Source organism: Carya illinoinensis, chromosome 6 (genome assembly GCF_018687715.1).
Source record: "Carya illinoinensis cultivar Pawnee chromosome 6, C.illinoinensisPawnee_v1, whole genome shotgun sequence".
NCBI lineage: Eukaryota > Viridiplantae > Streptophyta > Magnoliopsida > Fagales > Juglandaceae > Carya > Carya illinoinensis.
In genome coordinates this window covers 7,627,089-7,770,714 of record NC_056757.1, presented here as the reverse complement: position 1 = coordinate 7,770,714, position 143,626 = coordinate 7,627,089, and the positions used below count along the sequence as shown (strand labels likewise).

General features: G+C 36.0%; 11 protein-coding genes and 1 long non-coding RNA gene across 21 annotated transcripts; 3 read left to right on the top strand and 9 right to left on the bottom strand.

The window, feature by feature from the left end:
• The first annotated feature begins 4,117 nt into the window (after window positions 1-4,117).
• On the top strand, window positions 4,118-11,565 carry LOC122313105. 2 transcript variants are annotated; one of them, XR_006243290.1, is made up of 8 exons: window positions 4,118-5,405; window positions 6,225-6,970; window positions 7,107-7,372; window positions 7,459-7,668; window positions 7,782-7,874; window positions 8,640-8,734; window positions 8,858-9,830; window positions 11,076-11,565. XR_006243290.1 is itself a non-coding variant. In XM_043127837.1 (6 exons), the coding sequence occupies exons 2-5, from the start codon at window positions 6,793-6,795 to the stop codon at window positions 7,842-7,844; spliced, it is 717 nt and encodes a 238-aa protein (XP_042983771.1). In that variant the 5' UTR covers window positions 4,118-5,405; window positions 6,225-6,792; the 3' UTR covers window positions 7,845-7,874; window positions 8,640-8,691. The 2 variants fall into 2 exon arrangements, 1 of the variants encoding a protein (XP_042983771.1); XM_043127837.1 differs by lacking the exons at window positions 8,858-9,830; window positions 11,076-11,565 and having other exon boundaries at window positions 8,640-8,691.
• Window positions 11,566-32,443: 20,878 nt separating this feature from the next.
• Window positions 32,444-34,181, top strand: LOC122313067. Of its 4 annotated transcripts, none has more exons than XM_043127783.1 (3): window positions 32,444-32,998; window positions 33,609-33,695; window positions 33,814-34,181. In XM_043127783.1, exons 1-3 carry the CDS (start codon window positions 32,636-32,638, stop codon window positions 33,844-33,846), a joined length of 483 nt encoding a protein of 160 aa, XP_042983717.1. In that variant the 5' UTR covers window positions 32,444-32,635; the 3' UTR covers window positions 33,847-34,181. The 4 variants fall into 4 exon arrangements, with proteins under 4 accessions (XP_042983717.1, XP_042983718.1, XP_042983714.1 ...); XM_043127784.1 differs by having other exon boundaries at window positions 32,448-32,977; XM_043127780.1 differs by having other exon boundaries at window positions 32,448-32,998; window positions 33,786-34,181.
• Window positions 34,182-42,151: 7,970 nt separating this feature from the next.
• LOC122313887 (nascent polypeptide-associated complex subunit alpha-like protein 2) lies at window positions 42,152-44,340 on the top strand. The gene is made up of 4 exons (XM_043129184.1): window positions 42,152-42,393; window positions 42,515-42,620; window positions 43,497-43,615; window positions 43,703-44,340. The coding sequence occupies exons 1-4, from the start codon at window positions 42,301-42,303 to the stop codon at window positions 44,048-44,050; spliced, it is 666 nt and encodes a 221-aa protein (XP_042985118.1). The 5' UTR covers window positions 42,152-42,300; the 3' UTR covers window positions 44,051-44,340.
• A 768-nt stretch (window positions 44,341-45,108) lies between these two features.
• LOC122313886 (peroxidase 5-like) lies at window positions 45,109-47,033 on the bottom strand. 2 transcript variants are annotated; one of them, XM_043129182.1, is made up of 4 exons: window positions 46,692-47,026; window positions 46,133-46,324; window positions 45,848-46,013; window positions 45,109-45,642 (listed from the first exon to the last, which is right to left on the bottom strand). In XM_043129182.1, exons 1-4 carry the CDS (start codon window positions 46,911-46,913, stop codon window positions 45,230-45,232), a joined length of 993 nt encoding a protein of 330 aa, XP_042985116.1. In that variant the 5' UTR covers window positions 46,914-47,026; the 3' UTR covers window positions 45,109-45,229. The 2 variants fall into 2 exon arrangements, with proteins under 2 accessions (XP_042985116.1, XP_042985117.1); XM_043129183.1 differs by lacking the exon at window positions 46,133-46,324 and having other exon boundaries at window positions 46,692-47,033.
• Window positions 47,034-50,226: 3,193 nt separating this feature from the next.
• On the bottom strand, window positions 50,227-65,895 carry LOC122312870. 5 transcript variants are annotated; one of them, XM_043127531.1, is made up of 6 exons: window positions 65,766-65,895; window positions 64,827-65,462; window positions 52,602-54,427; window positions 51,732-51,920; window positions 51,420-51,597; window positions 50,227-51,343 (listed from the first exon to the last, which is right to left on the bottom strand). In XM_043127531.1, the coding sequence occupies exons 2-6, from the start codon at window positions 65,428-65,430 to the stop codon at window positions 50,439-50,441; spliced, it is 3,702 nt and encodes a 1,233-aa protein (XP_042983465.1). In that variant the 5' UTR covers window positions 65,431-65,462; window positions 65,766-65,895; the 3' UTR covers window positions 50,227-50,438. The 5 variants fall into 5 exon arrangements, with proteins under 5 accessions (XP_042983465.1, XP_042983463.1, XP_042983462.1 ...); XM_043127529.1 differs by having other exon boundaries at window positions 65,742-65,882; XM_043127528.1 differs by having other exon boundaries at window positions 64,827-65,489; window positions 65,742-65,874.
• A 10,819-nt stretch (window positions 65,896-76,714) lies between these two features.
• Window positions 76,715-78,821, bottom strand: LOC122313073 (protein SODIUM POTASSIUM ROOT DEFECTIVE 1). Its single transcript, XM_043127790.1, has 2 exons — window positions 78,611-78,821; window positions 76,715-77,248 (listed from the first exon to the last, which is right to left on the bottom strand). The coding sequence occupies exons 1-2, from the start codon at window positions 78,732-78,734 to the stop codon at window positions 76,959-76,961; spliced, it is 414 nt and encodes a 137-aa protein (XP_042983724.1). The 5' UTR covers window positions 78,735-78,821; the 3' UTR covers window positions 76,715-76,958.
• Window positions 78,822-83,560: 4,739 nt separating this feature from the next.
• Window positions 83,561-86,535, bottom strand: LOC122314256. The gene is made up of 4 exons (XR_006243663.1): window positions 86,448-86,535; window positions 85,989-86,076; window positions 84,906-84,999; window positions 83,561-83,855 (listed from the first exon to the last, which is right to left on the bottom strand). It is a non-coding gene; the product is annotated as an uncharacterized LOC122314256 (long non-coding RNA).
• Window positions 86,536-86,717: 182 nt separating this feature from the next.
• LOC122314255 lies at window positions 86,718-88,983 on the bottom strand. Its single transcript, XM_043129735.1, has 6 exons — window positions 88,792-88,983; window positions 88,432-88,700; window positions 88,135-88,344; window positions 87,929-88,021; window positions 87,388-87,483; window positions 86,718-87,250 (listed from the first exon to the last, which is right to left on the bottom strand). Exons 1-6 carry the CDS (start codon window positions 88,931-88,933, stop codon window positions 86,852-86,854), a joined length of 1,209 nt encoding a protein of 402 aa, XP_042985669.1. The 5' UTR covers window positions 88,934-88,983; the 3' UTR covers window positions 86,718-86,851.
• Window positions 88,984-89,965: 982 nt separating this feature from the next.
• LOC122312596 lies at window positions 89,966-92,800 on the bottom strand. Its single transcript, XM_043127245.1, has 5 exons — window positions 92,086-92,800; window positions 91,558-91,974; window positions 91,065-91,257; window positions 90,866-90,953; window positions 89,966-90,763 (listed from the first exon to the last, which is right to left on the bottom strand). Exons 1-5 carry the CDS (start codon window positions 92,798-92,800, stop codon window positions 89,966-89,968), a joined length of 2,211 nt encoding a protein of 736 aa, XP_042983179.1.
• A 6,912-nt stretch (window positions 92,801-99,712) lies between these two features.
• LOC122312324 (heavy metal-associated isoprenylated plant protein 9) lies at window positions 99,713-103,003 on the bottom strand. Its single transcript, XM_043126880.1, has 5 exons — window positions 102,588-103,003; window positions 102,263-102,449; window positions 101,982-102,154; window positions 101,773-101,863; window positions 99,713-100,420 (listed from the first exon to the last, which is right to left on the bottom strand). The coding sequence occupies exons 1-5, from the start codon at window positions 102,606-102,608 to the stop codon at window positions 99,963-99,965; spliced, it is 930 nt and encodes a 309-aa protein (XP_042982814.1). The 5' UTR covers window positions 102,609-103,003; the 3' UTR covers window positions 99,713-99,962.
• A 28,691-nt stretch (window positions 103,004-131,694) lies between these two features.
• LOC122313233 (IAA-amino acid hydrolase ILR1-like 5) lies at window positions 131,695-135,213 on the bottom strand. The gene is made up of 5 exons (XM_043128042.1): window positions 134,715-135,213; window positions 134,477-134,602; window positions 133,405-133,719; window positions 132,879-133,007; window positions 131,695-132,343 (listed from the first exon to the last, which is right to left on the bottom strand). The coding sequence occupies exons 1-5, from the start codon at window positions 135,075-135,077 to the stop codon at window positions 131,966-131,968; spliced, it is 1,311 nt and encodes a 436-aa protein (XP_042983976.1). The 5' UTR covers window positions 135,078-135,213; the 3' UTR covers window positions 131,695-131,965.
• A 1,902-nt stretch (window positions 135,214-137,115) lies between these two features.
• Window positions 137,116-141,998, bottom strand: LOC122313232 (protein NTM1-like 9). The gene is made up of 6 exons (XM_043128041.1): window positions 141,671-141,998; window positions 141,275-141,552; window positions 140,689-140,958; window positions 140,354-140,590; window positions 139,885-140,220; window positions 137,116-139,684 (listed from the first exon to the last, which is right to left on the bottom strand). The coding sequence occupies exons 1-6, from the start codon at window positions 141,834-141,836 to the stop codon at window positions 139,529-139,531; spliced, it is 1,443 nt and encodes a 480-aa protein (XP_042983975.1). The 5' UTR covers window positions 141,837-141,998; the 3' UTR covers window positions 137,116-139,528.
• Between the last annotated feature and the right edge of the window lie 1,628 nt (window positions 141,999-143,626).

The window sequence follows — 143,626 nt, the reverse complement described above, 5'->3', positions numbered from 1 at the left end:
TTGGCTTGCCCCATTCTCTTCCATGAGATCCAATGTATTCTTTGCTCCTTCTCTTGCTGACCCCACCAGTAGTTGTGGATTACACTGTTTATAGACTGAAGTAGATTAAGTGGTAGCTTAAAGACACTCATTGTGTAGGTTGGGAGGGCTTGAATCACTGCCTTCAAAAAAATTTCCTTTCCTGCCTGAGAGAGTGATTTGACTCTATGGTTGTTCAGTCTCATCCTGACATTGTCCAAGATATTCTTGAAGGTTTTAAATCTGTCCCTACCTACCACAGGAGGTAATCCCAAATACCTTTCATAAGGCATAGATGTTCTTATTCCTGCTATAGACAAGATGAATTGCTGGGTTGAAAGGCTTGTATTTCTACTAAAAATAATTGAAGTTTTCTCCACATTCAATCGCTGACCCGAGGCTCTTTCATAGAGTCTTAAGAGGCTGATCATTCTTCCCCACTCCAAGGCATTAGCTTTGCAAAAGATGAGACTGTCATCTGCAAAAAAGAGATGGGATACCCTCATTTTTCCTCTTGCAACAGGAACGCCATGAATGATCTCATTCTCCTCAGCTTTCTTTATCAAATTGCTCAAGACTTCTGCACACAAGATAAAGAGGTAAGGGGATAGAGGGTCCCCTTGCCTTATTCCTCGAGTGGGGGAGAAAGCTTTTTGAGGTTCCCCATTGACAAGCAGGGAGTATGTGACTGTTTCTATGCAATTCATCACCAAATCCACCCAAGTGTTACAGAAACCCAGCTTGAGTAAGGCTGCTCTCAGGAATCCCCACTCCACTCTATCATATGCTTTGCTCATGTCTAACTTTAAGGCCATATAGCCCTCTTTCCCTGTCATTTTACATTTCATGGTATGCAAAGACTCAAAAGCTACAATAATGTTATCTGATATAAGCCTATTTGGGACAAAAGCTGATTGAGATTCAGATATGAGGTTAGGGAGAATTCTTTTAAGCCTATTTGCAATAATTTTTGAGATGAGTTTGTAGAGCACATTACAGAGGGAAATAGGCCTGAATTCTGTCACTCTAGTAGGCTTTTTCTTCTTGGGAATGAGTGCAATGAAAGTGCTGTTGATGCTTTCCATTTTGCCCCTCGAGTTGAGCACTTTCAGAACTGTATCACAGACTTGAGGACCCACTATTGACCAGTGTTTTTGATAGAAAATGGCTGGGAATCCATCTGGTCCTGGGGAGCTTAGACCATTCATTTGGAACATTGCTTCTTCCACTTCTTGAATGCAATAAGGTCTAGTAAGGAACTCATTTTGGGAGGTAGTCACTCGGGCTTCTAAAGAGGCCAGGCATTCTGTTTGGTGACTAGGACTAGAGGTGGTGAAAAGATTAGTGAAATAGCCTTGGAAAAGGTCCCTAATACCTTCTCTCGAGTGCACCACATTGTCATTGTTGTCTAACAAAATCTTTATCCTATTTGTTGACCTTCTTTGGGAAGCTGCCTTGTGGAAGAACTTAGTGTTTCTGTCCCCCTCTTTCAGCCACCTTATCTTTGCCCTTTGTTTCCACTTGATGTTTGCAGCCTCTAGCTTGTTATCAACTGCCCTCTGGACTTGCTTGATTTCCTCAATTAAGTTTCCTGTATTATCCTCCTGTAGTTTAGAGAGTAGTTCTAGTTGAGCCTGAGTCTCTTTCTTGGATGTGCCAAAGGTCTTCTTGCTCCATTGTGTAAGCCTCTGCTGACAGTTTTTCAGACCTTCTGTGATACTTTTCATACTGTTGTTGGTCAGTCTGGGTGACTTCCATGCTTCTTCCACCTTTGTAAAACAGTCTTGATTCAATGTCCAGGAGGCTTCAAACCTGAAAGGCTTTGTGTGTCTATTTCCAAAGTGTTGGTGCTGTTCCATGGTGATCAAGATGGGGCTATGATCTGAAGTAAGAAAGGGGAGGGTGTGAACACTTGGGTCTGTGTACAGGTCTAACCAGACTCCATTTCCAAGAGCCCTATCCAACCTCTCTTTTGTAAAGGCTGCCCCTTGCCTGCCATTGGTCCAGGTATATTTGTTCCCTATAAAACCCATATCTATAAGGCCACATTTGGTGATTGTGTCCCTAAACATCTCCATTTGTTTGAGAGGTCTCAAAGGGCCTCCCCTCTTCTCCTTATTGCTCAAAATTTCGTTGAAGTCACCTACACACAGCCATCCCTCTCCTGCTACTGGTTGCAGTGCTTGCAGTAATTGCCAACTCTCATGTCTTTTTTCTGTAATTGGGTTGCCATAGACACCCGTTAGGAACCATGTGACTCCTGCTTCCCTATCTTTTATTGCCAGAGAGATGTGTGAGATTGTTGAGGAGATTACTTCTGCTTCCACTTCTTCTTTCCAAAAGAAAGCTAGACCTCCCTTGGTCCCTATGGGATTGACCACAAAACTATGCTCATACTTTATCAAGCGCCTAATTGATTCCATTTTTTCTTTTTTACTCTTTGTTTCCATTAAGAAAACAAAGGATGGGAACTTTGTTTGCACCAAGTGGCACAAGTTATTAACTGACCGAGGGTTCCCAAGCCCTCGGCAGTTCCAGCTCAAGCAACTCATCTTAAATGGTGGGGCTGGATCCCAGCCACCACCATATCATTCTTGCTAGCTTCCATAGCATGTTCCTTCTCCATCTTTGGTTTCTTGAGGGCCTTAACAGATGCTGATCTAGTTATAAGGCCTGCCTCTCTCTTTGATCCAGTTGGTATGTTTTCCTTGTTCACTTCTGTTAAGGGGCCTGCACTGCCTTTGTTCCTTGCTTTCCTTTTCCATGTGGCTTGACTCTTGAATTTCTGCAGGGCTAGGACTTGGTCCGAGACAAAGGTGGCCATAGAGGATACTTGGGCCACCAGATCATTGCTACTGAGGTTCAAGACAGGTTGTTGGGCCTTGTCCTTGCTGGAGGTTTCTGCCTTGTTGATTGGCAAAGCAGCATCTTCAAGGCCTTGCATCAGACAAGGTCCTGCATCCTTTGAAAACTGTTCTGACTTGCCCACAACTAGCTCCACGTTTGTTTCCTTAAAAAGGACCTGACTGCTTCCTGTCTTCTGATAAACAAAAAGGTGGTCTTTCACAGTTGCCCCTTTTGTTTCTGTGCTGTCCCCATCCTGCAGGTTAGCATTCTGACCCCCTGGAGTATTGTCATGCTTTTTGGTTGGACTGTCTTCCCTGACCTCTCTCTCCCTCCCCCATGGTTGCTCCTCTGTTTCTCTAGGTGGACTTGAGTTGCCATACCTTTTCCTTGAGAGGTCTCCTTCTCTGGTTGCTGGTGCTCGAAGCCAAGGCCCATACTGGAGCTTACTGCTGACTGTTTTCATTACTTGGCAGCCTCTTTGTGCATGCTTTAAGACCCCACATTTGAAACAAAAAGATGGCAAACGTTCATATTTAAAAGGGATCCAGGTTCTCTTACCTTCAAAAGACAAGAAAAGACCTCTTTGAAGAGCCTTTGAGATGTCGACCTCCACCTTGAGTCTCAGGAACTTACCCCATCCTATGCCCCTATCATCAACTTGTACTGAGAGAGTCTTCCCTATTGTATCACCAATCTTTTTGCCTACCTCTTCAGTCATACTTGCCAAAGGCATGTTATATGCTTGAACCCAAAATTCTTCCAAGATGAAAGGAACTTCATTGATTGATCTATCCCCTTCATACAAGTGAATGCAGACCAGCCACCTATCAAAGGACCAAGGCCTACCATGTATAACCTGTTGTAGATCCTGCTCTAAGTGGAACTCAACTAAGTATTTATTGCTTCCAACTTCAGTGAATTGTATCCAGCTTTTGCATCTCCATACTCTTGCCATAGTTGTCTTAAAGGCTTCTCTATTTACCGGCCTTTCAGCTATGATCATAGCCAGCAGACAGTAGTTACTATGTAGCTGTTTTGTTGCTGTTGAATCAGGGACCAGTACTACCTCCCCCTTCTCCTTCTCCGTGAGACTCAGTTCTTCCCACTGTTTTGTTATTTCCTCTGCCATCTCTCCTCTTCAAACCAGCCAAAAACTAGCTTAAGAGACAAAACTCTGCTAGAGAGAAAAACCTCAACCTTGAGAGGAGAGGACCTGTTGCACAACCAACAAAATATTGAATCATGTATATGCATGAGTATCATGGTGTCAATTGTGGGCAGTATTACATGATGTAAATAGGTATTCTGATCAACACTAAGAATTAATTAATGCTATTGCAAATTATACATGATTGAATTTATACACTATAGAGCAGGATCAAGAGCTGTTTCTAAGTAAAAGATAGATTTACTTAAAAGCTTATTTAAGTTAATTGGTAACTTAAATAACTAGTGAGTCTTAATTAAAACCAGATGGCAAACGTACAGTTCATTATCAGTGGAGTGGGGGGAAAGTTTTGGCACTGGATTTTAGTGGGCAGGAGAATGTTTACTGAAAGTTGGAATAACAGGGGTAAATTTGGAAGTTATCACATTTAAACTGTTGCATATCAGCTGATGAAGTACACAGTTGTTGCTCAGTACATATAGACGAAGCTGAAGAACTTGCCACTATGTTTTTGCACTTGAATTCAATACCTGCTCTTGTCTTCCCTGTTAAAGTAGAAAGGTTGTGAATTTTTGCAACAACACTGCCAACAACCACTTGGTAAGAGGACGCAGATTTCTGCTTTGAAGTTAAACAGTTCAAGGTAAGTTCAGAAGGTATTTCTTGCTAACTTTATTCATTAACGCTATTCTTGAAGACTCAAAGGTTGGTTTGTTCTTCTATAGACTTGTCTCTATCCTTTTATTTTCTGGACAACATTTTTTATTGTTGTTCAGAATTTTCTTACTGGTTTCCTGTTGGCTTTCTTCTTTTTCTTATTTTTTGAGATTCATGCTGAGATTTTCTAATGGGTACGAAGTTGGAGATTGAGAGGGTTGTAGTGATTTCTATTAGCTGGGATGTATTCGGGAAGAATATATCTCATCAGAAAATTTTTTTCTGATGAGTTATGTGGGATAAGGAAATAGAGAGTTGTCCATTAAATGGAGAGTGAAATGCTTGAGTACAGAGTCCAAAAAAGGAAAAAAAAATTTACTGCATTGTGTGACTTAACCAAACCTGTTTAATAATTGGTTAGGCTTGGTTTTGGAGACTGCAATGCACTCCATATATCTTAACCAACCTGTTTCATAGTCAAGTATGCTTACTAGTGAATTGAAATCCTGATAATTATGGTACATTAAATATCTTGAACCTTATCCTTCGGTGAATTGATACGGTTACTATATTGGGCAGGTCATGCTGCATGCCCAGTAACCAGCCATTCAGTCATTGAAGATAGTTCAAAAGTTCTCTATCACTTGGATTACGAACCTCATAAGGTGGGGTGTTACCAACAGCAGCATTGGTCCAGTACAAGAAAAAATAGGAGGTAAACTACTTTCCGTATGTTAGGTTGAGATTGTTAAACTGCATGGTAAGTGAGGAAGTGCAGATGTAGGACTAAGAATATTGCATGCCTAACTTCAAACTGCAAAATAACATGTTGTAAATTAATATAGAGGGAAGTTGTTAAGACTATTGGTTTTTTTATAATACTCACTTATTCTGCTGCATAGGTTGATTTGGAAAATTACGGAATACATGGTATAACATTAAAGGCTGTTGGTTTGTCTGAAGAGTTGTCTTAAGTAATTATATTAAGACAAGGAAACAATGGTTAGGACTTGTTTCCAATTTTCTGAAATATCTAAAGCTTTAGTTGATATTGCTCTACCATTATTTGCATAGGTTGATAAATTGGTTGCATGGTGTTTTATTGGCAGTGTTTTGCTCCCAATAAAATAGATTTTGATTAAGATTTTTGACATTGGCTACTCATCTAGGTGGAATGATATTCAAGGGGTGAACTGTTATATGGAACAATTTACATCATGTCCTATGTAGAGCTGTCTAAATGACATGAGTAGCCAATTTAGACAGATATTGCAAAATTCAAGTTTTGGGCTTTGCTTTTCTTCCCACTTAATATATATAAATATAGACTTGCATGCAGTTTTTTTGTACTCTGTAATGTTACAGAAAAGTAAACTTTCTGTAAAATGTTTGACAGAATTTGCACAGTTTTAATTTATATTTATTGCTTTCTATTTTGATACATGAACTGACTCAGTCACCTAAAGTGAGGTAATGTAATACAGCCCTTTAGGCTGTAGATAATTTTCTAATTTGGTTGTCACCTAATATGAAGATAAAGTTGGATAACTAGATGGAACAAAGTGGGAGAGGAAGGGGTAGAGGAGTTCAACACTTCAAAAGATGATGTGGACCTTATTCAAGAGGCTGACCACGGCCTCCACTTATTTGCCAATGGAGTCAGCGAGAGACTCAAGGCGAGAGCTCTGATGAGTCAACACAGCCACCCTCCATGGAAAGAAATACTGTCAACGCTAATCCAATACCAACAACGGACACAAATAGAGACAATATTTCAAGTTGGAGTCAGCGAGAGGGTCAACACGAGAGATTAGATGAGTCAGCACAACCACCCTCCGTAGAAAGAAATGATGTCAATGCCGATCCAATACCAACAGCGGACACCAATAGGGACAATATTTGGCGATGGAATCAGCGAGAGGGTCAAGGCGAGAGCTATGATGAGGCAACACAGCCACCATCTGTATTCAGAAATAATGTGAACACCAATCCAATACCAACAGCGGACACTAATAGAGACCCAATTTGGCGATGGTTAATGTGAGAGGTTAATGGGGAAATGCATGATGAGTCAACACAGCCACCATCCATAGAAAGATATCATGTCTACGCCAATCCAATACCGACAGCAGACACTAATAGAGACAATATTTGGCGATGGAGGTCAGCGAGAGGGTCAAGGTGAGAGATATGATGAGTCAACACAGCCACCGATCGTTCAAATAAATACTCCCAGAACCAATCTGATTCTGGGGGCCATTTCTACTAGAGATAATATTGGTAAGCCATTAGTTGTGTTATTCATGTACCTGAATATTCCTTTGACCTGCAATACATCTTTATTGATATGTTTTACTAATTTTAGTTTGTTCTCAGTAAATAATTGCTGTATAATTTTCTGGTGTTAATGACATAGAGGACGAAGCAACGGTTCCCGTAACAAACGTTGGTCAACAGAAACGTGGACGTGGGCCCGCTAAGTGTACTGAGTTCGATAAATTGAGGAGGCATGAGAAAGTACCCTTGAGAATAAATGATGGGGAAATAACACCTTGCTATGAGAATGCCTCATTCTTTACAACACGAGTAACGTGGATTTTAAAACATCATGCGGACATGAGCTTCGCAAGATGGACGGATGTACCCAAGTCCGTTAAGGATGAGTTGATTAACAGGGTCAGGGTAAGACAATATACACAGCTGTAATGCTATTGTAAGGAAGGCCACTTAACATTGGGTTTGATGACCATAGTTTTTTTTATGTGTAGGGTGACTTTGAATTAGATTGGGAACTTAAGAACCATCGGTTGGTAGTTTGGAAGCAACTGCGTAAGAGATTTAACGCCTTCCACCATGAGCTTCACAAGAAGTATTTGGCATATGCGAGTCATGAGGAGGCATTGGCCGGTGGGACAAGCTTGGTCTCGCTCTTGGTATGGGTTAAGCTATGTGGCCGATGGGGAAGTGACCACTTCAAGGTATGTTAAAGCTTCGGTATTTTGGGCTACCATATGGTATATACAATATAAACAAGTCTTGCCAAAATGCATATAGCTGGCAGAAAAATAACCTGTTTATTTGAATTTGGCAGAAAATCTCAAACATAAATAAGGAGAATCGTAAGAAGCTGAAGATTAATCACACTGCAGGGTAGAAAACGTTTGTGAGGATCCTAGAGGAAAAGGTATAGGCAATGGGCAAATTTGCTTCAATTCATTTCAAGCTGATTATGGTAATAATAAGCTCTATATCACAATTTCTACTGGATTATTTATAAACACACAGACGGTTCTGTTAAGATCAGTGATTGGAGGTAGCAATTGTAAGTCATCGCATTAACTCTCACCCAACATATTTTTGCATTAAAATTCTGTTTTAAAATATAACTGGATTATGTGGTCATTGTTTAAGAATTTTTTATCAAGCAGAGACAGACATATAAGTGGAGAGTAGCATATTTCTGTCTTACGGTTGCATGCAAAAATATGAGGCCATATACAAATTAGGTTAGGGGTTAAGACACGGAAAGTTGGAATGTGTAGAAGTCCACAAGGTGTTGTTGTAAGATGGGTGTTGTGTCTTGAAGACAAGCCTATTTTCCAGATTGTGATATTTCTGTCTATATTAGCTATGCAACCACTTATGGTCACATAGAATTGTTAACTTAAAGGGTTGTGGGTGATAGTTAAAAACATGAAACTGTTAGACTTTGCCACCAGATTATTAAATTGCTATATATTTTGCATCTCTGCTGAATCTAGACAAAGCACAAAGTTGGGTTAATTAAAAAAAATCCATAGCACATCCTACCTAGGCTACTAGAGATTTTGTAACTGTGGCTGTACGCTAGGGAATTCACTGCAGATTTTGTTGTTGATTATACATCGTCAGTACTTTCATTTATGGTTGTTGAACCATGTAACTAAATTGTCATTTTAATAACAAATAGCGATCTAAAGGAGCAAACTTAGTGGACTTCTACAAAGCAGTCCGTTGGTCAAGAAGAATGATAGATTCGTCATAGATGCCAGTGAAGATATTTATGTAAGTCATCTCAAATCTTTCAGCCCAGATAAACAATTTGGCATAGTTAAAAAAAATGATGAAATTTGGAAACCATTGTTTCATAACTGAAATAAAAAATAACTGATTTTACTTCATGTGCAGAAGGAGATGGCTGGAAAGATGGATGACTTAGCCCCTGAGAATTGCACTGAAGAGGCAGCTAAGGCTGTCTTTAGGGAGTTACTTGGGCATAGGTCAGGATATGCACAAGGCCTCAGAGAGATGGTGATACCAGAGTCTACAAGAGAAAAGGACGTGTTACAAGCTAAAGAGTATGCAATGATAGTGGAAAAACATAAGAAAGATGCGGAGGACTACAAGAGTTAACTAGATCGTGTGAGGGAAGAAATGCGAGTGGTTGTGGAGCATCAAATTGAAACTAATGCTCTTTTGAGGAGTTTCATGGCTTCATTTTAGTCACGCGAGGGGGACGGAGTTCGGGGGAGACAGTGACCCCCGAATTGCATGCAAAAACCTTTTAGATATTTTTTGACTTATTTTGGGTGCCTTTTTTGTGGGTTAATATGGTGCATGCTTATTGCATGCTTTTTGGGAAAGAAGGAGAGGGTGGCTGGGGGAAAACATATAAATATATACATATGTATATATATATGTAGCAATCTGCTGTCTATATATGCCTTCTGTATAGGGTACGAACTGGTCCTTTTTTTTGGAAGCCAAAAGGGCAGGTATGGGATGGTTGGGGGAGAAGCAATTTCTCTACCTGGCAATGTATTAGATAGTTAATGAACAGACTAGCTTGTTTTAAACTAGTAAGTTAGCATATTAGGGGAGCAGTTCAATGGGGTTACATATTTGAAGCAGAATTAGAAAAAATACAATATGTAAGTATGACAATTTTCACAGCAACTCGTGAATTTACTTGGTCACACTCTCTCAATTATTAAGAAGATAATTGACAGGATTGTTGGTATGCAGGTACTGCATAGACCCGTGGTTGGGAATTGGTTGCCTTTAGGCTGTCGCAACTAGACAGCAATGTGGGGGACAACATCCATAAGCAATATCCCAAATCAAAATGTTCAACTGTAATGAAAATGTGTGGAGATGTCTGGTAAGCAGTTACATTTCCCCAAAAAGGTTAGAAAAATTACAAAATTTAATGTTTCAAAGGGATGACTGTGTTGTAGTGAAGCTGATATAAGCCATTAGTTGATTTGTTGATTCATGCTTTTGAAATGGCTGTGCAAAACTGGCCTGTGCAGTCCATATTTATTTATTTTGAAAAAACTGGTGCTGAATTTTGCTTTGCATTGTAGTTTAAGAAAAATTTGAAAATGCCAAGGAGATATAAGATGACAAAATTGGTCATAACCATGCCTTTCCCGTTTATCAATCCTTAGCATGAATATATGAAATAAAGTCAAGAGTGTTCAGACTGATGCATGTTGATCAGCTACAGATATGGGGCAGCACTTGAATTTAGGACAAATTTGAATTAACTACTTATGAATATACGGGGTGGGCTACACAGATTAGAGATAGAGGTTGGAGGTAGTAATGGGATTATGCTTGAACAAAAGTGATATCAAAATGGTCCTAAACTATTGTGTTATATAGATTTTGATGTCCTATAGCTTGAAACTGAATGGATGGCATGTATATGATACCCTTAAAACTGGATTATTTTAAGGGTACTAAAGATCATAAAGACCTAAGATTGGAAGCAAGTGCTCAAGTATTCGTAATTGCTGGATGAGTATTGTGTATTCAAAAAGGTGTTAAGTTAAGAGGAACACAAAATACACCATAGATACCATGTTTCCAACATTTATATCATAGCTGGCCTTAGTGAGATATTGGAATCACAACCAATGCTAGTTGGGGTTTATTTTTGATATATCTAGATAGGAAGTCATATTACTGGGAATATATTCAGGGTTTCCCCAGAACAAAATTGTGAAACCACGAGCAACCAAAGTAACAAGCCAATTTAGACAAAAAACTGTGTTGATACGTGTTGGTCAGATTTGATCATGATACAAAGATTTGATCTAGAGGGAACTTACACTAAGTATGATCTTTCATATATAAATATGATATCTAGCACACATTCGACATTCTGAATTTATTTCAAGTATAAGGGGTTCGTAATGGGAGACGTATAAGGGCAATAGTTTGCACACAGGATAGTGAGTACCAGAAGCAACTGCAACTAGGCAAGTTGTTGAATATGAAATAATTCATGTTAACCACAAAGCGATAGATGATTTTTGTAGGTTCATTAATAATTTACCTTAACTATATATTTATTGAAATGTATACCTCCATTGAACGTAAAAGGGTTATTGGAATGCAGGTGGTTGGACATAATGTGACTTCATTTTGATATTAATGGGCGGCCACTTTCATTTTTTTGTTGGAGGGCTATATATGTTAATTAAGAAGTTCCACCCACTCCAGCCAGAAATGTGTAGGGCTATGCTGCAATGTGTGATGACAGTTCAGAGGGCATGGACCAATAGGTTCATTGAGTACAATGCAATTACAATATATCAGTTAGGGGATATATAATGTGTAAGAAATCAGTCTCTCCTCTCTTTCTATGTGTGAATTACATGAATGCACCAGTGTATATATATGGATACTGAAAGTTTAAATACATGTGGCAATTGTGGGGATTGGACTAGTTAGTAGGGGCTGGGCAATTGTAAGGAAGCAAGAAAAAAGTTCTGGAAACAGAGGGAATTTTTGTTTGTACAATGTCACTGGTTTCAGAGCTTGATGATCAATGAAGCTGTGATTTTGTATGGCTATATGATGTTTGGGTTGCAACAGTTTTATTCTGAGATGGTTCTTATGCACCTTCAATTGCTCAATCGTTATGCAATGTTACAGATTTCATATATGACAACTGCATTCTAGAAATTCTAGTTTTTGGTCTATAAATTGCATGAGGATGAGACCCACATAGCAATTACATAGTGAATGCATTAACAGAGGTGTTTAGGTAGTCTATATATGAAATTAGCTAGGAATTTATGAATCTGCTTGTTTATTAATGAAAAAAACTTTTGCCAAAATTTATTTTATGGATATATAAAATATATAACATTGTTGTGATCTTCATTTTCCATGTAATTTTTCCAGAAACAGTTACTGACCTATTGGCAATGATAAATAAGTTAAGCTGTGAGTTTTATCCATCCTATGAAGAACACACATTTTATATTCCTCTATCTTTTTTTATGTATATTTATGATAATATTTGGATAAACTTATATGATCTACTGAAAATGTTACCAAATTAATGACTAATATTATCTTGTAATATGAGCTATTGACAATGAATATGATATACTGTAATATTATGATCTACTTATTAATTGAAGTAGCAGTACTATAAAACGTGTAAATGCATGTTACCAGTAATATTGTATAGTCTGTGGGGAGAAATGTAGTACACAAAATATAGCAATCAAACACAAAATAGTGGTGAACTGGTTTATTAGATCAATGGCAGGAAATGCCCAATTTCAGATATATTCACATATATCTTGTAAAATAAATCGATGTAACAAAAATAATTTCTGCTGCAAAAGCCTTTAATATCTTGTAAAATAAATTGATGCAACAGCTGGGATGAATTAAAGGTAATTAAGTAGGACATTTTGCAACTTCCAATGTATCTTCGTTGGGACTATCGCTACATGCAGCAGCAAAATATGGACGCTAGCTGGGAAAAAGACAGGATAACAAAATCATGGTTCCCTGATGCGTTAGAACTCTTTCTGTTGAGAAGGAAGGCATGGCAGTGATTTTCCAAAGCCGGTTCAACTATTGTTGTGCCGGCGGCACAGAAGAAACCCGTTAGTTTTCTACCTCGTTGAGAAAAGACAGCATCAATGAATTAACTAGTATTTGTGGTGGATGGGCTACCGACATAACGTTAGAAGTTACAACGAAGAAGGATTCAGTCGAGGATGCACCTGATAAATTGCAGCGGCATCTTTGCAAGATTGCGATGTTGTAAATCGACCCAAACAATTAGCTGCAGCGATTACAATCAGTTCTCCTAACGGCAGTTGCAGCGGCTTTCCTCTATTTTTCCCATTAGTAAAAAACGATGGAAAACATCTGTTGAACCAACGAATGAGGAAATTAGTTGAGTTCCAGCAGTTGCAACGAAACTAAGGCGTCCAAGGTGCAACGAACCCAGAATTGTTGGTATAGGCCAGATGCTGCGTTTTATAGGGTGAATTCCGAAGGATTCAAGAGCTGGAACAGGGCATATTCTTTGTAGTGGTACTTTTGTCCAAAACTCAAGGTTCTGACTAGATATTTCTATTTGGCCAGATTTAGTTTTTATATCCTTCTTAAGAAAATGAATGTTAATCACTATTTTCATCGTATTTGCATATATCCCATTTATCTAAGTCACCTGTAGATAATGAGTAATTATTAAACGTCATGTGTCCTGTCGGTGTATGGTTAGCATAATTATTAAATACTTGAAACACATTTCTGACTTGTTATGTTTTGAAGATACTTGGATGCTTTTGACACTACGACAAAAAAGAGATTTTGGGATGATTTTGGTTTGGGAAAAAATGAAAATTGTCCCAAAAAGTTAGATTTTGGAACGAAATATGAATTTAATTCCCAAAAAATGAAGGAATGTCCAGACCGTTTGAACGAGTTTGAACGTTCTAGTTAGGGATGAAATATTTTGTCCTAAATAAGTTAACTGTTCGAATACTAAAGATTCACCATTCGAACGTATAAATTATACCGTTCGAACGTAATTTTGGCGCGTTAAGTAAATTTTTTTATAGGAAAATTTATGCATTGTTCGAACATTAAAATTTAATCGTTCGAATGATACATCAGCACGGTTCAAACCTGATTTGAAGGGGTCGAACGGTGACCAGGTTTTTTTTTTTTGTAGAATTATATTTATATTAACTAGTAATTATAAGAAATTGGTTAATTAAATAATAGGAATAATATAAATTAATAATTAGTTCAGAAAATATAAAATAATACTATTTTATAGTTAAATACTGAATTTACAAAACACAAAATATTGTCCATGCTTAAAACAAAAAATAAATAAATTAAAGATAGAAGGTACTAATTAAGACCCCAAGTCTTTGCACACTTCCTCGACTGTAGCTATACGTTCCTCTATTTGTGTCAGTCGAGTACTGATAGTGACCTGAGTTGCAGACATGGCATCAAACTGTGTATGAAGCACAGACACAGCAGAATGGATCTCCATACGCACTGCATCGATCATCGTTGATGTCTGTTTGTTGATTGCTGCAAGCACGATCTTGGCCATCTCCTCAAACATTGTTTACTAATGCCTCGGCTTGTGTGGATGTCTCAGCAGCTGATACTCCATAAGTCCAGGCTTTACATGTCTCTGAAGATCAACCGGTTCTGGAACATGTCCACGAAGATGCAGTCTCGAGACTCCCATGCTGCATGAGAAGGTGGTGTTGTTTATCAGTCCCATTGGCTCCCGTTTACACTCGGCAATATCAGACACAACACCAACAAACGGCAGAAATCGGGTGATCAGGATTCTGAATGGCAGTATATCCATCGAAATGCACCGAGACTTTGATCGAATCCTATCGAATATATACCCCACCAAGTCGATAGGAACGCCACGAGCAACCCGTATCATAAATTTTGTCCGATCAATGCCAACCTCTGTCATGTGTTGCCCTGGGTCAATCTTGAAAAAAGAAGATAAATCTGCCTGTTTGATGCTCTTCATCCTGTCATACGGTGGAGCATCTGGACCAACAACCAAATTCCTCACCTCATGATCAGCAAGAGTATCGACCTCATCAGTACAAACTGATGCCTCCTCCTCAGCTATCTCCGCCTCAGCTGAAGGATCAGACTCTAGGCACCACATTCGGATATGTATCTGGCAGCCTAGGAATACCGAGATGCTCAGCAAGTCCATCCTGTGAAAATAACAGGTACTACTCAGACAGAGATCCTGTAGGCCCCTTCGTCATCTGGGCTGGCAATACCGAGCTCTCTATAGAACTCAGCAACAATGTCAATATAGGAGACTGGCTCCTATGCTTCCTCCCGCGCATCTAGGATAGGTCCCCAACCACGATCGTTGAAGACTGATGGCAGTGAATGACCCTCCCAGACAAGACTCTGGAAATCAAAAATCTTCACTGGTCACTCCAGTGAAACAGTCCTCTCCCTGACTGGACCACTACTAGTCTCACAAGGATTATATTGTCCTGCCCTAGAAAAATATTATAATCAACCTGAAATTTACAATTAAAAATTAGATACACAACATTAACAATAAAAATACATTAAATAACTATTCACAGTACACATCAACGAATAGCAATTTAATAAAATGAGATATTGTGAACAAAATAACTTTTAATAAATAATATCACTTTATTTAATATTAATAGAAACATTAATATTAAATTTTATATTTTTAAATTACGGCATTAATTGTATTATAATATAGAAATTATTTTTAAGTAAAATTGATTGGAACTATAATATGGAAAAAAAACAATTAATAAATATTACTAAAATATTTTATACCGTTCGAACTTCTAAAATAGTGCTCGAATGGTAAAACTGTACATTTTGAACGTGTAAAACAATGTTCGAATGTATAACGTTTACTGTTCGAACACCCAACATGGAGATCGAACGGTCACTGTAATGTTCGAACGTTTACATGAACGGCCGAACAGGTTGCCACTAGGCCATAAAGTTTGAATGTCTTAAACAACGTTCAAACGGGTTTGAACGCTATTTACATGAACGATCGAACGGTTGCATTGTTTTAGGTTGAACGTTTAAACGTTTAAATAAACATTCAAACAGTTAGTGAATACAGTTCGAACGCTATTTATAGCGTTCAAACGGTATTCGAATCGATTTGGGATTTCAGACCGAGTCAACTCAGCCATTGAAATCCATGGAATCCTTCGATTCCATGGATTTTTTACTAAAATAAATCAAATAGAAACCTAAATAAACATTCCTACAAAGGATTAAAGCAAATCTATGGTGAGTATTTATGGATAAATCGGTTTATCCTAATTCAAACAAATAATCCATTAAAAACCTAAATCTAAACGGTAAAATGCTTTGAAAAAGAAGAATACCAATACGTAGAGGAAGAGGCTTTGAGTGGGTACTGTTTATGGCTACGAAGATGGCGTTGAACGGCAGAGATCGACGGTTAACGGCAGAGAACGTATGAAATGCACACGTTTGGCTTCCGTGAAAATGACATCTGCAGCAACTTATGTATGCAATAACGTTCGAACGGTATTAACTTACCGTTCGAACGTATTAATTGTAATTACGATTATTATTAAAAGATGATATTTTTATCATTATAATTTTTCATAATTACTATATTTATTATTTTTAATATAGTATATATTATATTTTCATTTAATAGATTAAGATTATATTATATTATATTATATATAGTATAAGTTATATGTTGTGGTATAATATTTTTTTTTTTGAAATACTGATCTCATTAAGCATGAAATAAAGGGATACAACTCTCTATGGTTCAAAGTGACATAGAATTACTCGCCTACATCATCTCTCTGTGTACAATATGGAAAACACAGCTCGGGCATCTCTCAACTTCATAGACATCTTCTACCATCTCTGTAGCCACTTTTGCAAGTTAGTGTGCTGCCATGTTTGCCTCTCTATGGACATGGGAGATTGTCCAGTTGACACTTGAATTCAATACCCTTTTTGCATCTTCATCAGGCACCCCCCAAGCTCCAATCCAGTGCTTTGCTCTGTAACACATCCACCACTCGCTTAGCATCACCCTCTAAACAGACCTGTTGCAATCCCAAGTCTCTGCTAAACACAGCTGCAACCAACAATCCATAAGCCTCAGCATCGAAAGGAGCCCCTCTTAAAGGTCCCTTAGCTCTTACAGTGCCAACTACCTGTCCTTGGAAGTTCTTGACTATCACACTTATCCCAACTCTTCCCTCCTTTGCTCTAACAGCTGCATCCCAATTGAGCTTGTAGACGTTCTGCATTGGTTTGGACCACTTATGCCCTGCTGATCCAGCCTATTTCTTTATTCCTTGGTCTGTTACAAGGGATTCTCTAAAAATGGATACTTCTTCTATGGCCCGTTGATATAGTCTAGTAGGATGGGTGAATCCTTTCCCATGATATAGCTCATTTCTCCTGGTGCAAATCCTTTTCAGTATAACTACAGTCTCTTCTAGTTCAGCAGCATCCAAATTCTCTACTAGAAAGGATCAGATATCAAAAAAGAGGTCACTATGGCAGGACATTTTCTGGACCTTTTTGCAGCTTTGTTTCCACACATCCTGAGCAACAACACAGCTCCACAAGGCATGACTTGAGGTTTCAGTGGCTTGAGTGCAGATAAGGCAACTGCTATCCTCTACAACCTTCCTTCTCTTCAAGTTTGCTAGTGTTGGTAGGGCCTCACTACATGCTCTCCACACGAACTGTTTGACACTTGGAGAGGTCTTTAGCTTCCATATACTCTTCCACACATGCTTGACTTGTGTTTTCCTAGATGACTCCCCTTGAAAATCAGCCTCCATTTGTCTATGAACATGGTAACCACTTTTTACTGAATACTGGCCATTGATGGTGAAGTGCCAAACCACCCTATCTTCCCTACCCCCAACACTAATGGGAATTGTTCTTACAACTTCATACTCCTGTGCAGTTAACAGCTCCTGAATGAGAGAGTACTTCCAGGTTTTTAGATCACTCTCTATAAGATCACTTACCTTTTCACACTCACAGCCCACTAGTCAAGTAGAGACTACTCCTTTTGATGGAAAAGAAGTTATCCACCAGTCCTTCCAAATGTTAATATTGTGCCCACTGCCCACTCTCCACACTAGTCCTTCTCTTAGAATTTCTAGACCTGCACACACTCCTCTCCACGCAAAGGAAGGTCTTGCCCCCAGTGTTGCATCTAGCAATCCAGTTTTTGAAAAGTATTTTTGTTTTAAGACCATAGTAGCTAAAGAGGATGGATTCTGTAAAATCCTTCATCCTTGTTTAGCAAGTAAAGCAAGGTTAAAGCTTCTGAAATCTCTAAACCCAAGACCACTTGCCTCTTTGCTGTAGCTGAGTTGATTCCACCTGACCCATTGTATCTTTGAGGTATCCTCATTGTATCCCCACTAGAATTTTCTTATAAGTTGGTTCAGCCTGTTTGTAATCGAGCTCTCTATATAATAGTATTATATAACATATATGTGATATTAAAGATCACATATAGGTTATAGTAAATGCATGTTATGACTTGTTTAGTATATTAACATATTATATTTTAGTTATAAGCTAATTAGATGACAATCTCTATTCTAGCACTATAGATGACACTATATATGATAGTATATATATGTTATATATAGTTTAATATATTAACATATTATATTTTAGTTTTAGTTTAATTAGAATACACTCTAAATGCTAGTACTACAGATTCCCCTATGCCATGATACCATATATATGTTATATATAGGCTAATATATGTACTTGACTATTATATTAGATGTAGTATGGTTAATTATATTATATTATAGTAAACACCATAATATAATTAACATATATGCTTGATTATATATTATAATCAAATATTACTATGTTACTAAACTATAGTATATTACTATGTTAGATATTAATGTTGTTATTTTATTTAAAAGTATAGTGCAAAAAAAATACACTGACAAACATTGTGAAAATCGTTCGAACGCTCATTAATAAGCGTTTGAACGTTTTGGTACCCGGGATATTAACGTTCGAACGTAATATTTCATGTTCGAACATTAAAATCAAGGGGGAAATTTTTCCAGCAAAATAATTTCACGTTCAAACGGTTAGTAAGTGACCGTTCGAACGTAAATGTTCTACATTTATACGACAGAACCTCACAATCTCGCGCTTGTCTCACTACTCCCAGTTCAATACCTTCCAACCAGAACCATTCTCTCTCAATCCAGCCCCCAAATATTAATAACTTTCATCCATCTTGTATATTTTCGGATTAAGAGGTTATTTTTACTCTTTTTGAAGAGTTTTTTCAAAGTTTTGGGCATAACATGTGCTCTTGCAATTTCTTCTATCAAACCAGGTATTTATGTTATCTTTGATTATTTTGGTTTCAATATGAGTGTTTTCATTTGCTGCATTGAGTTCGTGATATTGTGTGCCTTTGTTTGATGTAATGAGTTGGTCATTGTTGGGGTTTTTGGAGGTTAAAGACGACTGGAATCTGTTCTAGACTCGTTCGAATGGTACACGGTTACCGTTCGAACATTAATAGTACATTCGAACGGTTCTGTTCACCGTTTAAACGTTATGTTGGTCAATGTTAAAATGTTAATTACAAATTAGAATAGTACTAAATCTTTAAATCTATCAATTTCAATATTAATTAAACTACAAATAATTAAGATTCAATAATACTTAAATACTTAATCTTTAAATTAAGTATATGAATTTAGTTTAAAATACAAATAATTAAGATTTAATAATACTTAAATGCTTAAAATTGTCATTAATCAAATGAATTTTAATTAAAATACAAATATTTAAGATTTAATAAAACTTAAATACTTAATATTTAAATTAATGAATTGACGGTTAATTAAAATAGAAATAGTAAAGATTTAATAATACTTAAATACTTAAATATTGAAATTCATAAAATTAATTTGATTTAAAATACAAATATTCTAGATTTAATAATACTTAAATACAAAATATTTAAATTAATAAAATTAAAGTTATGTTTTAAAATACAAATAGTTAAGATTTAATAATACTTAAATACTAAATATTTTAATTAATCAATTGATGGTTAATTAGCATATCTTGCATTGTTTGTATGATACATGTTAGCATATCTTGTATTGCTTGTTCATCAAAATAAACCTTAGACCTGTTCAAGAGGTATCAATCTGGATGAATTAAAAGATTGATAACTCTTGAATTCTCCAGAGTGGACAATTTGAAATTGTAAGATCATTATCGCAAACTATCGATCTATATCTGTTATACATCTAGCATTAAGATTTTGATAGATTCATTCATCCCTTGTTCTCTGGATATGCATATTTGGTGATGGTGTATGGACGTGTTAATCGTCAGTGCACACAACCAGACGAGTATATTTGGAGAACTATGGGGAGATGCTGTTGAAATTTTGTTGGACGTGATAGATTATAGATGATAGATTTGTGACTATGATCTTACAATTCCGAATGGGATAGGACCAATTACCCGATATAAGGTGGCATACTCCTTGATTGATACATGATACATGATACATGTTTGTTTGTTGATGCACACGTGATTGTTTGTAATGAAGATAGTCAGCATGGATATGAGTTGGATGCGAGTTAGTGATCAATTGGGTCAGAATTACTACGTATATGCTGAAGGTGTTAAGGAATTCTTAGACTTTGCATTTGGTACATGTGATAGTAATGGGCGTATTAGATGCCCATGTAAAGAATGCAGGAATTTGCGCTCTCATAAGATAGACTTAGTGAGAGAGCATCTGTATGTGAAAGGTATTGACAAGGGTTATACTGATTGGGTCTTACACAGCGAACCATATCGAACTTCATTCGAGGTTCCACATGAAGAAGAAGAGATCGATGAAGATGTACAACCAGATGTTGTTAGAAATGAATATGATGAGGATATGGAGGAAATGTTAGGTGACATCGATGCGGGAATGTTTATGAATGAAGGTGGCATGGACACATCAAGTTCAAATGATGGGGGTCTTAACACTTTTACACGATTGTGGAATGATTCACAACATGAGCTATATCCAGGATGCAGAAGACACAATAAGTTTTCATTTATCGTAAGATTGCTTCACATAAAATCAATGTGCCGATTATCAATTAAGGCTATCAATATGTTACTCGAGCTGTTTAAGGAGGCACTACCATCAGATAATACTTTACCTCGTAACTTCTATGAAGCAAAAAAATTGAAACGAGAACTTGGATTTAATTACAACATAATACATGCATGTAAGAATGACTGCATATTATTTTGGCAAGAGAATGAGCAATTAAATGAATGTCCCATATGCCACGAATCAAGATGGACATCTGACAAATAAAATGTGCCGCAAAAAGTAGTATGACACTTTCTATTGACACCTAGATTACAACGATTATATATGTCACATGCAACGGCTGTAGACATGATGGCACTCATTAGCCAGAGTTAGGAATGATGATATTTTATCACATCCTGCTAACTCCCAGATGTGGAAGGAATTTGATGATCCATCATATAAGGTATAATTAAATTAATTATTTTAGTTGTCCTATTTTTAATTTCTCTTTCTAATATTTTTAATTCCTATGTAGGAGCGAAGTTCGATAAACAAAACAAATAGATCGAAATTGAAGATTACTCATCATGCAGGTTCAAGATCTTTCCATCGTCTCTCTAAAAAATTGGTATTGCTATTTTTTTTTATTTGTATATAGTTAACTGAATATATAAATCCTAATGACTTTATATCTTAACAAATATTTATTATAGCAAAATTCAGATGCCAATTATGATCTGACAAAATTATATGCTACATCACATACTAATCGTAATGGAGAGTGGAGTCATCCTGATGCCCGTGAAAATTATGTAAGTATTATAAATTTTTCTAAATAAATATATTAAAATATTTATGATGATATTAACTCTTTATCTTATGTGTAGAATAAAATGGTTGTCATACATGCTGAATCTGCGTCAAATCAAAACTCCTCAACAAATAATGTTGAGATTTTCACACAAGTTCTGGGTCAACATTCAGGATATTTGAGGGGTTTGGGTCACTGTGTAAAACCTTCTCCCTCTTCCTCTTCTTCTAGGTCTGCCTCTACAGCCTCTATAGCGCAAGAGAATTCGAATCGAATAATCGAAGAATTGGTTGCTAGGCAGCATGAGTTAGAGGCTCAATTGGTGAAACAAGGAGAGATGGAGACGTGCCTCAAACAACATGAAGAACAACAAGAACAATTCATGAGAGAAATGCAACTCCAAATGCAGCAGGTTATGCAACAGTACAGGCCTCTAAACAACTTATGGTTTTTTACATATAGATTATGACATTATCTAATAATATATGAACAATACCAGTCTCATGGTTATTTATTAGTTCGCACTTATTATAAAACTTTCGTGAGTATTAAACAGTTTCTAATGTATGTTTTTCAAATATTATGAATGTCAAATTAGTTTTTTATTATTATGGGGTTTTAATAAAATAGTTTTTGTTCGAACAACCATGTAACGTTTGAACATTATTGATTGAGCCGTTCAAAAGACAACAGATTGGTCAAAAAACGTTCGAATGCAATTTATTATCGTACCGTTCGAACATAACTCAACACCGTTCGATCCATTTACCGTTTGATCTGTTCTTTTAACGTTCGAACGGATATCTATTTTATACTGTTTGAACGTTATCAAAATGTGTGATCGTTTGAACATGTTTTCATAATCGTTCAACCAATTTAATTTCGTTCGAACGTCCAATAGTAACCATTTGAACGTCATTCTGGAACGAAATTAAATCGTGACAAAAAACTAACCCGTTCAAACGGTATCAAATGGTCAATTTCAAAATCGTCCCTAAAGATATATTTTAGGACGAAATTGTGATTTTCATCTCAAAATATCTTCTGGGACAGTGATGTTGGGATGACCTTGGGACGATTTTTTTTCGTCCCAGGATATTTTCTGGGATGAAATCCCTACAATTTGGGATGAAATTTTTCGTCCCAAAAAAAAGTTTCTATTGTAGTGTGATCTCTTTTCAATTTTGCAATGTTGGTGGCCCAAAAGCTTTTTCATAAAGTGAAGTAATCGTTTGATGATTTTATTTTACTTTAAAAATGTAGTATGCATTTTGTTTGGCCATCTTCCACAGCACTACGCATGTCAACTGGTCATATGTGAGACTCAGGCACGTAACATCTTACTAGTATATAGATATATATATTCACTAATTATACGTATGGCAAGCCTTAAGTTTTCTTTCTTTTAGGTTTTTGTGCCTCAAAAGCTTTTGATTTTTATTTTTTTTGGAAAATAAAAGCTTTTGATTTTTAACCATAGGCATTTGATCTTTGAAAAATGTTAGAAAAAAACTCAATATCCTGTCATTATTTCATTAATCCACTTAATTATAACGTGGTAATATTGTTTGATAACACTTAGATCAATCCTTGATAAAAGGGACAAGATTTAACCGTTGTTAAATATTGTCAATACGAGTGAAATAGTGTTGTAATTTGTAGCATTACTACTCTTTCATACTTATAATAACCTTTCCAACCAATGATGTGATTTAAAAGTTCTTAATGCAAGCCTTTTTGTTCTTTCTTGTATGTATGCTATGCTATCTAAGTAATGTTACGTACAGTTGTGGAATGCGTAAGCGCCGTACAGTCAATTTGAAAAAGAATATAGTGTACTGTTAAAAAATTAATTTTTTATTATATGAGTTAAGTATTTATTCACTTTTTTCAAAGTGATTGTACTGTGCTTGCGCACTCATGACTATAACTATAATTTCTCATGCTATATATACTTGTTAATATTTGTTAGGCTCTTCAACATGATGTGGTCCTATTTTTTAAACACATGAAACACCAAATTGTTTTGATCAACATAATTTGCTTCGACCCAAATATTTATGCCATTCCTAGAATTTTTTTTTTTAAGTTACAAATAGCTAATATGTGATTAGGGTATGATGCCATCCCTTGAGGAGTAAAGGATTATGAATCTCCATAATTATTTGTCCCAAATATTTCACACAATTGGGAGAGAGATTCACGGATCATTGAGGCCCAATATATCTAATTAGCTCATAGGGTAGAGATGGAATTAGGGCTAGGCAACCAGGGCTTGTCTTTCGGCTTGCATGGTTCTGGGCGAACAATCCACTTGGTTTACCAGGCAGGTAAGCCAGGTAAGACAGGTTGTGATTTATCCTTACCAAAGTGGGGCGGGTTGCAGCTTAGATATCTACCCTCCCGCCCATCTATATAGAAAGAAAGCCTAATTCTAACCTAAACTTACCGCCTCATCTCACCTCCTTCTTTCCTTCTTTTTTTCCTTCATCTTCGAGCATCTCATCTCTTATTTGTTCTTCGTCGTCTTCTTCTTATCTAAGCCTTTCCTCTCCTTTCTTCTTTCTTCTTCTTCTTCTCCAAATCCTTCTTCTTTGTGTTGCAATAGTGCATAGACTGTGGGAAGTCACACAACTTCATTCTCTAGTTGAGAACTATGGACTCATGACATCGTTTTTTGGTCTTGAGTTGATTTTGATTCGATTTGTAATGACCCGGCCCAATAATTCTAAAGTAAGAATATTGATAATTTTTATTGGGCCTAAATTATATTTAATGGGCTAGACTGGATGAGCTTACAAGCCATAAAGATTGAGGTTGATTAGGAATTTTAATTAGGCTCAATAACTAGGTTAAATCTCAATTATTATTTATTGAACGAGTTATACTCATTTTAGAATTTGAAGATCTATTATTAGATTTTTTATTTCAATTTAAAATCATCACTAATTAAAGTCCCCTATGCAGTCTCAATCATTATTTTTCATTCTGTGTTATTTAGAAAAACTATAAACCTCCAAGTGTAGCGACCGAACCTAAGATACATAGTTCAGCACCGTGCGTGTCCTATATTCACCACGCTAATAACCAACTGGCTCATTCCTCTCACAGGCTCCCTCACATTCTCTCTCATTCTCTCTAACGTTTTTTTTTTTTCTCTCAAGCTCTCGGTTAATCTATTTCTCTCTTTAGCCAGTCATGACATGAAATTAGTCGCGCCCCAAAAATATCGGATTAGTGCTACAAAATAAGTAGCATGATCATAAATTAGGGTCAATATATGTTAGCTAGTTATATATATTATTACTAAAACCAGTTCTTTGGAAGCCAATGTTTATGTACCACGCATGTTATGATATCTGCAAGCACGTCATAAGTCATGATCATGTTTTATTCTGCATATTATAGTTGTGTGCGTATTATGCATTTCATGCATCACACATTGAATAGGAAACATAAACTTTTCATTAGATAAAGTGTAAGATAAATATTAGATAAATCAGATGGCTATTCAGATGCATGGTACTGGTGCAGTCAAGGTGGATGTGCAAGCCACAGACTCAAGCGTGGTCTACCATGGTATTTTATCAAATCAGATTAGCGGTTCTCCTTGTGGCCACAAAATGTGGGACTGGTGCACAATATTACACACAGGATTAAGTGTGTTAGCAAGTCAGAATAGTCAGATAATTTAGATAAGCCAGACAAGTCATTTAATTTAGATAAGTCATGCATGTAATAGCATACGTATGAACAATCATGATTTTAAGTTCTCAGCATAAAACATTTTATAAAAAATCTTTGTTAAGCATGTTTACGTTATGATGAGTTACTTACTGAATCATTGACTCATTTTAGTTTGTTTTTACGTTTTTAAACCGTCACAATCAGAATATTTATAAAGATAGAGCTGCAGGATAAGACTTAGTTGAGAAAGGTGTGATAGTGACCTAGATCATGTATAGAAATTTTGAGTAATGATTTTTGTGACACGGATTTTAAAATTTTTAATAAATGTTTCCATGTGCTCTCTCTTATGATCTCAACCCTAAACCCCACCCTAGAGAAGAAAGTCTCAACCCCTAGAGTTTAAGCTAAACCATTTCACCCCTATTAATCTTCTTGCCGATGGACCCCTCTCTTTCTTTCTTAGAGAATCAAGGTTTTCTCCTTCTCCTTCCTCCACTCTCTCTCTCTCTCAACCTTGAAAGCACCCTTCACTTCCAGAATTTTCACTCACATGCGAGGACAATAGCATCACTAGCAAACCTTGCATATGGTTTAGAGAGTCAACAACTGGCTGATAAATGTCACTGCTCAAGTTAAGTTCCCTCTTTGATAGCACTTAAGATGGGTGAAAAATGATTGTGTCATATGCACATAATATGTTCGTTAAGCTTATCGTTTGAATAAGAGAAAATAGAAGTTGGGCCTCTGCTTCTAGATTACATGGAGGATAGTTTGATCTGTGATCCTCTGCACTATTTCTAGGACCGTTGTTCTTTTTGTTTCGTTATTACATCTCAGGTAAAGGGCCATTATGTGGATTTTCTGATTTTGCCTCACTCTGCTGGCCATATTTATTTCATGGTGTGTATGTTATTTTGGAGAATTATCTTCTTGTAAAAACTTATCTTTTTAGGCTATATTTCTCGCTGTTTTTACTAAAACGAGACATTATGTTTTTGTGAAGTGTATTCATGCTGCTTCAACAATACTAGTAAAGCCGGGCATAGTGCATGGATTGCTCGCCCTCCCTTTATTTTAATAGACTTGGCCCTAATGGGCTTGAGCCATTTGTTCGGCTAAATCCAATTCTACTTTGTAAAACTAGATACCCTAATCCTAATGTAAGCCTAACTTTTCTAATCAATTATCACATATGTATTAAATCTCTAGACAATTTTCTTCTCAATATAGGCTACCAAATATTTTCTTTTCGTTTCGAAGAGTATTATTAATCCTTCCATAATACAAATATTTTTGAAAGTTATGTGGGCTAGAGAGTGTAAATATTAGTAATAGAAGCAACTTATAAAATCAACTTATTTAACTTATGTAACATTGGCATTTTTTTCTTGAAAAATGATTTAACCCTTTTTTTTTAATAAAGAATGATTTTATTTATAAAATTTTTGTACATGGCACTTCATCTATAATAAAAGAAAATATTTTTAAATCAAGGTCAGTAATAGCACTTCGGCACACGTGATTTTTTAAAATTGACTTTATTTTTAACCGTGGGGAATGGGGTGTTACAGATCTTTTGTTTGATTTTCGTTTTGTTGATTTGCTTTTATTTGAGTTTTGTTGGATGATTTGTCATTAATCATGGTATCGGTTTAGTTTGGATCTGGAATATGCGGTAGGGGGAATATTTTTAAGGGGCTTTTTTGCTGTTTAGGAATAGATAAGTAGCCAATTCTCGTATGACGGGGACATACAACCTTTCTGTAAAGCAGGGGCAAAGGGCAAAGAGGACTGCCACCCACATGTATAGGGCGGGTAGCAGCCCTAGATGAAACCAAGAGGTTTGTAGGGGCCATGACCCCCTTGTTTCTTTTATTAGGATTGACCTCCAAGGAGACAAATGTCAAATTCGGGTAGTCAATGAATTCTTCAAAAACCCAACCTATGCAATATAGAATCTAGGAGTGACAATATGTGATACAATCTATGAATCTAATATGAACATGACACGAAATTAGCAAGTTTGGATCAAAACATATTGACTCGTTAACACACGATAAACGGGTCAACCCCCTTAATTTAAAATCAACTCGCAATAATCAGTTTAAATTTTATTTCTAAATTTACAATTATACCCTCTTAACCCTAAAAACTAAAAAATCCTAACTTATCACCCATCTCTCATTCCCTTATGCCATCCCCACTCTCTAATATGCTTATGTTTTTATTGTTGGGATTGTAATTTTGAACTTATCCTCATATTTGTTATTGTTGGGTTGTAATATTGATTTTATTATACGTTAAAATCTGAAAAATATTGGTATTTTTTGTTAATAGGTTGTCTTATAGTTTTTGTTTTGGAGATATTGTGGATTTGTTGCTACTAATAAATATAGATTTTAACTTTTATGTGAAATTATGTTACTTAGATCAAATGGGTTATACGGATTAGTTTAACCCATTTACATAAAACAAGTTGAATGAATTGTGTCGTGTTGAGTTATTTCTAATTAATTATTAAATAGGTCAAATCGGGGTTGTATCATGTCACCTTTTATTTAAATAAGTCATATTAGGGTTTGAAAGTCTAACCTGTTTGCCTTAATAGATCATGTTCAAGTTGATCTATATAGTCAAATATCTATGATTTGACACAATACTAATACGACTTGTGAACATGAATTGCCACCATTATTAGAATCTATCTATTTCTTTTTAAACTATAAATAGAGAGATGATCAAGATGATGCATGGTATGAAGCATTCTTCATTATTTGTGTCTCGTAAAAGCTTGTTTGGGATTGACTTTAAAAGTTTAAAAAGTGTTTTTAATTGTTTAAAAGTTCTTTTAAAGAAAAAATGATATGTTTGGTAAATTTATAACAAGTGCTTTAATCACCTAAAAGCGCTGAAAGTTTACTTTTTTAAAAAGCATCAAATTAAAACTTTTATCAAAAAGCTCTTGTACGTAACTATATATTTTTAAAAAATTAATATAACTAATTTTAAAAGTGCTTTAGATATATGTTTATTAAATAATAAACAGATTTTAAAGTATAGAACTTATTATTTAAGTTATAAACTATAAACCCAAAGTTATAAGTTATATTTCCTATCGCAATCTCAAGCATGTACTAAAACTTCTAAATAAATTTTGTTCCTATTGAATTGTCTCATTCTGATCATTGCTTAGACATCTTATGTGTGTTTTCAGAGTTTCAAATTTCATTGGCTTGTACTATGCTTTTATATCGTGTATATATGTCAATATAATATATATAATTGATTCTTTTTTTCTCTTTAATGCAATGTCAGTTTTGTTTACATTTTGAACATTTATAAAGAGAAATTAAATAATAACTTTATTTTGAAAATAAAAGATAATTTTTTCTAAAAAAGTATTTCGTTATCTTCTACTCTTTTATTTTTAGATAATGACACACTTACACCTCATTTACTATTACTTTATTATCCAATTATTATTTTTCTCTTTTTACCATTTAAATCTGATTAAAAATTCTAGAACATGAACTTCTTGCATAATTTAAAAAAAAAAAATTCAATCAATCAACGTATTCATATAATTTAATTATAAATAAATTCATATTTATAAAAATTGACTCGAAGAGAAAGAGAATGTCAATTTTTATAAAATTGAATTTAGTTTTAATTAAGTTACATGATTATATTGGTTGATTTAATTTTTTTATTTTTAAATTATATAAGAAGGTCATGTTTTGAAATTTTTAATCTAAATTTAAATAATAAAAATAGAAAAATAATAATTAGATAGTAAAGTAATAATAAATGAGCGTAAAGAGTAAGCCCACCAAAGAGTCCATGGAGATTGAAGGTCGAATACATAAGGGTATAAAAGAGAAAAGGAAGTAGGGAGAGTTACCTGCCAAGGCACGATTGGACATAATGCAAGGATGAGCACAGAGCTGGAGGAGAAAATATAACACAAGGGAGATGAGACATGGAGTTGTATGATGGGACACAAAATAAGGGAGGATGAGACATTAAACTGGAGAGAATAAGACATAAAGCAGGGAGATAGACTAATATAGGAGAGGAAGCTGACGGAAATAGAGAAGGGGGGGTTGCTTCCAATTTTGGTTTCCTTGAAGAAGAATGAAGACTGGAGAGCTCGAGGGAGAACTTGAAGACCATAGAGAACTCCATAGGCACTTGTAGAGAGCTTTGTGGAGATGGAGATTATAGTTGATTTACACCTCAAACTTGTGGACGTAAGTCTCAGTGCCAAATCACATGAACACTGACCTTCTTTACTTTCGGTTATTTATGATAAGTAAGCCATGAATGAGAGCTTCAAGCACATCACTGCGGAGAGGAGAGAGTCATCTCATACTCGTGTGCATTCAACTGTGACCAAAAAATGCATTCACAATATCCCAATCCCGTTAACGTTGGCCTCCCACGTAAAAAGTTTTGGTTGTATCTCTATAATATAATGTTTTAACACACCGACTAGCAAAAGTCTTCGTTTAATAAAAAATTACAAACATCTATACAAAAATGTGATAAAGGAGGGCTTCAAGTGTTTTAAGTTTTTAACAGAACTCGATATCCCAATATTTTGTGGCAAATCCAACTCGAGCTTTTCAGTTGATGGTTAGGACAAGTGTATAGGACTGCAGGTTTGCGCCGGTTTGATATCTTATACCAAACTTCATCAATTTGGATTAGGTGTTAACTTAGCGCAATGTCAGCCTCTTAGCATTGCCTCAAAGGGAGTTTTTTTTTTTCCCCTGCCTTTTTACGAAGGAAATTTAAGGATTTTGCCGGAACTGGCCACTTTTGCGCCTTGTTTTGGCATCATCTTTCGTGCTTGTAGATTGTTTTTTTTTTTTTTTTTGAAAGATGTTAGATTCACAATACTGTTTCTTATACACCAATAGAGGCTGTAATTGCAAATATGTCAACTTTTCTTTTTTTAATAAAACATTATTCATTCATTTATAAATGGACAATTACAATTTTGACTTGAGAAATACAAGCCAACTTCTAACTTTTCAATCTCCCCAACACACAACTTTTTTTATGACTAGAAGAGTCTTGTCCAGCGCCTCTAAACAAACCATCTAAGAGACATCACGTTATCTAAGACAGTAACAAGTCTCACATTCCTATGGAGTTGAGAACATACTCTACGACCCTTGTTTTAGAGACATTTTTTTTTTTTTTTGTGTTTTTGTTTTTTCCTAATACAGCCTAAAGCAAAGTAAATAACATAAAACATAAATACATGAAAAAGGACATGGAAGACAGAAAAACACAGCAAGGCATAGGCTATCGTGGCCCATGAGGGACACACGCCACCCTGGGAGATGGCGGTCAGTCAAGTCTGGAGTAACTGGTGGCACTAAACACAAAAAAATTGTGCGTGATGGCAGAAAAGCACCCCTGGCGAATGCGAGTGGGATTCACGCACAATCTTCAAACCGTGCATGTGGCTAAGGTGCTGCTTCTTTTGGCAACTTTTTCGCCTGTCTGAAGGATCAACACCTTGGAAATCTTGTGGTAGGGTTTGTGTTGGCCGCTAGGCGTTGGAGAGCTACAGATGGGCCTTTTGCCCTCTCTTGTCTTGAAAAACACACACACAATAAAAAATAAAAAAAAATAAAAAAGGAAAAGAAAAAGTAGAAGAAGATGAAGGAGAAAAAACTATGCAGCGTCTCTTTCGTGTTGTTTTCTAGAGAGAAGGAGAAGCCTCTCTCTCTAATACTAGCGACAGCTCTCAATAAACCTTCCAAATATGTCAACTTGACAAAGTAAAAGAATAGAGCTATGTAGCCTGTGTAGCATGGGAATGGCTCCCGAGAAGAACAGTGGCTCTTTTTTATTTATTTTTATATCTTTAAATATTTTTTTTTTAAAATTCATAATATCATTAAAAAAAATTCCTTAATCATTAAGTAAAAAAATTAAAAAAATATTTATTGGGATCCATCCTCGAGGAAGTATCATTTCTGAAAAGAATAACCTGTCAATGTGTTCACAATACTGTTTGTTATAGTTGTTCGAATTCGACTCAAGCTCGACTAAACATAAACAAATGACTCAAGCTCGAGCTACTTGAGTTTGAACTCGATTTTTTATTTTGAAATTTCTAATCTTATCTTTGATTAAAAAAAATTAAAATTTTACAAAAAAACTCAAATCATTTAATTATTCAACCAAATAATTTTGACTCAAAGCTCTTATGGTATAACTTTTTTTTTTTTTTTATAAAAATAACTTATAGTTATAAATTAAAAGAATAATATACAAAATAAATGTAATAAACTAAATTATTTAATACATATAGCTAATATAACAAATCAATAGTTGTAGTTGTATAATATATTGTTATATAAATTATCCTATACACATTTTGGGCACATAACATCTATATTAAATAAGGTAAACTATAAATAAATTAATAATATATAATTAAATATATAAAATATAACTAACATGTAATATATATATATAACACATACATATATAAAACATTTTACGAGCTTGAAAATGTTTCAAGCTGAACTTATACAAGTTTTGTTCATGAGTCTAAACCGAGTCAAATCGAATTTATACGAATTTTACTTATTTAATATTCGAACATATATTAGTATTTATAAACATCTTATTTATTAAATGAACCAAATTTAAAATGAGTATACATGAGTTCAACTAGAGCTATTCACGAGCTACTCTATTTATTTGCTGCCCTAGATTTGCAGGTTGCACTGTTAATTTACTAAAAGACTTGATTATATCTTTGACAAAGGGGAACTAATTTAAAATTTACGTAAAAAATTATCTTTTTAATCATATTTTTTAATAGAGGTGTACGAAAGTTACACACTATAAAGTTTTACGCTTTCTTACTTGGATACCATTCACAATAGGTTAAAATTATTGGTTTGCAAAAACAATCACCACGTGTCCTTAAACGACGAAAAACCAGCACTATACAATCCTCACTTGCCATTGGCATCGAAATGATAGAGAGGAATCATAAAATGAGAAATTTTTTTTATTTTTTTTATTTATTTGAAATTTATTTTTTAAATTAAATTATGCGCATAGATAATATTTAGTTTAAAGATTTTCAGATAAAATTATTTTTTTAATTTTTATTTTGGAGGATAATCTTAAAGAATAAGATTTTTCCTAGAGTTCTAACTCTACTATTTATTTAAATAAAAAATAAATTTTACAAAATTTATTTAATACATTTATCTCTCCCATATTAATTTTTTTTTTTTTTTTTATTATCTGAATTTAAATGCTTAGAGGAAAGAGTTATAGACTCCTTGGGGAACTCTAACGGTCCTCTTCCAGTCCCAAAATTCGAAAATTTGAGTTTCTCTGCTATATATTAGCGTCATGTCATCGATATCTAGTGGTTTTTTTAATCTTTTGATCGTAGCCTTCTTCTCAGCGATTCGTTTTTTCTTTTTTCATTGGTAACCAAATGGTTCAGTAAGAAAGAAATAAATAAATGGGGGAAAAGGACTCGGAGGTGAGAGAGATATCGCCCTCCTCGTCAGAGAAAAAGCCAAGAAGAAAGATCATTCAGGAAAGTCACGATTTTTATTTTTTAGTTTCTTCATTCTGTTCTGCAGAGGGAGATGAGACTCCCATGAGATCCACGCTTTGCCTCAATAGCAAGAGCAGCGTAGATATCAAAAGCATCGAAGAAGTGGAGGACTGCTTCATCTTGGACTTCGACCCATTTGAGTCCATCGAACTTACCAAGCTCTCCGTAAACATTAATCCATCTGATGCTTTTGCTGCTTCCGATGGTACTAGTGATCTCTGTGTCATTGCCGAAAAGGGCCAGGTTTGTGCAGAATATATATTGGTAAAAAGATATTGAAAAATGAAGTATTAATTGCTGCTGCTTCTGTTGCTATTTTTTTGCATTTCTTATGCTAATGATTTTGGAGGAATCGGATTGGAGAGTGTGAGATGTATGAATGAATGGTTAAGTGGGTTGGGAAAACTTGGATGTAAATGCATTTTTCACGTTAGAGCTTGTTTAGAAAAATTGCAGTACTTTATTATTCAGGTTTCTAAATCTTCGTGCTTGAATGTATCAAGTCTATAGCTGCTGTAGTTGGGAAAACAGACAAGCATGTGAAATTCATATGGTCTTAGTTCCTGGTGCCAGGAGAGAGGAGCTGGGGGGGGGGGGGGGGGGGGGGGGGGGGGGGGGGGGTCGGTTCTCGGGGATGAAAGGAAGTTACGATGACGGGTATGGTCCAAATGGCTGGTACAATGAAGAATTAAGCTCAACAATAACCATTATAGAGATTGATGCATTATGTATAAAGTCCTATCTGAAGGGGTCTGTGGGATTGTTGCTTTTGATATGGTTTTTCATTTGTGTGGTGAAAGGAAGTTACTCAGAATATGTTGGTGTGGGTGTGTATAATTAACATAAGGTTTTCATTTTATTTTATCATGGATAGGTGGCTTGTAGAGATTATCCGCATTCAAGGCATCTCTGTGTGAACTTTCCCTTTGATACAACTCCTCATGAGAACTACTGTAAGATGGTAATGGTATTCAATGTCTAATCAACTCAATGTGTATTTATCCTTCACCCTATGCAATTGAATTAACTTTAATTTCTGGATTGATTTCAGTGTTTCTGTTACGTTTGCGATGCTGCAGCCCCATGCAAGTATTGGACAGATCTCAAGCTAGCACATTGCAATGCTTCAGAGCATGTTGGAGATTGGACACACCAAAGGAAGTTGAGGAAACAGACATCAGCTGAGTTCAAATAAAATTGTTCTTGATTATTTGTGCCATACCTCAGTTAATGGTACATTACAGAGTAATATTATTTTGCTACTAGGCTGTCAAAAAGATGCTTAGAATTTAACCTCTGGGTACTTTAGGTAGGTTTCTGATTCACACAGAAGTCATCCCTCAAGGAAGAACATATGAGAGTTTTGGGATGTTCATGTGACATGTAGATATTCTTAGATACATAAGATGGAGAAATTGTGCCAAATGAAAGGAATGCATTCAGTTCATTTTTTCAGTGACTGGAATATTTATGGTCTGCACTATGTTTTCCAAATCATGTCACTTTTTGATATTGCAGTTTTCCTTTTAAGGGACATATTAGGAAGTTGATTACATATCTTGTCTGGTGTTAATCCTGAATGAAATACCGAAACTCAAGTAGTTTTATTGTTTGAGGCCATTAATGCAGTACACAATACTTCAGTGTCACTCGCTCTGAGAAAGTTGAGGGTGAGGAAAGCCAGTTGCTTCCGGGAAGAAGAAGCTGTAATACTCTAGTGTCCTAGAACTTGTACTGGTTGCATTTCACAGATTAACTCCTTCATGGGAAGCAACTTTGGCGATAGAAGGCTACAATTTGTACCATTTAGGTTGTGACAAATGAACTGAAGAGTTGAGTTTACTTGGATTTTACTTGGAATTTCTACCCCCTCCCTTTTTTTTCTCTTCCTCTTGCTGGAATTCCCTGCACTCTCTGCAGCACTGATTTGCAACAAAACCAGATAATTACTCCCCTCTTTCTCTCTCTATATATGTATGCATATATGTATATATCCGACACAAATCTCTATTGAGATCTTTTTCGAATCTCCAAATTGTGAAAATTTGAGTTTTTCTGCTAATGCAGGACCACTACTTTGTACTACTGTAATAAACACCTTCTTCACATGACTCATTTTCTCGGGCGAAAATAGTAGGTCTTAACTTTTTTTACAAACCAATATTACTCGATACCCATCACCAAACCAATATAATAAATCAGCAAGGCGTATAATTGCCCAAACTACATATTTAAATACTATTTGGTAACAGAGCAAATCGGCTATTTTCATACAAGAGTATAGATTCTGGTAAGATAATGAATGAAGTATTGCATATTTGTATTGAATCAGAAAATGAAACGATTCATTTATAGTTGAGTTCTAGCGGAAAATATCCTCGGACAGTTCATGAGCTTCACCTGTTGGTGAAAGCAAAGTCCCCAATCTTGGTCTTCCTAATGGAAACCAAGTGTAGTAGTGAAAAGCTGGAGAGAATTCACGTCAAACTAGGCTTTGAAGCCTGTTTCAGTGTTGACAGTAGGGGGAAAAGTGGGGGGCCTAGCCCTCCTTTGGAATTCTCCAGCCGTTTTGAAGGTGATCTCATACACAACATGGCACATTTCAGCCTCCATAAAACTATCAATAGATGAACCCCACTGGGTGTTAACTGGCTTCTATGGCCAACTGAACGCTGCAAAAAGGGGTGAATCTTGGCACCTCCTAAGAAAGCTGACACCTGAGGCTGGTACCCCTTGGCTATGTCTAGGGGATTTTAATGAAATTCTAAATCATAAGGAGAAGCTGGGTGATGCACCTAGACCACACAGGCAAGTAATGAAGTTCAGGAAGGTGTTGGAGTACTGTGACCTCTATGATTTGGGCTATAATGGTGATAGATTTACATGGGCCAACAATAGAGAAGGGAAGGCTTTCACTAAAGAACGTATTGACAGAGCCTTAGGCAATACAACTTGGATCTCAAAGTATGAAGACCATTCAATTCACCATCTCTCAACAAGTGCCTCAGACCACAGACCTATTTGTATCCATGTTCATGATAACGAAGAGAAGAGGAAGAGGGGAAGAGTTTTCAGGTATGAAGCAACCTGGAGGGAAAAGGCTGGCTATGTGGACCTCTCAAGCCCTACTCAAGCCGGACTGTGTAAGTTACGAACACCCAACTTGCAAAGAAATATATAAAATCTATCAGAAACCAAAAATGTTTGGTAAAGAAATAAGCTAACTGGTGTTCAAAGAGACGTGAAGGGTCACTACTGCTCCAACTTGAACCATGTCTCAAACTTAAGTGGAAATCTATTTCAATATGCTTAGTCATCTAATGGAAGACCGGGTTGGCAGAAATATGAATGGTTGCTTGACTATCACAATACAAAATAGAAGAGGAAGAAAAAGAAATGCCAAAACCAGCAAGTAAGGAAGTATGCCATTTGATTTCACAACAAGTGGAAGCCATTGAGCAATACTTAGCCTATGACTTGTTTGTTGGACTTACATGATATTAAAAGGACTTACATGATATTGAAAAATCACCAAGGGAAAGGTGAAAACCAATGACAGATCTTCGATAATCAGAGCGAGTCACAAAAACCTCTCAGCTGCAAGGAGGAAGATCGGGAAAAAATAAGTTGTGGCCTACAATAGCTTTGATGTACCGAATGACTCTAACAGAAACATCATAATGTGAGTGTCAAGACTGATCCAGGAATTGACTCAAGGTGTTGACAGAGTAGGAGAAATCAGGTTTGGTAAGCATTAAGTAGATGAGACGACCAATTAGCCTTCTGTAAGGAGCTAGATCAGCAAGCAAGGAACGTGCAGAACTTGTCTTGGAAGTTGAAGATTTTGATCCATTGGGCAATTAGTAGGTTAGCATCTAAAAGGCTAGAATCAGAAACAATTTCAAGAGAATATTTTTCTTTGAAAAAGTGAAATGCCCTTGATAGACCTTGCAACCTCAAGTCCTAAGAAATACGGCAAGGGACCAAGTCATCTTTCAACTTAAAATGTAGACTCAAGAAATGCTTAAGGTCATAAACAACTTGTGAATTATTAGAAGCAATAAAAATGTCGTCTACATACACAAATAATGCCATAAAAGAAGTACCAGAATGCTTTGTGAACAAAGAGTAATCATATTTAAATTAACTAAATCCATAAGTAATTAAGGTTGAAGAAAACTTGGAGAACCATTGTCAAGATGCTTGTTTTAAGCCATATAATGACTTGAGTAGTTTGCAAACCCGAGTATCACTAGGTTCAGAAAAAATCTGGAGGTAAGTTCATATAAATTTTGTCATCCAAATCCCCATGAAGGAATATGTTGTTAACGTCCAACTAAGGCAATTCCCACTTATGAATGGCAAATAAAGAAAGAAGACAACGAACAATAGCTAATTTTGAAATAGGGGAAAATGTATTAAAGTAATCAATGCCTTTACGTTGAGTATAGCTCTTGGCAACCAATCGAGTTTTATACCTTTCTAAAGTGTTATCATTCTTCAATTTGCATTTATAAACTCATTTACAGCCAATAGGTTACTTGCCAAGATGTAAAGCATTTAAGATCCAAGCTTTATTCGCTTCAAGAGCACAGAATTAGTTGCCTCTACATCCCTCCAACAAGGATGTTTGATGGCTTGGTGAAAGTATTTTAGTTCAAAAAGAGAATAAACTGATAAATAGAAGTGTTTATAAGAGGAATGAAATTTCGAATATGACACATGAGGAAATGGGATAGAGTGTATATGAAGTTCAAGAACCATCAACCAGAGTAGAAGCAGGAGTAATATTATTATTTGAAATCAAGGAATAGTGATAATGCTACGAGTAATCAGGTGGCCTTCATGTTCTTGTAGATTTTTTAAGAGGAAAAGAAAGGGTAGGGGTTGTATTTGATGTGTTCTTAGAAATATCATGGTCATTGCATAGAGAATTGTGAGAGGGTGAAAAAATATGTACATCAGAAAGAGGAATTGGGAGTACAAGGTCTGCACATGGAGAGAAAGGAAGATGTTCATTTTGCAAATAATTTAAATTTGACTTGAAAGGGAATCTGTTCTTATGGAACATGACATCTCAAGAAATGATGAGGTTATGAGTATTGAGATTCTATAATTTATATCCCTGTATACCAGCTGGATACCCTAAGAAAACATAGGCTTGAGCTGGAGCAAACAATTACGTATGGGTAGGATCACCAAGATTATATGCATAACAAAGGTAACCAAAAACTCTGAGATGATCATATTGAGATCTAGAAGGAAAAATACTTCATATGGTGACTTGTTTCATACAGGTGTAGGAATTATGTTTATAAGATATACTGCATTAAGTATACAATCACTCCAAAATTTTAATGCAAGATTGGAATGAAATTGAAGAGCTCAAGCAACAATGAGTATATGTTAGTGTTTGCTTTCAACTTTGGCATTTTATTGAGGACTATAAACACAACTATGTTGGTGAATGATTCATTTGTTAGCAAAAAAGGCTTTCATATCAAACTCTAGAGTATTATGAGTCTGGATGGTTTTGATCTTGGAACCGAATGGAGTTTCAACAAAGGTAAAAAATGACTGTAGATAAGAATGAGTTTCAGATTTAGATTTAAGCAAATATACTCAGGTACACCTAGTAGAATCATTTACAATAGTAAAAAAATACTTGAAACCATCATACAAAGGAATTGAGAAAAGGCCCCAAACATCAGAATGAACAAACTCAAAAGGAGAACTGAAAACTGATGTGCTTAAAGGGAAAGGAAGTCTTTTCTATTTAGCAAGGGGACAAACATCACAATATTCTTTATTTTGATGTGTAGAGAAAGGATGTTCAGAAGACGAAACATGCATTCTAGTATCATAAATGTGTCCAAGTCGACAATGCCATATGTGAGAATTGTTTTTGTTAGAATTACAATGAGGAAATGATAGTGAATTACAAGATGCAGAAGTGCCTGAAACTTGCAATATTTGATATAGTCCTTGTTAGTTTTTAGCTACTCCAATCGTCCTCCAGTTGTAGAGGTCGTGAATATAACAAAAACTATATCAGAAAATCAAGAAACATGACAACCGTGAAGTTAATTTGCTTACTGATATGAGGTTAAAGGTAAAGGTTGGAACATAAAAAAATCAGTTAGATCTAGATAATGAGAAAGTCTAACCGTGCCAATATGTGTCACTTGAATGAGAGAACCATTATGTAATCTAACATAAATGTTAACAGTGGATGTAATGGAAGAAAAAGGGGAGAGAGAACCAATCATGTGATCAATTGCTCCATAATCAAGAATCTAAGATTTTAAATGGATCTGATTTAGATCAATATTTGGAAAAAAAAAATAGAAGATTAAGAAGAGACAAATATAGTAATACTTGAAAAAAGAGGGAATTGAAGGTGCAGATGAGGTGTTTGGTTCAAAACTGGAAGGAGATGTACCTGCTGGATTCACAGAAGAAATGTTAGATTTATCTTGAAAGAATGTAAGGACCTGTTGGCATTGCTCTTGAGAGAATGGAAATTTGGAATTGAAACCAATTTTGATATAGATTGGATAGCAGTGGCCTGATTAGTAATAAGACTCTGAGATTTTCCACCTTTGAATCCAGGTGGATAGCTATAGATTTTGTGACACTTATCAATAATGTCGCCAGTTAAGCCACAATCTGTACAATAGGGGTGTTCCTTTCGGTTACCAAAATCTTTCCATTTCTTGCATCAGAATTCTTCATAGTACTAGAGTCATGGTTAGATAGCATGACAACACATTCATTTGATGATAAAGAACAAAAAATTTCTCTTTGTTTCTGTTCTTGAAGGATGAGAGAAAAAACCTTATTAATTGGGAGAAATGGATCAAAGAGCAAAATCTGGTTGTGTAAATGAGCATGGTTAAGTCCCATCAAGAATTGCAGCTTGCAATCTTCTTGCTAAAATTCAACAATCTTCTTGATAGCTCCACATGAGCATGGTAACATTGGACGAAAATGCATCATCTCTTCCGAATAGCTCTTTAATCATGTGAAATAGGAACTTACAGAGGATTGTTCTTAAGTCAAATATGCAACTACTTTTCGAATTTGAAAAATATGAGGCCTATTGCTCTGAGCAAATCTTTTCTTCCTATCTTCTGCAGAATTAATGTAAATGATTGACAAAAGCTATTTCCTTTGATAAGGCATTGAGCAACCATGACAAAACAATGGTATTACATAGGATCCATGCATCATACATCGGATTTGTTTCTGCAAGCTGTGGCAGAGCACTATTAACAAAGCACTATTTGTTCTTGGCAATGAGTGCCATGGACATAGATCTATTCCATGTCAAATAATTGTCTCCATTTAGTGACTGAGCAATGAGAATAGCTCCAGAATTATCACCACTTTGGAGGTACTAAATATTTGAATAATCCTTAGATGTGGGATGTTAAACAGCAGAAGAAGAGACGACATATCAGGAGCGATAGCTATGGTGGACTGGGTATGCTCTGATATACTAAATCTACTCTGATACCATGATAAGAGAATGAATCAAGCATTGCATAATTGTAATGATTCATGAAATGAAAGAATACATTTATAGTTAAGTTCTAGCGGGAAATATAAAATCTACAGCTAACTAACTATTGTGCACGTGATACAAGAGATAAAATAAATTTATACAACTGGTGGTACTAATGCTATGTTTGTTGAGGCGTGTTTCGTAACCACCTGCTCCAAACCCCACCAAGCAACTGCCAAAGGAATTGAAGGGATGATCAGGTGTGTCTATACGACCGTGGCAAATTCAATGCCAAAGTTAGAAAATAATCTCATCGGAAGAAAAGAGAGAAAGAGCTAAGAGTTTGATAAGAGTGATTAACCCCTTTCCCTTCCCTATTTTCTCTTATTTATACCATAATCTCTGGAGAAGTCTCTGACTTCCATGCCTTTGTAATGATCACATTCTATTCTGGACAACATGACAGCATGATTAATACGAACATTTCTGTCGGGGATAGGACCCCGACCTCTAGTGCGTGCCAATCGATGTCACATTTTATGTGGTTGATTATGTGACAGGATTCTAACGGCCTTTCCTTCCTTGATTTAGTTTTTTACTACAATATCACTCTTTGAGTATATTATTATCATTAAATTTTCTCAATAGAGATAGTAATTAATATATTTAAAAAGTGGTAAATATTTTTTTCAAAAGGTTACATTTAATTTAATTTTAGTTTATAAATCTATACCTTCTAATTGAGAATTTTGAGAATTAAGTTCCTAATTGAGTTATCTAATGACTTAAGAATAATTAAAATATCGGATTTATGCAAGGGATTTTCGACGCTCTACTGTTCGTCAAATTTGAGTACTTTTTCCGTTAATCACTTTGTTTCACTATAATTTACATTTAAAATTAATTTTTGTTCTCTATTACTTATTTAATATTTTTCTTTAATTTCTTTATTCATCTTGCTATTTTTTTAATTTGTCTCCCTGTAGAATTGATACTCTAAAACTGTACTATAACTACCGCATTATTCTTTTAGCGTAATCAAATTTTAGCACCGACTAAATATAAAAACTCCCTTCCACTCATTCAAATATTCCAACTATCGTTCTACTACAAAATTAAATTTCTTCCGATGTGTGTCTTGAAAAACATAGAAAATGAATTCCATTTTCCCTTTCTTTTGGAAAGAATTGAAGATAAAATAGCAACGTACAACTCATTGCGGCCAGCATGTATCAATTGGGGATCTATAAAGCCTAGTTTGGTTAGCCAGATGAGATTATCTCATCCAGAGCTGTACGATAAAGATGTTTTGTCTATCCGAATGGTTTATTTTATATCTAAGTTTTGAAAATATTCACTAAAATAAACAGTAAAAAAAAAATATAAAATTGATCGAAATTGACAGTGAACAGTAAATAAACAGTATAAAAACTAATACTCTCCAATCCGTGGGACTCACACCTTTTTCAAATTCTAAAAAATAAAAATTATTTCATCTCATCTCACTATGCAAACACACATTTTTTTTACAAATTATTTTATTTCATCTTAACTCAAAAATTTTATTATTATTCAAAATAAATTATTTCATTTTGTTTGAACTGTATAACTAAACGAAGTCTAAATATTAGAAAAAAAAACCATATAATATTCAAACTTTTTAGATGCATAATAATCTATGGGAGAATATAATTTAAATATCATATCTTATCCGGTAGTTGATTTAATTGAGTGTAAATGTGTAGAAATTATAAAAGCCCTTTTTAAAAGCTTAATAATGAAAATAAATAAATTATTTTTCTTTTTCTTTTCCTGATGCTATATTCCGTTAAGGCTTACCCAAGAGGTAGACCGTACATATGGGCTGCTGCCTTATGTACTGAAACTTGGCCCAGTTCATTAGAAAACCCTTATCTTTTCACATTTCCTCACTGAAAGCAACTTATTCCCCAAAGTTTATCCCTAACTCCCAGGTGTTGAGCCTCTTCTTTTCCTTTACTCATCCCCGTAGCTCAAGCTGAAACAAAACTCCCCAGAAGCAGCAGCAGGAGGAAAAGCCATGTCACCTGGACCAGTGGTTGAGCCCGCCGAGCCCGAGACAGTGCCCCAGGCCCTCGCCACCGAAGACCCCAAGAAGAACCCTGAATTTCAGGTTAGTAGTTTTACATGTGTATAAATTTGTTTCATTTCTCTGGGTTTCATTTTGTTTCTGCTTTTGTTTTTTTTTTTTTTTTTTAATTTGGTTTTTGTATTTTGCGTATGTGTTTTGGCAGAAAGATGAGGTTGTCGTCGAGGATGTGAAGGAGGATGAGAAAGACGATGACGAAGATGATGACGACGATGACGACGACGAGGATGAGAAAGAGGATGGGACTCAAGGTTGTTTTTTCTAATTTCGTTTTTGACCGCTCTGCTCTTTCATAGGGTTCTCTTTGATGGTTGAATCTAGGGTTTATTGGTGTGGTTTTTTCATTTATTTGTTGGATGTGAGTGGTATTTATAGTTTTTATTTATATATATATATATATATATTTTTTGGAAACGGGGGGTTTACTTTACTGGACTGAACGTTGATCTGAATTGGGTATTGGAATATTGATTGAGATTTTATTGAATATTTTGGGTATGTTTTTATCATGTGTGTAAATGGTTTGTATGCTTGGCTATCTAAGAAAATGTGGAGAGGTTGGACTTGATTGGTATTTATTGAATCCTGCAAGCCCGAAAAAGTGAAATTAAAAAGAAAAGGTTGTTTGGATCATGAGTTTGTAATAGCTTTCCAAAAGCAAAAGAAATAACTCTTTGTTTGAGATAGTTCCATTCAATCTCTAGGGTGTATCTAAGAGTGGTTTATGCTGAAATGGATCACCTTGAAGATGAAATACCATTGTATTTTGCATTTGCTTGTCAAAAATATATCATAGAAAATTTCCATTCTGAGATAATAGAAGAGACTGAATATTTTGAATGTTCAATTTTTTTTAATGCTTTTCAGGTTTTTGCAACACTTGATCCATTGTAGAACTCTCATTTTCTAACCATTACTTGGTTTGTGCTATGTCTCAGTTGTCTTAAATAATACATAGAACAGAGATACTGCAGTCGCAAAGATGTTTATGTAGTTGAGTTTGGTTTTGTTATTCAACTTTAATATATGTCTGTGTTATTGCTGGAAAGTCAGGGTATTTCTTAGCCATTTAATTACGTGAATATTTTCTCTGTTGTCCAAGTATTTGATTCAAGAATAAGGTGCAGGTGCAAATGAGAGTTCCAAGCAGAGCAGAAGCGAAAAGAAGAGTCGCAAGGCAATGTTGAAGTTGGGTATGAAACCTGTTACCGGTGTTAGCAGGGTCACCATCAAGAGAACCAAAAATGTAAGCTGTCATGTGGTTTCCTTTTGATGTAATCAAATATCTACATGATGGATGGAAGCTCACTTCCAAAATATTCTTGCTGTTCAGGTACTCTTTTTCATCTCAAAACCCGATGTCTTTAAAAGCCCACATTCTGAGACCTATGTCATATTTGGGGAGGCAAAGATAGAGGATTTGAGCTCACAGCTGCAGACACAGGCTGCCCAGCAGTTCAGGATGCCAGACATGGGATCCGTTATGGCAAAACCAGATACTTCTGCTTCTGCTGGAGTGCAGGTGGATGAGGAAGAGGAGGAAGTTGATGAAGCTGGGGTGGAGCCTCGAGACATTGATTTGGTCATGACACAGGCAGGTGTGTCAAGGAGCAAGGCTGTCAAGGCTCTCAAGACTCACAGTGGGGACATCGTGAGTGCTATTATGGAGCTCACCACTTAAATATGTTTCACAGTCTATTCTTCATTGTTGCTTTCAGACGATGAGTTTTGCCGTTTTGGTATTTATGTCAGCATTTAGTCAGTCAATTTGGTTCGCATCTGTGTGGAGGTTAATTTACTATTTTTGTGTTGCACTCGAGACGGTTTTGGGTCACAGCAAGGGTGTTTCGTTCTGCTGAATCATTATACTCTTGAGTCGTCAAGGTCTTCTTTACCGACTTATTGGGTTTTTTAGGCCTACCACTCATCAAAGTTTTAATCCCAACTAGTCATACTATGGTTTTTTTACAAGATGATTTGCTAGAACCTTGCGTAGAATGTCTGGCAATGTGTGGTTGTGAGCCAAAGAATGCTTGCATTATATCCCCAAGGATTAAGTTAATGAAATTATTTGGCTTTTGAATTTGAGCTGTCCTTGGTATTTTGTTGGGGGCAGTTTGTTTTTGGATTAAGTCCAAAAATCAACGGGTAAAGTTGGTATTGTCATCTGAACTTGAATGGCCGAGAAACCTTTGATATGCATGCTAGGACTAAGTCATTGTTGTTTAGCTTCAAAGATCTGTCTAGAAGGAAGAATTCTGTCAACAAGAAGTTTGGAATAATTAAAGAATTACTATCAGAAGCCATGTCAATTTCTATTCAAACATGGGTTTGATTCACATTTGGAACTGTCCATAAAGAAGAAAGTTTATGCCAAAAGTGTGTCGAGATCTCCTCAAATGATCATGGGTTTCGAGTAGGAAGGTCATTGAACTATTACCAACTTGGAAGGCCACTGTCGCATTGACATTTGACTCGTGGATTTGATTTGCATTGGAAATAAAAAAATGTGTTTTGATTATCCGAAAGGTGTGGCTTACGGAAACGGGCTTCTGGATATGATTTAGCAAATAAGCGGAGGGAAGCAATTGTAAATCAGAATGAACCGACGGATCATCTATTGCAACGAATATATAAATAGAGTGGTCAAAAATATATTCTGATTTTATGAATTGATTTGGCTTTAAGAAATCTCAATGTAAATATCAATAAAAAAAAACGATAAAAAATTCCAATGTAGGTAGAGTGACTTGAAAGCATGCTTCATTAGCTTAAATATTTGTAGTAGGAAAAATACAAAGTATATATAGTAAGCACGTAGCTGGCTTTTAGCTTGAAGATCAGTACAATATTCCTCGATCTAGCTATTTATCACCCTGCAATTCGTACGTATCTCACCAGCATTACCAGTTAACACACCAAGTTGACCCATCTTCAACATTGCAGCAGCAAATTTGAGCCTCCAAAGCATGGGGTTCCGTGCATTTTGATTCACTTGGTTTGCTGTTATTGGGTTTCTCATTAGTGTTTGGTCTGATGTGAACAACCCTCTGTTAGCCAGGATGTCAATGTAGTAACCCACATCGGTTACAGCAGGGCTAGAAGGGTTCATTGGAACCACCAAGTTAGGGTCTGTGCTGCCTTGTGGACACTGCTCCTTCAACCGAGCTGCATACATGGGATCTAAACTTGGATCCTGACTTCTTGTTCCATTGAAATTATTCAATCTGTTGCTAAATGAAGTACAATGAGATCGGCCAATGGTGTGTGCTCCTGTTTATCACATATTCATGGTATATTTTAGTAGATTTTTGGATATAGCTCTTGTCATGCGGTGTAAAAAAGTGTCCTCTACATCAACTTACAAGTAGAAAGAATTATGGATTTAGTCCAAACAAATTCACGGGGAATTTGGGTCTGGTGGTTTTAAATCGATTTGTGAATATGGATGGTATTTTGCGGGGGCTGAAATCCTTACCGGAAAGGGTGACCATCTCTTCTTGTGTGAAACCCTTGTTTGCAAAGGATTGAGTGAGTTGGTCGACATCGAGTGTAGGGGGAGGTAAGTTTGTCGATGCCTCTGAAGCTAGTGAAGTTCTGCCATCTCTTCTTCCTGCAGGAACATAATACCCCTCTCCTCCAGTCTGCATGCATGAACAAAATACGAGTGTGCTCAAGATATCTGTTCATTAAAGCAAACCTAAACTAGCTAGTGTTTCTCAAGAGCATATATAATAAGCAAAAGTAGGTGCATGTGTCTCACTATTTCTACGCTATCTCTTGCTGCAAAGGCAACTATATCAGCGCACGAAACAACACCCTTACAAATGGTTTCAAGTATAGCCTTGGCATTATCAATGACTTCAAACCCTCGTAGGCTGGGGTTATTTGCAGGAGAATCTTTCTCTGCTGTGCTTGATGCAGTGGAATCAATGAGCACTGATGCTTCACAACCCTGAAAGTACGTATTAATGAAGTTGCTATTTTTAACCATTATCATTTTATCATCTCAGGACATCACATCAAATGATACAGATCATAATTGAAAAATAACATCAGAAAATAATGGTTAAAAGGACGATCATCCGGTTGTGAAATATTTATCTAAAGAAACATACATGATGCCCTACAAATAATGCAGTCCTGTGATCTGTGGTTGACAATTAATTGAGGACTCATATATATATATATATAGAGAGAGAGAGAGAGAGAGAGAGAGAGTGAGAGAGAGAGAGAGAGAGAGAGAGGATTAGAGACAAAATCTATCTTAAAGAGGCAATGAAAAACCGAAGTGGATTATTAACACATGATGATTTACTTACTCTAACAAAGCAGTCATGAAAGTGTAGTCTAACAAGACCAGCCGCCACTCCCTCATCCTGAATGAAAGCTTTCCTGACCTCATCTTTAACTATGAATTCAGCAAACGTACATGAATTCATATAAAACCCAACTTGAAGCTGAGAATGCACACTTTGAGTGCATGACAAAACCACAACTAAAATTATAGACAAACAAGTAATTAGCTTCTTACTTGAACTCATCTTGTACAGATCAAGTTAATAAAAAGTGGGATAAACTCTATACATGCATATATATAAGGTGTATATATAGTTCGTGCAGTATTGCTTTACAATCCAGAGTAATGCATCTTTGTAGTGGCATGTGGGAAGGCAATAGCCTGGAACCCATTGCTGCTTAATTGATCGGCAAAAGTAGAAGCTGGAAAGGACAACTGGAGTTGGTAATTTTGATACTGACATGCATTGATGCATGCATTCATCATATGTAATTGCATTATTTCAGAGGGTCATCAGTGATTAATTAGCTTGGTTTGAGCGGGTATTGGATTTTTAAAAAATGGGATATTTACATCAAATATTCTACATTGATTGACTTTGGGTGCAATAAAATCCAAGATGGTTCAAAAAGAGAGGGACCCTTTCTAAAAGGTATATGAACACATACAAATCTCCTAGCTATGTTATTCAAGGCCTCTAACATAGCCACAATTTACCAAGAAATTAATAAACATTAGATGCTTTTTGCAAGGGCAGGTATTAACGCCGAGGAGTGGTTAGCAGCCGATGGACCTACACCCATTTGAGAGAGACAAAAGAGTGGGAGAAATTCGAGAGAAATCAAATATGTTCTAGATAGCAGCCGACGGTCCTCTTTGCTTGCTTATTTCTTTGGAAAAATATAATTACAAGCATGTGCATTAATATATACATTAATCAAATGTGATTGGTCAAAAAGTTAATTTGATTAAAAATAATACTAATTTAAATTTTAAATATAAAGAAATAAGTATTGATACGCTGATTAGTATACGTCTTTACTTATATATAACAAAATTTTATTTCTTTTCTTTAACATAAATGCTGACATGGCATTTTGCCAAGTTAGCGATATGCATATACAGGCACAACAGTAATGATCCAAATAACATGTATGTATACCGTTTTTGTCAAAAGTTCCAAAAGTATTGCATATTGTGTATTCATCTTATTTCTATCTCATTATTTTGATGTGACATTTTCTATTGATTAAGAACAGATGCAAACATTGTTGAGCAGTAAGAATGCAAAAATAATATATAGAAAAGTGTTACAGTAATAAAGAAGTTTAATAAAAATAAATTAATCATAAGCTAATATGACCTTATATTATGTTGGATCCATTTTATAATAAAAGTAATTTTATAATTTGACATACTATATTAAATTATGTTAATTTATAAATTTATTTTTATAAAATTCTTATATAGTTAAAATATTTCTCTAATACATAATATAACTCAAAAATTTAGGATGGTGAAGAAGGGTTAGTGTGGAATATTGGAATGAGATACCAACTTCGTTTGAATAATAATCTATGCAATAGTACGAATTATATTAATCCGAGGATCTTCAGGTGGTTGTGCCGTTTGTCAACTAAGAGCATTTTCAATGGATTAGCTAAAATTAAATGACACTTTTGATGAATATGAGATGAATTTAACTTTTAACTATTTCATTCACACAAGTCTCTATATTGAATTATCTATTTATTCTTTATATAATAAAATAATAATAATAATAATTTAATATATTTTTTAATATATTTATTTATATCATATTTTACCATTATATTAATTATATGTTAATTAGTAATTATATTCTAATTAAATTATTGGTTAAAAAATCATATTTTTAATGGCCATTTAATATTAATAACCACAAATGTATAATTAAATTTATCTAAAATTCAATATAAATGCCAAACAATAAATTCAATATAATGCTAATAAGCTCTGCTGACATTAATTGCTACAGTAAAAGTTAAAGAAACTGAGAGTTTTTTTAGAAAATGTTGAGGGAAGAGAGAGAGTTACAAAAAAAAAAATAATAATAATAAACTAAACATTTGGTCATTGAACAATTCACATGAAATTTGACTTTACTTTTACAAATACTATAGCTAAAAGTAAAACTTTTTTACTTTACATAATCCATTACAGCTAACTTTTGGTCCGTAATAGCTAAAAATAACTCTTTCTTTTACATATGCATATTCTATTGAGAGTGCTGAGGAGACTTTGTCGGCTCAAAAATATATTGACTTTTGAGACAAACACATATATATACAGTCAGCAAATAGCTAGATTTCATTTTTGTTTTACTATAATTAATTATTTATTAATCTAATCTAAAATCAAAAAATTTTATATGTAGTTAATTTTACGTAATCTTTATGCATTTCACTGATATGATTAGTTGTGTTATTTTTTTAATATAAAAATAATTATTTTGACCAATCACATCAATAAAATGTATAAAAAATACACAAAAATGACTATATGAAACAAAGCTCACCTAAAATTATATCTTAATTAGGGCCTAAAGATCAAATTTAGTGTCGGTCATTTGACATTTTCAGAACATCCAAATATCCAATTGGACATGACTTTTCTGGTTCAATAATAATAATAATAATAATAATAATAATAATGGCTTTGATTGCTCCATTGTTTGTCCGAAGTTTTGGGAGAAAGTACTACACTTATAAAAAAGATTTTATAAAAATAAATATTTTTATTAACACGTTTTTATATAATACATTATATTTATTTTATTCTATCAAAAAAAATTATATTTATTTTATAATAAAATAATTTTACATTCTATCGTATCACATCTAAATATCAAATCATCATGTTAATTTGTAAGTCTATTTTAATATAATCTTTGTGGTTAAAATATTTATTAAGATTTGTTTAAAGTTTGTAGAGGATCTTCAAATAATTATTAAATATATGTTTATTAATTATTAATTATACAAAAAATTTACAAACTAATGTGTTTTAATATGAGACGTGAAATTTGCTTTATAATAAAAGAATTTTACAATACCATATCAAATAATTTCATTATTAATTTTTTATTCAACTACGCAGAAGAAGTGAGAGCTACGATAGATCATGTAATCTACCATTCAAATGTTATCTTTCAGTAGACATGTAGGCGGAAAATCATGGGAAAGACCTTTGCTTTGTTATGTATGTTAGAGTTTTGGAACACAGATCGACCCTCTTACTTTTAATTTTGACTCTATTAATTTAATCACTCCGTCAAATTTACGCCACGTCAACCTATTAAACATATCAGTACCATTGGATGTCAACACCTGTACACAAACATATGACTAATAATACATATAATTTTATATAATTAAAAACTTAATACCTACAAAAGAAATGTCAAAAAACCCAAAAACAAAAACAAAAAATCTTGAACCTAAAAGAAAGGATCTGGAAGAGCTAAAGATCCATGGGGTGGGTATTCAAATAGAAAGCTATGCAACTTGCAAGATTAATAGCCAAAAGAGACAAAAGGGAAAAAGCAAAACACAGGTTCTAAAAATCCAGATTATGTTTAAAGGCTTTTTACAAATCCAAAGAGCAGTCATACATACTGTTGTGAAAGGAATTCCCATGTTATATTATAAAGAAACTGCATGGCTTTCTTTCAGAAAATATGAAACCCTTTACCAAAGGAACATTCAGGTCCAACTTGAGCTTTACAGGTCTAACCTATAAGCTCCTCCTCCGTTAAATGTTCCCAATCTGATAAAGTGCTATCATTCCAACCTGCGGCAAGTGGATCCCCAAGCCTGTTGGCGTGGCCAGATTGGACCACTGGATCACCCTCACGAAGATGAAACTCCTTCCCTGTTAACTTGTCTTCAGGACTGTTGGCAGTGCGTCCCAATTTTACATCCATACTTCCATCCTGTGATCTTGCACTACTAATTGGCCGGTGGTTTTTCTCACCTGAAAACCCAAGAGGAGCCACCTCTGTTGGTTCTTGCCTTTTCACATCCATGGATCTCGATTTGTCATCCCGGCACTTAAGGATATGGAATCTGGTCATGATGGAATCCTCAACGTCATCTGTGTTGGGGCTTCTGGTTGAAATGGGAGAATTCTGGATGGAAATATCTGGGATTAGGGTGTCTTTCTTAACCTCATTCAGAAGAGGATAAACAGTTGAGGTCGGTGGTTCCTCTACATTTGTAGCTTTGATAGGATTTATGCAGCCAACTTGGCATTTTAGAATATGAAATCTAGCCATAACATCATTTGCATGGCAGGTTGGGCTGATGATAGAAGAAGTCTGGATGGACTTATCAGGGGCTGGACACTTTGCTTGAGCTGTTTCAGGTGTCAATTGGTCAACCTTGTTCACCTCAGGATACACTTTTGAGCTTGACGCTTCCTCTAACGTAGTAGTGGCATTTGAGTGGTCAATCCGGTGTTTTAGAATACCATATCTAGCCATAACATGCTGCATGGAAGGGCTATCCTGGATGGAAATACCAGAGTAAGGGCCAACCTTGGCCTCAGCCTTGGCCGTAGGTATTAATTTGTCAACCGCGTTTAAATCACAGTAAGCCTTGGATCTTAGTCTTTTCTCCGCAGCCAGGGTATTTACTGCCACATATGAAGCACAAGAATATAAGGTTAAGCAATAACAAAGGAACTATCAGTTTTAGATAAAAATTAGCACCTTTTGCCTTGTGCAATTCAGATTTCTCCATCTCAATCCTCATACGATTATAGCGAGCTTTATAGTTGATGGAACATAATTCAGCTTCTGCTTCTAGCCATAAATTTTTATACAAGAAGCCATTCGGCTGCATTTCTTCCTCGTGATCAAAATTCTCACTGAGAACCTTCATAATAGCCTGTAAAACATAATCCACAGCAAAGAACTAAGGTTTTATTTCCTTTTTGTTCCCCTTCCTTTTGCATTCTTCACTGGGAGGATAATGATCAACAGTTATTATGGTTGTATAAAAAAAACAAACAGAAAAAGAACCTTCGTCATGTGATCTTTTTCCACCAAGTTGGCACCACCCTTCACAGAAACAAAATCTGATATTGTCTCCATTTTATTATCAGAACCAATATTATCATGCTTTTCCTCATGAAGACCCTTATGCTCAAGTTGATCCCGAGTGATAACAGCTACTTCTTTTGTCACTCTGGGCCTGTCTACATTCACTTCCTGAAGTCCAGCATAATATGATTACAAAAATATCCTAGCACAGGTTTTTTTTTCTTGATACACCGGGGACCCAATCTCAGAAGCAGGAAAACAGATAAAAAATCAACAAACTCAATCTTTAATGGAAGTTTCAGACTTGTGGATTACTCACAACACAAAAATAAGACTTCATTTTTAAAAAAAAGAAATATTGTTTTATATTCATGATCCAAATAAAAAAAATAAAGCTTAAATTGTTGAATGGAATATTATAATGAACTGTTTCGTATTTTGCCTTTCAGTCAGCTAGCTAGAACAAACAGGGAGCTCCACCCTACACATCATAGGCATCCATCTTGTTTAAAAAAAAAAATCATTATGCGGCTTGCTGAAATGTCAAAACTTTCTCAAGTGGATAAACCTGCTCTCTAACGAAGATACAAGGGGCCCAAATATCTGGGGTTTAAGAGAATCTTTAAGAAGCCTGCATTAGAGCTTTTTGTGCTGTAAAATAGTGCTCAGATATGAAAAAGGCCATTTACTTCATATTTGTGTCATTCATGTGGTTAACTTTAATCAGTGAAGAAAAGAGAAGCAATCCAATGGATTTACAAAATCTAACATTTATTAGAAAGGTAACTTGTTTCTTATCTAGTAGAGAACCAAGTCTATATTGAGATAAAACAGAAGAAAATAGCATACCATTGAAAGCTTTGGTAAATCTTCAAGATATTGAGTTGCGCCTTGCTGCGGAAATATTGATTCTCGTGTTGCAGTCATTTGTTCACCATCCTTTAATATACATCGATGGAGATTAAAGATGACATCCTTAAGGACCTCACAGTCTCCATCCTTCAGTTCAAGTGAATCATTTGAAGAGTGAAATAGAAGCAAATCAGACATGTTACGCATTATATTAATCAGCATCTGGACATCTATTTTTGAGGTTGAATCAGGGTCATGCAGTTCGGTAAGCTTAGCAGAAGAATCTTCCACAGAAGACGATGAAGACAGGCCATACCCAGAGGAATAGAAAGACACATCGTGTGAACTTGTAGCATCACTGATACTAGATCCTGAATCTTCAACACAAGTCTCTGATGAGTGCTTTTCAGGAATCATTTTGCTTGATTCAAAATTTTGCTGCCTGGTGAGGGAAGGTGTTAAGCCTGAACCAACTGTGGACATGCTGGGCAAGGCATGGTCTTCACATGGTTCACAAATGCTATCAGTATGTTGAACTGTATAGTCGTAGCATGATTTTGAAAGAAAGGATCCATCACTTGCATTTAAAGAACCATCAGATCTGGGATCTCTGAATAATGAGTTGGCATCCGAAGGCCCCTTTGGAGCAGGAGCTAAGCCTCTTCCCACATACACTGTCTTCTCATTTGGATTTTGAGATGAGAACTTTACCGCATCATCAACGGCGAGAGGGAAGACCTTAGGCACCTGACAATCAGAACTTTTACATGATTCTATTTTTCTCATATATTGAGAACCGATGGCTTTAGAAGCTTCAAATGGAGGAAAGCAAATAACTGGAGCTCCTTTCCAGCACGGTGAGTCCACAACAGGGTTATAATAATCTAAGCTCTCAGAAGAATTCTCAATAGGATCAAGTGTCAAATTGAAGCCATCTGAAATTGTATGAGATATTTGAAATCCAGATTTTGGTTTAAAGACTCGATCCAAGGCATCCTCAGAAATTTCTTTCTTCTTTGAAAGCTCTTCATTTTTTAATGATAATGATTCCATAGCAATAGAATCATTTGTGTCGAGGTGCATTCTGAGTTGGCTTGTATCAAACCTAACTTTTTTTTTAGAGCCTAACAAGGGAAAGGACTCGTTTGCATAGGAGTGACTCTTACCACAAACATTTGGCTCAGCCACATCTGTCCCAAAATTCATGTCCTCTAGTGGACCTGTATTTGGTGCAGACATGCTGGTGTCAACATCTGGTGGTCTAATGACAAGTGAAGGAGAAGATGTCATGCGTGATGCACTGCCACTCATACTAGCATTACAATGCCTAATGTGTTTCTCATATGAAGCAATGCATGGCACTTGGCGTTTGTACATCTCTGGGATTTCTTCAAAGGAGGGCTTTTTATGTAGAAGTAGCCAAGGGGCACCTGTATTTGGTGCAGACATGCTGGTGTCGACATCCGGTGGTCTAATGACAAGTGAAGGTGAAGATGTCACACATGATGCACTGCCGCTCATACTAGCATTACAATGCCTTATGTGTTTCTCATATGAAGCAATGCATGGCACTTGACGTTCATACATCTTTGTGACTTCTTCAGAGGAGGGTTTTTTATGTGGGTTTTCCAGAAGTAGCGAAGAGGCACCTCTGATAGATGTTTTTGAATAATCAATGGGCATGGTTCGCAGATTGTTGACTGGGACGGATTTATCGTTAGGCCATTCCGTATTTGAACATCCACTGTGCTTTTCCCAACCCAACATATCAATGATATTGGAACCTTCTTCACACGTGTATGAACCTTTGGAGGCTTGAGCTCCTGTGCATGGTAAATAATAATAAAAATTTAATGAGAAAAATCAGACGACCTTTATACAATGTACTCATTACATATCTTTTTGTTTTCCTTTCTTTTTTCTCACAATCCCATGGCTAAAGTTTCCATAATAAACAACATATGAACGGTAATAACATATGTACACAGAACAGCAAAGATAATCATGGAGGAGTATGAGTGAGGCTGGTATATTTTAAACAAAAGGATATGGAAAGTCCGTTCTAAGACATACTAACTGATAAAACAGGACGAAGCAAAGATCAAGTTAATTAAGAAACAAACAAAAGGATAACAAGAAAATACTTTGATCATTAAACCAATCTATCATGATCTCTTTTTCAGTCTAACCTTCTACAGATGAATTGACTAACCCTTCCCACCCCCACGTCCTTTCTGACATTTTTCCTGTATCCTTGAAATTAAGTGCTGCTTAACAAAATTGGGAAATATATCAAGCTCAAGACCCAAAATAAAATAGGAACTCAAATGTTTGTGCACCTAATCTGACACAGCATGATAGCCAAAGAACGATGACTACAGCACTAACCATTAAGTACACCTTTCCACAAGAAACGCTTTGGACTCCATCAGAATTTAGAAACAAAAAATCTCAAAGACATATTATTTGATCCACTTGATTACTTTTCAATATTGCAGCAGAAGGGTCAATTGAAGAATCTAGAAAACTCAATGACGAAGTAATAATATTCCAAAACATATCCAAATTAATATCCTACCACAAGTATTCTAAATTAACTATGGGATCCCTAAATTAACCTAAGATCAAGAAGAGACTCATAAACTTAAAAATTCCGAAAATGACAAACATTGACAAAAGTCTTCCAAATGTCCTACATCATAATCCACTTATTTTGTGCCAATGGTTTAATGGGAAATATTGACAAAGCATGTTAGAAAAATTGTGGGTTTTGAGTGAGAGTTGGTTTTCTATCGTAGTGTTCACCAAATTAGGGATGTCACAGAAGCATGTGTTGTCTGCAGGTTTTAGAAAACAAATCTTAAAGTTAAGTAGAAAAATAGTTAATAAAGATAAAGAGGCTAAAACTAGCATCCAAGTAAAAGATTCCATCCAAATGGAGACCAGGAGAACAGTCACATCCCCCAAAAATAAGAAAGATTTATTCAGTAAAATTTGAAGCTGTAGAAAAATGAATTCAGACTTCATAACAAAAATCTTGTAATGGGAGTACATGAACAGTGGTGGACTGAAGTTATTGTGGGCTTTAGTTGTTCCTGTTTGTTGTATTGGCCATTTTCAAGATAGTCGTGAGTCAGGCCATGGCCCATTTAACGTTGTTAGCCTTGATTGAGCTCTCTTTATTTTTAGAGTCTTGTTAGGTTGGCCTAGGGCCCACTAGTTAGTAGAGGTCAGTAGTTGTAGTGATTTAGGATGCAATTGTAAAGCATCTAGAAGCTGAATACAACATAATTTCCAATATCTCCCTTCTTCTCTTGGAGGCAAGCTCAACCTCGAATCTGAACCTATTTTCTTGCATTTTTCCACATTTTTAATTTACCCAAATATTTACCATCGAGCTTGTTACAAATTGGTATCAAAGAGACACCGATTTCTGTGTTCTCATGGAAGAAATCTTTGTATCCTTCAGCAAAATCAATGAGTCAATGGAACGAATTCGTGAAAATCTCGAAATTCTCCATCAACATGTAATTGATGGCAAGAAGGATTTTGAAGAAAAATTTAACCATCTTGAGCAAATGCTTCGTGAGTTGCAGGAAGAGGAAAAGCAAGCTAAGTATTATCCAGAGAGTTTCGTGCAAGTATCAAATCTCCCCTGCAACCAAAATTGCCTCTTTAGATCCAGAAAGTCTAGATTCTCGATGGTGAGACTATGAAAGGTGACCTCGACATCTCCAAGCCCGATCTCAAAACTGGCATTGCCAAAATCAAGGATTAGAGACAAAGAAGGGCGAGGGCGAGAGAAGAAAATGAGATGGGGTGCGGTTTTGGGAATTTCTCAGAGCTGGAATAGAGCACCATGATTGCTCCAGCCTCAAGTTTCATGCTCAGATTCTCAGATTCGGGAGTTTGACCCATGTGGTATCAATTTTCAATGTCTCCGTTCATTACCCTCCTTTCTTTCCCATGAGCACATTTTTACCATTTTCTGTCCTCACCACGAAGAACCAGCTATACTATACTTCAACCCATAGATCTCTCAACCTGTACTATGCTTCCACATCCAGGCCAGTCCCATTCATTCATGGTGGACAAGGCAATCCTGTCGGCCTCTCAGTCACCTTCGTCAATGTCGTCAACCGTGCTACTGGGCCAGTCAGGGAGTTACAGAGCCCTGCCTATGGGGAGAGGAGTAGCAGCAACGGCTTCGGCTTCGGCTTCTGCACAGAAGACCCAGGTCTTCAACTTAAACCTCAAAATCTGCTGCAACAGCTTCAGCCTCTGGTCCTCCAAATCAGTTTTTATTACATGCAAAAACAACAATGGAGTCCGAAACTGCTCCACATCTTTAACTTGACCCTCTCTTGAACCACGAGATGTTCCCCGTTTGGCTGAGAATTTCATGACCTATGACTATGCAGAAGCTTCTGTTTCCATTTCCAGTGCCTTGCTGCTAGGCTACTCAAGGATTCTCATAGTCAACAAGCTGCAGGACACATTCATGAGTTTTTATTTGATGAATTCCTCGAGTTTTTATGCAGTAATCTCTAATTCCTTACATTTTTCGTGGTTAGTGGGGTGTTTTTTGGTCAAGGGCTTGCTTGTCTTTTAGCAGATCCCATGGATGAATTTTGGTATAGAAGAGTAATGGGGGATTTATTTGATGCAAGAGAGCTGTTTCAGAACATGATATTAGTAAGTAAGATAAGTTTTTTCTCTCTGTGCATATGCAAGTTTTTTCTCTCCGTACACATGCAAGTCACGGTAATGTAATGTAACAACATCAACGGCGTCATTGTTTTCACAGCGGCGCAGATGGCTTGGATTAGGGAGTTAGTTATAGAGTCAAAATTATTAGTGCTTGCGAAGGAGGGTGAGAACTTTCACATTTTGGAACGGGGATGGAAGGTGAAACACAAGGTGGTGGTGGGTTGAAATACAATCCTCTGGTTCGTGAAAGTGCTGGAGGAGTGCCTAAGAGGGGAGAAGCTGGAGGTGTATTCGGTGATAAGGGAAGGTTATCGAAGTTTCATTGCCCAAAGGTGTGAGAACAGTCGTGGAAGGTTCCCATTGTTAGCAGAGTATGGTCAGGCAAGAAGAAGTTGTATGCTATGCTACCTTGAAGGAGAAGATGGTTGGGGATGGAGAAGCTTGAAGGAGCTTACTGTGGAGATGGCTCAGCCCAAGGGTGTTAGTCATGGAACCGTCGAAGGAGCTCAGGTGAGCAATGAGGTTAGGGGGCCGAGAACTTTTGATCAAACCTTTTCGGAGGTTTTGAAGACAACGAGACAAAGCCACGCGCCAAGGAGACCTGGAGGAGACGCTGGGGTGGTGCGTCGAGCACCACAACTCGTACGGGGTGCAGAGGTTGGCAGGTCACGAGGTGGGCAGATGGTGTGGGAGAGCATTAGACGTCTACTGGAGCTACAGGGTCAAGTGAGGAAACTGCAGAAGGAGATGGAGGATTTGCGTATATATGTGGGGCTGAGAAAGGAAACTTCAAGGTGGGAGGAGGTAAAGAGCAAATAAAAGAAAGGCGCAATGCACAACGGGCCTTTTCAAGCAAGTCAAATGGGCCACAGTTTGTTGAGCCTTTGCCCGGCCAACCTAAAGGAGTAACGTCAAGTACTATAGTCCAGAAGTTTGGGCCATTGATCTAGCCCAATCTTAAAGAGCTAGGCATCCCAGGCTCTTCCAATGAATTGGGGCTCTCAGCCCAAAAGGATGGGTGTGGGCCTTTAACTGTGTCGCCTAAAGAGCTAGTCAATCCAGTCCAGTTATCGCCCCAGCCCGTTACGTCTAACAGCCCTAAACTGCTGGGTACCTCGGTGGAAGGCTTGGACCCGTCCAATGAGATGGGGCTCTCAGCCAAGAAGGATAGGCTTGGGCCATTAACCGCAGCCCAATTAATGCCCCAGCCCCAACCCGGTACTCCTAACGGCCTTAAGCCTGCCGTCCCCGAATACGTGCAATCCGAATGTGATTTGGACTGCAATGGATTGATAGTTTTTGTTCCGGAGACCTCTCCTTGCTCGACGTCGACAGAAAGGGTCCCGGTGAGTTTACAAACAATGGCGACAATGGCAGAGGATTCCGGCGAGCATACCGACATAGTCTTCGGGGCTCTGGGTAATGTGCCGATGCAGGTTTTTGATTCTATGTTGCATGTAGAAGGTTCCATTCCACTGTTGGGAGGCCAGACAAAGCCGATTAGTCCAGTAGACATGGGTTTGGGCTCCCTAGAAGTTTATGTTCAACCAGTGATCGATTTTGAGATGAAGGATGATAAGGGGGAGGGTTTGGATGACCCAGTATTCTCAGAGGATGAAGAGCTCGTGTTTCCTGATGTGTGTGGACAGTTGGGGTTGGATGATATCACATTGGAAAGCGAAAATCAAGGAAATCATATCAGTAGGTTGGAGGAGCCTATCCCGTTGAGTTTCTGCTTTCCGATTCAACCGAATATTTCAAACTGGGTCTTCCATAAGGTGAAAGAGATCCAAAAATTTGTGGGAATTGATTGTGATGGGTACAAGGAGAAATTTTTTGCACTCTTCACAGTGATTGAAGCGGGACATAAACAAAAAAGTAAAGGTGAAGTGAATAAGCATTGGGAACTTAAAAGACTGACTTGGGCGATGAACATGAAGGGTAGTGCCAGTAGAGGTAGGGTGAAGAGGAAAGGGCTGACTGTTCCTCAATGAAGCCAAAGATTATATCGTGGAATGTCCGTAGGCTAGACGACATTAATAAGAGGCTCCAGATTAGAAACTTGTTGCGGGAGTGGAAAGCGGACATTGTTTGCTTACAAGAGACAAAACTAAAAATGATCGATAGAAGATTGGTGCAAAGTTTATGGAGTGGAGTTCATGTCGATTGGGCCTTCTTGGCTTCGAATGGGGTGTCGGGAGGGGTGGTAGTGATGTGGGACAGGCGGATGGTGGTGAGGATGAAGGATTTTGTGGGGCATTATATGGTTGCATGCTCCTTTAAGTGTGTTTCCGATAACTTTCTGTGGGCTTTTGCAGGTGTTTATGGTTCCAATTTAGATACATATAGAAGGTTGGTGTGGGAAGAACTGGCTGGGATTCATAATTGGTGGGAAATCCCTTGGTGCATAGGGGTAGACTTTAATGTGGTAAGATTCCCAAGTGAAGTATCTGGTTGTAGAAGATTGCGGTTGGCTATGGAAGAGTTCTCAGAGTGAACTTGATGGATTTGCCATTAGCAAGGGATACTGTGACTTGGTCCAACAACCGGTCATGGTCTCGATTGGATCGTTTCCTAATATCACCAGAATGGGAAAGCCATTTCCCGGACATATGGCAAAAGCGTATGCCTCGTATTGGTTCGGATTATTGGCCTATTTTGCTTGATTGTGGAGGAATTCGTAAGGGGCAGCGGCCCTTCAAATTTGAGAATTTGTGGTTGAAATCGGACGGGTTTGTGGACAGAGTCAAACAATGGTGGTCTTCCTATCAGTTCCAAGGTACCCCTAGCTTCATTTTTACGAGTAAATCGAAAGCTCTTAAACGAGATCTAAAAGTGTGTAATGTGGAGTCCTTTGGCAATGTTGGGGAAAACAAAAAAATAAAGCTTGTGGAACTTCAGGAGATCGAGAGGAGGCAAGAGCTACAACCACTCTCTTAGGAAGAACAAGTCCGGAAGGCCGAGCTGGTTGTAGAGGTCGAGAGACTAATATTATTAGAAGAAAAGTCTTGGCGTCAAAAGTCCAGGGCATTATGGTTGCAGGAAGGTGACTGAAGCACGGGTTTCTTCCATAGAGTTGCAAATTCACATCGAAGAAATAACAACATCAAGATGCTGAAGGTTGATGGGGTGGAATGCAGAGATGAGCAGGTAATCCACAATCGTGTTATTAATTTCTATGAGAACTTACTAACGGAGCAGGTGGGATGGAGGCCGTCACTGAATGGGATGGACTTTGACTCCATCAGAACGGGCAACGTGGCGCGATTGGAAAGGGATTTTGAGCAACTAGAGGTACATGAAGTAGTAAGGAAAAGGCGCCAGGACTGGATGGATTCTCTATGGGCTTTTTCCAAGACTGTTGGGAAGTGATAAAGGAGGACCTCATGCAGGCGTTCCAGGAATTTTTTAAGGCTGGAAAATTTGAAAAAAGTCTTAACAGCACTTTCCTTGCATTGATTCCTAAAAAGACCGGGGCTACAAAGACCAAGGATTTTCGGCCTATTAGTCTGGTAAATGGGGTGTATAAATTTATATCCAAACTTCTTGCGAACAGATTAAATGAGGTGATGGGGAAGATTGTTACACAACCTCAAAATGCCTTTGTAAAAGGAAGACAGATTCTTGATGCGGTGTTAATTGCTAATGAATGCCTCAATAGTAGATTGAAAGCCGGGAACATAGAGATTATGTGCAAACTTGACATGGAAAAAGCTTATGATCATATTAATTGGGACTTCCTACTTCATATGCTTAAGAGATGCGGTTTCGGGAAACGATGGAGGGCGTGGATCCGTTGGTGTATGTCTTCGGCAAAGTTTTCCGTGTTGGTAAATGGAGTCTCAGTGGGTTTTTTCCAGAGTACACCTGGACTGAGACAAGGGGATCCGTTGTCACCATTGTTGTTCGTTATTGTTATGGAGGCTCTAAGCAAGATGCTCTCGACAATGGTTGATAATGGCTTTCTAGATGGCTTCTCGATTGGAACCCCAGATAGGGGTAGTATAGTTATCTCCTATTTACTATTTGCAGATGATACACTAATTATGTGTGAAGCCGAGCAAAATCAGATACGAGTTTTGAAGGCCCTACTTTTTTGCTTTGAGGCAATATCGGGCTTGAAGGTAAATTTGGAGAAATCTAAATTGGTGCCAATTGGAGGCAGTTTCCAATACTCGACAGTTAGCGAGAACGTTGGGTTGCAAAATCACCTCATTCCCTTTGACTTACCTAGGACTCGCTTTGGGGAGTGTCTCGAGGGCTCCTTCGGTTTGGGATACAGTGATCGAGAAAATTGAGCGGCAATTGGTGGGTGGAAAAGAATATATTTGTCAAAAGGTGGAAGGATTACGTTGATAAAGAGTACACTCTCTAATTTACCCACTTATTTTTTTATCTCTTTTTCCAATAACAACAAGTGTGGCGGCACGTATTGAGAAGCTCCAGCGAGATTTTTTGTGGGGGGGTTTGAGGGATGAGTTTAAGTTTCACCTGGTTAAGTGGAAGCAGGTGTGCTGTCTTATCTCAGGGGGAGGTTTGGGAGTCAGAAACCTAAGGGTTTTCAATCGTGCTTTGCTAGGAAAATGGCTGTGGAGATTTACTAGGGAACCGGAATCTTTGTAGAAACTGTTGATTGAGAAGAAATATGGGGGCCTATGGGGGGACTAGTGTACCAGAGAAGCAAGGGGGGCTTATGGAGTAGGTTTATGGAAACACATAAGAAGAGGGTGGGGGGCTTTCAGCCGCTTTGCTAAACTCCAATTGGGCATGGGATCTAGAATAAAATTCTGGAGCGATGTCTGGTGTGGAAACAAAGCTTTGAAAGATTTGTTCCCTTTGCTCTTCCAGTTGGCAAGTGCCAAGGATGTCTCGGTAGCGAAAGTAATGGAGACATTGGAGGGACAACTTCTTTAGAATATTAATTTTAGTAGGAGGGCACAGGACTGGGAAATGAGCAGTTTCGCAGATTTTAACAGCCTCATCTACTCCATTAGACCTCCATTAGACCAAACAGGCAACAAGAGGATGCACTATGGTGGATCCCTATAGGCAAAGGTATTTTTACCGTGTGATCATTCTATAAGGCCCTCACACAAGAGTTTAATATTTAGTTTCCTTGGAGAAGGATTTGGCATCACAAGGCCCCTCCCAAAGTCTCTTTCTTTGTCTGGACGGCCTCCTTAGGTAAGATACTTACCACCGACAATTTGAGGAAAATGAGGATTATTATCGTAGACTGGTATTGCATGTGCAAAGGAGCCGGAGAGTTGGTGGATCACCGACTTTTGCATTGTGATATAGCAAGGAGTCTCTGGAATGAAGTCTTCGCTCGATTGGAGATGGCTTGGGCTATGCCAAAAACCGTGGAGGCAGCTTTGGCTACTTGGGCAAGCTTGAGAGGTTGGTAACCTATTAAAGCTATTTGGAAGATGATCTCTCTCTGTATTATGTGGTGCTTGTGGCAGGAGCGTAATGAACGGATGTTCGAAGATCAGGCGAGATCATTGGAGGAGCTTAAAAGTTTTATTTTTTAGAACTCTTTGTAGTTGGGCTGTTGCTGTTGACTTCAACGGCATGGCCCTTCATGATTTTCTTGTCTCTATTGTTCCTACCTAGTTAGGACATCTTGCCTCTTTGTAATACTGGCTTTTGCCATCCGTTTTTTATCAATAAAGTTTGTTTATTTATCAAAAAAAAAAGAGCTGTTTCAGAAAATGCCTCATAGATATGTGGAGTCATGGAATGCTATGGTTGAGTTTGCTAAGAGTTGGAGGGGTATTCAGGTTGGAATTATGGCCCCTCAGCTGTTCGATGAAATGCCTGAAAAAGGCTCTTGCTGATTGGAACTCAATTATTTATGGGTACATCAAGAACTTGGACAAATCAATGGATAATTCTGGGCTTCATGATCTGTTTCAGAAATCTGGGAATGTTTTGTATTGTAAAGTTGCCATGTTGGAGGATGGGAAGAAGCTCTCCAAGTATGGTAAAATTGCTAGTCTGGTTATAGCCAAGGAAACGATGGGACTTCCAAATGTTTTGACTTAGTAAATTTCGATAACCCAGAAGATGCAAGACAAGCAATGGAAGAGATGAATGAGATTCGTGAAGGTGGGAACAGAGGCACTCAGAAGAGATTTTCTGCGGATGCTTTATATATCAGAAACATCAATGGTAGGGCTCAAAGGATTCCAAATGTAGGTGAACATGGTCAAAGTGGATTGGTTGGTCAAAATTCAAAAGGCCCATCGAAGTTTCATATTGTGTGCCTGAGTTCAAAAAAAAAAATACATTGTTGCATGATGGTACCTTCATTAGTAAAAAGGACCAGCCCTTGTTTAATAATTCATGGGTAATTGAGTTCTGAAAATGCCATTTAGCTGGAAAGGATATTGTGGAGACAAGTGGAGCTAGTCCTACAGTAGAGCAAAATGCTTGTATGATTCCCATTGTTGTTGATACCCTTGCAAGAAAGAAGAAAGAAGGTCCATCAATTATGGACCACTTTCTTTTATTCTTTGTACCATCCCAGGAGAAAGCAGCTAAGGCTGCCTATCTATCCAAGAATCCTCTACTTGAGATTGTTGGATTTTTTGTGCATGTATTGTGTATTTATTGGAGGACTTCAGATGGTTTGTTCTGGTAATGGCCGTACTTGCTGCAGTGGTGGGAAGCCAATCCTTCATCACTGGAATATCGGGCTACAAATCTGTCATAGTTCCTTTTTTTCACTTTTTGTTGAGTGGCTTATTGCATGTGGAAATCTGGAAATAATTTGGTACACACTGAACTATAGCACAACTGATCAGAATTTCATAAAGCACTTGAACAGGGAACAGGAGGCAAATCAGAGCAACTTTCGAGATTTCTCAGCTTGGCTGAATTAGAGGAATCAAAAGGGTAACGATGAATATGCTGTGGTCAACTCAACCACACCTTGAGGACAAGGTGCTTTGAAGAGGGAGGGTTTGTCACACTCCCGTACATGAACAGTGGGGGAGTGAAGTTATTGTGGGCTTTGGTTCCTGTTCGTTGTATTGGCCTGTGGCGATTTCTTTTTATTTTCAAGATAGTCGTGAGTCGGGCCATGCCTCATTTAATGTTGTTAGCCTTGATTGAGCTGTCTTTATTTTTAGAGTCTTGTTAAGTTGGCCTAGGGCCCACTAGTTAGTAGAGGTCAGTATTTGTAATGGTTTAGGACACAATTGTAAGGTATCTAGAAGCTGAAAACAACATAATTTCCAGTATCTCCCTTCTTCTCTTGGACGCAAGGTCAACCTCGAATCTGACCTATTTTCTTGCATTTTCCCACATTTTCTATTTACCCAAACATTTACCATTGGGCTTGTTACAAATCTCAATGAGAACAAATTGACCAACGACATTCAACCATAATAATAAGACTGATAGATTGGCAATATGTAGCATTCAAAAGCACAATAACCAACATGCATTCCAACAGAAAATAATGAAACAAACAATCATATTTATTTTAAGGCAAGGTAGAGATACCTAGGTTCGCATCATTCATGAAAACGGAGGACGAACCAGAAACAGTCAACTCCTTAGAGCAGTAACCCTCTTCAAGGTGGCAACCAGATTGAGTATGATCGTTCTTGGAGGACCCATCCAAGGTGACAACATGGGAACTCGATGACAAATCATAACTAGTTTCATCTGGAACCACCGTAGGATCATGGTCTTCAATTGGGAGCGGGATATACGAGGGATAATATAGTTGGGCTTCAACAGTACTAGTTGCCACGCCATCGACCGGAACCGAGGCGATAGAGTTCAGTGGAGACAAGTGGGTATAGGGTGAATGCATATCATGAGAGCCACCGTAACCATATGCATCCGATGAACGCATCGGATGGTATTCTGTAGTGCGGTTTGAATATAAACCAAACCCAGAATCAGGATAGTCGGAAGGGAGCCAATTGTGCAGAGAAGAACTCAAGGGAACACCATAAGAGAATTCAGTCAAATCCCCAAGCGGGCTTGCAATGGGTTTTGGCACAACCGTAAAAGGCGGGGCTAAAGCCGACAAATTTGAAGACGATGCTGCAGATCCTTCATGACCATGAGACCCAGAATCCATCGACCCATTATCCATCCACTTTCTTTACTTTTTAGCTTCGAATTTTTCTGATCGTTAGAGATAATTAAGTCAAACTGATCAAAATCCAGAAAGTTTGAAATCAAGCCAAGGGCTACTGAATTAAAGATCAAAGCCAATATAAGAAAAATAGACAAAAACAAAAATAAGTATACGGATATATATGATCAAGAATAATACCGATCAAAGTGCTTTATGCATATTTGTGTATTGTCCTCTTAAGAGAGATAAAATGCAAACTTTATAACAATGATTCGATGAAGATGTTGTGCTGCTAAATTGTACAGAAAATCGAAAGGATCACGTACGGATATTCATACTAGAAGACTGACCCCAGAGAGAGAGAGCGTAGCGTGGTCTCTGCTCCAAGTTTCAATCGGAATAAACAAAGGATTCATTCAGGATAACGAAAATCAGAAAAAAGGAGTCGTCACGTACGCGGAGCTTACTTTTTTTTTTTTTCTAATCATACGCGGAGCTTACTTACTTTGATATCAATTACCAAGAAGCCCCTGGTCAAAATGGTCAAATACATTTTACTTTTAATTTAGAGAAATATTGTTTTTTTCTACTACGTGAAATTAAAATAATGAAATTTAAAATAAAAAATTATATTCATCAGTCCTATAATAGGCATCTTTTTACACTTCTACTTATATTATACATCTATTTTTATTTTTTATCTTTTTATTTTAATAAATATATAATATATAAATAATGAGCAAAATAATTTAATTATTAAATATAATAAAAGGGGTGGAGACAGAAAACATCTCAAAAAACATTACAATTCAAAATAAAAACAAATTGTAAAATAGAATCTAAAGAGTTTGGTCCAATAATTTATTGGCCGTGATCAAGAAAACGCAACGATGAAGACAGTTTTGTGGTTGGAAGGAGAGTCCATCAATCTTAGGGTGCAAACCATAACTATCCGGTTGTTAATGATATCTTATCTCCTATTATTAGATAAGAGATCTATTATTTATCATTTTCATATTTCATATATCATATTTATTTTTAAATTTATATTATATATAATTACTTTTACATATTCTTTATATACTTAATTGATATAATTAGTTAAAATAGTTATTTATATTAAAAAAATAATACAGTTAATAATCAATACACAAAAATGATTACATATAAAATTTTTATTTTTTTTATTTTTTTATTCTGAATTTTTCTACTTATTATTTATATACTATATATTTGATGAAAAAAATTAAAAAATTATATATAAGTGAAGGTGATAAGTATAAATTTTTATTAGATAATGAAGATAACTTTAAAAAAAGATATCAAGCCTTTGGTAAAGCGAGCATCAGAGATACAGTCGCGTTGGGCCTCATGGGCTACCAGTGGCATGTGGGAATCACGTGCTGGTCACAATGTGGAATTGTTTTTTTTTTTTAAGAAAGTCTAGTTGTAAATATATTTATGTATTAATATATACATCAGTTGATTTTAATTAGTCAAAAAATAAATTTTATTAAAAATAGTACTAATTTAAATTTTAAATATGAAAGAATCAATATTGATATGCAGAACGTGACTTTGTTTGTATGTAATAAAATTCTTTTTTTTTTTTTTTTGTTTGAGTGAAGTTGCTTTGTTGGGGGAGGCAAAGATGGATATCAAGAGATTTTAAATAGGGTGTATGTGATGGTGGGTGGCGATTGGACGCTTGTCTAAAGTTAAGATTGCATTTCGATATAGAGCAGAGTTAAGCTAAATTTTTTATAAATAATAATGAGTAGAATTAGTAGAGTGAGTTATATAAAATTCATTTAAAATAAGTTTAATGTCTTTAGATGTTAATATGAGTTTAAAGATATTTATGAGAAATTAGAAAAAGTTATGAGTTTCACATAAAAAGATGTTAAGTTAAAAAAAAAATTATGAATCTCACGTATAAAAAAGTTTTGAATTGAGATGATTTTAATAATTTGAGAGTTGAATATTTAAATATTAGATTTAATTTAAAATTAGATTGAACTGAATTAATTTTAATTGAATTTAACAATCAAATTAGGCCTAAAAATCCCTTGAAAAAGGACACAAAAAGAAAATTTTAAAAAACATATGAAAATATCATAACATAATTTAAAAGGCAAATTAAATAATAAAATCATTATCTTTTCAGCCGCTTAAACTTTAATTTAAGTCAGTAGAAATTAAAAAGAAAAATTATTATTTAATTTATATCTTAAACCATGGTGGTTCATACTGGAAATGACATCACGTGTTACGTGGTGGGGCCTATTAGTAATTATGGGCGGCCGGAGTTGGGGCAATGCTTTGGCGAGGGTGGTGTAATGTGTCGGTAAATCTAATCTTAGTAAAATGGAGAAGAAAAATAAAAAGAAAATAAAGACAGAGTGGAAGAAAGTACCACGGGATGAGGAGAAACTAGGAAGGACGGTGGAAGAGAGAAGCCAAATAAGGAAGGGCGACTTGGGTGTGGGTAGCTACCTGTCTTGAGTTTTTGGGGGAAGAATGTATATAAAATTTGGAATTCACAGATAATAAACTTTTTATGAAGTAGTATTATGGTATTGATTGATTTATAAAAGAATTGATTTATAATATTCTCATTCTTCTTTTTCTTTATTTTTCTATCTAAGTAGAAATAGTAATATGTGATACAATTCATGAACTCAATAAGAACACGATATAAAATTAATGAGTTTGAGTTTGATTTTAGTGGTTTTAGGTCAAAACAGATTAATCCGTTAAGACACGATTTATAAATAAGTTACTAACGACTCAACCTGCTTAACACGAAATCAACCCGTTTGGATCCATTTAAAATTTATTTCAAAATTAAAATTTTATTATCGTTAAGTTGTAATATTGATATTTCTCAATATTCTTATATTTTTATTATTTTTACTGCTTAAATTATAATTTTAGACTTATGTTCATATTTGTTATTGTATGGTTTATAATATTGATTTTATTATATGTTAAAATTTAAAAAATATTCATATATATTTTTTAAGATATTGTGGTTATTAATAAATATAAATTTTAACTTTTATGAAAAATTATATTAATCAAGTCAAATGACTTATGAGTTTTAGTTCAACCCATTTATATAAAACAAATAGGTTTAAATTAGTCGAGTTGTGTCATGTTAACATATTTCTAATTAATTATTAAATAGGTCAAAATAAGTGACCTGACCTGACTCAATATCTATCTAGGTTAGGTTAGAGTTTGGAAGTTTGACACGTTTATATTAACGGGTTAAGTTCAAGTTAATCTATAGAGTCATATATTCATAACTTGATACGACATGAATACGACTCGAAAACACGATTTGCCACCGCTAAACCCAAGTTACTTTTTGTTTTATGACAAGAGAATATAAGAGTTTATGGGGGTATTATAAGTTTAATTATCATTTTATGTTAATCTCGTGTGATTAATTTCATAATTTTCAATATATCAATTGCTAATACATGGAAAATTAATTTTTTTGTAAATTTTATTTAAGTACAATTACCATTTTTCATCTTAATATATGATGCAGTATTTCATATTGGTTTTGTCTTCTATACCCAAGTTTATGGGAATGATTAATTCATAGGATAGACATTTTTTGGTTATTATAGTAAAATTCTTGACATCAAAAGGTTTCTAGTAGTATTGTCGAATAAATTTATTTCACTGATCATAAAAATTATAGGATTCACTTCATATATTTATCTATCTTTCACGTGAAAAGTTATATTTTTAACTGAAAGTGAAATCAAACGTTGGTCCTAGATTTAAAACAAAAGAGATGAAATTCTAACACTACTACAGCATGTAATCATTTGTAAGGAGCACATAGTTTTTAAGGGGCAGGACAATCACTTAGGATAGTGATTGGGGTTTGACAAAAAACAACTATAATAATGCTGTAATTATTGTACCAAACAAACACTTGAGACAACCAAAGACTAGGATAGGTTCAAAATCAAATAAATCTACCATGTTGCAGCCAATAATGATATAATTTAGAGGGATCCCACAACTTTATCAATTTCCATCATTACCTCGTATATAATTTTTAAGGATATATACAATTTCTCTTTCTAAAGTTTAATCAAAGAGAAATGTTTTAGATACAAAATATCTTATAAACATAAACTCACATACTGATATAATTTAATGTGATTTATTAAAATGTAAATTTATTTTTATTATAAATTAATAGATCTAAAATATCATATAAAACCATATCAAATTCTTATAATCAAATATTCAAGAGCTCCGCCACAATAGCCATGAAACGACCACTTCTTTTTCTTTCTTTTCTTTGTACGTGAAAACAAGATTTCAGTTTTTCCACGAAAATATTCAATATAATGATATATAAAATATTTTTTTGCCTCTTTATTACCTTTTTAAATTCTATTTCAAACGCAGGAAGATTATATTGAGTGTTTTTGATGAAATGATAGTATCCATTGTAATATGGGAAATGAAAAAGTTGTATAAATATCAATTTGCAAATTATTAAATAGACATTATGCTACTTTTCTAATATTGATTTTACAAGTATTTTTTGTAATTAAACATCGCCCACTGATTGAGTAGTTTAAACTTTAAATAAAAAGCTGAATTATTCACTAATAAGAAATGATATTTATAGTCATAGAGTATGCAAGCATCATACACTTATTTTTATATAAATTTTATATTTATTTATCTTTTTAAAAATAAATGCGTAATACTAACACAATCCATACTTATATTTAGCATTACTCATCCACTATTTGTGGCCAATATGTATCTCCATTTGTTTTGGCATGTAATCCCACTTTCTCAAATAGCTGGCCTGACCATGACTTTCATGATTGTGTGAAACAATATTTTATTTTGGTATTGAATATTTGGAGTCATGGTTAATTTATTGTTAGGACAATGAGAATGATTTATTCAATTTTTGTGTGTGCAAAATCTACGTATTTTTAAAAAAGAGTGAACAAATGATTTAAGACTCACGTAAAGAATCCTATTTTCTAAGAGTGATGCTACTTTGTTGCTTGAGTAGCATCACTCTTTCTTATCGCTAGCATGTTTTGGGATTTCTATTTTTTGGTTCTTTTTATATTCATATTTTTTAAATATTTTTAAATATTTTTAAAAAATTAAAAAAATATACAGATATATTAACAATCACTTCCTTAATTATTAAGTAAAAAAAATAATTAATGAGCAGTTACATTGGAACGGCATGGTAGCTTTATTCATTTTTAATGGTGTGTCATACTAATTTTCAAAGGAAATGATATTCCCACGTACAAAAGCCACACACAAAAGTCATAGATTAATTTTTACCTTTTTTTTACTTAGTGGTTAAAAAAGTGTTTTTTTTAATGATTTTGTAATTTTGTGATTTCTATTTTAAAAAATGTTTAAAGAGTTTAAAAAAATGTTTAAAAAAAAGAAAAAAAAAATAGCATTAGCCTTATCGGTGGAAAGTCTCTGTGAGTGTAGCATCACCCATTTTTTAAATATAGCGTGCAAGCTTGCACACCAAATTTTAAGAGTATATCTAACATTAATCTAATAAAATATAATCAAGTGGTTAATTCCGTTATAGTAAGCATTATTCTCAGTAGATATAAATTATATGTAGTGTTTGTTTAAAGTAGCTTTATATATGAACCATTTAAATGTCAGCCACCTAGAATGTATGATATAAGAAGTATGAAGTACTATGATTGAGATGGCAAAATAGGGGAAAAAAAAAATCTATTTTATTAATTAAGGGCCTATTATCCCCATATATGATGAGAAGTTTGGTTGGGTTTGGATAGTGAGAAGTGTTGAGAAGTACTGTAAATAGTAATAAAAAAATAATAGTAGAATATTAAATAGTAGTAAATAGTAATAAAAAATAAGTAAAAAGTAATAATAAAATAATAAATAGTAATGTAATATGTTGAAAATATTTGAATTATTTTCAGTATCCAATCACAGCCACTTCTGTTAACCTCCATTAATGGAGGCTAGATTCTATCCATTCCAATTAGTTGTTTTTTGAATGAGTTCAATTTATAGGCTGTAGGTTGGGAAATGAAGTTGCTCATAGACTTTTAAAGCATGCATGGCATGTAAATGATGTTATTGTTTTCGGTGGAAATCTTTCTTAGATTTCATATTACCAATTATTTGGACCGACAAAAATATGTAATCTCTTTGTTTTATGAATGAATGCGTTTTGGCTATATATAAAAAGAATGAGTTTAGGGGTATATAGTATGTTATAGATTTTAGTATTGTTTTATTATAATGTTCCACATGATTAAAAATATGGTATCTATTGATTTTGTCTTTTGTACCCCAAATATATGGGAATGGGTTCAAAGGATATTATACGTTGTTTCATTAATAAATAGCATCAACTTAAATGTATCCTTTATTTTACTTTTTTCAGTTAAATTATCAACATCAAAAGGCTGCAGGCCGATTTATTCATGATTATATCAAAATATATATATATAACTAATTAATTGATATAACTTATTATATATATATATATATATCTATATAATAATTTTTTTTGTATTATTATTATTATTTTTTTATCTTTTCAAGAATGGAAGAAAGAGTAGAGAAATATTTTTTGCAGTCGGGAGATGTAGTCGGCGTGCAGTCAGCTGTAAAAAAAATTAATACGGGACCTACATAAAAAAAATTATTTTTATAATTTTTTATAATTCATGTAAGTCTCCTTGAATATAAAAAAAATTTTTTATAATTTTTTTTATTTATTCTATATAGTCGATTGTACGCCGACTGCATGTAACAACTATATGTAGCAAAGCTGAGAAAGGGTAACACTACTGGCCACTAGGATAGGAGGAGGAAATCAAAGAGAATAGTGATTGAGTTTGACTGAAAACACCTATAATAATACTTTAATTATTCTGGCAACCGAGAAATTCTTGGGGCAGGAGTAGGACAACCAAACAAGATAGGTTCAAATAAATTTTTAGTGTTGTTAATAATTACACTAATTTTATTAGAGAGATCCCCACAACTTTACCAATTACCATCATTACCTCATATATCATTTTTATGGGCATATAATTCAAATATTGCTCTTTTTCATAATCAAATATCCCACACCATAACCAGATCATCTGGCAGAGCTTCTTGCTTAGGACTCATACAGTCATAAAACGTATAAATTCAGCCCATTTATTTGTAAAAAATAGAATAAATTTAAGATAAAAATCACATTTTTCAAAATGAGTATAAAAGATTTGTATACACTAAATTAAATTGTATCTAGTATTACTCTTTTTAATTAATTACTTAATTGAATTGGATAATCCAGTTCATAATGAAATAAATATAATATTTAATGTTCATATGGGTGGGGTGATAGTAGTAAAATAATCATCTAATTCGATTGGAACTTCATTTCATATTCTTCTCTAAAGATTAATTGCTGCTGCCGCCACCACCCTTTTTCACTTTTAAGGAAGAAAGAAAACAAAATTCTCAAGGAAAAGGAAAAGCACAAGAGCTCATTCATTGCATTATTACTTTCGTGGTAAGGAATGAATCTGAGATAATAATCGGAGAATCTGATGCACTGTTCTTACCTGCAATCAAATCCAAATCTGAAGCCTCCCCAAAAGAATATCAACACAGCAATATTATCAAGAAATTAACTAGCAGCTAGCTAGCATGCATCCAGATTTGCAGTAAAAGAAAAAAACTTAACATGAAGAAGATTGTGAAGTAGTACTGACTGAAACTAATTAAATATTACTGATCAAAGATATACTAAGAAACCAAATTATAAGCTTTCAGAAGCTAAAAATACAGAACAAATGAGGACGAGTCTTGGTTTGAAGCTGGAGAACTCAGGCGAAGATTTCTAAGACCATGAAAATGTATGACGCCACGCCGCGGTGGTAGAAGCCTCTCGGTCACCCTTGTAAGGGCTGCTGCATACTCCCTCAAGAGCTCAGCCGCAATAGCCACCATCATCATCTTCTTCCTTCTTTCTTTTAAGCAGTACTAAAAACAAGACTGGATGCAGGCTTTGGACCGGCCTCAATTCAAAGATCAAAAGCTTCAAAGTTCTAGCTAGCAATGGCTTTGAAATATAGAAAATTGATTTTGGTGGTGATCATGTCAAAACGCAGCCAAATTTATACGATGGTGGGATCGATGATAGTACTACTTCATGATATATATTGGCATTGGGGGAAAAGAGGAAACATGGTCCCCAATTTGTACTGTTCTAGGTTAGGTTACGCGCCAATGGTAGTAATAATGATTAAGGTTATGATTCACCACGTTCTATGTTTGATGATTCAAATGTTTCTTGTCTTGTGTCAATTGTGTAATCACGTTTTCACTCTCTCTTTTTCTTTTTCTATTTCTTTTTTATTAGCTTATGTGGAGTGAGCCCATTGGAGAATAATATGGTTGTGGAGTGGCTTGAAAGCTTGTTTTTTCACTTTTTATTTAAAGAATATTGTAATGCTTTGTTGGCATTGTCAGATTAATTTCCATTGAAGCCATTAACTGATGATCTAATTAGGGTCATAAATGAAAATTATACTTTTTAAGTTTTAAGACTATACATTATCCGTATTGCAGATATATAACATGATTTGATTTGCAAGGGCATGGCATATTTGTGCCTTCTAGACTGATTTGCAAATAGAAGAACTTAAACATATATATAATAAGATATCATGTGATAATCTTGTGATGTCTTCCAAAGTATATTATGAGTTTGAGCATTAAATGATAGATTAACAACTTCTGAATCACTCTTCAACTTCCTCGATCTCTCATCCATAAGAAAAAGAAAGATGACTTAAGTGTATATATATATATATCTTATATATATATAAAAAGTGTGTATGAAACAGAAAATCTTGTTTTAACGGTTTTTCTTATTTTTCCGTTAAAGTTAACACCGTTTATTTTAACGGTTTGACACATAAAATGAAGACATAAATGTTGAGAGAGATAGCATTCAATGTTGTTCTATGATTTATTAATCTCAATAATTATAATACTTAATAGTTTATATAATAATAAGTAATTAAAGATTAGTTATTATTTTTTTCTCTTTCTCCTTAACATATACACGTGTATTAGGTGCATAAGACGTGAATCCCTAAGTATAATATACGTATATTATACGTTTCATTAACTCAGATTATTGAGTATTCCAAATTTAAAAATTTCATATAATATATAATACAAGTGTGTTTAATCAAAGTGTTTTTTTTTCCCCATGGTAGTAGGACGTAGCTTCCGCTAAGTCATATTCCATACGTGGGCTTGCTATGATAAGCACGTGACAAAGGCTGTGATCCTTGAGCTAATCAAGAAAGAGTAAATTCGGCCAACAATTTCAAAATATATTTTATGATTTATATATATGCTATATATAGAAAATATTATACCACAAATTTTATAAAAAGATTATGTTTTAACTTTATGTTGTTCCTGATTGACTCAACCAACAGCAAAATAAGAATTTCAATGTTGTCTCTATTGATTGTCTACAGGATGACATAAATTGATGAATTATAATACAAACATCAAACGACACATATTTTGAACTATCGTTTGTGTTAGACTTTTATTAAATTTTTCGTATACATCTTTGCTAAAATTATAGATGTTATAAACATGTATTGAATTATATGATATTTTGAACTAATTTTTTTATTTTCTTCAATATGCCTTAAATTATTAAGTGACATCAATAATTTTTATAAAATATATATTATTTTTTACAAATAATCATTTCATAAAATTAGACAAACGTGCTTTGCACGTTACTCCTACCTAGTATATATATAAATGTGAATGATGAACAAATATGAACTCCTCATGCGCCATGCATGAATATGGATTCTAAAATGTGAGCTAAATTTGTTTTAGCAAAGCATGATTAATAGGCCTATTCAACTGGGCTGAGTTAAAATCAGGGCCAGTCCAAAAAACACATTATCCAACTTGGACCTACATGGTCCGGGCATGGGTATGACACTCGGATATCCAGTTTTAAATCCGACACCCAATTTTTATATAATTTTTTTAATCCCCAATCACCCCATCCCCATACATCAAAGCCCTGAAGATATCTGATCTCTCTTTAATAAACACTCATGTTTTCTCTCTAGAAATGGTTCTCTCTAACTATCCCGTCATCTCCTTCTAGAGTCTTGCATCATCTCTCTCTCACCTCCGGATCTCCCTCTCGCTAAAACCCTAGCCATCGCCCCTGGTGACTAGCAGAGGTCGTCATTTGGCTAATCTTATCTTTTATTTTTGGGCTCTATTTCTTCTCTCACTTTATGCAACTAATTATGGTTGACTAAGACCGCTTGCCGAAGGTGTTTTACACTTTGTGCTTGTGGATCTATTCGGTATAACTTGTTATGTTGTGGCTAGCCAGATCTATTTTTAAATTAGGCTAAAGAGCATAATCTTGACAAATACGATAACTTCACGGGTGGTAGCGTGTGAGCAGTGTTTTGGTTGGCCACATCCACCAAGGACGTTGTTTGGTTTTTTTGCTTTTGGAAAAAGTTCCTTCGGGTTGCATCTGACAACCTTTGATTAATATTTAGTAATGTTTACAACCTTTGCCTTGGAGAATTAAGATTGATGATGATCGGCACAAGCAACGATTTAACTTGTCGTACGCGTCTTGCTAAAATATACAACTCAAAGTCCACAAGAGTGTAAAGTGTTATATCCTTATCTAGTAAAGTTAAAAGTTAAGCAGAAACTCCCAGCTGATCTTATCTTCATGTGGAAGTGCTAGCTAGCTAGCTTTTAGATCATGAAAGTTTGATTGTGAAAGTTATCAATTCACAATTAATACAAAATCAAAGTGCATTGTATTTATTACTAACGTTAGATATAGTCTTAAAAGTGTGGAAGATAAGTTCTGCACATTTTCTTTAGAAAATCATGAGATTCATCATTAAAAAATAAATTTTTATGTAGAATCTTGCATATTTATCTATTATTTTTAAAAAAATATGCGAGATTTATATATTTTAAAACTGCAAATACCATTTGTAATACTTTCACACAAAAAATTCAATTATGATAAACCGCCTAACATGCTTGACTTATGAATCTACGGCCATTTGTGCAGTAGTAATTAATAATCTATAGGCGACTCCGCGCATGCCTGTCTGCCTAATATGCTGACACTTTGGGATTAAGTTCAAAGCAGGTGAAAGATCAGCTTGTTCTGATCTAACAAAATCATATAGGATTAGGCAAAAATGAAATGTCTCTTCAAATTCATGTCTAAATTTGAGGGTCTCAAGTGAAAAAGTAATAAGAAAAAAGTCTAATGCTTGAAAAAACTGAAATATTTACAGATGATCAGATACGCATGATTGATGATGTATTTTGCCAAATTTAGACTCGATCGATGGCCAGCTTGGTTGGTTGGGTCAATGACAAGAAAATTAAGCAGTACTGGTTCCTCCTTCTACACTCATGAACTTGTTAATTCAGAATGAAGTGGATCTGGTGAAGACCTTCTTCCATGCTAATTTCCAGCTTAGAGATCGAACCAAGGTCAAGGGCAAAGAAAGCTTGAAGTGATCTCTTGGAGAATCATGTGAATTAGGTGATGGTGATGATTCTTCTTCTTCAAATAATGTGATCTTGTTGTCTTCTGGATTCCAGAAACGAGCTTCTTTCCTCTTGCTTCTAATGGTGGCCAGCACACTGTATTTGTTGCAAATTCCCCACACGGTCACCTTCTGTTGATTATAATCCACATTTACTGAGTATATCCCTGCCATGCACCATAAATTAAGTGTACATTTTTAGTACTTATATATATATATATATATTTTGTATAGGGAGTGAATGGTTTCAAACCTAAATTTTCTAATTAGAGAATCGGATCATATGCTATCAGGTCATTAAATTCTTAATTTCATTTATAATTTTAAATTAACTATATATTTATCATAATTATATAAGAGAAATATTTTTTTCTAAGCAACAATAGGAGGTAGGAGCGACCAACGTAACAATCATTTCTCAGTAAGACCATAGGAGCTCCTCTCCACTACAGAATATCCAGTTTGTATCATAGTTATTTCCAAGAATGAGTCAGTCACTACAGCATTCCCAAAGCATTTAATTGGTTCAAAGGTCATCTTATAACCCAAAAGTCAAGGTTTACTACCACAAATGATTTTAATTTATGTCTTAACTCAAATTTCTGACCTTGAAATAATTATGAAATTCCAACTCGATTATAGCGGCTGGCCTATTACCCTGGTGGTTATAAGAGTAATATGCTTCCATGGAATATTAGTTTAGGCTTTAAAATCTTTATAAAAATAAAAAATATTGTCTGCATTTTTTTCTTTTTGTTGTTGAGATTTTTGCACTTTTGGGACACCTAAGGACACCTGATCTTTTACCTACTCGATCGATTTACTTTTAAGAATAAATTAATTATTCAACCTTTTACATCAAACAGGTAGATTATCACATGCATGCGAATGGGCTGACAGTAGTATATACAGATTAAACTAATATTTTAATTTGTTGTCTTATTTCTTGTTAAATTACCAAATTTTGGGCAAGTCTACCCAAGAATTAATGAAAATAGATGGAACTGGGATAAAATTAACTCGTATCTTTCTAGGCCTTGGGCTTGGGCCTTTTAGAAAATTATATTTATGTCCATCCCTAGTCCAAGCTTAGGCCCAAGTAGTTAGGCCATTGCAATTACTAACAAAATTTACCTCTTAACTTTTTTTTTTTAAGGTAATTTATATCCGAAATCATACTTATTCCAACGTGTAAAATATTTAATTATTTCATAAAAGTGTAGAGTTAAGATTTATATATAAAATTTTAACTCTATTATATCAAATCACTATTTGTACAAACTGATCTAAACAAATAAATTATAATATATATATATTAACATAGATCACTAATTTAACTTCAATATTGGTCCAATATTGGCAAAAGATATATTTCCAATAAAAAATAAGAGAAGATTGAAGATTTTTATGCTAATTAGCCTAAAGTACTTTAAGTGCATGGGACATTAACCTGATCATCACCTTGTAATTTTCGTAGGTAAAGCAATATCAATTAGATGTTTAAGAATTAAATCCAGTGAATAAGTTACCTTTGAGATGCGATAAGGCCTTCTTGATTTTCTTCTCACACCCGTAAGAGTACAGAGGCACCATCATCTCCACGTACTGTGCTTCCACATTCTTGGAAGCAGGAACAATTTGCATGTCCGCCATTAATGAAAGCTTGCCCAAGTTAACACCCAAAATTATAAGTTTGTTGATCGTTATTATCTCAGATATATAATGCCTTATATATATATATATATAGTTGCACTTTGAAAGAAAGAAATAAATAAATAAGTCTACGATCGATAATCCTAGCTAGCTAGCTAGATTCCCTAAAAACCCTAAGCTCCCTTTCTTTCCTGTCTTTCCTTTATAACCTTTTTCTTTTGGTTGGTTTTTAGGTGATGTTGCCTAATTATGCTTTACCATGTAGTTCATGATGTCTTGATCAGGTGGGATGAAGAGGATTATGCTCAAAAAGAGACTTTTCCTGTTGAAAATTGTTCTCGTTTCCAATGGATATGGGGCTGATGACTTTGGTGAGTGCGAGGCTGTGTCAGCATGCATCGATCTCTGCTACTTAAGCAAAAGGGCATGCACTGTATTCAGCAGTACCACCTTTTTCATGGGGATTCGATAGTCAGAGATGTTGGCTCCCATGTGGGTTGTTTTCCTTTCCTTATGGATGAAGTTGGCTAGCTAGCTGCTTAATTAATTAATTTGTGGTATTGGAACTTGCATCGGAAACTTGAGATTATTTATATATATATCGATTAAAGTTCTTTCTGTTTACCACTAGCAAACAAAGGAGAATTAAAGGGAAATCATGATGAAGTTTAAATTAAGATGACGATGATCATGATGATGTTCCTTTCGATTTTATGTTTCTTAAGTTCATTTGATTTATATATATACACTAAAGTAATCGAGGCACCATCATCATCTTCATTTTCTGCGCTCATTGGTTATCCCGCCATGCACATGCATTAATCTTTCATTAGATTTGCAAAGAGCTGGCTAGACGTACAAATCCCAGCCTCCAATCCTTTCATTTTGACAATTATTTTATTAATAAATAAATTTTATAAAAATTAAATAATAAATTAACGTGATTTAATATAAAAAAATTCTATACAATATATTATTATATTATTTTCATCATATTAAGTAAGATGTGACATATTTATTATTATTAAATGATAATTTATTACATATTTATCTATCATTTAATGATAATAAATATGTCACATCTTATGTCTTAGGATAAAAATAAGATGAGAATATAATGTATAATATTAATCTAAACTATTTTAATTTATAAATTTACTTTTATAAAATATGATCTAAGTGAGTGTAGTACGTACTCTTTAATTTTATAGATAGTCATGCTGAGAACTTGTACGTTCATACAACACAAATATTCTCCAGCTACTGGAAGAGATCATTTTATTCATAGCTATGACATGTAACGTCGTCCATGCATATATATCAACATGAGTCAACAGAATAGAGATTCTCGGACCGAATTCATGAATAGTACTACTCCAAATTTTAGAGGGAGACACTCGGAATATTGTGTGCATATTCATATATATACTCGGTCGTGCCCACGCTTAGAGCCATTGTCAAGTCTATAATTTAGTTAGAATGTCAACAAATCTATCTAAAATATATTTTTAGATAGATTAGTTCACATTGGACTAGATATCTTGAAATCTAAATAATAATAAAATATTATATATTTTAATAATATATACTTTTTTTATATTTTACAAATATACTTAATATATTAGTTAATAACTTTATTAAATAAATTATTATTTAACTATTTAACTTCAAATTATTATAAATATACTATTTTTTTCTAAAAAGTCCATATTTAACTAGAATGTCAAAGATGTATCAACAGCCAACCAAGACTCAAACTTTTTTTTTCTAAACCGGCAGAGGGCATTGTTTGATCCTTTCATACCATTTTTTATAGAAGGATACATGATGTAAAAATGCAAGGGCAGAGGGCATTGTTTGGAGAGACATATCCAAATAGGTGTAAATCACATATGAAGGGAAATAGGTGAAGGAAAGATTATTATCAATACATATTCATGAGATTTCAAAAACTGAGGGGCGGCATTGTATGGTTTACATTTTCCTGATGATCAATACATATTCATGAGTTTCATTCCTTTTACCAAATCCTCCTTCCCAAACCAAACAGGCCCCATATGAAACCAGTCTCTATTTATGCTCTATTTACAGATTAATAGAGGCATGAACGAACTTCCAAAAAACCTAACTAAACTCCTACTTTGTAACTTTAAACACTGACAAAGTCGAAATTGCAAATTAATTCAAGAAAGTTGTAAAAAACAGATCAATTAGATCAATTTACTCGTGTATGTCAAAAATTTTTCATTGCCATTTCAGGATTGTTAGGTCTACTAGCATGAGTTCATGCCAACAACTACAGACCAAAAATTTTCCAACACATTGAAGAAAAATAAAAGAGCCAAATAACAGAACATCTTCTATAATGTCAAGCAAAAACCCCAAACAACATGATCAAGCAACGTCAAACACATCTCAGAAGACACCAAGCACTTCCAGATTACACTGTGCCACCAATTTCTCGACCAAACGCAGGAAAAAATACAAGCAATGTGGACTACCGTATACGATTTCATCTTTAAAAAAAAAAACAAAAAAGAAATATTTCTATTACCCAAATAGGGGTGACGGTATCGTCAGATTCGTCGGTCTTCAAATTGCCGACGTGAATGGTGGAGCAAACCGATGCCTTCCAATTGTGGAGTAAGCTGATGTTCGGTCAAGTGATTCAACCTGGCTGGGCAAAATAGGGCACGAAAAAATGCTCAGTAAATTAGAGAAGAGGGTTTCGAAGAGCGAGGAAGAGAGAGGAAGAGAAACTTACCGTCGATAGCTCGGAGACGATGGCGTCTGCTGGAGAAGGCAACCGATGGATTTGATTCGAGGGAGCTGGATGAAGAAGGCCGAATGGGGGGAGTGCTTCGTTCGAGAGAAGCTGCAGAGGAAATATTGTGATTTTGGGGGAAAACGATAAACCGAGGGAAAGAAGAGAAAGCCAGTACAAGAAAAATAATAAACTATACAATGGACTCGGTACAGTAGCTCTTCAAGTCTGGCGAGGATCCAACAATTACTGTAACCTTTATGTCAAACTTTTAAAGTTTGACTAGGCCATTGCAGATGATAAATGGTTAAAATACTGGCTATTTTAAACTTGCATATGGCAATGGTGAGGCCATTGCCAATGCTCTTAACTTGTTGCGTGCACATGTCGGCAGCCATGCATGCGCACTGGACATGCATGTTTTGAACTCTTCACAAACAAAAGGCAAATTAGGAAGGAAAAAGATGATGATCAAATGAGGCTAGGAAATTAAGGGAGAACCATTTCACCACCCTTGAGCTTGATCTGTTAATTGGATAAAACAAATCAAAGATGTGAGATGGAAAGAGCTAGAGATCAGGAATGAATTACCAGAACAACAACAAAAAGACTTATATGCCAAGTAATGGAAAATACAGCTCTGAAGAAGGAGACACTTAACTTTTGCATGCAATGCATGTATTGTCTTCAATACCATTCCCCCACATAGATTATGTTAATAGCTTGACATTCTAAACAAAAGTTGCATCCTGCCCTTCATAAAAATCATGGGAATTAGTGTATCTTATAACACTACAAGGATTTGGGCTTTTTGCAACGCCTAAAATCCTTGCAAATACTCACTAAAAACGCTGCAAATTCTCAATTGCAGCGTTACCAACTTCCTTGCACGTTTGACGGTATAAACCCTTTATTGTTGCTCTATTGCAATGAAACCATAAAAACGCTGCAACCGAACTCTATTCCAGCGTATAAATATCGCTGTATTATATTTACTTTCACGCTGCAAAAATGTACTACATATTCGGTAGTTAGCGCTGGAAAACCTAACTTACAGCGATCATTATCGTTGCAAGTTATAATAAATTCGCTGCAATAGATTACCCCGTCCAGCAGCGTGTATATATTTTCGTTGTTTTTGGCAGTAATTCCAATACTTTAATTCGCTGCAATTACACAATAATCGCTGCAAAAAAAATTTGTCAATAGCAACGGTTACGTATAGCGCTGCTGTTAATTATATTTGCAGCGAAAAGTAACGCTGTAATTGTCACTTTAGCGCTGCAGAAGCTTGATACACAAAACTACAATTATCAGTTTCGTTGCTTTAGACTTTTGTTGCAACACTAGAAAACCGCTGCAATTGAAATATAAGCGCTGCAATTAGCGTAAATCAAAAGCAGCAAATATTTAAGTCGTTGCTTTAAAGGTTTTACAGTGCACAATGGTCGTTGTAGTTGAGAATTTGCAACGTTTAAAAACGTTGCAATTAACGTTAAACTAAGGCAACAAATTTTATAAACGTTGCTTTTATATCTATTTGCAGCGTTCTATGTCCGTTGCTTTTGGAGGTTTGCAATGTTAAGAAAACGCTGCAATTAGGGATTTGCAGCAATTTTAGTGTTCTTTGCAAGGCTTTAGGTTTACAGTCGCTGGTCATTTGCAGTGACCAATAATCGCTGCAAAAAGCTTAGGCCATTTTTTTTTTATCCGCTTCGGCTAAAGAGCTGGGCTATCTGAAATGTCTATTTTTCACACTCAACTAAATTATTAATATTTAAATCACTAAATTATTAACATATCTAATTTAGTGAAAAAATTGAAATACTTATATATCACCAAAGACCCTGATGAAATAATATTAGGTATTTTTATCAAAATACCTTAAACCCAGTGATTCCTAATATTACCAATACTTTTTCACCTACATGAAACGGCCACAATTTGCCCAACAATCCAATATTAAGTACGCCCATAAATTACTAGTATAACATAATACTAAAACCTGGAACTTCCCTTAGTTCCACTCATTAATATGATGGATCAAATTAAAAAAGAACCATTTCCTTGTGATATAATAAATCAAACACATTCATTCATCTAATCCCAGTTTAACATGAGACCTTAATGTAGTTATGGGCTATACATTGGGGTGGACCACATGGAACCAAGAACCTACAAGTTACGAACTACTAAATATATAGTGCACAATGTCCGGCTCTTTTATAATTAACAATGTTATCTAGACCAAGTGCACCTGGGCATTGGTGGTGCAGGCTAGAACAACTTCATCGTGAACTGCCCTATGTGTTGGAAACTACTTTTGCATTCTTGATAATGTCTCTCTCCATCAAAACCTGGCAGGTGGGATAAAATGAGTAGTCAGGCCATTGCAATATACTAATTTGCATGCATGCTCGCTGGAAAACAGAGAATGAAACAAAAAAAATTCCACCAAGAGCAGCAAGATACCCAAAAAAAAAACGCTGAAACACATATCCAAAATTTGGAGTTAGAAACCATAAATTCAAGAATGAGTCTAACTACACAATGACTAGCTGATTATCAAGCATATTGATGATGATCTAGACCCTCATGCATCATGGTATGATCCTGCACTGTCATTGGAAACCACTGAAATATTAACAACCCTTATGCGTACTTTTCAGATATTTTGCTGGAATATATGAGAAGTGCTTATCCTTGTAGCATAAATTACTAACTGCAACAGATTATATAATAAACATTTATGTACATAACGACTTGTGAAAAAGGAACATCATTCTATCTTGCCCAAGAGTGAAGTTCTAAATGAACTTCAATGGATCAACTTCCATTCAAGTAAGATTGACACCTCAGGATCCCATCAAAACCCATATTGTCTAACGGTTCAAGTTCATATGCTAAATAACATACTTTACAACTTGCAGCGTTACCTAATTTTTTTTTTCCAGGTTTGAAGCATGGCCCAACATCTCAGTAGTATGTATTAAATTTCTGGAAATTTCAGTTTTAAAACATGGGATATTGTTAATGATATTTACATGGTTCTGCTCTTAAGATGTTAAAGAATCCTATTTGTTATTAGGAGGAAGATAATGATGTCGAGACCATTAGTTTCGCTGGTTCAAATGCACATATAGAGTGTTTGATTGGTTCATGTAACCCAAAACATGAATAAAGACAGAGAATAACTGCATTTAGAATTTAACATATCATTTAACAGCTATTTTTTCTTGTCATTTAATGCAACAACCTAATTCACTCTTCTGGAATTCTTGTGTCTTCAATGTGTAAAAGCCCTTATGGCAGAATCCATTAATGCAGTGATTACTCCATACATCAACAGTTACCCAACATTTCATTTAGTACCCAGTTTCTTCTTTGACAAAGTTAGTGATGTGTACCTGTTTACTGATCCCCACAATTCCCTCCATGGATTCAACAACTTTTGTTCCGACCTTCAGCTAGAGTAATGGCTTCTTGGAACTTCACATTTTCCTGCATGTACAAGGAGATTTTAGTGAGATAAGTTGCATGTACAAAACAATTATCAAAAAGTAAGCTAATTTATATTGGTGTACAATCTCTCATGACTGGCAAAATCAATTACATATAACATAGTGAGGCCCAAATCATCTAAATAGCAAATTCCAATCAATATGCAGCATGATGCCTTTATTTATAGTTGTTCTCTGCATCACCAATTGCCAGACCATAACATCCTCACTCTTTCTACCTAAATACCATTTAGTAGTTAGAAATATTTCAGTTATCATGAAACAGGTATATGTCCCAAAACAACCTCTTAGAGATCCTTCTAAAAATACTTAGATAGATATGGTCTATTTCGTGTAGTGAGAACTGAAAATTAAATTACAGCAGCAAACACTTGTAAACCTGTCCACGTCCTGAATAACATGCACTGGTTGTTGCCTCATGTGGTTTAGCTAATATCCTTTTAGTCACACAAGTTTTAAGATCAAAGAATTAAAACTAGCATGTTTTGAAGTAGGATTTTCCCATTTTTGGCTAGGGTAGTTGCTGATTATTACTCACTAATAATCAACCAGAAATCCTACCTGTGCCATTATTGCTGGATGGGTCAGTTTAATGTGGACATCAGTCCAACAGATACATGTTGGACAGAAATCGTAAAGTATAGCTTGGAAGGTGTTGGTTCCAGAAGTTTGCACATCAATACAACAGCAGTTTTGGTAAAGGGTAGTTCACCTAGAAACAAAGTATTTTGACAAAATACCAGCAATTTCGGTGCATATAATCTATTAAAACACATTTTCCTGGGAGACCATACCTGAATCAGAGAAAACATGTGCTTCACCACAAATGAATATCATAAGAAAAAAAACTGAGGCAATGAAAAAACGAGTGTTTATTTCACATTTACCCAAAGGCCAACATGTATTAAAATACTTTAACATGAAACAATAACGGGTATAATAACTAATATGGCAGTGCATTTACCATACCTCAAGATATATGAGACCCCAGTCACTCCATGTGATATAGATGGGTCAGTAAATTTGGAGTTATTTCCATCCAATTGCCTCATCTTTCCTATAGAGTCAAAATACATTAAAAGATCAAGATGAGACCTCTCTACCATAGATATACTGAAAATAGTACACAAATTCAGCATAGTGTTATACATAGTGGAGTTTCAAACACAGTAAATGGCAGAAATTGAAAAGCATGAATCAGTTGCAGTACTTATCCCTCTATTTACTGCCTTAATGAAACTGTTCACACAGATCACTATAGGATGGTTTAAGCTAGAATTCTATCAACAAAGGTGGGATTCACCAATGAATCTAAATTAGTGTATATAAGTCCATCACTATAAGTGATTTTATAAGGCCTTACTTATCATGTTAAACTGAATAAGAATAGTATCAAATGAAAGAGAAGGAATCTTGGGGTTACTTAACTTCCATATAAATTTGCATCTACTGGACAGGGTTTAATCCTTCACATAATTGAAAGTAGCATTGCTGAAACCCCGCTCTTGAGCCCACTCCAGTCACATCCTGAAGACCAGCATTGCTTGACTATATGTGAAGCCCAAAAAATCCCAAAAAGTCCTTATCCAGTTCATTGCTTGACTATATCTGAAGTCTCATACAGTCAAGCCCAAATACTCCCACCAGTTGCCCTTTCCTCCTACACATTACAAAAGTAGACAACCTTTCTCGTTGGGTGTATATATATATATGTGTAGGACTATTTATATATATATATATAGTTTATATCGTGGCCACCCACCATCATATTGAATACCAAAAAGTTGCCTACACTACCCAAAAAATATTTATATAACAGTTTTGGTCTTCGCTCAAGGAGTCTCTCCACGAGACTGGAGAGACTCCGTGTTTCCCCGGAAATTGAGGAAAAATTCCTTCATCAACTTATCAGTTTCATTTTGCCTCTCACGAAGTCTCATGACTTCGTCCTCAATTGCTTCAAGCTGTGTCTTGTACCCCTCGGCATCTTTCCTGTAATTCTCAGCATCTTTCTTGTAATTGTCTGCATCTTGCTTGTGTTTTTCAATCATTGCAAGGTACTCTTTTTCTCTCTCCCTGTCCCGCTGTCTTGTCGAATCCGGGATGACCATCTCTCCTAGCCCCCTTGAATATCCAGGTCTAGAGCCAAGGACCTCCCTAAATACGGTAGCTGCTGCCTCATTGGTGCGTTGCTCAGGCTCGAGACCATCCAGCCTCTCAACCATCTCCTTCTGCATGTGAAAATTTGAATAAGGGTGTATTGTTAAGTCGTGTAGTGACAGGTCTTCCAAATTTGATATTCAAAAGCAAAAGCTGGTAACTATCCTACAGATCACTATATATAACCTAATATACTGATCATACTCACATAAGTGGCTTCAGTTGCCTCGGTGACAACTTTCCCGGTCTTCTTTGACCAATGAGTCTCTTTATAGAACTCCACCAAATCCGCATTTGCAGCCCGCTACAAGTGTGTAAGGATGTCAGGTATATGTTCATGTGAGATCAAAATATTTTGTTCGGGAAAGATAAGCACATATGCTAGCCGTGCTTGAAAAGCTAACAGAAATATACAATACACAATGCACAAAAACACAAGGACACCCTACATTTCTTAACCTTATAGTCACAAATGGAACTTTATAGGCAATAAAATTTTTTCCAAAAATTCAAGATTAGGATTGAAACTGTTCCCACACAATAAATAACATAATTTCAATTCGAGCATTCTATATAAACCAATTTCACATAGACCAATTTCAATTGGTTATTTTAAATAACCAATTGCCCAGCATGTTGGAATTCGTAGACTAGTGGGAATGCATCAATAGGTTTGTGATAGAAATGATCAGCAAGACAATGGCAATTGTGACATCATACTAGACTAAAATCAGGTCGAAATTACATACCTTCTCCTCCAAGATCCTTACAAAGGATTTCCGGCCAGCTGTGTGGTTGACATATAACGCCTTTCTATTCTCCCGATTTTGTCGAGCCATTTTCTGACATTGTATACCCAATGTCAGCTTACCCAAACCACATATTAAACAGACATAAAAAACTTTCCCTTTTTAACTTCCTCCAGTTTTATATTTTGACTAAAACAAATACATACCTTGAATTCGTCGCTTCCCCACCTCCGACACAAGGTAACCCAAACGTTCAAGTCAACCATTGAACATCCAGTGGCCAATGCTTCTTCGTGGCTTTCAAAAGATTCATATTTTTTGTGTAATTGGTGATGGAATGCATTGAACCTCTTCCTCAGTTGCTTCAAGACGGTCAACCTATGATTCTCCCGATCCCAATCCAACACGAAATCAGCCTACATTGAAAGCCAATTGAGTGTAATATGTTATTCTCTTTTGCACAATAACCCCAATCTAGATTAAATGAAAAGCACATATCTTACCCTCACACGGTCGACCAACTCATCCTTTTGTGCCTGTGGCACATCGGTCCATCTCGCATAGCTCATATCACAGTGTTGTTTTACAATTTGCGTTAGCCTTGCTGTGAACATGGATGAGTTCGCACAGCATGGTGCCGTTTCGCCGTCATTAATCTTCAACAAAACTTTTCCTTGCCGTCTCAACATTTCGAACGCAATACACTTAGCTGGCCCACGTTTCCGTTTGGGCTGCTCCTGGTTTGTTTCAGTCATTGTGGGGGCAGTCGCTTCTGTATTACAAAGATAACAAAATGAAACTATCAGTCTTAAGAAATCATCTTTCTTGCCTATAGCGATAGGGTAAAGAAATGACAACCGTACCGATATTATCTCCGTTTGGTGGGGTGAGAACCGTACCCATATTTTCTCCGTTAGGTGGGGGGACAATAGTAACAATGTTCTCCCCGGTAGGCAGAGGCTCTCTTACGGGTGAGGGTTCTCTATCCGGCTCGGGTGGGGGCATCGGAATGGGACATGGAGGCTCCCATGGATGACTGGGAGGCTGAGTTGAGTCATCCGAACCGGACTCATTATTGTCATTGGGAGGGCTGTGGTATGAACTAATACGACCTCCTCGTGGTTGGCGTGCTCTGGTTGAGTAGGGTACAAATCGACGGCCTCGGGAACGTCGTCCAGCCCCTCTTCCTCGGGAACTTTCTCCCATCATGTCATCTGCATATATATACAAAACCCCATTCACAAGTCAGAAGCGATTCCAACCAATTTCAATCAAATAAGGCATGGGATCTACAATATAAGGGAGGAAGCAGTCTAATACCCATTTTTAAAGTATTTTTCTACTAAAAGAAATTCCTATAGAGTCAACATATTTACCTCCAGGGTTGATCCTCATTTCTTGCTATCTGAAGTTGGCAATAGACAGACTTCAAACAGTTTTCCCCCTGTGTATTTGTTAAGACTTGGTTACTTGTCAAAGAACAACAATAAGCCCAAATGGTCAATTAAAAACATGTTATATATATACATGATGTCTTAAAATTAAAGTTTTAATTTTATTAGCAATAGGAGTTGGAGTTGGCACATGTTTCAAACAAATATAGCCATCGGACAATATTATAATACCCATGTCATATATATGGTAGTATTCACTAGAGATCAAGGAAATGACAAAGTTGGGAAGTAATCAATGCTACATAGATGTTTCACGACAAAGTTTACATGCATTAATCATGCCAATCCAATGTCTGAGTTGCATCAACTTTTTAGACCAAAAAGCCGAGCATGTAAGAAACATCATTACACCTATGATCATAATCTTGCCATTCCGAAGTAAATGATTTTTCAAACTACTGATTATGAAATGTAACATTACTTGACCCGATTGTTACATCGTCGCATAACAATCGTCGTATCATTCTAGTTGGATTTGAAAGAAGCATACATATATATCAGGAAACCTTATATTGTCCATATACACATTACATAAAAGGTAAACTCAAATAGGCCAAGTGCAGCAACAATTCAACCCAGTTGCCTAGTCTGATAGAGACTCGTCTTCTGTGGAAAAGTCCTCCTCATCTAAATTTTCCCCATCACCAGAAGCATCTCCCGAACCAAAATCTATCATGTCATCGTCAATAAAGTCTTCCACACCCAAGTTCTGACCAACCGAACTTGACCCTTCTTGTGCCTCAATCAAGATAGGTTCTATATCATCCCTATTCAGTGGAGTTGTCACTGGACATGCATCGCACTGAAGTGGTGCATAATCATATGACTCCTTAGTTTCTTGATATGCATCATCATCACTTGTTGAGCCATCAATATCTTCTACCACTCTTGGCACCGATGGAATGTCATATACATTCCTGTTCGTGTACCTCTGCACCACAAACCATCTCCCTTTAGCCCTTATATCTTTGATGTAAAAACACTGGGAAGCCTGGCATGCCAACACAAATGGTTCATCCTTATACCAAGTCCTATCCATGTTAATACTGGTCATATGGTTATCAACTCGTACCCCTCGTCTTGGATCACCAACGTCAAACCAATCACACATGAATAAGTACACCCGACGCCAACCCATGTAGTGTAACTCCACGATCTCATTAATAACACCGTAGAAGTCTACATTATTAGTATTTTCATCCCCAGTTACCAACACCCCGCTGTTCTGTGTACGGCGCCGAAGTTCACGCTGTTTAGTATGGAACCTTTTGCCATTTATTATGCACGCAGTATAGGATGCAACCCACCGTTCAGGACCACAAACTAATGCATATAGATCATCGGCCACATCAAGTGGGTTGGTGATACGCTGGTCTTGAACCTACATCAATATATTGTTGGAAGTGAAATCAGTTATAGATTTTTCAGGGCCAATCCTAAAGGGTCTGGTTCATCTAAATAGATAGGGAGGAAGCTAACTTACACGTTTCTTCAACCAAGTTGGAAATTCAATATGATGTGTTCGATCGATAGAATTAGGGTTGTGCACCCTACATTTCTCGTAATGCTCCCTGCATTTGGATAAGCCAAATGATTATCATCATTTTCAAAAAGATGTGTAGGTTTGTATTTCCTATAATGAAATTAATATTTTGTAAACTTGAGGGATTATTAATGCTTACTCTAGGTAAGGTCCAATCTCAGCGCAATTGTTAAGGATGTACCAGGTTGCTTCAGTTAGGAGTTTATCTGATAATTGCCTGTTCCCAGCGGTACCAATTGGACGAACTTTCTGGTTGAAAATTTTGAAGCCATCATTACTCTCGGCTTCACCATCAATGTTGCGGTCAACTCGAGTAAATTTCGTCTCAACATCTTGGAGATACAATGAGCAAAATGTTAGGCATTCAATGTGAATGTAGGCTTCGGCTATTGAGCCTTCTGGTCGGGCTTTATTCTTAACATACCGCTTGAACTTGCCGAGATATCTCTCAAATGGATACATCCACCTATATTGTACTGGACCACCAAGTATGGCCTCACGGGGTAAATGCACATCTAGGTGGACCATGACATCGAAAAAAGATGGGGGAAATATCATCTCCAATTTGCATAGAATCGTGGCAATATCAGTTTGAAACTGTGATATTTGGTTAACATCCAGGGTTCGGGCACACAACCCCTTGAAGAAAGTGCACAGTTCAGTCAAGGCCAATCCAATATCAGGTCGTAAAAACCCCCCAACAGCAATAGGAAGTAGTCTTTGCATGAAAACATGACAGTCATGGCTTTTCAACCCTGAGATTCGGCAATCTCGTACAGAAACACAATGCGAGATGTTCGAAGCGAATCCATCTGGAAATTTCACATCGGCCAGCCATTCACAAAACTTCTTCCTTTCCTCACCGTGTAATGTATACATTGAGTGTGGCATTGTAACACGTTCACCATCATACTTCAAATGTAATTCTTTTCTGAATCCAAAAATCTCCAGGTCACGTCGAGAATTGATATTATCTTTAGTTTGACCAGGAATGTTCATTAAAGTGCTCAATATGTTATCAAATATATTCTTTTCAATATGCATAACATCTAGATTATGTCGAAGACGCAGGGTCACCCAATACGGTAGCTTGAAGAAAATGCTATATTTTGTCCAGTTCAACTCTTCAACAGTTCGTTTTCTCTTTCGATGAGATTTACCGAATTGCACATCCCCAAGCATCAACAGTTGAGCTTCAATATCTGATCCTTCTAAAACCCTTGGTGGCCTGCGATGATCTTCTTTGCCATTGAACAAATTTTTTCTCTTTCGCCACATGTGATCGGGCGGCAAGAAACGACAATGTCCCATATAACAATGTTTCCTACCATACTTCAACCAATTGGCGTCTGTGCCCTCATTACAAGCAGGACAAGCCAATCTTCCTTTTGTTGACCACCCAGAAAGAATTCCATAGGCTGGAAAGTCATTGATTGTCCACATTAAAGCAGCGTGCAACATGAAGGTTTCCTTTGTGGAGGCATCATATGTAGGTACACCTTGTTCCCAAAATTCAAGCAGTTCATCGACTAACGGTTGCAAGTAAACATCAATGTCATTACCAGCAGATTTTGGCCCAGGAATAATGAGGGATGTCATGAAGAATTGGTCCTTCATGCACAACCACGGCGGCAAGTTATATGGTACCAAGATAACCGGCCAAATGCTATACGGTTTAGCCATATTGTTGAAAGGATTGAAACCGTCACTTGCGAGACCAAGCCGAACGTTGCGAGCATTCTGTGCAAACCAACTGTAGTCTTCATCAAATCTCTTCCAAGACTCTGCGTCTGCAGGATGTCTCATACTTTCCCCATCATCGCTTGGTAGTTGCTCTTTATGCCATCTCATTTCACGTGCTATATTTGCAGTCATGAAAAGACGTTGCAATCTTGGCTTCAAAGGAAAATGCCTCAACACTTTTTGAGGGATAGGACGAGCCTTGTGTGTATTAGGCACCCACCTTGAAGCCTTACAGGTAGGACATTCATTAAGATCAGCATTTTCCTTCCAGAATAAGATGCAGTCATTGGGACATGCATGAATTTTGTGATAATTCATACCCAAACCCCACTCCAATGACCTTGACTTCTCATATGAATGTGGCAATTCTGCATTAGGAAAGGCAGTCCGCAACAAATTAAGTAGCATATCAAACGACTTTATTGACCACCCACCGAGTGTCTTAATGTGTAACAACTTCACAATGAAGGACAGTTTTGAGAATTTTGTACAGCCAGGAAAAAGTGGACGTCGGGCATCCTCTAGTAGCTGCTCAAAAGATGAACTTGGGAAGGGATCTGGTATTGACGCAGCAGTCGGCAATGGATTACTATGATCTTGGGCGTGGTCAACAAATGTGCCTGCCCGAATATCATCTAACATATGATCCATGTCATCAATGTATTCATTGGAATAACCAGCAACACTATCGTCGTCGTCATCATTGAAACTTCGTGTTTCCTCCTCCCCATGAAAGATCCACTGCGTATAATTTGGATTGATCCCTTTCATGAACAAGTGAGTCTCCACATCAAATATAGGCAAGAAGAGAGTATTACAGCATGCACGGCATGGACATCGAATGCGATCACTTCCTCAAGAATGGTTTCGTGCTAGGTTGAGGAAAGTGTTAAGCCCATCGGCGTATGCAGGCGATCGAAGTCTATTGGGCAAGTTCATCCAGCTTTTGTCCATCTATAATGGTTGAAATCAACATATTAGTTACTTGGTATAGTAAATAGGGTTCCATTTAGCTATACAAAAGATCTCTTGTGATTTTGATTAAGTGGAATGGTGTGCATCAAATAAGCATCCAGCTCGAAGCAACATGTAGTGGATGACAATAGAAGATGGATGTGATGATGCTAACCGGGGTTGTCATGCTGATCGTTGTGGAATGATACAGGTTGTGTTGAACAGTTTGGTAAGAGCTGCCAGTGGCATACCAATTGCTGCAGAATATGTCATCGTGCTAAATATGGTACTGGCTAGGGTAGTTGTTAGTATATGGCGTCAAAATGCATATAAAGATTTTGACAAGAATTAGAACTAGAATAGAGGTTATGGAACCGTGTAGTTGGTAAATACAAGTAATTTTTTCTGTTTTAGCTTTAGATACTGATTTGATGAATTCGCTGCAAACAACAAATTTGAACTGCAATTGAAAATGAAGGTATATCCTACTAAAGTATGGAGGTTGTGAAAAAGGATGTGTGACAATGATGTGGATTCATGTTTAATGAATCCATTCACAAATGACTTGTAGATGTTAACAGTGTATGATGAACGTCTGTATATCATGGATGACTTTTCCCCAAATTGATAATCCAATACGTAGAAGTCTCACTCACTCCATAAAGTGTCACGAGCTGTAAATTTTATACCAAAATGAAGCGTGTTGTGATAGTAAGGGAAACGGTTTTATCTAAATACCCAGTGATGTATTCAAAATAGCTCCAATCAATATTGAGTGTTAAAATACCATGCAAGGAATGATAATCGGGTTATGACATATTGTGTTTTTATGTTTTTCATTCATCCTCAATGATTCTAGTGTCATAAACTGCATAAATGACATGCACGTAATGCATCAATGGAAACACAAAACTTTACAAAAGAATTAACAATATTTAGACATTTATAATACCCCAGAATTTCTGATACATCAGCCACCATCCAACTTCAAGAATATAAGCGAAATGGTAATAATGGTGCAATATCCATCTATAAAAATAGGAGTAACAAAAATGTTCGAGAAGGGTAATATTGACCCTTCTGAAATTGCCTTGACGCACAACCTAACATGTACATATACTCATAATAAGGTGACACTAAAAGTATTAGTGTCAGAAAACCAATTGCAGGAAAACCAGCTGAAAGGTAGCATTGCTAAATTTCACATCTAAAGAATTATGCCGAAAAGCATGAGGGAAAACCATAAGAACTGAAACTACCATATTGCTACCTATTGAAACATATGCTAGCATGGTTTGTTCCTCAAGTATAAATATATCAATCAAGGCATATAATAGTGGTTACTTAAAAAGACCATCCAGTAATTACCTCAAAAAATGGGCCCCTGTGAGCAAGATAATAAGAAGAATCGATCAAATAAAGCTCCAAAAGTTGCAGTTCACCTCATCCTTCACGTATTCCTAGGGTACAATACGTAAAATCATATATGTATTAAATTTCCAGAGAACCTAATATCAATACCAAAAACATATATATAGAGTAGATTATTATAGATAGAAAAGACTGCCACTTCCAAGTTAGAAATGCTTGTCCTTCAAAAAGATATGGTAAGAGGAGTGTTAAAACTATTATATAGTGTCAGTGTATCTTGTAGGATTTTATAAAACTATCTAAACTTATGTATCTAAACTAGTATGAACATTAAAGGTTCCAAAACATCCTAATGAGTAGTTCTATGGTAAAATCAGTTAACCAACAACACCTTGTAACCTTATCTAATCTTTTTGTTAGATAAGAAAAATGAAATGAGTAGAGCTAAATACTAATAGGTTTTGGAAGGATAATATCTTGGTCTAGGATCAAGATGAGATCAACTAAGGGAGGAGTTGGGAGCAAAGTATAATACCCAGAACAGCCACAACTTTAAGTGCATTAATATATCCCTTTTTTAAGTTTTTTAAGACCAGTTTTGATAAGATAGAAGATACACATTTTTTGTAAGGAAAGAGAAACATTTCCCAGACTACTAAATCAAAAACTTTGGATAAAAAGGGAAATATTGGGCTATCTGAAAGTAAACTTGTACATTCAGATCAATGTACCTTAGATTGATCATAGATGGCTGTAAAGTTATAAAAGAAATAACAAATTGAAAGTAGAAGAGGGAAAATGAAATAACATCACTAAATTTCAAGGGATTTAGTATGTGCTTGAGAGAGAGCGAGAGAGTTTAACAAATCTCAAAACCTAGCAAACCAGGTCCTCAACGCTGCCATATCGAAAATCCAACACAAATTCCTAATCTTTTGTTCAAAAAGCAACTTCTGCAGTTATGAATGAGTCTAAGGATTTGGTTTTTTAAAATTAGAGCAGTTAATGATTAATATGGTGATTCTAAGGTAGAAACATTATTAAAGTTTACATTGCTGGAAGATGTGGGGGAAATTTTGACTATATCCAAATTTGATATTGTATGCCCGAGATACATTTTGGCTCCAAAACACTTCAACCTCTAATACCCATAACTTGACAATGCGAAACAGAGAAGAGCAGGTTGGGATGACTTGAAATCTGACAATTTCAACTCATCACATTTAGGCTGTTTGGAAGATGGTGTTATTATGATTAACGTGGTGCAAAAGTGAAATGAGATTCACGAGGTTAATGTGAATGAGGTGACAAAAGAGTTATAGGCAGGAGCAAGACCACTAAGAATAAAGGAAATAAGATCTTCCTTGTCAACTAGTTTCACCACAACAGCTAATGGATTAGCCAAAGACTTGGCTTGTTGAAGATAGATACCACAGGACATCACTTCCTGGTGTAGGTTTTGAAGTTGTCTATTAAGCTGAGTAATATAAGAATGAGAACATGAAACAAATCTGGTAGCCAAGAAATCCCAGAGTTCATATGAAATCCCAGACTTGCTGAGAGGTGTTCAACCCATGAACAGCTGAGAGGACACCTCAGTCAGTGTGGCATTAAGCCAACTGAGGAGATAATGATGTTTACAATGCCAAGCAACAAAGGTGGGATTCAAAGAACCTTTGCCTACATAAACAAAAATAATTTGAGGAGGACAGGCCCCAAACCCATCAACAATACGTACCAAGAAGATCATGACTCCTCAAAATAGGAAGAAACTAAGACAACCATATAAAATTAGTTATTTCCATCAAGCTTATATGGAAATGAGGTCCATATTAGGCATATGGAGAGTAGAAATAGAGGTGACAGACATGGCAATAAATTATAAGAAAATAAAGAAAATAAGCAATAATCTATTAATGTCTACAAGGTTAATTATGAGAAGTGCTTATATGTGTTAGGGTGTCCATAATATTGGAGGCAATTAGTATAGATCATACAAACTCAATTCCTTGAGGGATTGTATTTTCTGAATCTCTTACAACAATTCCAATTAATTGCTCCAATGTTAAAACAAATACTGAGGAAGAAAGAAGGAATTCATAACCCCAAAAGCCAGGATTGATAGTTTGATAGGCAGAAACCCATCTAATCTCAGTCTAAATGAGCTCACAGTAGCATGTCAAGAGACAACAGTGGTATACTTTGCTAAAAAAGAAGATGATTGACAGCCTAAAACTACCGATGAAGCTTTCTTATAACAATAATTTAACGACTTGAGAAATTTTTCTGTGTTTGACAGAAAAATTAGCCAGATGAAAAGCTAAATTTTTACTCACTAATATAAAAGGGTAACTATCAAATGAAGTCATCTATAAAGTATTACTAGTAGAACTACAGTGGTTAGAAACATACAGACCCACTCATTAAATACATTGTAATGAACATATATAGATATATGTATGGACTGATCTTATATATAAAAAGCAAACCAATCTAAGAAGCTGCTGCTGCCTCTTTCGATGCAATGCCAAATGGTTTCCAAACGCCTTTATCTCTCTCTCTCACTCTCTATCACTCTCTCTCTTGGACCATGTGTATTGCCACAGTTTTGGACTAGCACAATGAAAAGCAGTAACTTTATAGGAAAGGCAAAGACAAGAGATAAAAACACATTTATATAGAAGGGAGAGGTATTTACACATAGATTCTGTATTTGGAAAAATACAAAATAGGGGTGCAACATTTAACATTGCACCCCTAAGCTGTCATTAAGGGATTTGAAAAATAACATATTAACGGATACACAAAAAAGGGGTAATGGCTTCCTACCATCACACCTGAATTATGCAAATAAACCTAGACACTTCTACAAATTAAAACCAAACAAGTATCCTTTGCAAGAAAATGTATGATAAATCTGTATCATTACCAATTTAGGGACAGAAGCTAGCTATGGAGTGTCTGTACATAGTTAATATGGTCTATATCCTCTGGAAAACAAATTAGTCTTTCCTCTCTCTCCAACAAAACATGATATTGCAAATATGGTCAAAAAAATCTAGAGGTTTTGTTCCACCACAATCTGATAAAAAGATCCTACTTTTAGTGAAATACTTTATTCGTGTTGGCCCTAAAAGCATTAACGTTGGAATACAAATCTCAAGGCCAACAACATTTTAGATTTTACTGATATACACTTACAGACCTAAATTTTTCTAGGCTTTTCAAAACCAAGTTAATACATTAGATAGCATCTAAAACCTCACTTCACGAAATAACTTGCATTTTCCAGGATATTGGATGGAAATAGCTTCCTTCACCCGACCATTAATGAACATACTAAACCAACATCTCAGCAGTAGACAAAAAACGACGCATAGAAAAAATTAAGGAAATATAAATGGTGAAAGTGATTCCTGCTTTCACACTCAAACTTCTATGATAACCTCAGAGACAAACAAAAAGCTCCAATTTTTGTAAAGCAAGGAGCGCGGCTGAAGGGGGAGAGAGAGACAAAAATGAGTTGCAGTGATACCTGTGGTGGCGGAAGGTATACCCTGTAGCAGTAGGTTCCACAATGTCTACGTCCGATACAACGGTTGGAAATCGGAGGGGCAAACCACTCCGACACTAATCACACACACACAGAGCGGGATGGGGAGGAAACAATGATCGTAGCTTCCGCGGAAGGGAAATGTAGTGGTGGAGAATCTAGGGTTCGGGACCTCTTCGACGATCGACGGTAGATTTCCAACCTTGTGTATATCGTTGGTTAGCTGGGCACCGAAGGTGGAGGAAATCGGCAAGAACTTCGAAGTGGACAAGGGTAGTTGGTAACAGAGTTGTTTCGGGGGGAAAAATAAATTGTCCTCTGATTTTTGGCGCCCTGAGGCAATAGCAACGGTATCACGCCGTTGTAACAAGTGTTTTAGAAAAGCAAGGCGTATGTTCGCCGCTATAAAATAAGTTTCCGCTGCAAAAAATAAAGCCTAGCGGCCCACTTCATTAAATCAGTTCTTGCAGCGAAATCTTTGCAACCTTATATATTTTGCTGGAAAAAACTATCTATTGCAGCGATTTTTATTGCAACAAAATAAAAAACGCTGCAAAAAGGGAGATTTCTTGTAGTGTAATATATTAAGCTGTGCTTAATTACAAATAATATATATAAATATATATATATATATATATATAAAAAAGCATATCACATGGGATTTTTGGTGATTGCTTCTGTTGCCTGCCATATCTCTGGCCGGCACCATACATTGATCACATGAGTATATATATAGTTAAATATATGCATCAAACATTTGCAAATTACTGTCTGTTCAACTGCATTCATAAAGGATTGGCCGGCCCCATGCCATGTTTTGAATTGTCCCTATCAGACCATCATCTCCCTGCAATCTATGCTCGGTAAATTCGGAAAGACGCACTCAAATCTTTTGTGACATTCAATATCAGTTATCGTAAACTTTTTATTAAAACATTTATGAGGAATAATATTGTGGATACATCCCAACAATCCCTCCGGCCCTCACAACAAGGCACCGGCCATGACCTCTGAATCTGATAGTACTACTCGTTGGACCGCGAGCTGCAAATCCACCTAATCATGGTATTTGACATCACCCCCGGCCACAACAAGCCTAGCATATGTGTATTGTGGATACATATATATAAGCTAGCATGTATGATCTATAATATCATATAAAGATATACAGAATGATATATATTATTAATCATTTTGCATCTAATTACATTGAATATTTGAGACCTCACATGCATACAGTACCCCGAACTTCCCTAAAACTCTCATGATCTCGAGTTGTAGTAGCAGTAGTACTAGTACTGGTGGTGCTGCTGCTTATGTCCAACAGTACTTTACATTATCATGATATGATCACAGGCTCACAGCATATTTTGATATTATAATAAAAATGAACAAAATGATGATATAATTAATTAATTATGAAATGCAACATGCATTGGGGTTCTCATCGCTGAAGAGCTGAGGAGGTGGGATTCGTTCCATCACATACATAGGCTCGTAATAGTACATCATCCTCTTCATACCCTCCTCATGTTCAACGACTGCGTTGTCGACGTTGCTGCTTTCTTCTCCTCCTCCTCCTTCCTTCTTTGCCTCTAATTCCTTGCTTTCCTCACCGCCCACCTTGTCTTCTTTCTTAGCTTCTTGATCTTCTGGTGGTTTTTCTTCTGGTTTTGCTTCTTCTGCTGGCTTCTCGGCTTCTTTATTTTCGTCTTTCTTCTCGGGCTCGGGCTCAGGCTCGGGCTGAGGCTGTGGTACAATTCGAGCTTGTTTTTTGGTGCGCCTATAGACATAGTCTACAAGCTTTTCTGCTTCCATGGTCCCCGTAACCATGACCTTTCCAGTACTGAGCTCCGTCACGGCTGTTTGAACTCCTATAAGCAAACGACGTTTATAATATTAATGAATTTCATCAAGTTTCATATGTCGAATGAATTTGTTCGGAAGCATATATAGATGCATTGAAATGGCAAAAGTTAGGCCTGGATTTTCATAATGATGGTACGTAGATAAAGAAGCAAATTAATGAATGGTATCCATGTTGAACATAGAAACCTGCTAAAAGTTTTAGCTACCAATTCTTAGGAGCCAGATGATTACATCCGGCACACATCAGAGTTCAGACAGAGCCAGATTAATCAATCCTCGAGAAATGATCGATGTATATGCAACTATTTTTTTTTTTTTTTTTTTTTACAATTTTGTTTTAAATTAAAGTCATTTTATGTAAACTATATACTATACAAAACAGAGACCCCAGCCCGTTCTCTCTCCAGGCGAAAACACCTCCCACCACCATTTCGGTATAAACTCTCCCCTCCTCCGGCCAGAACCCCCTCCCCCTCTGGCCCTCGCTGGCCATGTCCATAGTTTTTTCTTCCCGTTTTTCTCTTGTTTTCCACTCTTAGCTTTGAAATGTGCCGAGCTATTGTACACCGGCCATCAAAGACAGCCACGTGTCCCACCATCAAATTCTCCAACCGCCGATTTATTAGACGGCAGAAGAAAACTAACCAAAATAGTGGCATGTGTCTCTCAAGCGCGGCTCATACCGTGGGCGAGATTCACGTGCCACCGCGCCATGGGAGGTCTGTTCCCGCCAAGCACGGCGCCATTGGGTCAGTGGCATCGGATCTTGTTGATTCGACCCTCGCTTTTCAACCGTCGGTGGCATGTGTGCTCCATGCGCTTCCATAGCCAATGACGGTCTCTCGTCGCCAATTCAACACATTTTCTGGTTACTTTTTTTCTACGTTACTATTTTTCCTAACTAAGAATGAATATAAAGCGGTCGTGGAAGTCTATTTTAGCCAGTCTAACCTAACAAAATCTAGCATACTTTTCTCTACGGCTTCTAGCCTTAGTTTTATAGTTTATTTATCAAATTATATTAAAATCAGCCGCTTCTCTTGATTGGAAATGGGTAGAATCAAACTTTTAGCTGCATATCTCTTTTTTTTTTTCTTTTTTCTTTTTTTTTCACTTTTTTTGTTGTATTTGTTAGTTTTAGAATGATTGTTGGGGACTCCCACACCATTGAATCTTATATCTTGTACCTCCTTAGTTATCTATGATATGCTTAAGAAAAAGAAAAAGAAAAAAGTCATTTTATGTAAAATTCTTAATATAATTATATGGAAAAAAATAGTAATTTTGATGAAATGTCACCACTATGAAATTTATAAATATATATATATATATATATATATATATATATTTATAGTACCTCTCATTTTGAGTATCTTCCTCTTAAGTTGTTCAGCACAGGCCTCACAGTGCATGTCTACCGTGAGTTCCACTGTTATTAATCCAGAAACCTAGAGCGTCACAAAACCACATACATGTGAGTGAAATATGTTGGTAAAAAAGTGAAAACTTCCATTTTTTTTTTTAATTTTTTTGTTTTCAGTTCTAAATAAAGGTACTGCATTAGACCTGGGAAGCAACAACTTCTGGGATGGGTTCACCCTCAGATGCTGGTAATGGGGATAGGACTTTGGCTCTTCTTTTCGTCTTTTTCATGATTTTCATGCACACAGCTTGAGGCTCTACCATTCCCTTTATGGTCACTTCGTTTTTAACCATGTCTACCTCAACCCCCTCCACTCCTGATACCATCCATAAACAGGGTTATATATATATATATACTCACAAAAATAAAACGAGAGAGAGAGAGAGAGAGAGAGAGAGAGAGAGAGAGAGAGAGAGAGAGGAACCTCTAATTCCCATTATGGTCTTCTCAACCTTCTTGGCACACCCAACACAATGCAAGTCTACGTACAAGACACATGGAGATGGTGGTTTTGGCTCTTCCTTGATCTCCTCTGGCTTCTCTTCCTTCTTCTCCTCTGTTTTCTCTTCTTTCTTCTGCTCTGGCGGAGCCTCTGCCGCCTTAGCTTGTTCCTGCCATTAAAAAAAAAAAAAAAAAAAAAAAAAAAAAGAAAAAATTCTACCAATATTAGAACAAATTAAAAGCAGCCCGAAAATAGTCAAAACTCATGGGAATGACTTAGAAACACTAGAAAAATACAAAACTATCACCTGTTTAGCTTCTTCTCCCATATCTCTCAATCAAGAATGAGATATATATCAAACTCAAGTTGTTTAAAATATAGGGAAGAATTTAAAGGACGGGAAAGGAAAGCAGAAGGAGGAAGAGGAGGGGGTAACAATTAATTGAGAGTGATTATATATATATGCAGATCAAGGCGAAATTGCGAAATTATAATGGATGGACGGTGGGAGGACCAGCAAATAAAGCAGAAATCTGTGGGATTCCTGAGCACATGCAGTGCCACCCAAGTGTACAAAGAGGTGCTTAGTTTAATATTTAGTTTCTGAAGTTTATTTCGAAGCCCAAGGCTGATGATCTAGGGTAGAACAGTAGAAGAGGGAAGGAGCAGTGTAGCAGGGTTGGCAGATTTATAGAGAAGAGAAGAGGAGAGGAAAATGGGTGAGTCCAAAGAGGAAAAGATAGAAAGTGGCCATCGAAAATACTCTCCATCACCCACCGACCTGTGGATTTTCTTGAGGCGGTGAAGCGTCAGACGCGTGTAGCAGCCATCTTACGTGAAAATAGGCAGGCATGAACACCCAATGGTAATTATTTAAGGAGTAAAGACTCACTCACTTTTATATATTATTTAAATACTTTGATTAATATAATATGATTGGTTTAATTATTATTTTATTATATTTTAATTTTAAAATCAGATCAAATTGTAAAATTATTTTTATTATATACAAAGTATATTCAACGTATTATATAAAACTATATTAATTCATTAATTATTTATTTTTATGAAATCTCTTTATAGATATAGTACTTCTCATTAAAGAAATGATCAATGCAAGTCTACAAATCATGTAAGCTATATACACATCATTTAAGAAAAGCGAAATTTATTCAAAAATTTTACTTTTTTTTACTATATCTCAAATTTTTTTCAAAATAACTACACGAACTAACGTTACATCTAGCATTAAAGCTAAAACTCAATGGTCTTGGTATCTAATTACAAATTTATAATTTAGTAACAATTGTAGAGTGAGTGTCTATTATTATGAACTCTGAAAACAAAATCACATAATATAAAGAAAACAAGCTATATAGGAATCTTTTATCTCCGATTGTCTTCAGTTATTTTTGGCAATATATATGAAATATGTATATTTTGAGTAAATCTCATGCATCTGCATCTGATCAAGAGAGACAAAATAATAAAAACTTTAGGAGTTTTTGTGTAAGGGCTCTATGGCTTTGATCTAGAAATTAATACCATTTGAAAAAAAAACTTGTTTTTGAAAAATAAAGATAACATAAGCACGTGAATTACTGTTACATATAAGCTGTACGTTTAATATATTTACCATTTAAATGGACATCTACTTATAAAAAAAATGTGTTACATCAACATATGTCACTAAATTCTAAAGATAACAGAAGACAAATGCTTTAATTACAAAAAATAAAAATAAAAAATCTCAATTTATAAAATGGCGTAGATGACATAACTTGATATGATATGTTAGATTATAAAATTATTTTTATTGTACAATAAATCTAACATATATATTATATAAAAATATATCAGTATGTAGCTTTATTTTTATATAATTTTTGTATAACTGTAACACTTCTCGTAACAAAATTTAAAATGAAGATCAACCTTTTCACCCAATATTTAGTATCTCCTATACTTCGCCTTCATATAATAATTAGTTGCTAAGCAAATTAAGAACTTGTACATTATTTTCCATGACTCTTTTATTTTTATTTTTTTAAATAATTGGGATGGCCGGATGGAACGTGGGGATTGAAAAAATTTGTAAGGTTTTACGTGTAAATCTATGCATACACATGGAAAGTTGGTATCACGTGGGCTGCGGCATGCTTTACGTCCTTCACACGAAGCAGCTCATCAATCAACTCTGCCATCTAGCTGATTTTCCCTTTCAGTAACTACTACGTACTTCCATTCTCTTGCTGTAATTTTGGGTTAACGGAAAGCAGCAGCTAATTCCTGTTGGCTTTACCATTGCAAGATGCTGATCTGTGTTTCTTTCTCTCAAACAGTACGCAGTTCTATGGCTAGCGATGGGACAAAATGGTTTCCTTAAACATGATACATCGCCGCCTTACCAAACTGCACCAACTTTGGGGATTGGTTTGGTAAATTTCTCCTCAAAAGTTTGATTTTTGATAGAGAAAAATGAGACCAAAATGAAGAATCTTACGTACAAAATCCCGAAAGAAGAGCCCCCCACAACTTTCTATGGGTAGGTTGACACATGCGTATGACTCAGCTAGTCATGTACATGATAGGACCACATTAACTGATCAGATCACCTCATTTTGAAAAAAGGGTTTGGGATAACATCTCAACCAACCAATTCATATATAGATCGTCTTTAATTCTTATACGAAAGTGTGACAAAGTCCAGCCAAAAAGATCATCAAAGGCAAACTTCGGATGAGAATTTAATTAGGTTGACCTCCTTTAGATCATCTTTAATTCATCTTTTGCATGCAATGAGTCGATCAATCCGATAGATCACCACGGGCAGGCTGATTAGGATCAGATTCTCACGGCAGCTGGTACTGATTGCTTAGCCTAGTTAATAAAGCCATGCATCATACTCAAAAAAAACTTTTATTTATTATTGTTGGAGACAAAGTACTGCAATCATACTCAACCACCCATTTATTTAGCTTTCTTCATATTTTGAGAGCCAAATATGCATGATTTTTTCTCCCACATACATGATTGCAGAACCAAATTAATAATTCTCTCAAAAAATACCATCACACCATTTCCGTAGTTTTTTTGAAAATTTGAGACGAAAAAATAGTCTGTAATATTATAAGTTTTTTCCAACGATTTTTGTCTATCATTGAAATTGATCAAAAGTAAACACTTTATGTCGTTGAAACTATAACGAATTAAAAATTGTCAAAAATATATAAATACAATGATTATATAAAATTTTTACGATAATTTTGAACGCTACAAAATGTCTGATTTCTTGTGCTGGCATTATTGGCTATAATGGATTGCTCGCAAATTCTAATTTGTTGCATGAAAAAAGGTGAAGGATTGAGATCAGAAAGATTAGACAACTGGTTGGTCTATACAGGTTCTAGCCTTTTTCTTGAAAATAAAAGAAAATAATTATTTTTCCTCAAGGACCACCATTCTGGTCATGATCGATGTGAGTTATGATCACAACGTTCCACTGTAATTGACCGTGATCTCCTCAAAATATATCATTGCTTGCAATTTTTTATGTCTCAACTTGGGAGAACGAGCTTTTGTCGATAGGAAAAATACTTTTTTTTTTTGAAGTATACACCGTAGGGATTATGAATCATTTCTGTACAATTGCGAATTTGAAATCTTAAAAAACATACAGAATTAGTACTGGAAAGACTAAATTATTGAAGGATGTGGCCATTTGTGTTGAGGACAGAAATTGTGGGCCAAGAAGAATATGTAATCACCAAACATGCCAAAACAAACATCACAGGTAGGCCTGCAACCCGGCCTAAAATAGTCGGGTTTTGAACTGATTCGACCCAAATCGTGTTCATCTAAGTAGGCAACTTGATCCGATCCGGTCTTATCAAAATGAAACCAGGTCGAACCGTATAACCCGACATAAAAACCAGACGAAGAAAGAACACAGGCACCGTCTTCCTTCTTCCCACCGAGCACCCCCATGGAGATTGGCTCCCACTCTCCATTAGACAACAACAACTTTTGCACAAAATCTAAAACCAAACTCGGTCTCAAATCTTGTTCTTCCACCTAAAACTCTCTCACCAACGCATCCTTATGGGACTCATTGCATTCCGGTATAGTAGCTGGTGTAGGAAAGTGACAGTGAGTTGTGCTTGCAGGGCAAAAATAGCTTTAAATGGGTAATTAAAAGAAGTCATGGATGCTTTGGAAATGGACTACCAGTTTGGGATTGGCTTAGGATTTCTTGAAGTTGGCGATGAGAGAGGAGGGGTTACAGGGGTGTTGTTTGAGATTCGAAGGGGTGGGAGAGACAAAGATGGAATTGGGCTTGGAAAAGCAGAAGATAAAGGACTGGGATTTTGAGAAGAGTATGGGGTGATTTTGGTTGAGGTGCCTGCCATATCACTTACCATAAAATCCCATCAACTTTCCTCTCAATTTCTTTGCATCTGACTCTGTCTCTCTCCCTCCATTCAGTTAATTTCTTTGCATCTAATACTTGAGGCCAAAGAGTGGTCGAACAAATACTGTTTCTTATCTACCAAACAAAAATTGAAACAGAGTGATCGAATAAGCATATAACCAAGTATATTTGGACTTTCTTACGTTTGTGTTGCTGTCACTAATCGCCAAACTTTGTTGTTAGATCAATTCATTAAGCTTTCTGCAAGAAACCATGATCCATCGATTCATAAAAAGACAAAATAAAATTGTACCTATCAATTAATGGCATTGCTACTGTAAAGATCCCCATTTCTCAATTTTCTTGTTTGATCAATCATTAAGCTAAATACAGAAGAATGATTTCATACGAATCTCCATTTTCCAATTGGAGCAAGGATGCCAACAACCCTAGAAAAACATCACAAACCAAGGATGTTAAAGAATCAGATCCACGCATGCATTGAACAAATTAAAAGGAAAAAGAAAACAAAAAAGAGAATAGAGAGACCTTAGACCTAACCCAATCCCTGCCCTCCCACAGTACAACCAATACTACAAACGACGGACACAGGTCTAGGAGCCTGGAGTCTAGGGTTTGAGCGAACTAAAGGGTACTTGGGTAAGAGCAATTGAAATGTCGGCCGGTGTAAGATTATAAATTCAAACCCGTCATTTATTTGGTTGGTAAACCGATTATTTAGTAACCCGGCATTTTCCGGTTTGGATCGGATCGGATCTCACGGGTCACTCTGTTTGACGGGTTATTTGCACAGGCCTAATCACAGGTGTCTTTTTTCATTACCACAATGGCACATGGCATGCACAATTTCGTACTGATATTTCTGTTTTATCTTGTATTTTGTAAGGGCTATTGGGAGAGCTAAGATCATGATGTTCTTTGACAACTGAAAACAACATCGTCCCTAACAATAATGCTAGTCGAAGGTTTGAAAGCTAGGTTGATAGTGATTGGAGGGCCTATTTTGTATTTAAGCCGAATATAAAAGCTCTCTATCAACTGGCTTAAACTGAAAAGTCCAAACCCAACAGAGATCTACATGCTACACGCCGCCTAACTTGGAAAGGAGTGAATTTCATGCATTTAGATGATTGCTTTGGTTCCTTAGAGCATTGGTAATAGGTTATTTATTTTCATCTTCATCTTTGAATTTGAAAAATATGCCCTTAAAATGGTCTACATTGGTTTATTCATATGTATAATTATAAATAACTATGTACAGTTCTTATTCAAAGATAAAGACCTCATTTTCCTTCTTCAAACTATATTTTTATTGTTTTTTCTCTCTCCTCTCAGCTCTCTCTTTTCTCCCTTTTTCTCTCTTTTATTTTTTCTCTTCTCTCTCTTTATTATTTTATTATTATTTGATCAAAAAATACATAATCTAATATAGAAATTTTTCTTCATATTCAAAATCAATCTTCAAAAGATGTAATTTTGCATATGAAGATAAAGAATCCATTACCAATGCTCTTAGAGATGATCTAAGTTAATAAACACTGCATAAGATAGACATCACATAATGGTAATCTCATATAGTGCTTATCTAATTCAACAGAAAACCTCTATATATACCTAGTAACCCCAAAGACAATCCACCTTTGAATTTTGAATTACTTGTGTGATACACTTTACTAATTTAATTATCAAAATCTTCCCAAGCATATCACGCTAGAGTATCTTTATATTGTTCAAGTGAATGGGTGCATTTGTGGTGGTGGGACATGTCCAAACAGTAGCGTAGTCTATGGGATCTAAATCTAGTTTGTCATTATAGACCAACGTGGTTCTCACATGCCGATTGTCCTTAGCAAATCGAGAGATGGATACATTGCCAATAGCCATGGAAGCACGACTAGCAGCAGCTAAAGAAAAGCTAAAGAAGGCGTTGGAGACCATGGAAATCTTGAAAAAAGAAAACGATGACTTGTGACAAAAGAATGCTGAATCTTACGATACCACCATACCCGGTCACAGTGGCGCTATACCCGGCCACAGTGAGCAAGGTGAGGACGAGGTGCAGTGCAATGTAGAGTCAAGCCTGGGAAGGGCAGAGAAGAAAAAGATGCATGACGAATTGAACAAATTGGCAAGAAAGTATGAGGAAATGGCGAGGAGGATGGGGGGATCTTCCTCGGTGGAATACTTGCTAAACCAAACTGATTTGCCATATAGCGAATAGATTATGGTCATGTCACTCCCGCCAAAGTTCAAGGTACCCCAAATAGACATGTATGATGGGTCCAAAGATCCAGTAAACCATCTGGAGAACTTAAAGGCCCACATCACGCTCCATGGTTTTCCAGGAGAGATTATATGTCAAGCTTTTTCTTTAACCCTAAGGGGAACAGCAAGAGGGTGGTTCAGGACCCTCAATCCAAGATCAATAAATAGTTTTGAAGAGTTAGATAAACAATTCCTAACCCAGTTTATGCCTAGCAGGAGGTGTAGGCGCCCAGCCGCCTAGCTGCTAACAGTCAAACAAAAGGAAGATGAAAACTTGAAAACCTAACTTGCCTGCTTCAACAAAGAGAGGTTAACAACAGATGACCAGGATGAAAAGATTATCCTTAACGCCTTCCTGGGCAGAATATGGCCACGAAGTCCCTTTATGGCAGAGCTAGCCAGAAAAACTCCGTCCACGCTCAGGGAGTTCATGGATAGGATGAATGATTTTGTTAATATTGAGGATACACTACAGGCTTTGGTAGATTCTCAAAAGGAGGACAACAAGGTCGAATGAAGGAGTGGTCAAGCTGATAGAAAAATTGGTGTGAGTCGGCAAGAGAGAAGGAAAGAAAGGTGACCAGACCACAATCCTAAATTGATGCATAGTAATTTATGCATAGGGGAGGAAAAGAATGAGAACAAGGAACGACATCCACCTAAGACAAGCAGTCGTTATTACAAGTACCACGAGACAGGATCGCATTGGACTGAGGACTACATGACCATGAAAAAGAGGGTAACTGAACTAGTGGGAATGGGAAAATTGGAACGAATGGTTGTAGAACACTCAAAACCCAGATGGCACCATGAATTTAGGCATGGTACTAGGAGGAGTAGTAGTCTTGAGCAATGGCGTCAACACCTAGCTGATGGTTGCCAAAACAATAGGGACAGGGCGCCCATAAGAGAAATTCAGATAATAGCAGGGGGCTTTGCTGAAGAAGGTGTGTCCACATCTAGCCAGAAGGTGTATGCACGAAGGGAAAGATATGACGAGGCATATGTGACAGATAGAGCCCATAAGCACCAAATGACAATATCTTTTGAGGGGGAGGACCGGGAAGGAGTCCTGTATCCACACGATGATGCATTGGTGCTCACCATTGTGATAGCAAACTACAGGACCAGGCGGGTATTAATTGATAATGGAAGCTATGCAGACATACTATTTTGGGAAGCATTCACCAAAATGGGTATCAACACCAATAAGCTAAGGCCCTACCCAATGCCATTAAAAGGTTTCTCTAGAGATACCATATAGCTTGTTGGGGCTATCACCCTCCCAGTTACCACAAAAGTGGTACATGGACGACCACCACCAGTCGTCCCACCATGACCGACTTCTTGGTGGTAAAAGCTCTATCTTCCTATAATGCAATATGGGGAAGACCAATGCTCAACCATCTCAGGGCAGTGACATCCACATACCACCTTAAGATGAAGTTCCCGACTGATAGTGGGGTGGGGGAGTCACGAGGTGAATAAGCTATAGCACAAGAATGTTATGTGCAGGAATTAAGAAGTGGCCGAGGTGAAGTTTGTGTCGTAGCAAAGAAAAACAAAAAATTGGCACAGCCCCTTCCACCACCTTTGGTGGTGACTTTAGAAAAGGGCGTGGAAGTCAAGGATGAGCAGAGTCAGCAACATGTCGAAGCCAACGAACCACTGGAACGTGTGACGTTATATCTAGACTGCCCGGAACTACCACATGTATTGGGACCTAAGTCCCACCAGAGGTCAGAGAAACCCTGAAGTAGCTGTAAATAGAGCACAGTGATGTATTTGCATGGAGTCACGAAGAGATGCCTGACATAGATAACAACATCATTGAACACCGCTTGTGTATGGATCCTGCCCACAAGATAGTGCACCAGAAAAGAAGGTCATTCAGTGTAGAGAAGTATGTAGCCATTAAAGAAGAAGTAAAAAGGCTACTCGCTACTGGGTTCATCAAGGAAGCTCACTACCTGGAGTGGTTATCCAACGTTATTTTTGAAAAAGGCAAATGGAAAGTGGAGATTGTGCATAGACTTCATCGACTTGAATAAAGCTTGCCCAAATGATAGTTTTCCTTTACCACGTATCGATGTTATCGTGGACACAATAGCAGGACACCGTTTGTTGAGTTTCATGGACGCCTACTCAGGTTACAACCAGATACGAATGCACGCAGCAGATAAGGAAAAAACCTCGTTCATAACATATTGTCGGCTGGATTGCTACTAGGTTATGCCATCTAGCTTGAAAAATACAGGAGCAACCTAACATAGGTTGGTTAATCGCATATTAGGAAGTCTATAGAGGTGTACGTAGACGATTTGTTGGTAAAGAGTAAGGAACCACCAAGCACCTTAACGACCTGTGAGTGGTGTTTGGGATCTTACGCCATTACAGAATGAGACTGAACCCTGTAAAATGTGCTTTTGGAGTTGAGTTAGGAAAGTTCTTAGGATTTATCGTATCTAAAATAGGAATTGAGGCCTCTCTAGAGAAAATAGAAGCCATACTTAATATGAAACCGCTAAGAAATCTGAATGAAACTCCGCAGTTGGCGGGCAGGGTTGCCACCCTGAGTAGATTATAGCCAGGTCGACATACAAATGCCTTCAATTTTTCTGAATACTACGCAAGATGCACCCCTAAAACGAAGAGTGTGATGAGGCATTCGAAAAGTTGAAGTAACACCTGACCAGCTCGCCACTCGTAAAGCAGCCAGAGAAAGGCGATATAGTTAGTGCATACCTAGCAGTTTCCCCATATGTGGTGTCCGCTGTTCGAGTGAAAAAGGGGGGTGGGGGGGCGCCTAGCATCCTGTGTATTACATAAGTCGGGCTCTCTAAGGAGCAAAAGTGAGGTACCCTTGAGTTGAGATGTTAGCTTTTGCCTTGGTAACGGCGGCTAGAAGACTCTGCCCATACTTTCAAGCCCACACAATAAAGGTGCTTATGGAGAGCCTGTTAGCAAAAACTATAAGAAAACCTGACAGCTCATGAAGATTGGTAGGGTAGTCAATTGAACTAAGTGAGTTTGATTTAGAATATATGCCAAGAAAGGCGGTAAAGGGACAAGCATTGATAGACCTTGTGGTAGAGTTTTCGAGTTTTCTCCAAGAAGACACAGTAGCTTCAACGGAAAAGCCGTGAGTACTTTTCATAGATGACTCATTCTGCCAGGCAATGGGGGCCTAAGGATGCATTTGTTGAGCCTCGACAGTAAAGAGCGACACTACATGACAATGTTAACATTCAAGGTAACCAACAATGAAGCGAATATGAAGCACTCTTGGCAGGGCTTTCTATAGTCGCCAAGATAGAGACAACTGAGATAGAGGCAAAATCAGACTCGCAGGTGGTTGTAAATCAAGTGTTGAGCCTATACGCTACAAAATGGGAGAAATTGAAAAAGTATCTAGCACGAGTTTAGGAGACACGCGACCTTTTCTCGTATTTCAATATAACTCAGATACCAAGGGCAGATAACGAAGTGGCAGATAAGTTGCATGTACAACATCATGAATGGAGGAGGTGCCTCTCCCATGGCAAGTTGAAAGGAGAATCATTGAGGTTCCGACCATTGGAAAAGAAGTGGGCTTCCTAGGCTCCAATATCCCAGATTAGGTGAATAGTGTGGTCGAGTACCTAGATCAAGGAAAGTTACCAGAAAAAAAGAAGGAGGCAAGGAGGGTAAGGAGAAAGGCAGCAAGGTTCATGCTCATTGATGGAGTCCTTTATAAAAGAGGTTTCTCAACCCCGTTACTACGGTGTATCTCCCTACAATAGGTGCAGTATGTCTTAGTAGAAATACATGAAAGAATATGCGAGAACCATTTTGGTGGAAAGACCTTAGCTAGGAAGACAATAAGGGCAGGACACTACTGGCCCAACACATTAAGGGATGCTCGAGAATTCACTAAGAGATGTATCAAGTGCTAGACGTACACGCTAGTACCTCATGCCCCTCCAGAAGGGTTAACATTTTCACCATGGCCTTTTGCCCAATAGGGTGTGGATCGGGTTGGACCTTTCCCACTAGGGAGAAGCGGAGTAAAGTTTATGATTGTTGCCCTAGATTATTTCACGAAGAGGGCCGAGGGCGGAGGCAGAGCCATTGGCAAGCATGACAAGCAAGACTGTGACAAGGTTTTTATGGAAAAATGTTGTTTGCAAATTCAGAATCCTATAAAGCATAGTGTTAGACAATGCACACCAAAGTTGAAGATTAAGGTGAAGTACTCCTCACTAGGCCACCCACAAGAGAACAGGCAAGCAGAAGCAACAAACAATGCATTACTCTCAATTTTGAAGAAGAGGGTCATAGAGAAAAAGGGAGAGTTGGCATATGAGCTGCCAGGGGTTCTTTGGGTGTATAGAACATCGAAAAAAGCTCCAACAAATGAATTCCCATTCACATTGGCGTATGGGTGTGAGGCGATTCCCCCAGTCAAAGTAGCGCTCCCAAGTTACCAAACGAGCTACTTCTCAACCGTCGAAAACGATAAGAAAATAGAGGAGTACCTCGATTTGGTAGAGGAAGAAGAGAAATAGATGAATCCAGAATGTTATAAGAAAAAGCTAAAGTCGAGCAATACTTCAACAAAAGGGTAAAGCCTAGGACTTTTAAGATAGAAGATCTTGTCTTGAAGAAAAATGGGGTGACTACCCAAGATGAAGGAAAGATGGGACCTCGGTGGGAAATGCCTTACTTTGTGGTAGCAAACAATAGACCTACGTCGTATCATTTGAAAGACAGTTAGGGCAAAGAACTATCACACCCATGGAACGTAGAGCACCTAAGGAAATTTTTTCAGTAGCATTTATAGTGGTTTCGTTTATATTGATTTCGTTTCTTTCACATTGACATTATTACATTTACATCCATGCTTGCAGTAGCATTTGCATCTGCTTATCACTACCTAAATCCTATTGTGCTCTATTTCATTGGTTATTTCCTGGTAAAAATAAGTACACCTAAGAAGGGCATCGGTGCAAAACTTGGCGAGCATGCATGAAAAATGGCATGGAGGTCACTTGACCATACCACCCTCAAACACCTATGATAAGATTTAGCAGCTTGCAATGCCATGAAAAGGGACACGAAGGTCACTAGTCCGCACCACCCCTAAACACTTATGACATGTTTTAGTAACTTGCAGTGCCATGAAAAGGGACGTGGAAGTCACTAGACCACGCCACCCTCAAACACCTATGACAAGCCTTAGCAGCTTACGGTGCTATGAAAAATGGCTAAAATGTCACATGACTACGCCACCCCTAAACACATATGACAAGTCTTAGTAGGTTGCGGTGCCATGAAAAAGGTGCAGAGGTCACTAGACCACACCACCCCTAAACACCTATGACAAGCCTTAGCAACTTACGGTGCTATGAAAAGGGTCGCAGAGGTCACTAGACCACTCCACCATTAAATACCTATGAAAACTCTTAGCAGCTTACGATGTCATGAAAATGGGCTTGGAGGTCACTAGACCATGCCTAGGGGTGTAAAAATAAACCAAAAAACTAGAAAATCAGCCCAGTCTGGAATCGGTTATTTCATTTTAAAAACCGGTCAAATTCGATCTAGAATCGGTTTTAAGTTTTCCAGCACCGGACTAGTTCACATCTTATATATATTTTATTAATTTGTAATATTATATATAATATATAATTATGTATGAAATAATATATTATAATTTCTAACATAACATTTTAATCTTAAATCTGAATATTTATTTGATCATATGATTTAAATATAAAATATATATAAAATATATTTTATTGCCTAATAAATTCTCAATATATTTCTTTTGATAAATACATTAATAATACTAATATACTTAATATATTATGTAAAGGCAAAATTTGGCTAGGATTAGATGACTAAATGATAAGATTTATCTTATCATTATTTGATTAAATTTGGATGAATGATAAGGTTTATCTTATCATTATTTGATTAAATTTGGATGAATGTAAAATAAGTATTGATTTATATCTAAACAATGTTGAGTCTATCTAGAAGTGTTAGGAGTTGTTTAGATAAGTCCCTGAAGTCAAAATCGAGTTCTGATAGCATTGCACTTATCCAGAAGAAATCTGAACAGAGTTTAGTCTATATCAGAAGAAGTTATCACGAGATGTTAGCAGTCCGTCGGGACGCATTTTCGCATCTATTGCTAACCATCAGCAGAGTCCTACTGCAACTAGAACTCTTTCCAGACCTTCTATTTAAAGGGATTCGGTTTTGTATCTCTTCAAGGACTTCAAGCCACGAATTTTACAGAGGAGATTCTGAGTCTTTATGAGAGAAAATTCACTTGAGAATTTTCATGGGGTTTTTCATATCTTCTTGAGTGTGATCATACTTTGAGTGTGAAGGAACATCGATTGGATTTCAGCCTTTGAAATTCCAGAAGGGAAGTCAACATTTGAAAATCGCCAGAGGTTCTGGCTGCTACTGCGGTAGAAGACAAACGGGTCGTTTGTCTAGGCAAGTAAGAGAGTCAAATTGTAAAAATTTTGTAATTGATTATTTCTTGTAATTGTTCTTCAAATAATAAGATTGACTTTCTTGGGTTTGGCTGCCCCGTAGAGTTGTACCTTTAAAGAGTTCTTTAAAGGGTTTCCCTTCGTAACCAATCGTTGTGTCTTGCAAGTTTGATTATTTATTTTAAAGTATTTGATTTATTTCATAATCTTGATAATTGAGATCTAACTTATTTGTTCAAGGAAATTGGTAGACAATTTCGTGGTTTTACAGGGGTACGTTGGGAATTTCAATTGGCATCAGAGCATAATTCACTCATTTGAGTGTGATCCGTGCCCTTGTAGATCATGTCAACGTCATTATACGTTCCACCATACTTCGATGGGGAAAACTATGCTTATTGGAAAGTTCGTATGAGGGCTTTTCTCAAGTCTTTGGATGAACGTGTATGGCATTTGGTTGAACGAGGATGGACTAAACCCGAGACATCTATAGATGCTTGGACAAAAGATGAAATTGGCAATTGCAATTTGAATAGCAAAGGACTTAACGCTATTTTCATGCAGGTATCCTCTGAAGAATTTAAAAGAATCTCCATGTGTGAGATTGCTAAAGAAGCTTGGGATATTTTGGAGGTTACACATGAAGGCACAAGAATAGTAAAAAATTCGAAATTGCAAATGCTAACCTCAAAATTTGAAGAGATTAAAATGTTAGAAGATGAAAATTTTAATGATTTTTATGCTAAACTGAATGATATTGTGAATTCCAGGTTTAATCTCGGCGAGAAGGTAGAGGATTCAAGGATCGTGAGGAAAATTCTAATGTCTTTACCTGAAAGATTTCGACCCAAAGTTACCGCTATTGAAGAAAGTAAAGATCTTGATGCAATAAGGGTAGAAGAACTGGTAGGTTCTTTACAAACGTATGAATCTTTGCTTCCTCAAGTAAGAAAATGTAAGTTTATTGCCTTAAAAACTATAGAAGAAAATCAAGATGATTTTTCTGATGAAGAAAATCTTAACAATGAGGATATAGATCTCATAATAAAAAAATTCAAGAAATTCATGTTTAATAAAAAGTATAGTGGAAAGAAAAAAAGAGGTAAAGAATTTTCTACAAAGAAAAATTATTTTGAAAAATGGAATAAAGAAAAATATGATAAAATAAAGTGTCATGAATGTTCTAGTTATGGTCATATAAGAATTGAATGTCCAAATTTTAATAAAAGTATAGGAAAAGCATTGAATGTCACACTTAGTGATAGTTCAGAATCTGAAATTTTAAATTCATCATCTAATTGTGACAATACTTTTGTGACTTTTTCTACTATTATTAATGATTTTTCTGATATTGAGCTAACAAAATCTGAAAATAATTATGACAATAGTGATTCGGAGGTTGCTCTAGTTGTGGATGATCATGAATTGAGTTTACAAGAAGTTTACAATGATGTGTGTGAAGAAGTGATCAAATTAAAGAAACTCAATAAGAAGCTGTACAAGAAATTCACTAATATAGAGAGTGAGAAAAATAACTTGTCTGAGATATTCAAAATTTCTGATATTGAAATAGCAAGATTAAGGGATCAAAATATTGCATTAGAAAAGGAATTGGAAAAAGTTCAAGAAAAAACAGCAACACAGAAACTAGAAGAGATGTTGAGTTTTCAAAAATCTAGTCGTGATCGCACGGGTTTGGGGTATATGACTTCCCAAGGTATGGAACTTAGAGATCCGTCATCCGCTGCCACTTCATCAAAAAATATCGTTTTTGTTAAAGGAAGTCAAGATAAGGAAACTCCAAAGAAGGCTGTGTCTACAACTCATATTTCAAGAGCATCACATAATAAATCAATGACAAAGAAGTCCAACCAAGGTAAGTTTATTCCTATTTGTCATTAATGTGGTGTTGTTGGTTATATAAGACCAAATTGCTTTAACTTGAATAAAGTGAAGAAAAATGGATGTGAAATAAATCCAAAAAGGAAAGGAAATAGTCTAGAGAATCAAGTTTGTGATATGAGTCAACAAATCAATTTTTTAATTCTCAAAATTGGTGAAATAGCAGATTTTTGCTTTCAAAATAAAGAAAAGATCATACAAAGTGATGTTGATAAAAAGAATAGGCCAAAATTTAAAGCAAAGTGGGTGGTCAAAGAGGATGCCATGTCACATTAATGGATAGGACTACTTGCATGTTCTTGCATCCTTTATATTATTGAATTAGCCTAAGACATGCATTTTATTTTTCTGTTTTGTTTTATGTTTCTATTTTTCAGTTTTAAAGAAGAAAAATATAGTATAAAAAAAAAATTCTGGTTTGGTTCAAATCTTTTCTTTAAGGAAAGTGCATGCTTGATATGTCAAAGTTTGAGCATTTTTGTTCTCACATAATAAATTCCTGAACCTATGCATCTTTCTATTTTGTGCAATTCACTTTGTGCATACTAACCCTATAGATTATCTTGGCAAAGTTCATTTTCAATGCACAGTGAGAAACTTATATGTATGTATTTCATAATTAAAGTTCACATCATTTAATGAGATGCTCATCAAAGAGAGAGTTCATACCTTGAATTGACTAATACTAGTTGAACCTAGTACATCAATAAAGAGCTCTCCTCTTGCCAAACACAAAAAGTTGATCCATATAGAAAAAGTCGGTGTTAATTCATTGCGAAAAAAGACAAACTCCCTACACGGATTTATCTCCTTAAGTCCTTATAGAAAGAATCTTTGCTCTAATCATTGTGGAAAAAGATAAGCAACAAAAATGGACATAAAAAAGGGATTGTGCAAACTAGTGTTTGGAGGAGATGCTCATGTATCTAGACCCTAGCATAAAGTTTGACTTTTAAGGTAAAACAACAAACTCTTGTGAACATCTATAAGAAGCAATCTTTCATGAATAAAGGTATAAAATATATATATATATATTGAAGAAAGGAATTCATAAAAATGCTATGTTATAAGTATACTCACTCACACACTCACATGAACTTTGACATTGATGATCTTATGAAGAGTGAACATCTATAGTGATTATTGCAAATAAAAGGGTGTACTTTATTGAATTTGTTTTGTAAGTTACACTATATTTGAACTAAGATGCATTTAGGCATGTTACTTGCCCTATTGCTTTATATAAAAAAATTAAAAAAAAAATCTCTTTTTGTTTTTTTTTTTCTAATCTCTATTTATTTTGGTTTCTATAAAATAAATACAAAAATAAAAATATAAAGTTTTTTTTGGTTTGTTTGTGATATGAGTCTAAATCTGTGTTTTTGGTCATTTATGCTGGTGTTGCAGTAGTCCAAGTGGGACTCTTTTTCTTCGGGCACGTGCCTAGGCACACGGCACTTATGTGCCTTATGCTTTTTTCTTTCTTGTGTCTCATACATGCGTCGACCTCCCACCTTCTTTCTCTCTTATTTTGCATGGCATCCAGCTCACTCACACATTTCCTCCTCTTTTAAGATCCAACCGAATCCTTCATTCACTCATATCACTAGTTAGACTTTTGGAATTCTGAAGATCATCCAGTTCTACTCATCTTTGCATCCTAATCAAGGTAAGGCTAATGTGATTTTCGGACTTCTGAAATTTCTAGGGTTGATATATATTTCAGCCGATTTATGAGGGGCTATTTATTATATGTGATTGGGTTGCGTTGAAATCACTATGGTTGCTCAGTTGAGCATTTTGTTTGCATGTATTGAGGACGGTTTTTGAGTGGGTCCTTAGCCTTTGTCATTCAGTTTTCATGGAATGCCCACCAAGTGTTTGTTTTTTGTCTCAACCAAGTTGTCTCAATCATTTGCTCATTGTTTAAATATATATTCATGCTCATACATCATGTGCATTTAATCCATGAAAAATTGAGACACATGTGAGTTGTTCATCATGTCTTTCTTAGGATCTTCATCTTAGCTCACATAAGTAATATTTATTCTATTTTATATCTTGTCAGATTAGTGACAAAAAGGGGGAGATAAACGAATTGGAATATCTTGAAATTGTGAAATTTAGGGGGAGTTTGAGTAAGTGAGAGTTTAATGAATTTGCTGAAAAGATTGAGGGGGAGCAGCAGAATATTGAGGGGGAGAACTAAGTATTGAACATGGTTATTGATGATGACTAGAACACTTTCTTTTTGTAGGTTTACATTATATCTAACCTTTGATTATTATTGAGACTAGTTTCAAAGAATGTTCTATGTCATTTCTTATCATTACTGTATTAAGATATTTTTCACGAGATCTTGGTCTGCTGGTTGTTTTTATTTTACGTATATACTACATTCATCAAGTTGGTTTTATGACCTATCCGCCAAATGGAAGATTGTATATGTAAGACATTCATCAAGTTGGTTTTGTCACCAATCCGCCAAAGGGGGAGATTGTAAAGGCAAAAATTGGGTAGGATTAGATGACTAAATGATAAGATTTATCTTATCATTATTTGATTAAATTTGGATGAATGATAAGGTTTATCTTATCATTATTTGGTTAAATTTGGATGAATGTAAAATAAGTATTGATTTATATCTAAACAATGTTGAGTCTATCTAGAAGTGTTAGGAGTTGTTTAGATAAGTCCCTGAAGTCAAAATCGAGTTCTGATAGCATTGCACTTATTCAGAAGAAATCTAAACAGAGTTTAGTCTATATCAGAAGAAGTTATCATGAAATGTTAGCAGTCCGTCGGGACGCATTTTCGCGTCTGTTGCTAACCGTCAGCAGAGTCCTACTACAACTAGAACTTTTTTCAGACCTTCTATTTAAATGGATTCGGTTTTGTATCTCTTCAAGGACTTCAATCCACGAATTTTACAGAGGAGATTCTGAGTGTTTATGAGAGAAAATTCACTTGAGAATTTTCATGGCATTTTTCATATCTTCTTGAGTGTGATCATGCTTTGAGTGTGAAGGAACATCGATTGGATTTCAGCCTCTGGAGTTCCAGAAGGGAAGTCAACATTTGAAAATCGCCAAAAGTTCTGGCTGCTATTGTTGTAGAAGACAAACGGGTCATTTGTCTAGGCAAGTAAGAGAGTCGAATTGCAAAGGTTTTGTAATTGATTATTTCTTGTAATTGTTCTTCAAATAATAAGATTAACTTTCCTGAATTTGGCTGCCCCGTAGGGTTTTACCTTTAAAGAGTTCTTTAAAGGGTTTCCCTTCGTAACCAATCGTTGCGCCTTGCAATTTTGATTATTTATTTTAAAGTATTTAATTTGTTTCATAATCTTGATAATTGAGATCTAACTTATTTGTTCAAGAAAATTAGTAGACAATTTCGTGGTTTTACAGGGGTACGTTGGGAATTTCATATTAAAATCGAAAAACTGGACCGGAAGCAGTAAAACCGGAGACACCAATTTATGGAGTAACTGGTGCATAATCGATTTTTGAAAATGCAAAGCTAGTACATACCGGTTCAATTCTAAATTTTGTCCAAAACTGAATTAGACCGAACCGATTACACCCCTAACCACGCCATCCTTAAATACCTATGACAAACCTTAGCAGCTTGTGACACCATGAAAAGGTGTGCGGAGGTCACTAGATCACACCACCTTTAAACACCTATGACAAGCCTTATTAGCTTGCGACGCCATGAAAAGGAGCTCTGAGGTCACTAGACCATGCCACTCTTAAACACCTATAACAAGTCTTAGCAGCTTGCAGTGCCATGAAAAAGAGCGCGAAGGTCACTAGACCACACCACCCCTAAACACCTATGACAAACTTTAGTAGCTTGCGGTGCTATGAAAATGGATGCGTAGGTCACTAGACCATGCCGCCATTAAACACCTATGATAAGCCTTAGTAGTTTGTAGTGCTATGAAAATGGGCCCAAAGGTCACTAGACCACACCACTATTTAACACCTATGACAAGCCTTAGTAGATAGCGGCACCATGAAAAAGGGTGAGAGATCACTAGACCACACCACCCTTAAACACTTATGACAAGCCTTAACAGTTTGCGGCACCATAAAAAAGGATGCGAAGGTCATTAGACCATGCCACCCTTAAACACATATGACAAGCCTTACCAGCTTGCAGTGTAACAGCTCGCTAGAAATTCAATTGTGAAATTTCTATTAACTTTAGGAACCTCGTGAAAATCCCATAAGTTTTCACGAATCCATTAATCGTATAGGTTTTTGTCTAACTACATAGTTCGTGTTATTATTTACTATGGTATCAGAAGTGTGTTTTTGATTATTGGAGATAGTTGGAAGTGTCAAAATATATTATGGTTTGTGCCATTAGACTCGGAGGGTTATTTAAAGTCTTATGGCGTAATAACTTTTTTTTTCATATTTTCGGACAAAACGTCTATTCAAAACTGTAGATATTATTGGATAAAAAGAAATATCTTGAGGTAATTTTCGTGAATATTATTGGGTAAAAATATTTTGAGTTGATTTTTATAGATATTATTAGATAAAAATATTTTAAGTTGATTTTTTGTAGATATTATTGGATAGAATATTATGAGATAATCTTTTATAGATATTTTGGGTAGGAGAAAACTACACTCAACTCTCAACTCCAGCCTTATCATCTTCCTTATCTCGTCCATAAGTAGCTCCAGCCATCACCTACAAACTTATCTTCATTTACACGTTCCTTTAAAAGAATATCAAATACTTTCTCTCGGACAGCTTTTAGGAGTTCTTTTGCATGCCCATTTCGAAGCTTTTGTAAGTGTTTTATCCTAAAGTCTCCTTCATATAAGTTGTTTCTTTTTTAGTCTAGTTTACATGGATATATTATTTTTCCCATTTGAAGATCATTTGGTTAGTCAAATATTATATAAACTATAGAAAGGTCATTCTGGGAGATAAACTGGAGAATATGTTATAGTTTGGAGTTTTTGACCAAGCTAATGGATAGATATTGGTCCAAAATTTTTATGGAGTATTGTTAACATGTATATGTGACTATTGGTTGAGGATTTTTGCATGATTAAAGGTTTTGATGAAAGATTTTCTTAGATTTAGAAACTTAGAAACTGGAAGAAGAAAAACAGTTTCTGTTTTGAGAAAGTTTAACTCTTTGGTGGTCTAAACCTATTCTAATGACTTTAATAATTTTATTGGAGGATCCTAAACATCTTATATACATGTTATATTATTATTTTGAAGATATTTGATGTTAGTTTCAAAGATATGAAATTTTATGCAAAGAGATATTCAGATAAGCCAAAGTGTGGATATTCTTGGCTAAATTTATGTTTTGGTTAATTTCTAACCATGTGATCTTGAATTAGAAGCTTATATATGTATTAGGACATCTTTTTAAACCATGTGATGGTTTGGTTTGAAGATCATATATTTATAAGTCATAGATCAAGAGATTTATCAAAACTAGTTGAGGAAAAAGTTTCTGTTTTTGGACTAAGTGTAAAACCAAAAACTCCAAATGTTATTTTGTGATTTTGGTGACTTTAGTTTGATGATTTAAAGCATAGTTGATGTTAGTATGATATTATGAATATGTTAAAAGTAAGATTTGATTTTTGAAATTCTTGGAGATGTTTTGATTTAAGGTCAAAACTTGTGATTCAAGTGCTTGGATCTTTTTTACAAAAAAGTTTGGTGTTAATTATTAGCTTTTTCTAAATGGATGTTTTAAGTATGGTTTGGAACTTAGGATTGGAAGATGTTTGTTGCAAAATTTTGGTTTAAGCATGAGTTTTGAAGTTAGAAGGAATTGCAACAAAAATTAAGGGAAATGGCCTATGGATGTTTCGGCCATAGTGTGTTCTTCATAGTTGTGTTTTGTTTTAAATTTTTCTAAGTTGATATTTAAGTTTAGGATAAAATTTACATGAGGAATGTAAATTTTGGAAACTTTTGGAGTTAGTATGCAAAATCCTTAAGTTATAGGTAAAACGGTCATTTTCCCACATGTAGAGAGTAAAATGAAAATTTTACTCTTTAAGTTAGTATTTTCCATATTTCAAATTATTAGTGATTTAGTTCTAACTTTTAGAATCACTAATTACAGTTCCTCGTGATCGCACTTGAAGTTTTATAAGAAACGCGGAGATAGAGATAAGTTAGCTTTTAACTTACTAGCAGTCTACTGTGTATGTGTGCTAAGTAAAGGAACTACAGTGTATATATGTGTGTTATCATATATGTCATGCCATGCCAAGTTATCACGTAATTGTCTATTATACAGAATTTATTCTGTCATCAATTTTTTATCTGTTACACAATATATTCTATCATGTATTACTGTACCTTACAAGTACGTCATGCTAAGTATGCCATCTATTACATGTATGTTAAGTCATGTAATATTCACTGTTGCAAGTATGTCATGTTAAATATGTTGTCTATTATATGTTATGTCATGTTACGAAATGTTTCTATCTCAAATTGGTCATGTATTTCAAGTTATGTTCAAGTCACGTTATGTTACGTCAGGGCTTCAGTCATTTTGTATTCCAGTCACGTTTCATCTTGATTACTTATGTATGGGGTCACAATAATTGTGGCGCATACACTACGTGAGACACAGCAATTGTGACACGTAGAATACATGGGGCCACAACAACTGTGGAGTATGTATTTAAGCAGTTAAAGAATAAGTTTTCGTAGAATACATGGGGCCACAACAACTGTGGAGTATGTATTTACACGTAGAATACATGGGGCCACAACAACTGTGAAGTATGTATTTTTCATGTTAAGTCAAGTTTGTGTAAAATACATGGGGCCACAACAACTGTTGAGTATGTATTTTTCATGTTAATTCAAGTTTCAGATCAAGTTCATGTCAAGTCAAGTTCAGTTCATGTTTCAATTTAAGTTATGTCAATTATGCTATGTTGTACGCCAAGTTATGCTTTAATTACTTATGAATTTGATTATGCATTTATGCTTTTACTGTCATCCATGCATTATTAGCTTGTGTGGATCTTATTAACTTACTGAGATTTGTAATCAAATCTCACTTTGGTAGTCCCAACTACCATTCCCCCCGAATGGTAGATCTTGTTACAGGACCTGAAGGAGAATTAGGAGCTGATCAACTAGACACAGTTGACTAAGCGACGGTGCGACATAAATGTTAATATAGTAATTAACGTAAATTACTACTTGTACGATTGAGTTGCATCTCTAGTACTTTTTGGATCATAACCATTTTGGACTAGTGTTGTGATCTTAGTTGTTCAATAGATTTTTATGTATGAAGTATGTTTTAAGCATTTGGGATATTTTCAATTTGGTGCATAGTATTGCTAAAGAAAAAAATTTATCCGCTGCAAATATTGCATATTGTTAGATGCATGTTAGGAATATTGCATCTTATATGTCATGAACGGGGGCAGGTAACCTTGTGTTGTATGTCTCAACGCTTCAAATGTTCGTCCGATCCCAAACGGAATTTGGGGGTGTCACATGCAGTGTTATGAAAAGGGACACGAAGGTCACTATGGTCCACCCTTAAACACCTATAATAAGGTTTAACAGCTTGCGGTGCTATCGAAAGGGGCCCGGAGGTCACTAAACCCCGCAACTCTTAAACACCTATAATAAGCCTTAGCGACTTACGGTGACATGAAAAGTGGCGTGGAGGTCACCAGACCACGCCACCCCTAGACATCTATGGCAAGTGTTTGTAGCTTACGATGCCATGAAAAAGAGACGCAGAGGTCATTAGAGCACGCCACCCTTAAGACCTATTACAAGCCTCAACGGCTTGTAAAACAGAAGGCCAAAAGCAAGCAATCCGAATAAAACAGAGGGCCAAGGGCTAAAGACGTGCAGGAGAAAAATCAACAGATATTCATCATCGTAAGCTTTAGGGTAAATCAAAGTTTATTATTAATAAAAGTGTCAGTATAAAAAGTACAAAGTATAAAGAGTAAGTATAATATGTACAAAATACAATAGCATTCAAGAAACAAGAAGAAAGGGCTAGGAAGCTAAGGGGCAGAGGCGTCATTCCCGGTGGGCGGTAGCAGTGGAGGTACGCCTATGAAAGCGTCAGGCATCTCTTCCCACCCACAGGTATCGACTCGACGATGGGAAGCTGCTTCAGGGAAGAATAGGCCCCTATCTAAAGTCGCGAGGTTTGTAGTAGGGTCGGTCAGGAGGCTGGACCTAAGCCTTAGGATGCCAGCTCCATAGTTGAAAGCAAAGGCACGATCCCTAATAGCAGGGGTGAGGGCTAATTGGCCACGCAAGTGGGCAATCTCCATCTGAGCAATAGCTAGCTCATTCTTCTTCTTGATCAGCTGCTGGTCCTTGGCAAGGAAAGCCAAACTTGACTTCCTAAGCTCCTTGTCTGAGTTCTCACGGCTATCCTTATATTGTTGGTGGCGTTCTTGGAGTTCTGCCAAGGCACCTACACCTCAGAAAGACCAAGGGTGGTAAGGCAGGTCTTCTCCATGGCGGTCGCTAACTCTTGAGCTAGCCCCTGACTACATTCCTGCGAACGGGTTAGTTCCTTACGGGTCAAGTCTAACTCCCTACTATGGGTGAGAAGCTCAGAATTAAGACGGGCCAAATAAGACTCGAAACCTTTTCGAGCATTAGAAAGTTGGGACTTTACAGAATCCCTTTCTAACTAAAGAAGCCTCAAGGTGAAATCATCCTTGATCTTCACCTCTTGGGCATGACGCGCAACATTGCAAAGCTCAGAGACTTCGCTTTCAAGAATATCCAAATCATCATGCAAGAAGTGGGAGTAGCCTTCTGACTATTCTAGCAATATCTTCAACTCCTTCTTCTTCTTTGCCAAAATTTCCAACTTCTCCCTGTCCACCCGCCACTTCTCAAAGGCAAGGTTGGCAATGTAGCACAACTTTCGCTGCTCTCTGATCTCCTCCTCAAGACGGGCTCAATCCACCATAATCTACTCCGCCAGATCATTAATGCCCTACAAAAATAAAAAAAGGCACTCAAGTAAAAAATTACATAAGAACATATAAAGAAGGAAAGCAAGTCGCTTGCTAATCATACCTTAGAAAGCCAGTCCTTTATACAGCTAGCCATCTAGGCGGTGACCTCAACTTGGGCATTGGCGGAAGAAGAGAAGGCACCACCACTGGCCTCTATACCAAAAATCTCCTCAGGGCTAGGAACACCCCCTGGCAAGAAAATTTTGTCAAGCCTCAGTGTCGAATTTGCCACTTCTTCTAGCGGACCTCTACGACTTGCAAATGGAAAGGAAGTCCTAGTGTAGGCCAAGTCAGCCTCAATTAGGTGAACGTCTTCTCCCAACAAACAGCCCAATTCCTCGAGAATGAGGGATTCAGTGTCTCCACCAAAGAATGGAGCCAAGAGAGGTGGAAGGGAGAGGAACTCACTACTGTCGATTAACGAAGAGAGACTGTTGCCTAGATGACTAATACAAGAGGGGGGTGAATTGAGTTATATTTAAAAAATTAAAAATTATAAATCAAATACACAATATAAAATATAAATAAAATATAAAGCATCAATAAATATAAAGTGTAAGGGTAAGAGAGAAGCAAACTCAATATGTTAACGAGGTTCGGCCCCACTGCCTATGTCCTCGCCTCAAACTACCCCTTGAAGATCTCCAAATTCACTATTCAACCTCCTTCAGGTGGAGATAGAAACCTATTACACCTTTGAACAACACTGCTACAAAGGATCCGTATAAAACAACCTCTACACTTGCAATCACCTTCCACGTGGTGATTCAACGATTCCCTTTGTAAAACACTTTCTACACACACAATGATTATACACACCATTTTACTGATACAAGAGTTGATAGTGGTTAGATTATCAGAAAACGCTCCTCAATGAGTGAAATAAGAATAATACAGTGCAAACTATATCTCTCAAAATGAATAGGGGTTAAGGCTCAATGTTTAGAGAAGAGAGAATGAAAGTTTTGAATGAATATTGTATGCTCTTGGTGTTGTGTATTTGAAACTCTCAAATGATCTATTTATAGACATATGAGACTTCATATTCAAATTTAAAAAGATCACGTGTCAAAGACAACATCATTCACTTTTCAAAAATTTCAAACCTAATCTTTTTACTTTTTGAATATGACAAAAGGAGCACACTTTACTTTTTAAAAATTTCAAATCTAATATTTTTACTTTTTGCATATGACAAAAGGAACACACTTTACTTTTCAAATTTTTCAAGCAAATCATCTACCTTTTACATAAGTCAAAAAAATCATCAATCATTTTTTAAAATATTAAAAAAAACATGCACATGAAAAAGATGACAATCAATCATTTTTAATATTTTCAAAGTTCAAACATTTAATCATGTCATGCACATGTGAAATATGACAATCAATCATCTTTCAAAATTTTCAAAATATTCATGCACATGTTAAAAATATATTTTAATGTTTTATGATAAAATATTAATTTTAAACATTAATCCTAATTTCAAATTTTTAAGAGATTTACAACATTACTCTATGACTTTAATGTGAACTTGTTTCCTTTTTGCTCATGCTTGGTTCTTTGATGTGCTTGACTCCATTGTATAGGCAACTTGAACTTGAGACTCTTTTATTCTTTAAATTTATTTGTTATCATCAAAATCTATGTGTAGATATATAATTACACGAAACTTGAAACCTTGAGTTCAACAGAGACAGTGACCGGCGGGATCTCTGGGAAGGGTGAGCTGGCACCTACCTCGTCACAGACTTCCTCGCAGCGAGGGGATGTGCCCCCAACCACGCCACCAAGTCTTCAACATCTCCCAAGTCTTATGTGCAAGCGGAAAATCTGTTTGTCCCATTAGTGGGAAGAACACTTGTTGTCCTTTTGCGAACATCCCCAGTCGGGGAAGGAATGAAACCCCATGCCACAAGTGGACGAACCTCTTCACCCACGACAAGGTCCAAGTTGAGGGCAGTCGCAACTTCAGCGTCTAACTCGCCTTCCCTTACCAGATCTTCAAAAACAAGGAATTCAAATATGGGGCTGGATGCCAGGGTGTGCACTTGTTGGGGGGCTCAAGCTAGAAGGTGGCGGCTAGATCTGAGAGGGCAAACTAGCCAAGCCCTCAGCGTCTCCTAAGCCAGGAGAATGTAGCTGCATGGGAGAATCTCCACGCACAAGGAACACAGTAGCGATTGTTGGGGTAGGCGCCTGGACATGGTCGCCCTCTGAGGGCGCTAGAGTTTTCTTTTGCTTGGGCATAGGGGAGAGGCGTCCTCGGCATGAGCCCTTTTCTTCTGCCTTTTCCCTTCTTTTCTTTCTCCTTCCTCTCTTTCTTCTCTCTCTTTTCTTTCTTCTCCTCCCTCTCTTTCTTGCTTATTTTCTTGCACAGCTTAACCATCCTTCTTATCTTTCTCTTAGGGTTTGTCAAATTTAAAAGGTAGAATTGTGGCCGAAATCAAGAATGAATGCCCCTAAACATGGGAGCGATTGGAGGACATCAAGAACTAATCGATGTTTTGGGGGGGGGGGGGGGGGCATCAGCAAGAAATCGGTCCAAAGATGGTCATGGTGAGCCTCAGCCCAGGAACAGATAGTTTCAATTCAGGCCAGCTCCCAAATTGACAAATGCTCCATGTTTGCCCACAGATGGGCGCCCCAGATCACCCTAATTAGAAAATCTCTTAAAGGGGCTTCAAGGGTGGGAAACTCCAAACCCTGGCTAGTGATGAAGAAAAACTTGCTCGTCCAGTTTTTGGCATTAGAGTGCCGAGTTTCAAATCGAGCCAATGTTTTCCCTTTATCTTTCTTGCTAAAGCTAGAAACATTGTCTTTGGTGGCTGACCTCACATTATAAAATGACAGGAACTCTCGAGCAATCAAGTAAGGGTAAATATCCTCGAAGGGCTCCAAGACCATGCGAAAGACTACACAGGAGCAGAGAAAAGCCCCCAGAGTGAAGAGGTGAAGTTGAGTAGGAGCAAGTTAAAGGAGATCCAAAATATCCCATAGAGGGCAGCAGAATGGAAGCCTCAACCCTTTTTCCAAAAGGGACATGGTCAGAGTAACCTTGCCAGCAAAACCTTCATCATCACAACACTCAGATGGAGGAACCTCTAGTACTACCTCTTCAGAAATACAAAATTCATCCCAAATCGCTAGGAAATTTTTCGCTCTAAGGGCTGAACGCCACCTATACCCATCAAAGACTGGGACGTCTGAAGCTTGGGAAGGTTGTGTAGAACTACTACCATGTTCGGCCATGGGAAACTTGAAATAAAGAATGACAAGAAAACAAAGAAGATAGAATGGGCAAGTAAAAAGAAATAAGAACAGAGAGAAAGCACGGGCAAGAAAGGCACAAAGAGGGAAAATGAGCAAAGGGAAAAATAGAGGGGATTGGAAGAAGGGTATTTAAAAAGGGCCGAATACGAAATGCCAGCCGTCACGTAAAAACCCTTACCATCACCACATTAACAGCAAATCATGAGGGCTATTCAAATTTTGAAAATACAAAACGATGCAAAAAGGGAAATTGTGAAGGGACAGTAGGGTATTTAGCAGTTTGCAGATGGACTAGGGGCCGTTTAAAAATGGGCTTGAAATGAAAAGGGGGCCCATAGCGAGGTTCACACCCGAGAGAAAAAAAAATATATATATATAATAATGATAAAAATGTGTTTGCAAAATTTCTCAACATAAATTCCCCATGCCATGGAGAGAAAGGAATTACCGGGGTGGCTGGAGGCCCACTTTGTATTTACGCCCAATATAAAAGCTCTCTATCAATCGGTCTAAACTGAAGAGCCAAGGCCCAACAAGGATCTACGCTACACACCGTCTAACTTAGGAAGAAGCGAATTTCATGCATGTACGTGATTACTTCGATTACTTAGAGATGATCTAAGTTGATAAACGCTGCACAAGATAGACATCACGTGATGGTAATCTCATATAGTACCGATATAATCCAACATAAAACCTCTATATATACCAGGTAACCCCAAAGACAATCTATTTTTGAATTCTGAATTATTTGAATGATACGCTTTATTGATTTAAGTATCGGAGTGTTCCTAGGCGTATCACGCCGGAGTATCTTTACATTATGCAGGTGAACAGTTGCATTTGTGGTGGTGGGACACGTCCAAATAATGATGATTAACTTGATGAAATTGTCCTCTTCTGTTATGACAACGCTGGAATGTCAATGTCCAAAGAACAGGGTAAAGAGAAGGAATATTTGGATAAAGGGTTACAACAAAGTTTGGAGAATCAATTGTCATATAAAATAAAATCTCTTTGAAAGTATGAGAAATAATGTCACGTTGGATGTCTTGGCTGAAATGGAACTACAAATCTTGTTGTGGAGAGAGAGAGATCAGTACCGAATGGATCCATGAGAAATACAGATTGTGTAAAAGAAAGACAACATGACCTGTTTTGTGTAAAGGGATTCCTTTATTTATTAATTATTGCTTTTTTTGTCAAAATTTGTGGTCTGAAACTTGCCTCTGTTTTGATACAGTATAGAAGATTTACCGATTCAAATGAGTTAAGATAAGATATTTTGTTGAAAGTTAAAAAAATATTATTATAATATAATTTTTTTATAATATTTTTTCAACTTTACTTTTGTTTTGAGATTTGAAAAAGTAGAATTATTTATTTTATTTTTATGTGAGAATTTAAAAAAATTATAATGATTATATGAGATAATATGAGATTAAATAGTTTAATGTTGTTACACAAAACCAGCCCTTAAGAGTTTGGAAAGTGATTTAGATATTTGGGTGCAATGTATGCAGAGAAAACAGGTTGGGTGGATCTCCACCTGTCCAATACTGGGCCATTTACACCTTGGTCCACTGTATAGTGGTATTAATAGCAATATTTCTGTAGATTATCCTAATCTGAAAGGTGCCCTTGCCCCCACCAGAGATATGCAACATGGAAACTTACACATAAAAACAAGCAAGAGGAGACCCATATCATGAGATTGGGAATAAGATTGTTCCCTTCTTCTATCCTGGAAAATTGTGGAATGTACTGTTTGTGGCCATCCTTGCAGCTACATCTGTGGGAATGCAAGCCCATTTCTGATTTTGTATTGGATTGGAGACCTACAGTTCTAGAGCAGGCCAATTAACAAGGGGATAGGAGACATCCCAGATAAAGTTCTCATTTTGTCTGATCAAATAAATTAGAGATTAATAAAGTGGGGGAGAAAATTATACCCGAAACACTTGCAGGGCGGGTGCCAAAGGGCCACTGGCACCCGAGTCACAATTTCACATGATATATTATATACCTAGACAAAGTTGCCAATCAATCTATAACCAGCTTGGGAAAACCCGGATATCCAATACAAAGAAAATACAGAGGTCTCTGATAAGCAACTGCTACATTTGCAACCACCTGGACCTGGTTTGTGTTTGTGAAGAGTGTAATATACAGTGAACAAAATTTAGCTAAAATTCTTCACAAGCGTATGCACATTCTTTCCTTGAATTCCCGAAGTTTAGGAACACACAGCATTATTGAACCAGCTTGTGTTATCCATACCATATTCTGAATTTTTATTGCAAGATATGTTGGTGCTCACTCAGATAAATCTCAGCAAGGGCGGTGTGTAATGCAGCACCAATTGGAAGGATATCCTCATCAAGAAAGAAGTAAGGAGAATGTGGGGAGTGAACTGAACCCAATTCATCGTTTCTAATTCCAATGCTAAGCATAGATCCAGGAATCAGTTCTTGATAGAAGGCGAAGTCTTCACCTGCCATCACCTTCTTGCCAACCTTGACATTTTTGGGACCAAGCAAAAGTTTTCCAACCCTCTCCACATGCAGATGCAATCTCTCATCATTTACGACAGCAGGATATAGTGGAAAATATTCTTCTTTCATGTCAATATATGCATTACATCTGTGTACAGCTGCCTGTTCTTCAATAACCTATAACCAGCCCCCAATTATATGGGTATCACAAACTTAGAAACCAATTCTTTCACTTGACTGAATATGTGTATCTTTGAAACATACACGTTTGCCATGGACATCTTGAGCTACTAAAATCAGGAGAATCAAGCCCAAGGCAATAATGCTATAAACAGATAGAAGAGGTGCTAAGGGGATAAATGTGGTTGGAAGATTAAGACAATTCCAAAAAGCTAAAACATTAGTTGCATCTAGGGGTATATCTTGAAACACTATTTAAATGCAAATAATAGTGTCAAGGTGGAAAAGTGGCAATGTTATCTCCGGTATCAAGGTCAATTTCCCATGAGACGTGGAAATAGCAGCCAGTGCAGCATGGAGAATTTAACAGAGGAAATATTAAAAGTAACTGAAAAAATTTATTCTACATAAGGGTTTTCATCTATATAATTTTAACAGATTCATTTCCTAACTTGTGTTGTAGACCGATGGACCAGCAAAATCTTTCTTTTATAAAGCCAAGGTTGAAAATTGTTAAGGTATAGTATGGTACCTCTATCAACCGGCGCCTGAGTTGGTGCAAGCCTTTAGTTGTTAGACTCCTCAAAGTGCCCCCAAATTCAACATACGATGGAATAACATTAAATGCAGTACCACCTCTCACGTAAGTAACAGATAGCACCTTCAGCAAGAAACAAACTATTAGCATTATATCACACTCGATATTATATACACTTTAAATCCCCTTAAAACTTCATTCTTACATAGCTGAACACCTGAATCATTTTGAAAACAACAAACAAGCAGCATGAAGACTTCCTCTTACAGTTAGTAAGGATGATGAAAATGTACCAAATGTATGGTGTGGGAGTTGAAAGATAAGATTAGGAGAATAGAGGAAGATATAAACCCAAGTGGATGAAGGCTTTAAAACTTGAGATGTTAAAGCATCCAACCCAAGAGATTAACGTACCAGGTGGAAAGGCCAACAAGTACATAAACCATGACTAAGGGCACATCCAAAATATGGGACTTCTTCTAAAAAAGGGTTACTTGAAAAGACTGAGGATAGGGCATACCAGACTATCAAGGGGATCAGTTTCTCTTGAGATGAGCTGCTGCAATGCCAAAATTGCAAATGATGCAGCAAGAACTGGATCGACAGTTATGTGGGGATTTGCTGCATGCCCACCTTTTCCTACTATTTTTGCCTCAAAGATGCATGCAGCAGCAGCAACAGGCCCTGAAACAGATGCTATACTACCTGTGGGCAGAGTGTAATCAACGTGCATTCCAAATATTGCTTCAGCATCATTAAGGGAACCTTCTTTTATCATGTGAGATGCACCCGCACCTCCCTCCTCAGCAGGTTGGAAAAGAAGTCTTACAGTTCCCTTCAATATCAGACAAAAAAGGGGTTTTAGATTAACATTTGTACAAGCTTAGTTGGGCAAGTTTGAATACCACCTCTTCTAGAATTACTGAAGAATGTCAACAGATCGGTGGAAGCTAGAAATTGATAGAATTTAAGGGTATGTTAATAGGATCGTTTACTTCATAAAAAAAGGGGGTACGTTAAAATTTAACTAGTTTTGTCACTGAAACAACAAAATATGCAGTTGGTCTGTGGCATTTGGAAGAAAATTCAAGGCGCAATAGCCTTTATCTCTATTTCTTTATTAATTTATTTATTTCCTTTTCTTTTTTTAAATAGGATATTTTGTAGGAAGTCCAGCATCATCCAGGTTTCTTTGAGGCCATGTTCTTCATCTGTTTCCTCAAAGTATAGCTACAATAGTGAAATGGTTATTCAATCGTCCTTTCTCTTATGCGAATCTAATTCTATCAAAAATTACAAGTACACTAGATAATTCCCTTCCAAAGTTTTCTTGCACTTTGACAACTAAGCAAAGGTCAGTAAGCCCCTTGAGATGCCTACGACTGGAAACTAAGCAAAGGCCAGTAAGCCCCTCGAGATGCCTACGACTGGCAACAAAAATAACTCCCCACTTAATTTTATTGGCTGCGGTTTTCAAACAAATATCTGCCACTATTCTAATAGCAGATAAACATTCTATTTTAACCAAAAAGAAAAACATATGTATTAACGTAAGAAAGTATCAGATCCTGATATTACAATATAATACCAACCTTGAGTTTGTCTTTCCGTTGATTAAGCAACTTAGCAGCTCCAAGTAGCATTGTCGTGTGAGCATCGTGTCCACAGCCGTGCATTTTACCATCAATCTTGCTCTTATGCTCCCAATCAACAAGCTCCTACACACCATTAACTATGAAATAAACCCAGAACTAGCAAAACCCTACATTTAAAACAGAAAATGCCTAAAATAAATGAAATAAAATGGAATTCTGGACGTCGCTCATTTACTTGCAAAGGCAGGGCGTCCATGTCTGCTCGAAGAGCAACAACAGGGGGAGAACCCGAGCCAATCTGAGCAACAATGCCAGTTTTGGCAAGTGGGTAGGAGTAAGAGATGCCAAGCCTTTCGAGTTCTCTGCGGATGAGAGCGCTGGTGTTATGTTCTTCGAAACGGAGCTCTGGGTATTCATGGATTTTCCTTCTTATCGAGACCAGCCAATCTTTGTCTTGCTGGGCAGAGCTTTGAAGCTGTTCAGCGTAATCAGGCTCCTGGGAGCTCTGGATTGGAGAAAGGGAAGTAAGCGACAGGAGCGCAAGTAGAAGAAGAGTTTGGAAGACCAAGAAGGTATCCATCTTGGCCTGCACGACCATGGCTTCAATTGCCAGGAAAATTGACTTTTGTCACCGGAGGAAATTGCAGATAGCAATGCATCTGTCCCAGTTCAACATCAGCAAGATCAGGGTGGTGAAACCGTTTTACTGTTGACTCGCGCGTCGGCTTTCTTTTATAAATAACTGCTACATTAGGTAAATAAAATAAAAAACTCAATTCAAAATTAAACTAATAAGTAATTAAGATTATTTCAAAAAAAAAAGTAATTAAGATTATTTTATAATTTAAATAAAGAAATATTTTGACCACAAAACAATTCCATAAAAATAAATATATAAATTGATAATTTAATATAATGTTTTAAATTATAAAATTATTTTTATTATTATATATAAATTTAATATGTTATATAATATCATATTATTTTGTAATTTTAATTTTATAAAATATTTTATAAAAAATTTGTGATGACTAAGGTAACAAGTATTTCAACCAATATTTTAAATTTTGTACCATACCGTACGATCGGTATATATCATATAATGACCAGTACAAAAAAATTATTTATTTTGTATTAAGTCAAATATCAGCCTTATCGGCCTATTTTGGTCGATACCAGCTGGGTTTTGGTATATTGGACATATCATTACTAGTTAAAATTAGTGAATTTTTATAATTAATGTAAAAAATTTATTTTTTTCATAATTTTTATTCCAATTTTCACATTTGAAGACTATTTTCTTAATTTAAAAATATTATTAAGTTTTATAAATATGTATTTTGATTTTTTAACACTTGCATTGTTATTATTTTAAAATATAATTTATACATATATAATTAATTTATTATATATAGACTATCTTGAAACAATACCTTTATCAAAATATTTCATTACATTACTTTAACCAAAATAGTATTCAAAACATTGGCCTCAACTTCGAACCACTGATCTCATCCCAAACTTTTCTGTTAGTGGGCACCAAGAAATTTTCTATTTTTATTAACAACTTAGGCCGGGGTAATAGATCGGATATTTTGGAAAAAATTATGTATAAAATATTTATAATATATATATATATATATTTATCTTTTAGTCTTTTATGTTTAATAAGTTTCAGTTTATGATTTTACAATGAATATATTTATATAGAAAATAATTTATACAATTTTAAAATATGTAAATTATACGCATTCAAAGTGAGCAAATCTAAAATTTAGGTAATTTTTTTTTTAAAAAAAAAAATTTAAGATCTTACTTTGTTTAAAAAAAACAAAAGAGTTGAACTTAAATACTTTATGATTGCATGTAGCAAGAAAGAAAAATGATGGTCCATGTTCTTGACAAGGGACAAATAAAAAATTAATAATATAAAAGACATCATGGGAGTAGTTGGCTATTAAATATAGCAATTGTGAGACCCTTTCTGACACAATTGTCAATACAATTCTTTTATATACAGTCATTTCTGCATACTCGTATATTTTATTGATATGATTAGCACAAACAGATATTTTATATTAAAAATAAAGTGACATAACCAATCACATTAGTGGAATATGCAAAAATTACTGTATATAAAGTTTTTGTTTTTTATACCCAGAAAGAAAATATTAAAGAAGAAGAAAAAAAATGGTCCAAATTATTGATGATGATATTTACAGAAGTGCTTATATTACTGATGAGCATAAACTTCGGAATATATATATATATATATATATATTTATATTTATATATTATCATGCAATGGATATAGCTATTAAATAATCTTTTATATAATGGAGCTGGTGATTGAGGTTTGTGAGTGAATTAGAGCAAGTGGTGGAACTGTTTAATGGAGGTTGAGATTTTGTGTGGTGGAAGACGAAGCAGAGGGTGTGGCCATTGAGAAGGAAGAAGGAAGTTCTCACACGTGTTCTGATACCAAATAAGCACAGCAAATACAGAAATGAATGTGATGAATTCTGCCTACTCAACATGTAGAGCAGATGTTGATTATTTTTGCATTTCTGTACAACTTTACATTCAAATGCTTATCAACCATACAAGAACGGAGATGATTGCTGCATAGACAGAGATACAATCCAACACAATCCAATCCATTGGTAAATAGTAAATCATCCCAACATAGGCAGAGAATACAATCCAACATAGGCAGATAATATATCAAAGAAACTTCTACCCATATACATAGCGAGTAGAGAGTACTGTCTTCAACCTAAGACAAGTTTCAGACCCTAGTTTCCTGAACTCTTGACGGAAAGAAACTGACAAGGTATTCGAAGCCAAACCCTTCTATCTAACACAACATTATTTACAGTCATGGTCCGTTGCTAAAGTACAAACCAAACATGTTCTACAAGCAAAATAAAGTTACTTAAATTACATTCTTCTCCAATTTTCCATGGTTGTAAATCTTCCTGCTCTCTTACAAACTTCAGATAGGTAGAAGGGAAGTTTGGTTGAAATAGGGAAATTAGTGAATCTTGATGGTAGGAGAAGCTCTTAGGAAATTGTTTCGCTAAATGAGTTCTGCTTACCAAATGAAACTAAGCATCCTTTTATAGATGAAGGAAGCGCTTTTACAATCCAGTAAATCATGGGTGAAACAGTGATAAAGTAAATAATGAATAGTGACTTTTACTATTCAACTATTTGAAACATTGTCTCTCGCCGAAAGTAGCTTTGTCTTCTTCCGCCAAAAGTTGAAACATCTTTCTGCATCGAAAGTATTTTTTGTCTTCTTGTACCGAAAGTATTGAAACCATCTTTCCGCCCCTAAAAAGTTGAACCTGTAGGGCTGAAAGTTGAAATAGGCAACGCTGGAGTCTTTGCAGTCTTCAGTGCTGTTGAAAACATTATCGGTTTGTGCCGACACTTAATCATCTCCCAAATGGGGGGGATAATCTTCAGAGTCATGTCCAAAAGTGCTGCTGTAAGGATCAGAGTTTGTAGAAGAGGTATCTGATTCTTCAACTGAATCTTCACTATCGATTTCATCCTTGATGGATTTCTTCAACAGTTGAATTAAATCTTTCTTCTTCAATTGCTCCAATGGAGATTTTTTCTTTGAAGAAGTTGAATCTTGTGAACCTGTTGAATTCTTCTTTTTTGCTGAAGATGATTTCTTCTTCTGCTTTGATGAAGAATTCTTTGAATCTGAAACTTGATCACTTAATCCTGGGATGGTTGGATAAGTAATTAAAGCTGTTTTGAATCTGAAGAAGGGGAAGGGAATTCCTCTGTGCTTTTGAGATTGGGCACTGCGAGGGGAAAATCTTTGAAACATAAGAAACAATGTCATTTGAGTGGGGAAATTTGTCCCACCATTTGACGAAAAATTGTCGGACCAAGATGTCGTTAACCTTTTCGTATTGCCATTTACAGATCCAAGAGGTCTTGTATTTGACACAGAAATGGAGTAGAGGGGGGGAGTTTGGCTTCTCTCCCTTTCATCTTGGGTGAATCAGAGATAGTGAAATGTCTGATAGTCGGATGAAGGCTATCAGGGAAAATATCAGGAATGGGGCCAAAGAAATTCCACCATTTCTGAAACCAAAGGGGGAAACTGTTTATGCACTTCTTGTCAAAGTTGAAGAACCAAGAGTGCTGTTGATTTGGGGTTTGAAACAGAGGAAACCTTAACCAGGCTTCAATATAATCATAATAATTATATTAAACTTCGGTTCCCTTGATTGTTTTGGAAGTAGAAAAATGGGTAATCCATTCTTCTTCCGCCAAAACAGAAATTAGATAACATTTGTGAAAGATGATCTTTGAAGGATCAACTTTACAATAAATTGGTTTAACAGAGATGAAACCTGTGTGAATCAGGATTCCAAGGTAAAACTTGAGGTCTTTTGCTGGGTTTTCTGGAATCCAGTAAAAGCCTCGGCGAAAATATTCGAAAGCAATTTCAAATGGATCTGTTTTTATTGATTTCTCAATGTAAAACAGATTGACAAAATAAGCTTTCTTGAAATATTCTGCCTTATTGGCAGAGGGAAATCTATTTGTGGGCCTAGGCCTCACCGTCGCCAAAGGATTAGCATACGGATCAAATGGCATGGCCAAGGTTGAAGCAAAATAACTGGGGCCAACTGGTCGAGGAACTTGTCCTAAACTGGTAAATCTATTGGCTATCTCCAGTGGGGAGGAAGCCAGGGTTGATGCTGATGCAGGAGGCATAAGCAACGGTAAAACAGGGGTAGGGGAAGAAAAAGGTAAACCAAGTTTCTTCTTCTTACTCATGTCCTCTTCTGTTTATAGAAACAGATTTCCAAAGGAGGGAAATGCTGGTTCAGCAGAAAACAATTTCAAATAATTTCCAAAGGAAGTATTCCCTTGGAATCAAGGATTGATGCTAAAAAGCACAATCGGCATTGGCTTAACAAAATAATAGTAATTTGGTGTAAAGGTACTAGAATTGGTTTAGAAACAGCGCAAATTAGTGATGAGTATTCGATAGGTTGATACTCATCTTCCAAAGAATTATTGATACCAATAATTCATTCGAATCAAATCAGATCCTATGATCTGATTTGAAGGCCCAGACCCTTCCATCAACGATATAGGTTCTGGATTTAACAACCCTGATGAAGCCTTTCTTTTGTTGACCTCTTCAGAATCTTCAAATGTCGGCTCAAGCTGTTGTACACAGGAACAATGCAATATTAGCTATCAAAAGACCAATAACTCTGAAAATAAAAGATTCAAGTTGAAGTCATTGCTCAGGTTAAATGTACCAAAAGAAGATCATATCAACTCACGGCATTCAAGCTGATACAAAAACACACAATATATCTTGGCTAAACTTGCAAAACCTATTAATGAGAGCTTGAACTTACCAGTAAGTCCTCGAATTCCACATCTGACCCACTGCATGATCCAATATCCCTAATAGGGACTGTGCTTTTCCCAGTCTCATAGCCAAAAGTGAGATTATTTTGACTGCCAGACATATTGGGAATGTAAGGATACCACCCATTCAGATCATATGGTAAACACACCCCACCATGACTGCTGTTCAAGTCATTGGTGACAAGGTCTGGTATGCAAAAAGGATCTGACTCTTTGTGCATATCCAAGGGTGAAGAGGAGAAGAGCTGGAAGTGTGAGTCCCAATCTATTGTCTCTGGTGAGAGATCGGACATAGCCAAGCCGTCCAACAATTGCAAGTCACCCTTGATTTTAGGGGAAAAAAAAAAAAAAAAAAAAAAAAAGAAAAAAGAAAAAAAGAAAACGAATGAGACAAGGAACTTAACTGACCTTGAAATACAGAACATTTTACTTTTAAGCAGAAATTCGATTCCTTACCTCAGTAGCTGTTGCTCCTTCCATTTGATTTTTTGCGGCATAAACATTATCACGACAACATATTTTGAGGTAATTGTCAGCTTCAGCTGGCTCAGACTCTGCTTCTTTAAAGGAAGATTTCGCTGTTGCAGGGGATGAAACAGCAGGCATGTTGGAGAACGAAATTAATGAGGAAAATGGTTCACAATCTACTGGATTCAGGACCCTTTGTATTTCTTCTTGTAGCCGCAAATCATCCTGATAGAATAAACATAAGTGAATAAGATAATTACTTGATTAATTTTTCAGAGAAACTTAAACAACTTTTTAAAGCTGAAAATCAAATCCATTCTCACCTCAGTAAGTGAAACTTCTGCAAAACAAGCATTAGAATTGTTGTCATCAGTCTCAACAAGTGCTGTTGTGTCAGATATTGTCCCATGAGAATTCTCATAATTAGAACAGTCATTGATTATTCCATTATCCTCAGCTTGCACTTCCGATGCTGAAGCCACGGGTAGATCAGACTCTACTTCTTCAAGACCAGTGGCAGGTCCATCATTGAAGTTTGGACCTTTACTAATCTTTTCTTGTTTATCAAATAAACGACACAGGACAAAGGGATTCTGCATAAAGTTAGTCAAAAGAGATGAATCATGGGAACGTGACAGCATCAGCTGATCAAATACTTAAAATGCAATGCTAGAAAGCTGCAGGATGACTATGCAAATTTTTGTATAATAAGAATGGTTAGAGATCTGAATATTACCAATTAAGCACATTAAGAAACCAAAATAAGAATTTAACAAATCTAAGGATTCCGGATGGCAGAATGATCTGAGATAAACGCAAAAGAAACATACACAAAATATCACAAACCAGCCTGTGAAACAAAAGCTACTCGCAAAGAAACATGGCAAAAGGGAAGACCAAAAAACCAACCTGACCAGGGTTCGTGCCGTCGAGTTCCTTCTGGGTTGTCTGGTACTCATGCATTACCCAACAGGTTCTTATCCCGGTAGGACTACGCCCTAGGTAGAACACCAGAGTTTTTTTCATTCCGATCAAAATCGAGCCAGACTTGATTTCCCTATCTTTACCGGTGGACTTCCAGTACCCAGCTTCGGTTGCCCTGTTCGATCGATTCCCAGTCCGATGCTTCTGCTCCGGTGACGAGAAGAAGAACCACTCCCGATCCTTGGTCACTATGCCAGACATATCTACACTCGAAGAAATTAACCAGAATAAGCACAAAATTTTGAGGGCCAAAGACCCAAAGTAAGCAAAACACATAAAGCAAAACGAAGAGGGAATCTTATAATTGCATATTACAATTACCCGGCAAATCCCACGGCTCCCATTTACAGAACTGAACTTCGCGAATGAAGTAAATATCTTCATAATTCTTTCCATTAATCTTTGAACTCAAGTAGTAGTCGATGAGCTCCTGTTCCGTTGGACTGAATCGGAACCCTCGAGGCAGTTTCAGAGACAAAGCATCCATCACCCCCACACACGCACAGCCACACACACGCACAGAGACACGGGAGAACGTTTAACGGAGAAATCCACAGAGAGAGAGAGAGAGAGAGACAGCAGGAGCTCTTCGGAGTCAAAGCAAGTGAGGAAAGCATGGAGGAGAGGTGTGATTGTGAATTGCAGTATGCGAGAGCAGTTGGTCCAATTATATACAAGCCAAACTAACTTCTTAATGAAGTTTGCATTTTAGTCCTCCAAACTATATGTATTCTTTCCTTGAAGCTGGAAAGAGTGGAAATACAATATATATATATATATATATATAATTAAGATTATTTTATAATTTAAATAAAGAAATATTTTTACCACAAAACAATTCTATAAAAATAAATATATAAATTGATAATTTAATATAATATTTTAAATTATAAAATTATTTTTATTATTACATGAAAATTTAACATATTATATAATATCATATTATTTTGTAATTTTAATTTTATAAAATATTTTATAAAAAAATTGTGCTGACCAAGATAACAAATGTTTCAACTAATGTTTTAAATTTTAGAACGTACCAGCTGGTACAGTCAGTATTTCTCATATCGAAATAATGACTATTATAAAAAATCATCTATTTCATATCGGATCAAATATCAACCATATCGGCCTGTTTTGGTCAATACTAGCTAGTTTTCTATGTACCGGCCATATCGGTACTGGCCAAAATTAGTGAATTTTTATAATTAATATAAAAATTTTATTTTTTTCATAATTTCCATTCCAATTTTCACATCTGAAGACTATTTTCTTAACTTAAAAATATTATTAAGTTTTATAAATATGTGTTTTAATTTTTTAAGATTTACATTGATATTATTTTAAAATATAATTTATACATAAATAATTAATTTATTATATGTAGACTATCACGAAACAGTACCAATACTGAAATATTTCATTCCAGTGATTTAACTAAAACAATATTCAAAACATTAATTCCAACTTCGAACTACTGATCTCATCCCAAACTTTTCTATCAGTGGCACCAAGAAATTTTCTATTTTTATTAACAACTTAGGCCGGGGAATAGACCGGATATTTTGGTAAAAATTATGCATAAAATATTTATAATATATATATATATATATATTTTCTCTATTAGTCTTTCATGTTTAGTAAGTTTCAGTTTATGATTTTACAATGAATATATTTATATAGAAAATAATTTATACAATTTTAAGGTGGGTAAATTATGTGCATTCAAAGTGAACAAATCTAAAATCTATGTAATTTTTTTTTTTTGGTAAATCTTACTTTGTTTTAAAAAAATGAGTTGAACTTACATACTTTATGATTGCATATAGCAGTACTTAATCTATCCATATCTACTATATATATATAATGCTAATGACATTATATACATGCATACATACATATATATCTATATATATATATATATATTACAGCATTATATAGATTTTGGATAAGAAAAATGATGGTCCATGTTCTTGACAAGGGACCAATAAAAAAATAATAATATAAAAAACATATTATGGGAATAGTTGGCTATTAAATATAGCAATTGTAAGACCATTTTTTACACGATTTTCAATACAATTCTGCTATATATAATCATTTCTGCGTATTTCATTGATATAATCGGTACAAACAGTTATTTTATATTAAAAAAAAGTGACAACCAATTATATTAGTGGAGTATGCAAAATTACTGTATATAGAGTTTTTGTTTTTGATATTAAGAACGAAAAGAAAAGAGAAGAAGAAAAAAAAAAAAAAAAAAAGTTGTCCAAA

Excerpts from the sequence above, each read along its gene's own strand:
- LOC122313105 (XM_043127837.1), top strand. The coding sequence starts at position 6,793 with ATGTCTACGCCAATCCAATACCGACAGCAGACACTAATAGAGACAATA. Across the intron at positions 6,971-7,106 it reads TTCTACTAGAGATAATATTG|AGGACGAAGCAACGGTTCCC; the intron begins GTAAGCCATTAG and ends TTAATGACATAG. Across the intron at positions 7,373-7,458 it reads AGTTGATTAACAGGGTCAGG|GGTGACTTTGAATTAGATTG; the intron begins GTAAGACAATAT and ends TTTTATGTGTAG.
- LOC122313067 (XM_043127780.1), top strand. The coding sequence starts at position 32,636 with ATGGGGGAAAAGGACTCGGAGGTGAGAGAGATATCGCCCTCCTCGTCA. Across the intron at positions 32,999-33,608 it reads TTTGTGCAGAATATATATTG|GTGGCTTGTAGAGATTATCC; the intron begins GTAAAAAGATAT and ends TATCATGGATAG. Across the intron at positions 33,696-33,785 it reads ATGAGAACTACTGTAAGATG|TGTTTCTGTTACGTTTGCGA; the intron begins GTAATGGTATTC and ends GATTGATTTCAG.
- LOC122313887 (XM_043129184.1), top strand. The coding sequence starts at position 42,301 with ATGTCACCTGGACCAGTGGTTGAGCCCGCCGAGCCCGAGACAGTGCCC. Across the intron at positions 42,394-42,514 it reads AGAAGAACCCTGAATTTCAG|AAAGATGAGGTTGTCGTCGA; the intron begins GTTAGTAGTTTT and ends GTGTTTTGGCAG. Across the intron at positions 42,621-43,496 it reads GAAAGAGGATGGGACTCAAG|GTGCAAATGAGAGTTCCAAG; the intron begins GTTGTTTTTTCT and ends AATAAGGTGCAG.
- LOC122313886 (XM_043129182.1), bottom strand. The coding sequence starts at position 46,913 with ATGAGTTCAAGTAAGAAGCTAATTACTTGTTTGTCTATAATTTTAGTT. Across the intron at positions 46,014-46,132 it reads CAAGAGATAGCGTAGAAATA|ACTGGAGGAGAGGGGTATTA; the intron begins GTGAGACACATG and ends TCATGCATGCAG. Across the intron at positions 45,643-45,847 it reads AGAGATGGTCACCCTTTCCG|GAGCACACACCATTGGCCGA; the intron begins GTAAGGATTTCA and ends TGTGATAAACAG.
- LOC122312870 (XM_043127531.1), bottom strand. The coding sequence starts at position 65,430 with ATGGATAATGGGTCGATGGATTCTGGGTCTCATGGTCATGAAGGATCT. Across the intron at positions 54,428-64,826 it reads CATGAATGATGCGAACCTAG|GAGCTCAAGCCTCCAAAGGT; the intron begins GTATCTCTACCT and ends TACCATGCACAG. Across the intron at positions 51,598-51,731 it reads AAAAAGATCACATGACGAAG|GCTATTATGAAGGTTCTCAG; the intron begins GTTCTTTTTCTG and ends TATGTTTTACAG.
- LOC122313073 (XM_043127790.1), bottom strand. The coding sequence starts at position 78,734 with ATGGCGGACATGCAAATTGTTCCTGCTTCCAAGAATGTGGAAGCACAG. Across the intron at positions 77,249-78,610 it reads GGCCTTATCGCATCTCAAAG|GGATATACTCAGTAAATGTG; the intron begins GTAACTTATTCA and ends GGTGCATGGCAG.
- LOC122314255 (XM_043129735.1), bottom strand. The coding sequence starts at position 88,933 with ATGCCCCCACCCGAGCCGGATAGAGAACCCTCACCCGTAAGAGAGCCT. Across the intron at positions 88,345-88,431 it reads AGTTGGTCGACCGTGTGAGG|GCTGATTTCGTGTTGGATTG; the intron begins GTAAGATATGTG and ends CTTTCAATGTAG. Across the intron at positions 87,484-87,928 it reads TAAGGATCTTGGAGGAGAAG|CGGGCTGCAAATGCGGATTT; the intron begins GTATGTAATTTC and ends ACACACTTGTAG.
- LOC122312596 (XM_043127245.1), bottom strand. The coding sequence starts at position 92,800 with ATGACTGCAAATATAGCACGTGAAATGAGATGGCATAAAGAGCAACTA. Across the intron at positions 91,258-91,557 it reads CACTTTCTTCAAGGGGTTGT|ATGTTGAGACGAAATTTACT; the intron begins GTGCCCGAACCC and ends TGTATCTCCAAG. Across the intron at positions 90,954-91,064 it reads GAGATTGGACCTTACCTAGA|GGAGCATTACGAGAAATGTA; the intron begins GTAAGCATTAAT and ends ATCCAAATGCAG.
- LOC122312324 (XM_043126880.1), bottom strand. The coding sequence starts at position 102,608 with ATGGGAGAAGAAGCTAAACAG. Across the intron at positions 102,450-102,587 it reads TGGGAGAAGAAGCTAAACAG|GAACAAGCTAAGGCGGCAGA; the intron begins GTGATAGTTTTG and ends TTTTAATGGCAG. Across the intron at positions 101,864-101,981 it reads CAGAAGTTGTTGCTTCCCAG|GTTTCTGGATTAATAACAGT; the intron begins GTCTAATGCAGT and ends GTGACGCTCTAG.
- LOC122313233 (XM_043128042.1), bottom strand. The coding sequence starts at position 135,077 with ATGGTCGTGCAGGCCAAGATGGATACCTTCTTGGTCTTCCAAACTCTT. Across the intron at positions 133,008-133,404 it reads CTGATCCCCTTGATAGTCTG|GTGCTATCTGTTACTTACGT; the intron begins GTATGCCCTATC and ends TTCTTGCTGAAG. Across the intron at positions 132,344-132,878 it reads TCAGGCGCCGGTTGATAGAG|GTTATTGAAGAACAGGCAGC; the intron begins GTACCATACTAT and ends GGCTGGTTATAG.
- LOC122313232 (XM_043128041.1), bottom strand. The coding sequence starts at position 141,836 with ATGGATGCTTTGTCTCTGAAACTGCCTCGAGGGTTCCGATTCAGTCCA. Across the intron at positions 140,221-140,353 it reads AAGGAGCAACAGCTACTGAG|GGTGACTTGCAATTGTTGGA; the intron begins GTAAGGAATCGA and ends CCTAAAATCAAG. Across the intron at positions 139,685-139,884 it reads TGGAATTCGAGGACTTACTG|CTTGAGCCGACATTTGAAGA; the intron begins GTAAGTTCAAGC and ends TGTGTACAACAG.